The sequence below is a fragment of the Brachionichthys hirsutus genome, chromosome 4, assembly GCF_040956055.1.
Source record: "Brachionichthys hirsutus isolate HB-005 chromosome 4, CSIRO-AGI_Bhir_v1, whole genome shotgun sequence".
NCBI lineage: Eukaryota > Metazoa > Chordata > Actinopteri > Lophiiformes > Brachionichthyidae > Brachionichthys > Brachionichthys hirsutus.
Window position 1 is genome coordinate 14,043,228 of NC_090900.1, and position 144,179 is coordinate 14,187,406.

Sequence of the window (144,179 nt, forward strand, 5' to 3'; positions counted from 1 at the left end):
ATCTGAGAAGGTTAAATGTATCCGCTGCATTTTTTATCCCCTAGAATTCCATAAATCAGCCGCATTGTTGAATAAACTGCAGGACTCAAAGCTATTACTGTTTAAAGACATGTTGTTCTGATAAGAACACAACAGATAAGACGGCGGCGCTCATGAAGAGTGAAACGGGGCTCGCTTTAACCCACTTATTTCAGCTTTTAGTGAAAAAGAACATTATCATTTCCACCTTTCTTGGAAGGGGCGACCTTTATTATCAACTTTCCAAATAAAGCAAATTTAATTTCAAATACAATAATCCTGGACCTGTGTGCGTGTTTGTGTGTGCGTGTGTGTGTGTGGAGACAGTCAGGCCTTTGAACAGCAGGTCATGCCACATCTACCTCCAGCTCTCCTCCCCTGATAACACAGCAGTTATTTCCTCTCTTCAAAAATGTTCCCTCTTTTCAACCTCTTCTGTGCTTGCTTTTCTCTCTTGTCCATCGCTCTCTCTCTCTCTCTCTCCTTACCTCACTCATCCTTCCACCTATTCCCTGGTCTTTAATTAATCAAAAAGCGCTAGCCCCTGGGTGACCCCCAGAGAGTTGCTAGTTAATTTAGATTTACTGCCAGTGTCCAGCTCTGGGTAGATAACACTATAGTAGGAGTTCTTCCTCGTGGAGGGAGGAGGAGGATGCTCGGCCAGCCCTTCTGCTTCTTCTTCTTGCCGAAATATGAATAAAAACCTTTTTTTCTTCTCAGTAGTCATAATGACATAAAGCTGTGATCCGGCTTCAGCACGACTGCACACACTACAGGATGCAGCTTCGACGTACTGAACATGTTACTGGGTTTTTACCTGAGTAAGAGTATTTCCGAGTATTTCTCATAATCAAAGTTAAAATAAGTAAATAAATAGTTGTTCAAGAATTCCATTCTGCCGCAGCTTCGGTAGAGCAGAGTTTAAAACGTTGTTTTCTTATTGAGCGAGACTCCAGTCTTCATCGACAACCGCTCGACGTGAAACACAGGAAGTTAGCAGGGAGCTTTCACGATGAAAAAGTGACAACTCAGGAGGAGACACAGATTCATGCGTCCTTCAATAATAGAGCCCACATCTGACTGTGATTACACTTATTCTGATTAGAAGCATAGTTGTCTAAATGTAATCAGAACACAATGTCTTGATCAAATAGATGCACGTAAACATTGTGCTACAATGCAGCAGGAGCCCCAACGGGCGCCGGATTCCCGTGATCGCCGTCCTGCAGCTGCAGCTGCAGCAGCCAGTCGGCTTATCTCACGTTCTGCAAAGCCAGCAACTCTCTTCTTAGCTTATCATGGAGTCTCGCGTAGCCACAGGCATGGGAAGTAATGCTTTGTTGAAAGTATTTGGGTTAACGTAATCAGATTACAAAAAAAATACAAATAACTACAGTAACTTTAAAAATGTACGTTTTAAAAGATGTGGAATGGATGCAAGTTGTTTCTGAGACGAGCGCTCAATTTCACACGAGATAAATATCTCTTTCATTTCTAAAGGATGCTTCGTAAATAAAATACTAAATTCTCCCTTTGTTATTTTAATTCAATGTTGGAGATGAACATTTTGAATAAGATCTCTTGCCCAGTATCCTGTGTGCTGGATAACGCAACGTTAATCGCTGCCAGTAAAGAAACTCGTTTTGTAAGAACAATTTAATTTGAAGTACTGTAAATCTTGAGAAAAGTAAAACCCATTGCATTTGAAAAGTTGCTGCTGTTTTTTTTTTTTTATGATATATTTTGTCGAGGAGCAGAAGCCTCCTTCAGTGATGCGGCGGCGATGCCTTGACCTGCCCCACTCTGCCACTGATTGGCTGGGAATGGCGATGATGTTTCTCTCTGGTGGATCGGGACCATTTTTCCCCAAAAAAATATGTACTTGAAATCCATTCAAAGCATTTCACTTATTAACATATTCACAAACGATTTGGGGCTCAGGGTCTTGCCCAAGGTCACTTTGACATGCAAGCAGAGCCAGGAATCGAACCACTGATTAGCGGATGACCCACTCCACCTCCACCCCAATAGAAAATATTCTCTCTAAATTACATTTCTGCTGCAGAATTTCCTTGTAAAAAGTAAGACAAGAGAGATCCAATTTGGATTCAGTTCAGCCTTGCCCTGATGAATCCAACTAAAGCCCGTGCCAGAAGGGAGTAGAGAACCACACAGACTGAGAGCATGAAGAGGTATTTTGCAGTACACGGTTCTCTCTCTGCAGAGTTTAAGAGCGATGGTAGAAGTGCAGGAGTAAACGGACTTGATGAAGATATTTCATTAAACGCAGCATGAATGGAGTTTCTTTTTTTGCATGCGCTAATGCGTGTCTCCTCTCCACAGGGCCTGTATATCTTCTTTGTCTATGCTGTTTACAACAGTGAGGTAAGGAGGCATTCGGTTCATTGTCCGTGTATCTGACTGTGGCAGAATTTCAGAATGTGTCTTTGCGCAGTATGTGAGGCTGCCAGCCTTTCAGACAAAACAGTGGGTGTAAACACTGCCTTTCCTTTAGGTGAGGAATGCCATAAAGAGGATCAAAGAAAAGCGAAAGGCCTTATCTTTCACGGTTAGTGAGTAAAAGCACACGGCAACGATCAGATCCATCAGTGCAATGCAGAAATCATTTCAGCCTTTGCAAATGTTTTATAGAACGCTGACTCTGCTTTCATGTGGACAGCTTTATTTGTTTTCGCTTTTGATAAAATGAACAATTACTAGCATTATCTGATTGTGGTATATTATCAGAACTGTTCCCAGCCAAGTAGCTTCCTACCCTCCCAGAGGGCTCCAATTACCTCTTGGGGCCGCAGTCTACCTACCCCCTCCAGTCCCGAGACCAGTGAGACTTCTGGACCTCCCAGCTCCTCCTCCACATCACTGGTTATAAAAAATGGTAGGCAGCACAGCTTGAGGTGAAAAAGACTGTAAAGATATTTGTTTTAAGAATCTTAGGAAATTCAACAAATACGAAACAACATTGGTCCCAAGAGGCAAATTGTGATGACAACAGAGAGAGAAATACACGCATACATACATACATGCACATACACACATGCATACATACATACACACATGCATACGTACATACAAGCGTACATACATGCATACATACATACATACATGTTAAACGAAAACCCCGTTGACAAACAACTTGGCCAACAGTTTGTGTTGCCAATTTCTTTTAATATTTGCATACGTATGCAAATATTTTAAAATTACATATTTATAATATATCATATATTTGGGATGGGAATCTCTGGTCTTTGTCCGATTTGATTCGTCTCTCGATACACTTGTCACAATGTGATTCATTCAAGATCTGTTAAAGCCTCCGATGCACCTAAACGCGTGCTTGTATATTCCAGAAAGCACATCGTAATTCCGAGTCCATTAAACAAGTACTGCTCTTTGCAGATGACGTGTTTCGATTCATTTGTAAAGTGTAAAACTGATGGCAGGAGAGTCAGCATCCTAAAATTTGATTTGAAGATCCTCCGCTAGCAGACCATTGCTTGCTTGCTCAAAGCAATCAATCAAGCGAGTCTAAGTATCGCCTTGTTGAGGCAATGGGGGTAATTTCAGCATGAGATGGATAGACAGTTTGTGACAGCAATAAGGTCACAGTACCAGATCCATATTGGTGGCAGTGTAGCTGGAATTCAATCAAGGTGGCACAACTATGTACTGAACCAATGGAGAAAAAAACATTAACATGTCTCATGCCATTATTTTTAACTCTTCACTGTCATCTTGTGGATGTGTCAATACTCACATAAAATATGTATGGAACTGTTATATGTTCACTGACACACACATTTTGATGGATGGACAGACGGACGGTCAAACGGATGGATTGATGTATGGACATTTTGATTTGGAATACCTGAAAGAGAAACTCCGAAACAAATGGGTGTTTCTGTCTTCCAGAGAGCTTCAGGAAGGACAGTTTTGTGAGCTTCTCTTTAAAACCTGCTTCAGGAAACCAAGTAAGTCAAGTTTGTTGTCACTGCCCTGGAGTCATAAATATATGACTGTATATATAGTGATGAATGATGTTGTGTAGATGTGAGTCTGTAATGGCTGTGTCTTTTTCATTCAGGTGGTCCAGCTGACTGGATTCAAGCAATCAGGTACAACCCCACAACCCCTGTTCTTGAATTATTGGAGATAAGTTGGTCGAACATTATTAATATTGCACCGATAAACCAAATTGTGACAGTAGAAGAAACAAAGTAATGAAAAGGTACAGGAACAATGATAGCTAAGATATTTTGGTCTGGAGGACTGACACTGTAAATCAACGGACTGTCCGACACACGTCTGCTGGATTAGGGATGTTCTCTGTTTTCTCAAACTGCAAAGGCTCATGCTTTCATTCCAGGGGTCCCTTGACAAATGTGGCAACATGTGCTGCCCTTTCTTTAATATGAACTTTCCATTTGATCCTAGCTGTCAAATGAATGGTCAAAATGAAACACAGTCCAACCTCAGGTCTAGCTTTATTTAATAAATACAGGACAGTCCTAAAGCATCATCTGCAAACATCTTCAATCTAAACCACGCGGCCTTCCCCGGACCTTTGTGGACAGACGTGTGAGCAGTGCCATGGTCGGAACACAAAGGACTCACAAAGAAACAGCCCGAGGACAAAAAGCAACTGGGTTTTTTTTCCTGTGGTCTCTGTATACCTGCTGCATTGGGACTGTCAAATCTGGCCCGGCGTCCATTATCGTTTCGGAAATGCGGGGAGAAACAACAGATGGGCCCCCGTAAGTCCGGAGAGTTAAGTCTCTGTCAATGGCTCCAAATGTCCCGGCAGTTGGGGGGGGGGGGGGGGGGGGGGGGTTAATAGATGCATTGAATGTTTAGCTCTCTGGTGGAGGGCTGTTCGATATTCATTGGTGACCGAAGACACAAAAAAGTTCAATCCCTTCATCAGACAGGGAGCTTGCTGGCTATTCACGCAGGCAGCCATTAACCACTTGAACACCTGCTCACTCTCACTTTGCTTTCCAGTTCCCTCCTTTTCTTGGTTTCTGTTTCGCGCGCACACACACACACACACACACACGCTTGTATTTCCATTGCTGTCATGCAATAACATTAAAGTTTGGATGTGCGCTGTAGTGAATGCCTCTGGTTCTCTTGGCTGCAGGGTGCTGAGCTGAGGACTGAGTGGATGTTGATACTCAATAAGGACTGAGGGAACTGGACACACACACACACGCATGCAAATCCCACCCGAAGGATTGCTTCCATGCACTCTGCTGTGATGGAGGTTGAAGAGGAACAGAGGCATGATGGAGGGATGAAGACGTGAGCTCTCTTTCTCGCGCTGTGTTCTTGGATCAGTTCCCCTTGTAGCACGTGGATTTTGTTTAAGACTGTAACCTCAGATTAGTATCATACGTAGCAGTGAAGACATTTTTGGATCACTGGAGACACTGTTTAGTCTCACATCAGAACCGCTATAGGAAATGCTGTCCTTTCTATTTTCTGTTGCTGGCTAGCAATGTTGAGCATGTTTCTGCTGTGGAAACTAAATCTGGGTCATCTGGGTTTTTTTTACATATACTAGTGTCTCGCATTTATTTAAATCTATTTAAATAATTACATGAATCTAATTCTATACATTACAGTTAGTTAAAAGGTGCTGTGGTGCAAAGCGATCAGAAAAGACTCTGATGCTCTGCAGAATTAGCAGCATGCACTTCAGCAGCTGTGATTAATGCTTCATCTCTCTGCCATTGGCTCGGCTCTTCATGCGCCACTCAAAATCAGATGACGAGTAACGTCGTAGCAGTCTCCATATGATAAAGCTGATGGAAGACAAACAACAGCTTCTGAGAACACTGAAACTACAACCTGTCGAAAAACCTCGACAGAGATTCCGATCAAAGTATCAGACGGGCTTTTTTTTCTTATAAATATCACCAAATGTGAAGGCAAAATACACGTCAACCTCGTCAGATGCTGTCTCTTACAACGCGAAAGTCCGTAAAAACATTTTACTGCAAGAAGTAAATCAAGCAAAGAGAAAGATTTGATTAAACACTCAAAAGCTTACATTATTTCAGCCATTACCAAAATAAGGCTTTTCAATATTGACATCTTCGTGGCATCTGTAGTAAATCATTTTCACAGATAGGTGTGCTTCAGATTCAGAATATCCATCAGGCTGACATGCTTTCTGTAAGACATGACAAATCACGCATCAGCCATACTGCAGTATCATGTTCATATTAAAGGTCCCATATTCTACCCTTTTTCCACAAGTTAACGCAGTTCCCAAACACTTATATGAAATATCGGTGACAGTCTGCGGAACGTTCAATTAATATTAGACCTATTCAGCAGGTCTTCAGCGCATCGGGAAACATTCTGCATTTGAAGTCATTGATGGAACAGAGGATCCTCCGGCGACACGCCCGTCCCTCGGGCTGGTGAGTGTCCCTGTTTACTGGACGTAGGATGTGGACAGGTGGACGTGCACCTAGCATTTAAAGAAAACTGTCTAAGCCTAGTGTGCCCCCACACTGCCCACCACTTAATGCAGGAAGTGACTCATTTTAGAGAAACATAACCACGCGCTTTAGCCAAAATCCAGCCCAGTGGCATGTTTACTACACACACAGACATACACACACACACACACACAGTGAACAGCCTTTATTGAATGCATTTCTAATAGATGGATAATGACTTAATTATCTCTTACACTTATCTTCTTCACAACCTGCATTTACCCATTGCAGTTCCCCCCCCCCCCTCCCTCCCTCCCTAGTCCTTACCGGGAGGAGCGTGCTGATTGTCTTTGATTAAATGCCTTCTATGTCACTCTGCGAGGGCTTCTAGATATCCAGGCCCACCTGAGAACTGGACCATAATGGTGATTAGTCTAATCAGAGGTAACCTGAGTTGATCGTGAATAAGATTTCTAGCAATCAGTTGTTTTTATTTTTTTTAAAGAAATGCATGATGATAAATTCAAGATGCGAGTTGAAAGAAACTGTAAAATGCGACATCATTGTGACAAAAACCAGGGAGGCTCACTGGTTGCATTGCTTGTAGTGTTCATGGTTCAAAGTTCCACTCACAGGCTTTAGGAAATTAATTGTATTTGTCATAGTAGTCAGGTTTTCTGAACTTGTGCACACACACACACACGCACACACGCACACACGGTGTGAAATGACAGCGATGTCTCTGTATATGAAATTGAAATCTTTTCTAAACCTGAAGTGTAATGTTTTAGAATAAGTGTCAAGTCAGGCAGTTTGACTGCTCGTTTATAGCAACTCTATCATCTGTGCAAGGAAGTAACGCTGTGGAATAATAGCCAACACACAAGTGGAACTTTATGTCTCTTCATTTTATTGGTTTGATGCTATTACCGGTACAATAAAATATATTTCAAGAAAACAAAATATTTTGGTCGCTTCCTTTTTTTCTTTCTTTTTCACATTAATTTAAAGACTAAAATTAAAAGAGTGAACTAAGAGACAAAAAAGAAAAAAACAATACGTGTAGAATTTCAGTTTTACAACAGTAGCAATTTGACCTCCACATAAAGCGGAACACTTTGTCAGCGTTGAAACGTATCTTCATCTTGGAGTAGATATTTACTTCACAACATAAATATACTGTACAGAGCGGTGACACACAGCTTTCTCAGGAGGGGCATTAAAGTGCCCGTGATTTCAGGCGGGCAGAGGGACGCATCAACATGGTGATGCTGCCAGACCAACGGACGGACCAGGGATGACTTTACAAAGTACTTTAGAGCTCCTCTTTGACGCTACGCTGCGCAGACAGCGGTGCCCCAAAGTTGTGTGATGACAGATGTTCTTTCTGCCATAACATAGAAAGGTGTCAGGGTCTCTTGTCTAGTGGAGTCGAAGGGCAGAACTCGGGATTAAACGCAAATATTTATTACCTCCACAAAGGAAGTGGGATTACACACACACACACACACACACAAAAAAAACTCCTCCACTGAAAGGGTCAGACGTGGGCCAGGAAAGAACTGGAGTAAAGGCGGACCGAGGGCTCCCCCCCGCCCGTCTGCGAGAGACAAGCTCTGGTGTCTCGTCTCCTCAAACGGAACGCGTGAACAACTTCCCACGAGGCTCCACACATGCTTCGTGGAGGCCATGAAGGTGTGAATCTCCTCAGCGGTTTCTGCCATTTGCGCATTTCTACAGTTCTTTAGGCACATTTGAACTTGCTGGTGATGCCTGTGAGTTGGATTGTACATTGTGCAGTATTTCACCCCAGATGCAGAAAGCAGCAGCGTTTAGCTCGCAAAATGCTAACAGCAAAAAAAAAAAAAAAGAAGTCTGGCCAGCACTGGTGCTGCGTCACGTAGCAGGGCACAATTACAAATGCACATCGCAGACCATTTCAACATGCTGGAAATCAACACGAATTCAGTTTGATCTGGATTTAAGTCGTGATCTGTCCATGTCATATCTATTTATGTGTTGAAGTTGTGCAGGTTACGGGGTTTGTATCTCAATGACAGTTCCGTGCAGAACCAAACAAAAATAGAGATCCAGTGGATCTTGGCTTGGGGTTGCAAGCATCTATAGTAACAGATACCTGCAAGTACTACAAATACTACAGAGGTGTAGTGGTTACAGGAGGCATTCAGTGCGAATGCCTTCAACATACTGGATCTTGGAGTCGGATTTTGAATTTGGCTTGTGTAAAAAGGGCCCCGCAATGCGCCAGCTACACGTCAACGGCGTACCCTGCCTCTCGCCCATAGTCAGCTGGGATCGGCTCCAGCGCCACCCGCCACCTGTACTCCACTCAGTGCCAGTCTAGTTTGCTCGCTTCCAGAAGTCACTACTGCAGATGCACGGAGGCAGCCATGAAAAACAATGCGCCTCTGTTTCCCGGTCTTCTGGGATAGCAAAAGAAAAAAGAAATGATAGCTTAGAAAACTTAACACATCGTAGCTCGACGTTTTACAGCAAACCGGCTCTTGGAGACATTGTCCCATAAATAACCCAGATCCTTTCCCTCCCTGTGTCGCTGCTGACTCCCCTGCAGAAACGTAACAGATGCTTCCTTTAGCACGCATTTATCTAACACATACCGTCTTTGTCTTCCTCTCTCCCTTATCATTTGTACATTCTCCCTCCATTTTCTTTTCATCATTGCTCTGACCTCCTTTCTTTTGTTTCTGTCTTGGCACATCGGGCCAACGGTCAGCTTTTACCAAATGTTGTGACGCCTATGTGAGGTTTTTTTTTATGTATGTGTGTATGGGTCTATGTGTGTGTGTGTGTGTGTCCTGCACCAGTGACAGTGCTTGGACCTTGTTGGTGGCTTTTCAGCCAATCACGTATGAGGAATTGGTGGTTGGTCTTGCCAGAGAGAGAGACATCGCTCAGATTGGTTGGGAAAAGAAAATTAGTGCAGAAAAGATCAAGCAGGCCAGCGACTACACCAATCAGTTGATCAGTTTCATCAATTATATAAATACTTTCACGTGACCAATTGCAGTAAAGCCTTCAGGAATTGAAACCTTCCAAGGGATCACTGGGAGTGGCGCTGTTGGGAAAATACTGCTCTCTCATAATAACAGCTTGCTGGATGCAGTGTACCGCCCCTACTGGTATGGAGAGTTAATGCAGCCGTGTCTTTGTTGATGTTAGCTCTTTCATTTCGATTTACCATCTCCGACTTTTCTTAGTCTTTTATTTTATGCCTCGGCTGTCTCCATTTCATCTTCTTTTTTGTGGGGTTTGTTGAGTTATTGAATAAGTTTTACTTTCCACAGTTTTTGACATATCCATATATTAACATCCAAATAGATTAAATCAAAACTATTGAACAACATAGACTTTCATATTTGTATTTTGTAACGCGGACATGAAAATAATATATTCAGCGAATATATTCATCTGCCACCGTCTAAATACAATGTAATAAATAATCTGGGGTTGATGATGATGACCTTGAAACAATAAAGTTGTATCTCACATCTGGATATAAATAGCTAATTTTCATTTTCTGATCAAAATTTTTATTTCTGAAAAGGGGCTACAAAATCTGCCATTAAAGAGTCCAAATTAGCTCACCCAGCAAGCATTTATCAGACAAACAAATGTTCCATGCCCAGCACCAAAGGATCTTCAGGTGCGAATGTTTCAAAGCGGGACAGAAAGATGGAGAGATGCTCAAAATGTTCAAGTAAAAATTTTAATCTCTCATCTAATTTAATCCTCAAATCTGGGTCACTGAGCATCCTATGATCTGTCAACACATTTAGCAATCGCTAATCAAATCAAGTTTGTTAAAGAGCTGACAAAAACATGTGTTGCTGTCCATGGACTTTGACATGTGACTCAACCACCGGGGGGCATTTTCACGTTTCCTCTTTGTGGTGATGCGTTTGTCAAAAATGTCATTAAAGGCATTTAGCTTTCAGAAAAGCTTGTGTTACTGATGGGGTTAATGGTGGCGCTGCTGCACATGGGTGCAGTTAGCAGCTCTGTTGCTAAATCAACCAGAGGCACATTGTTATGCATGATAATAAGGGAGGGGGGGATTCAGCTATCAGGCATTTCCTGAATGTGTCAGAAAATCAAAGTCTCTAATATCAAATCGAGTCTCTTTTCATGATGAGTCTGAAATTATATCGCAAGTCACTCTTTTCTGTGGCTCAAGAGTCAAAGAACTCAAACTGCAGTCCGAGTTGGGAGGCAGCATCTATTTTCCCCATCTTCTGGACACCAGCTCGGTGTCATTGTTTAGCAATGGTGCAGGCTGCAGCCAATTTCTCTGGCTTTAGAATGTTTACTGGGTGGCTCCGTGGACTGTAGGACATTTTGAAGTGATGTTATTAAAGTAAGAATATGAGCAGAGCTAATGTAATATTTCACAATGCAGGGTAGAAAATACCATTTTTAAAGGTTGCAATGTCCAAAACTGTATTTTTGCCTGCAATACAGATGGAGCCCTCACAAAGATCTCAACATGAACCTCATTATCTGCATTAGATTGCCCCCCACCCCCACCCCCCCCTCACATTGCCCATGCACGCATCATCAGCCAGTCATCCAGTTAACACATGACATCCTGCGTGTCCCTCACATACATGCTTGCTTGGCATGCAGCATCTCAATGAGCAGGTAGTTGCAGGGCACCTCTCCACTCAGGTGCATGTAGCACAGGTAGTCCTCGGCCTGCGTGCTGAGGGAGCGCAGCTCCGGCAGCCGCACCACGAGCTGGCTGAACTTCTCCTGGAACTGAGGGTAGGTCGACAGGGTGTACTTCAGCAGGGCCCCGTTCACCTGCTCCTGGATGCCCTCCACGAAGGCCTGGTCCTCCAGCAGCTTCACATCTGCATGCACAAAGGACCGACGGGAAACATGACTCAGGGAATTATGATTCTGCAGACGTAACTCCTACCTTTAAATTCACTTCCTAACATTGTTCAGAGCACCCAGTGTTGATTTTATTATATATATAAAAAAAAATGAATATGCCAAATTGAATTCTTGGCCAATGAAAATAAAATTTGGTAAAATTATCAAATGCAGACTTCCAATTTGGGCGAAGTCAAAAGGCTAATCTGGATTGCTCTTACAAGTCCTGTATTTTAATATTTATTCTATTATGTAATTATCTTGTATGGCATGTCGTTCATGTCACGTAATGAAACCATCCAAACAATCAAACAGTGGTGGGCCGAGGCTTCGATGCAGCTACGCATGTTAGTTTTCCAATGTGTTGTGATGAACTATTTTAAAATGAAGTATTTCAAAATAAATTGTAATTCTTTGAAGTCATTGATGACATGTCTCTGCTGAACATTTATTTTAAACTGGTTTTGTCAGGGGATTGATTACAATGTTCTGATTTTAATTTCAGCCGGTCCAGATAAGTTTTAGGTTCTCTCCAAGGTTTCTGCCTGTTAAAGGGAAGCTTCTCATTGCCCCCGTTGGCAAAATTCTTGCTCTTGTGGGTCAAGTTGGGTTCTGTCTTTCCCTGCTAATCCTGTAAAGTGCCTTGAGATAACTTTCTGTTATAAAATAAAATTGAATTGAATTACGTGTTTTTGGAGCTTGGAGAAAAAAAGCAAAGTTCCGGTAGTTCCAATATGATGGAGAAAAGGCAGATATCTCTTCAGCAAATGTTTAAAACTCACACCAAAATGATCTAGATGGCATGACAAATAACATGTTTTATTTAATTATTATTATTATTATTCTAGGGCAAGCTTAACAATCAAACATGAATGAAAATAAAAGTTCTATTGCGAAATATCACGAAGAAGAAATACAGCAGCTGTGTGTGTGTGTGTGTGTGTGTGTGTGTGTGTGTGTGTGTGTGACAATAGCCAAGCACTCTGGAGGACTGGCATTCATCATCAGCTGAGCCCATCTTGCAGAATCCATTCACACAGTAATTAAATGCTTTGAATCAATGTTCTGAATCATCTTTTCAAGCTCCTTAAGGGCAATTAAATTACCCCCGACAAACCTGACTCTCAACATGAGGCACAGCAAAGAGCAAAGGAGTTGCAGCGAGCGACAGCAAATATTTCCTTGCCTAGGACAAGTGCTCTCACCATTCAAAAGCGCTTTGTTCCCCGCTTTGCCAGCACTAAACAGCAAACACTTCTGGCAATCGGCGCGAGCCGCGTCTCCGCTCCCTCCATCTGCACACGCCGGCGCATGAATGTCGGTTCTGCCACCGAACGGCAGACCCATCCATTTCGCTCCTTTTGAATGCCATTAGTGGACAATGGAAGATGACGTCTTTGTTAAGGCTGGCTTTTGTCAACCCGAGAAATTTAATTAAGTGAATGTATTGGAGGGAAAGAGGCCAGCTTTGAAAACACTTGCAACCTCACAGATAAAGAGGCGCCGTGGATAATTTGCAATGGGGTCTTGTTTTCATCAAAATGTCAGTGCTGCTATTCGAATAGTGGCAAAGGGGAGCATCAGTATGGCCCTGCAGCCACACAGATTTGATTAATTTTCACATCAAAGTGAGGATATTCTTCTACAGGCTTCTGGATAGAAACTCGGGCCTTTAAAAACACATGAATGTGAAAATCAAGGATGAGCCATTCTCATGTGAAACATCAGAAACGTTATACCCTGTAGGACCTCACGAAATCAGATTATTCTCTTTCTGTTTCTGTTTCTGTTTGAGCCATTTTTAGCTCAAATGCCAAATGAAGCTACAACGACTAGATGGTCATCAGTGAACACTTCATCTCTGGCTACATCATCTGCAAATATTTCAAAGTGATGAAGTATAAGTGTAAGGCCGACTCACTGGGGTTGAACAGCAAGAGGAATTTCAAACAGGCAATCTCCCTGCGGTCGACTTGCATCGCCCGGAGCCTCGCGACCAGCTCCTGCCCCCGCTGGACCAGGCTCGACAGGGTCACCTCAGCTTGGGAAAGGACGAATGAGAGTTCAACCTGAAAACACACAATTCTGGTCATTTTTTTGAAGTCTCAGTTCATGAAACTGTCACAGAAAGCGGATCAAAATGCACCCGGAATGTCAGATACTTGAGTTATTGGAGGCTTGGTAAGAAACGGTTAAGCTGTACATTTGCAAGTAATCATTTTAAAAGATCTCTCAGTCAAATAAAAAACACTCCTCATGAGAAGCCTGGAAGAATTTACCACATGCACTCTTTGATATTTTTGACTTACATACCTATTTAATTACGTACCTATTATATTCTAATTATGACAAAAGATCAAAATATCAAAATGATGTGGAAAAAACTCATAGTTGCAAAGTCTGAATCTTATAATTATGAGAAGATTTCTCATAATTATGCGATTGGGATGTTCTCATAATCAGAAAACATCTCTGAACAGATTTCAGGACTACAAGGTCAATTATCTCATATTTAGGAGTAAAGAGACTTTCATTCTACGCATGAAGCTTCCCAGAGCCCACGCCCAGAGCAAGAGGAACGTTCAGCAGCTCGGATCGAGGATCGCTGTCAGCTCAGTCCACATCCACATGTCAGTCCTTGGGCAAGACACTGAACCCCAAATTGCTCCCAGTGGGTCTGGCAGTACCAGTCGCCCACTGGTGTGTGAATGAGTGTGTGAGTGTGAGGCCTAGTTGTAAAACTCTTTGAGCAACGCAAAAGTGGAAAGGGCTTTATTAGTGCAGTCCATTTACCATTTACCCATGAAGACATTAATTAAGGGCAACAACCTGCCTTTCTTGGACTGCGCGGTACACCGTGGAATTGTTGGGAATCTCAACATGGAGGTGTACAGGAACCCCCCCCCCCCCCACACACACACACACACACATACACCAACCAGTATCTTCGGTTGATTCCCACCACCCAGTGCACCGCAAGATAGGGGTCATCAGAACCCTGAACCACCGGGCCCAAAACATCCCCTCCAGAACAGAAGGAAAGGCCAAAGAGCAGAAACGCACCCGGAACCCTCTGAAGACATGTGACTGTCAAAACTGGGCATTTGTCAAGACCAACAAATATATCAGCATAAACCACCAGGAAAAGGAGAGGAAGACAAACGGAAACCTGTTGTCATCCCCTACGTTGCTGGTGTTTCTGAAAAGTTCAAGAACATTTTCAGTAAACCCAAGATTCCCATACACTTCAAACCTGGTAACACCCTGAGACAGATGCTGGTCCACCCAAAAGACAAAACACTGAGACACAAACAGGGCAATGTAGTGTTGCTGTCCAGTGCAGTGAAGAATGCAGCAACTTGGACATTGGGGAGACCAAACAACTGCCCCACAAGAGTATGGCTCAACACAGGAGAGACAAGACTCAGAACAAGACTCGGCAGTCCACCTGCATCTGAAAGACACAGGACACTCCTTTGAGGACAGTAATGTCCAGGTGTCAGCCAGGGAAGACAGATGGTTTGAGGGAGGAAGGAGGAAGGAAGGAAGCCATTTTTGTCATACTGGAGAAACCATCCCTGAACAAAGGAGGAGGACAAAGACACCAAGCTGTGTCCCCACAACCCCCACCCAGACCTGGGTGCAACGCAACAATACAGCTCACCTGAGACTGTTCACCTTATGCACGCTAATGACTCCTGATGATTATTGCCTTGGTGGTTTCGGTCCTTTCTTTGTTTTCTGCTCCAACAGGAATATAAGTATCGGGACTCTCTACCAGTCATTTAGCCTCTTGAATGAGGTGAAACGTCTTCAACCAAACTTGAACAAGTCCAGGTGATTCTTCTTTTTTTGCTCTTCATAATCTATCAAGATCTGGATGACTGAAGTTTTACTGCTGCTAATATACATCTGTGTATCCACTCCTGATGCTGCTGTTTTGTGATGTGTCTGCACTTATATGCTTTTTGTATTTAGTCATTACTGTTACATGTAGCATGACTACTTCTGATTCTGAAAACATACACACGTTTTCAGACATTTCCGTGACTTGAATACATTTAGTGGGAATGAAATGAAAGCCGAGTCACAATTTGGTCCACTCAGACTTCTGTTTCTCACTGTGAAGAGTTTTCAGTTTGGACCAAAGCAGGTTAGTAATAAATAAATACAAATAATAATAAAATAAAACATGAATCAGAACCAGACAGTGTCCTGGGCTGCTGTCAAGTCGTGTGAGGGAGTTGTTACCTCCTGGCCAGTCACCAGCAGGATGCTGTCTTCCTGGCCATGTTGCACTTGTCTGAAAATGTGATCCAAGACCAGAAGTTCAGACCAGCAGTTATGGAGCAGCTTCATTTGATCCCCCACCTCCAGGAAACACACAGGCAGATAAAGACAGAGACAGAGAGGGAAAAAAATAGTTTAGCTTAGCGCCGTCTGAACTTTGCTCTGGAGAGTTTATTCCTTTTTGTCGTTCAGTAAAAATCCTGATCAATATCCTCTGAAACCAGAAAGTAGTCCTGATCATTTTTCACTTACAGTCTTCCTGCTCATATTGTCTGTCTTTTTGATCATGCTGTATTTATTGCTGTCTGTGGAAGCATTTCACACAAATGGATCAAAAGAAAAAACTTTGTCGGTCATCAAATACAATCCTGCTTTAAATTACTATCAAGATATGAATCCATATGTAAATAAAATACATGACAAAAAGTGATTCAATTAAAAACAGAAAAGAAGATAAAGGGAGCTGATGTTTGGTGTTGTGTGCGTGCGTGTGTGTGTGTGTGTCCGTGCTTATGTCCAAACAAACATTAATCTGACACAAAGCTGACAGAATTACAGTCCATTTAAACAGCAGAGGGTCCAGTATTGCTGGGTCAGTGGCGGGGGTCTTGCTGCACAGCGATGAAGGAGGGGTTAAGGAAGCAGGAGGTCTCAGCGACCTTCTGTGCTTCCTCTCTAAGAGGAGTTGGACACTGAGCGGGAGCCAAAAAAAAAATCACTTGGAAAAACCCCTTTAATGTGCTTTATGATCTATTTACGTGGCTCCTCAGCCTTTCTTTCGGCCCATGTCGGCGAGTGAGACTGATTTAGTAGGTATACGCCCGTCGAGTGTCATGCTTCACCTGAGACAAGTTTTATCTCAAACCCTTGAAGTAAAAGTCTCCAAGACAGTCAGAATAAGTGTTCATCATAATCACCTAGCACTCAGAGAGCGCAGACCTCTGCTAAGCAGCTCATTCCCATTCTAATTAGATATACAACATCAACATAGTGATCTTGATCATCACCAAAATGTTCTAGATTGTTCTTGGTATCTTCATACACCAACCATAAAAAGTAAAAGTTAATCTGAGTTGTGCTTTTAACAGATAGATTTTTTCATCCGTAAATATGTTTTACAATGTTAAATTGTAATGTTTGCCTAACGTCATTCTGGATACAATCCAGGTGAAATTCGGTGGTAAGATAGAGACCCCCCTGCCACACTGTCAAATTCCATGAACATTGGTCAATAATCAAACAAGATATTGAGCAACACATTTTGAAGCTCCATTGACTGCAAAGGTACCAAAACTTTCAAACTGATCCATAATCCAGGATCTCCTCTGGATCATCACCAAAGTGTCATAATCTGTTCCTGGTAACATTCCCAATATTTCCTGAAAATTTCACCAAGATCTGTCCATAACCCGATAGTCCATAACGATCAGGTGTGTGACCAGGTATGTGGTCAGGTATGTGGTCAGGTGTGTGATCAGGTGTATGAAAGGCCAGGGTTGACCTATAAACTAAAGAAGAATGTTTGCTGATTTTAAATATTGTATTTTTCCTTAACCTAAATATGTTTCCTGCCTCTGAGGTAATTTAATTATTGTGACAAGTCAGAATATCCTAGTTCAGCATTTCGCTCCTTTTCACATCTCTTCAAACACATATTTATACTTGTGTACTGTATATCCTTTGATACATACAGATATATAATAATAATATAGACAAGCTGCTTGTTGTTTATCCATCCATCCATTTTTAATTTTAGATCATTTACATCAGATTGATTAATCCGAGATTAATTTCTTTATATCAGCAAATGAACTTAATTTCTAGCTGTAGTACAAATACGGTGTTTGAAATTAGCACACTCAAATGCACTCTATTTCAAGATGGTAGCCGGAGCATTGGATGCTCGACCGCATTCGGCGTGGAGAATGTTAGTGCAGTGGTTAGCAATCTGGCTTCACAGCCAGACGGTGGGCTTCGAGCCCTCATGTGGTTTCAGCCTATGTTGGGTGCACCCTGCCTCTCTCCTATCACACTCCTCCAACTGGCTACTGGGGAGAGACAGGGTACACTCCGGATGAGACGCCAGCTCATCGCAAAGACAAACAACCATTCACGCTCACGCTCATTCCCACGGACAATTGGGTGTGATTAATTCACCTAAGGTTTTTTTGGGAGGTGGAAAGAAGCCAGAGAGAACCCATGCCACACACTCCCGCTTCAATTCTTTAATTCTAAATCTGTACTTGAGTTTGAGCTTCTACACCGAGCTACTGGCATTAAATCCGTAAACGATCAAAACCATTCCGATGGTTCTTAACACTTCCCTGACTCAATCACGGCTCAGTAACTATTCAAATTAATGCTTTTAATGTAATGTATACATTTAATATTTAACACGATTTACTTACACATTATAAATGTAGAGTTCATTTTATCCTGACTTCATTAAAATGGGCTGTTTTTCCAATTAACTGATGTATCCCCACGTTGTCATTCTTTTTCATCCAAATCTGCTTCAGATTCTTCCCGTCCATATTTCTTTGGAGCCGAGTCTCTCTGGCATATACTACGTCTTTTCAGCGCAAACATGTACGGCACTCATTGTGCACGCTTCCTCTGCAGAATTTTTCACGTTCCACAGGTGAATAAAAGGCCAAGCAAAAGATAGAACAGAGGCGATCTCTGGGGAACTGCAGAAATCAATAGCTTGTATTCTGCTCGCAATTGGACAAAAACCCACATTGTCGGTGCAGCAATGCAGCGAAGAGCTGACATCTCCCCATTCATCTGCCCGGAATGCAATTATCAAGCTCAGGTAAAAAGCTCTCCGCAGGCTTTCTTGGCAAAATCTGTACAGCTTTGTTCTCCAAGTTGATTCAGGCTATTTGCACATTAAAAAAAAATCACTTTCTATTTATCAGCGTCTGTTTACAAGACATCATCCTGAGTAGAGACAGAAAGAGCCGTTATAAAGGAGAACTGATGTGTACAGATGCCAAAGAATTGTGAAAATACAGCGATGACACAGCTTACGATGCAAGTCTATCAGGAATACATTTGACTAAATCATAAATGAAAAGAAGCATTTATTCAGTAAAACGGGAGGCCGTGTTGTTTTGCTCTTTCCCTAAAGGAATGAGCCGACATCCAGAACGTAGATGTTTATTGTCTGGCATTTCTTCAGAGCAGCGTGTTAATTATCAGTGAGCTCATGAGAACTGAGGAAACAATATGAAATGTTTACTTCACTAAAGCAACCGATAACTCGATGCCGCAGCTCAACCGTTAAATGGCTGATGAGAAACACTGCCGGCGTTTTTGTTTCCATCGGGTGCGTTTTGAATACTTCAGGTTCACTGAACTCATTTCGCTCATGACGGATTCACAGCATGGGTGAAACAGCCTCAAAAACATAGATGGATCATTCAAAAAGGTTCACAGTAGGATCTGTGTACATTTAAAACAGCACTCCAGTCTGTGACAGCATGGGCATCGTTTCTTTTTTAATACATCATTGATCCCTTTGAAGGAATTCTTCTCAGTATTTGACCCATCCCTGAGGAGCAGTGGGTGGCCCTTAAAGCACCCAGGGAGGGGTTAAGCATGTAGACTGGGGGGACTCGAACCACCGACCTTACAATGAGTGGGCAAAACTCTTATCAACTAAGTCTAGTTTGCAAATTGTTCCATCTGATTTGGGTGAGACACACACACATCTTAGAATCAATGTAGCATCCAGCACTCATTTAATTTTATTCAAGTGGGAGTTGGAAGAGCTCCAACTGAATTTCTCCTCCGACATTCCAAGAAACAGGATGAAGGTCATGGTGCTAAAAGGTGTGAGAAGACAGGACAGGGGGAGTGCACCTGAAAAGGCCTCTCCATTGGGAAACAACAACTGGAAGCAACAAAATATCCAAGACTCAATGATGAAATAGACCAGAGGTAGGCAACCTTTTTCATGAGGCGTGCCACTTTACAATACTGTATACTCAAACCCAAAGTGCCTTTGACGGTCCATTCTGGAACTCAAAAGGTGTGCACCCAAAAATGTAGCGATGGAGGCAAAATAATCAGTCTGCAGTTCATTTAATAAGGGAATAACAAAAAACACTCAACCAAAAAACTGAGGAGTGACGGGCTGGTCTTCAGTAATAAAAAAAAAATTCACAGCCACAAAAAAGGAACCAAGGTCGGCAGGCTGGAGTTAATGCAAAATCAAAATTATACAGCCATAACTGGAGAACCTGATAACGTTAAACTGGGCGGAGGACAGGCTGTTTTCGCACAGGTGCAACAAGATGGAACAGAGAAGCCTGTTGCTTTTGCCTCGCTCACACTTACCAGTAGAGAATGCAAATACTCCACAGATGAGAAAGAAACACTTGCGTGTGTGTGTGGGCATCAGAAAAATGGAGAACGTACTTATGGGAAAGATGCTTTACACTCCGCACAGCCCACCAAGCCTTGACAACTCTCCTCAGCGCCAAAGGTATAGGACGTGCTGGAATACGCATTGCTCGCTGGTCTGCGGGCTTGCACTGTTTTGACTATGACCTGGTGCACAAAACTACACTGCTGACTGTCTTTCACAGCTTCCTTTGCCACTGTCCGCAGACATTACAACTGATGCTGAACCTGAGCACACATATCTGCTGCACTGTCACCGCTATCAGTAACTGCGTTTGATTCTGCCTGTGCTACTTTCTCTGAACTTTCAGCCCTGCGTGTACAAATTGATAAAGGTTGGCCAGCTACAATTAAATCACTTGGTGAAATGCTTGCACCCTACTGACAGAATCAGAGATGAACTTTCAAGTAAAGTCTCCATGGCTGATTGCGCCACTGTTACTAACTGGCTTCAAATCTACCTTCCAACACCACGTTACTTTTCCTTGAACTTATACGGACGTAAAATGTGCACTAAGTTGGACATTCTACCCTTGCCAACAACCACATCTGCCGTGGATGATTTTGCTCGAGAGACTGTACGCCAGCGTCAACACAATATGCTATGCTACAAATCAGTGGATTTGCAATAGGCTTCTTTATTTACCTCCCTACACCACAGAAAGAACGGCTGGAACTTGGTTTACTCGCCATCCTAACACCGCTGCTAAGCTAGCCGACTGAACTCCCAAGAGCCTCGCAGTGATGCACTGAATAAAGGATGCGCATGATCACATCCGCGCACTCGCAATGGAATGATTTACAGCATGTATTAAACAGTTATTTGTTTAATTAGTATTTAAGAACATTTGTGCTCCATTTCTCCATTTCTTATGAGGTGTTAAATATAGTAAAATACAATATTATATTTTTCCTCTTAATATTCACTGCGTGCCAACATAAATGCGCTCGCGTGCCACGGCTGGCACACGTGGCTTAGGTTGCCGATCCCTGAAATAGACTTTCCTCCTTGCCTGTGATTACAAGCAGAGTTTTTTATGCATGTAAGTAATGCATGAAAGCGGTGCTGTTAGTTTGGTGCATCTCTAATTTGACATTTAATCATGTCTTCGTGTTTTCTTTTCTTATTTTCCTCAAACTAATTAATGGATGACTTCATCTTTCCACATCAGACACTGATAAAGACCTGTGTATGTCACTTTAACCATGGAAACTTCCCCAAGTCTGACAGATAGCCAAGAAGGACTCATGCAGTGAGTCCTTCACAAGAGTAATATGATTAATGTCTGGTCATTAAGTTTTACATTTATTGTTGTTTATTGTATTATTATAACTCCCAGTGGGGGTTGAGCACATCCGGTTATATTTATTATTTTTAGTGTGTGTGAGGCTGAAAGTACCCACTAAGGGTACACGAGTGAACTGCGTAATTATATGCTACACTTCATGTTGTGTTGTGACAACCTCAAAGCAGCATGAATCCATTTTTAAACTGGCTGTAATATGCATGTAATAACAGTTATTACTGATCGGTTCCCAGACGAATGAGGGGTCTTCCTCACACAGTTGGAAATTTATTTAGTCAGTACTGTAAATATAATTTAGTTTAAAAGTTGTGCATTTTTAAAAGTTGTATAATAGCGATGTTACAGGACTGTGCCTTCATCCTGCGTCAGTAATGAAGAGGTGACTACAGCCATGAAACAAAGGCCTTGTTATCGTTAGCTGGAGAAGAGGCAACTTTTATCAGCCCCACAATGTGGTCTTTGCTTTCGGAGACAAGGACGGAACAATAGTAACAATGAAATCAATTCATCCTTCAACATGTTATGAGAAACTAAAATTATGAAATCGTTCTTTTAGCAACTTTAATTATGCGGTTTTGGTTTTAAATACAACAGAGGATGAGGGAAGAACGAGGGTCAAGAAAGAACTGATTAGGGCTTCTTTTTAATGTAGGAATATTTTACCCTATTTGTTCCCATTTTTTGCCCAATTAAACAAAATTACTGAACGGATCCATGATATAATGTGAAGGGGTCTGATATGGGTCAGAGAAGCGAAACAGACATGTCCATTTTTTGTACTTGCTCCAGTCTGAGCCATTCAATAAACCAAGTCAAATTATCTCCATTGTACCCATATTCACGTTGTGGGTAAAAAAAGAAAAAATACCCAGGCACAGACACCTCGAATTCAGTCCGACAACTGGAATCACGATAAGGATCGGAGAGATTAAATATCTTTAAAGGGCCAATATGCATTTGCGAGAGGCAGAGGCACCACACTTTAATGACATAGAGCAGATTCAGAGATTCGTGAATTACTGCTGAACCACAAACAGGTTCTGAAAACATGTATGCCTATAAGACAAGGAACAAATCTGTTGCTTAGCGACAGACAGAGAGATTGAATCATGAACTAGAAAAGCACCCAAAGAGCGATCCGATCCAGGAGACATTGTGCTTCATATCGGACCCCTTTATAACTGGGGTTTTTGGTGAGTGAATTTAATGTATATTTTTCAAGATATGATTTTTTTTTTAAAGCCTCCATGATAAGTAAATAGGGAAATCCAGATTTGTTTTTGTTCTTGTATCCGGATCGCTCTCCAAATTGAATGGGATCTAAGTTAGACCAAGGCCAATACTTCACATTTGTTTTTCATTGAGATCCATCCTGCAGTTCTTCCTGCTAACAAACAAACAGCATCAAAAACATAACCTCCTTGGCGAAGGTAATGACAGGAGTAAAATGTTCCGAGTTGTCATGATCCTCATTTCTCATTCAGACCACACAACAACCGTTTTCATTTATCCAGCAGGCTGCAATGTGACTGAGCTACTAAGTTATCTGCTGTGTCCAGCCATGCAGTCTGTCGGTGCTGGAGTCCATGGAGTGTGTGTGTGTGTGTGTGTGTGTGCTACTATTCATCACAGAGAAGACATTAGGTATTCTCTGTATTCTCACACATATTCAGCCACACTGTCCAATCAGCTTTGACTGTCGTCACGCAGCATCTTTGTACCCTTACAAAGAAATACTCAGTTTAACATTACAGTTGAGGTAAACATGTCTGTCACACGAAGCCAGCAAACGTTGACACAACAAGGAAGGACCCCGTAACAGAAGCAAATCTTTGGACCCCTGCTGTGTGCCAAATCAATGAGCAGGAACTATATATATATAAAGTAGCGCACTGTAATACACACTTGCACCCCCCCCCCCCCCCCCCCCCATCCATCACACATCCCAAGACTGATCTGGTTGAGACTTATTGCACTTGCTATTGAGTTGACGGAGATAAATACTTATAACCAAAATAAATTTTATACATTTATCAAATTTATAAAATACATTTTATACATTTATTTTAAAAAAATGTATTACAATTATTACAATTTTGGTCTCATAATTGCAATTGTTGTTCATTGTTGTTGTTTATCTGAGAAAAGTATTAATTTAAAAATGTGGTGGAAGAAGAAGAAGAAGAAGAAAGCTATGTTTTTGGAATCTTCATGTGAGACAAATCCCGCTTACAAATGAACATAAATTCATCTCATCACCATGGAAATGAAAACAAGACCATAAAAGCTCCTAATTAGTAAAAGGCACAGATTCAGTTCTTTGTTCTTCCATGTTGAAATTTTATGAAAAATTAGTTTGTATTTGTTTTAATCTGCACTTGCGATGAGACCAAGTAACCAATGGACTTGTGTCTTTGAAAAGGCTGTTTTTATCATCAGCAAAAAGATTTATAAATATTATTGAACAATTTATTCAGTAAGTCACTAAAGTCACTTTTCTGCAGGACATACATAAAAATGTTCAAAAATATTACAAGCAGAAATAATGTTTTGTTATGTCTTCCAATAACACTCTAAGGTTACATTTTTTAATTTCAGTATCTCCATGAGGGTTAAGGGGCGGAGCAGCAGCTCATAGATATTTATAGTTTTTTTTGGGGGGGAAAGAAAAGAAAAGAGGAAGAAAGCACAGCTGTGGTTTGTGGTAAATGTCAGTCAGTCAACTTTACTTAAAATGGATCTGTGTTTTTTCTTCTTCGTCAAAGAAGACTTTTGAATGAACCCAGACCTACAACAAGATCCCTCATCAATAAATGAGCTTTCTTAAATAATTGCTTTTAGCAAAGCAGTTGTTATTTGGGAATGCTTTGTTTTTGCTGCTGTTAACTCAAGTTGTAGGAGAAAAGGTAACACAGAAAACATGATAATGGCTTGTCCCTCGGCCAAGGCTGGTATCAAAGATCACGATCAGTCCTACAACAATAATAAGAAAGAATAATTTCATGATCTCACTGCTAATGTCAATGTTTCAGAAAACAAGGCGGAAACCACCCTGTTGATGGAGGAAAAGAAGAAGAGCGCAACATGTCCTCACTAAAACTATTCAAGTGACTCCCCTTTGGACGTCCACAGAGACAACCAGAACATGAGCTACAGACACAAACAAAAAGGAGCAGCCAAGTGTTTTCTAATTCTAGTACAATAGTTAGGAATCCTTTGCTTGTAAAAAGAAAAAAAAAGAGTCTAAGAACAGAGCGTGTCACATACTGTATAGGAATAAATCTAATTTGATTTGGTTTGGTTTAAATTAGATTTTTTTTCCCATAAATTAGTGTGATTCATGTAAATGTACACACTTTGTTTGATTTTGTTGTTCAGTAAGACTAAGCTGATTTTTCTATTGGGAGGCGACACTCGGCCTGAAGGATCAGAGGGAGTAACTGTAAATAAAATGATCAAACCAATTTGAAATTGTTTTTCTTTGACACTACTGAAAGCAGATTTATTTACTTAAACATTTGCTTTTTTAATAACTCAAATCAGAACCGCTGATGATGCTAAATGAGCAGGAGAAGCAGCAAAAAGAGTCTGCAGAGTCTGGGTGCTTTTATTTTTTTACAACGCAGTATTTTATCCTCGAATCTTTTTTTTTCTCAGAATTTTGCAGGATAAATTAAATTAAATATCGATATATACGCCCGGATGCGTATTCAGATTCATGAATTCATTCTTAATTCTTTTTTTTTTTTATCAGTTTTGTTTTTTCTGCAAAAAATGCAACAGAATATAATTCGATGAAATTAGGGTGATTAAATCAGGGTTGGAGATTAAATCAGCATGTGCGCCCATGCCTGTGATGAGGACAGAATGAAAGTTGTGGGACTCACCCTGAGCTCCTTGAAGAAGATGCAGCTCCGGGCCCATTCCACAATGGAGTAAAGCGTATGGTTAGCCATGCGACACATTACGCTGAAGGTGCTGGACTTGTCCAGGCAGCCCCGCCCACTCTGCTCCTCCTGCAGATGAGCCACGATCTTGTTTTGCACCACGAGCTCATCTGGATCGCAGCGAAGCAGCTCCAGCACCAGCGGGGGCAGGCTGGGCGGCTGCGGGGAGGCTGAGGGGTACATGTCAGCATAGGGGTAGCCTGCCAGAGACTCCGGGGAGCTGGTATAGTCAGGACACTCGGCTTTGATTGCTCTGCCGGGAAAGGCTGTGTACTGGTACTGACTGCTGAGGGGCACATGGGACTGCATGGCCATGCCCAGGGCTAGGGGTCCATAGAGGTTGGCCTCGTAGTCTGTGGGGGTTAAGGAGCTTGGTGTGGAGGGGAGCAGGCCTTTGGAGATGGTCGGCAGGTTGTGCAGGGGGCCGGTGAAGCTGTAGTCGCTCTGCAGAGGAGAGGCTGGTGGAGGCACTGCGCTCTCAAGCTTGAAGCCACTGGATCGTATCAGAGCCTTCTTCTGCTGCTTCAAGGCCCGGTCTCTCTTGTACATGGGCCCAAATTTGTTCCTGCCCCCACGCATGCGGTCTGCCCGCACCGCTGTCACACAAGACACAAGGAGTGAGATACGAATTAGACACCGACTCCAGTGAATTATCCGCCACTGCATGCACCACCTCTGCAAGTCATTGATGAGCACTGAACCCATGACGGAAAGATCACATTCCAGATCAACAGTTTCTCCAGACTCCTACGGAGTAAATAAAAAGGCATGTTGCCGATTGTTGCTTCCCTTTTTAGGACTGAGAAGAATCCCCAGAGTCTGTGCAGCTCTCCTCCTCCTCGTAGGCTAAATAGAGCTTTGATTTAAAACAGGGGAGTCTCTGGGGTTTTATCAGTAAGTCAAGAATGTGTCCTTTTTTCTGCAATGGGAGCAGGTGCTTTCCTGCATTGCTGTCTGGGAATGAATCCCGTCCCATGTGAAGAGGAAACGGCATGAGAGCTCCAAGCCCACAAATCAATGCAGGACGAGTTGTTATTGTTACGCTCATGTGCACGACAACAGTTGTTGTTTTTTATGAATACGCTCATAAAACGTGGATGCATTTAGAGGGGATTAACCCTTGCGTGGTGTTTCGCAAAAGAAAATAATAATTTCTTTATACTGGCTGTAGAACAACAAGGACAGTGAGCGTGCACGTCAACCGCTAACGAGATTACAAGGTGTAATGTGTGTAAAGTGTGTAGTGTAGGCGCTGTAATGAAAGTGTGTGTGTGTGTGTGTGTGTGTGAGAGAAAGAGATAGCGGTTTTTATACATCAAAGTTTTCTCTTATTCTTTTCCAACTCTTGCTCAGTGGACCTCATTTCTCTGAATTAAAAAAATAAAATTGCTCATTTCAAACAGTTTTCCAGATAAAACAGGATTTGTTTCTTCATAAATAAATAAATAAAATATGTTTTTATTTATTTTTTGCACAAATCCCATTTTCTAACAATAAATCAGGCAGCATTTACCATTAAATCTACAAAGAACCGCCGTGAATGCTGCCTCTGCTTCTTGTCAGAGATCAAATCAACATCCTTGAAATAATTTCCAATGCTATAATAAACACATCTTGCATCCACCACATTTGTGAATGTTCACGTGAAACGTGATTAAATTCAATGATAGTAAATCTGTAATATTTGTCATTCGCGTGTCATCCAGTTCTGACTCCTACGGGCCCCCGTCGTACCTTCGAGCCGCATGCCGACGCTGAGGCACTTCTGGAAACGACAGAAAGGGCATCTCTTCCTCTGAGTTTTGTCTATTTTACACTCCTGGTTCTCCGCACACGTGTACCTCTTGTTGTTCTGCACCGTCCGCTTGAAGAAGCCCTGAAAGCAGAGACGCTTCATAAAGAACACGCAACACGACAGAGATTTCGCGTGCGTGGACGGCCGCGTCGTGGGGGTTAGTTTAAATATAATAGATTATAATAGATACATTTCACTCATTTATGTCACCTTAAGCAGCCAAATAGAATAAAATATATGAATGTAAAAATCCATTTTAGTCCCATGAATAAACGTTTGCAGATAAATCCTGAAACGGTTTTATTTATTCTGTGCGTGATTCCAACGCCCGCGCACTCAGCTCCTTCCTGCGGTGCGGCTGTTCTCACGCATTAGCAGTACAGTCTAATTCGATGCGTTCATTGGAAGCGTCCTTGCGTCTTTACGCACTTTCTCCGTTTCCGTCCGACCTTGTTCGGGGTGAAGGTCGCTCGTTACCTTGCAGCTCTCGCAGGTCAGTAGACCGTAGTGGTATCCGGACACTTTGTCTCCACACACAGGACATAGTTCTTCCAGGTCTTCATCATATGTGTACTCCATAACCTTCAATGGCACACCTAGAGCACGCACGCACGCACGCACGCAGCCCCGCACACAGACGCGCCCACCAAAGACAACGTGGAAACACAGAGTCGTGCAAAATGCAATTATATCATGCAAACATTCTGACACGTCATTTATGTAGAAAAAAATACGTCATAAATATTAGATTTAAATGGGATTATTTTATAAGAACGTTCTACTGTTGCCCGCACAAAAATGAGAATATACCGCAGCACGAGATTATTACGTTAGATTCTACTTTGCTTTTATTTTAGTGCAGTTTTATCAAGAGAGATATTTTCAGTAATGCCGACCAAATACAGGTCGGCATCACTTTAGTGTTAATTCCACTGACACAAAATAATAATACAAGCGACAAGATAACAAACATATATTGTTAAACATCTCCGTAGTTTTTAAATCTGTTTGTAATGATTTATTATTTTTTGAAGACATGATAAATTTGAATTTATGTTTGTAATGATTAGACCGAAATGATTACAATATTTTAATGAACTAAATATGTAGAATATTATATTATATAATGAATAAAGTATTTATATTACAGGCCTATAGTTTATTCCCTTTATAAATTAAAACATTAAATGTCAATAAACACAAGTCTGTATTTAATATCTCTCTCTCATAACCTTCACTCAGCAACAAGATACAGGCCTGTATTTTCTTGCTCTGAATACTCCGTTTGGCTGCGCACGCTTTTATTGTACGTTTAATTTCATTATGATGGTGGAACTGTTTTTCATGCGTTAATGTCAGTGTCGTCACTCTGCCGGCCTCCGTTCAGCCTCTGTTGTTAATATAGTGAAAGTGGTTCGGTGACGTTTTGACGGAGCGACCGAAAACCGACCGGATCCGGCCGGTGATCGCCCCGCGGATCGACCGGAGCGGCACGCTGCAAGGGTTGCGGGAAAAAGAGGGGCGCGCTATTTAGTGTTATTATTATTATTATTATTATTATTATTATTGTAGTTGTTATTTTGTGCTACAAACTTTAATTATTTTAATACTTAGCAGGGTTTTTTCTGCCTATAATCATTTTTGAAATGTACTGTATTTTTAGGATTCTTAATTCATAGAATTTATGCTCTAAATAGTAGTCTAATTTAAAAGTATATTTCTAAGTTATGTGTATTTTATATTTTTAGAAATAGGGCTCCTATAGTTTCATGCGGACATTGGAACAATTAAATAAAATGATGGGAAATGGGGCTTTAACTATATTTGGAGCTGAACCACAGGTTGGGGGGGTTTCTGCGCCTTCTCGGGGTTTTGCTGAAGCATATCTTAATTTATTGAGTGTGAAATGGCCTAAAATGCTCAAATCAATAACGGACATAAAAACGATCCGTGAGTGCAGAAGACCGGAATCTTTGCCTTACCGTGAGCCTTGTCTCCCAGCATCTGAACGACAGACCGCAGCCAGCCAGTGATAGTCTGATAATTAATATCTGGATTTAGGTGTTGCTGCAGCTTTTCATGGGCTGCAGAGGGAGACGAGAGAGAAGCGGACCAATGGAAATCCGACGGTCACTGTGGAACGGTGCCGGTGTCGGAACCAACGGGGCCGGTGACGTCTGCGACGGTAATCATTGGAGATCACAGAGTGAAACTCTGTCAGTCCGTCCGCTCTTTACTGTGATTCCCTCATCGCCAAAGTCACCGCACCGTGGCGCCATTGGTGGACGTGTGGTCACGTGACGGGTGATCGCTGCCTCCTCCGTGAAAAGGCCTGGACTGGAGCGCATAGCGCTGCCGATGGATCCAGTGCTGAACACGAGAAGAGTCAAAGTAACGCATCTTTAAATCAACCTCATTTTATGGTTGAGACTGAAACCGAGTTACAAAGTACAGTAGCAGCATAGAATACTGAAATGAAAGTATTTGTAATAAATACACAGATAGATAGATAGATAAATAGATGGATATTTAACTGTACTCATATTTACTCCGTTACATATAGATAGATAGATAGATGGATATTTAACTGTACTCATATTTACTCCGTTACATATAGATAGATAGATAGATAGATGGATATTTAACTGTACTCATATTTACTCCGTTACATATAGATAGATAAATAGATGGATATTTAACTGTACTCATATTTACTCCGTTACATATAGATAGATAAATAGATGGATATTTAACTACTCATATTTACTCCGTTACATATAGATAGATAAATAGATAGATGGATATTTAAAGCAGACCTTGATTGTGTTTTTCTAAATTTGTCTGATGAAACAAACACTCTTCCTCCTGAGTTCTATTTTTGGATGAAACATATTGGCATTAATATTATTATTAATGGAGCCCTTTTGCTTGGTCAGCACTGTGCAGACGGTAACGGGCTATTGTTAGCCGGGGCAGGAAGCAGTGGGCTGTGAGCGTCATTGTGTAGGAAGGCGCACAGAGTGGAGGGTCCCGAATTGGAAGGAAACACAGCGTTCACGTTCACGTCCATTCAACGCCTTTGATAACTTCAGTCTCTGCAGCAAGACGAAGGTTTCTCACTCTGTGTCTCCTCCATGATGTTGGAACAATCAGTCAGGGCGGTTATCAGTTATCGCCCTGACTGTTCTTGAAGGGGGAGTTCATCAAATGTTCATTCAGGCTTCCTGTGTTTCATTTTAACAGCACACGTGTACAATATACGTTAAATAATGAGTTCAAATAAAGAAAACCCCTCAGAAGTTTCACAAGATTAGAAACTCCGAATCACATCGTTTTCCAACCTGTGCCGTGTGTTCTGCAAACAGTGTTTTTTTTGTTTTTTTTTAATGAAACCACAGATTAAGGATAGAATCTTTTTTCTAGTGTAGACAACTAATAGTTATTGTTAGGGATACACTGCTCACAGGTAACAGTTGATCCGACCGCTATGCATGTTTCACTGAATGAATATAATGTTCTTTATTTTGCTAGAACTCAACCAGTTTGAGCTTTCATACATTCCATCTGCATTGGTGTCACAAAGAAGAGGAGGCTTGTTACAGGTTTTAGTTGTCTAATTTTCCTGCCACACACTTTTTGTTAAATGACTTGCATGAAGCGCCTTATAGCATAACAGAATAATCAGTTATACAACAAATTCTCCTTCACCGCATTGATAATGAATGGACCAATCAGAGATGGAGAAACACCTGCCTTGGACTAATAATTTAAACCAAATAAAGGAAATATAAAGCTGGGTGTCAAAGTCAAGAGTCAGTCCTACGAAGGTGGAGAATGCTTTAAGTACAGAGCTACATGAAATTCTAAAGTCATTGTGCGCAGATTGCAAGAGTTCTGAATATGGCACCTATGGAGATAAGGATGAAGAAGCCTAACTGATTGGACGCAAACAGGAATGGCTATAATATCAGAAAGAATGTAGATGGAAAGACATTCTGCAGATGCATCTTCCAAGATATTGTAAGTTCTCATAGCTCAGCAGAAGGGCAGTGGGAAAGCGCATACCTCCACCAAGGTTGCATTGCAGACGGCAAACACAATTGCTCAAATGTCAAGCTTTATTTTCTGTATGTGCATCCCTCAATCAATCTATTTCAGTGTAAATATCTAATCTGGATCTGAAACGAGACATTGGCATACGTGTCTCGTGTTCCGAGACACGAGCAAACCTTCGAGAAATATTTTTCTTTGAGACACAGCCAACTTCGAACTCCACCCCCTCCTCCTCCAGCCCACTGCTCACCACTATATATTGCAATTAAAAGTGTGTGTGTGGGGGGGGGGGTTCATTATTCGCGTTGATTTGAGAGTTTTTTTAACAGCCGGAACGGATTAAATTGTTTTCAGTTATTTTACATTAAATAATAAGATAGATAGATAGAATATCTATCTATCTATCTATCTATCTATCTATCTATCTATCACGTAGGCAACGCAGATGAGGCAGAGACACTGTTCAAGGGGGTTGCTGTATTTTGCTGTCAAAAATATCAGAAGATGGCTGAAAGAAAAAAAGACGAGGAGTATCATACTTTTCACTTTGTAGTCACAAAGACATCAGCAAAACCATGCAGCACCAGAAGTCACATTAATGGTAAGAAATATCCATCACTGGTTAGAAACAGCATAACAATGTTATAAAAAATAATTATCTTATTGGACTTTAAAAGTGTTATTACATAAAATGTACTTATGTACTTATATGTATTAGTTTTAAACATATTGGCTCTCACAGAATTACATTTAAAAATATGTGGTGTTTGTGGCTCTCTGTCGGTTCCCGACCCCTGGCCTAGACACACTAATTCATCAGCTGCTAAAGTCGGGAACACACCCAGAGTGGCTAACCCAAGGTTGGACAGTCCTCATCATGAAGGACCCCCAGAAGGGAATAATACCATCAAACTACTGGCCTGTAACCTGCCTCAGCACCACATGGAAGCTCCTATCAGGCATCATAGCAGCTTAAATGAGCAGGCACTTGGATCAATACATGAGCAGGGATTGGCAATAACACCAGTGGAGCTAAGCACCAGCTACAGGTTGACAGGATAGTCACCAGACACTGCAAGGCCCGGCGCAGCAACCTGTGCACTGCCTGGATTGACTACAAGAAATCCTATGACTCAATGCCACACACACGGATACTGGAATGCCTGAAACTGTATAATGTCAACAGGATGCTAAGAATTTTCCTCCAGAACTCAATGATGCTATCGAAGACGACCCTAGAAGCTAACTCAAAGCCAATTGCGGCATCTACCAAGGAGATGCTCTATCACCCCTGCTGTTCTGCATAGACCTAAACCCCCTCACTCAGATCCGGTTCCAAAGTGGAACGACCATCAGCCACCTCTTCACAAAAAGCTCAGGAAATACCGAGAACTGAAGGACGAGCTGGAGAAAATGTGGGGAGTGAAGGCAACGGTGGTGCCATTAGTGATCTGGGCACTAGGGGCAGTAGCCCCCAAGCTGGGCGCATGGCTCCAGCAGATACCAGGCACAATGTCCGCCGTCTCTGTCCAGAAGAGCACAGTCCCAGGGACAACTAAAACCCCAGGCCTCTGGTAGAGGACCCGATCCTGAAAGAGACATCATACCGCCCGGTTATTTTTAAATATACATTTCGGAAAAACGCTGGACATACTGGACCTGTGCTCACCTGGTGAATATTTAAATTGGTCAAACTTTGATCAGGTTTGGGGATGAGAACTAAAAAGATGGTCGAGCCTATATGTCACTGATAATGTGAATTTAATTGGAGCCAACATTGCTTTTAAAATAATACTCAACATTTTGAAGGTTCTGTTTTTGTATTTCCTCCTATTTTCTGCTAAATGGTCTGGACCACAGAAAATCCCACAAAAGTAAGTGATGTACAAAAAAGATGAAAAGAAAATCACTTCTCTGTATCTGTCAAAACGCTTTCTTCTGTCAAACAATGAAATCCCCACTTGTGTTTTTCTTCCCTTTCCCTAAGAGTGAAGGACAATAAGAGAAGCGATCTCCGACAGGCACATGATGATGATGATGATGATGATGATGATGAAGAACTGTCTCTGTCTTAAAGTCAGTACAGAGTACTAATCCCCACCAAAAATATGGATTTTATTTTGTGTCAGGATTACTCAAAACTTTATTCACCCAATCTGATCAGGCATTTCAATATTGTCACTTTATGCAACAAACAAAAAACTGTTTTCCATGCAACCTAATGCAAATAATACAGAATAGGATTGTTCAGCCCTGCAAGACTTATAGTCAGTTAAATACATTTGTATTTATATGCCAACAACATTCCCCATTATTCCAGGTTTAGGTAGAAAATGGTGGCAGAACAGCTGAATTCAAAGATTAGTAAACTGAGTGACCCCACGGCCTGTCCCCGACAAAATGAGGGGGGGGGGGGACATGCACAGCACATCTCTGCCATCAGACTGTTTGCTCAGCAGAAGATGTATGCAAGGAGATGGGTTCTATCTATCAATCTTCACCTCTGCCCTCCCAGTCCCAGCAAGGTCCTCCATTAACCTATAACCACTCATCCCACTACTGGAACTGGAGTGCATAGGGTGCAAGCATCCACGCCGGTTGGAGCAAGAGGCCCCCGCTGGGCTGCCCCTCTGTCATTGGGGCCAGAAAATATGGCCTATCTGCTGTTTGTCTCCGGCATGATTTTGTTTTGCAAGTGTGCTGTGGCTACAGGTCAGTGAAATCCCAGCATCAGACAAGCTCTGTCTCTGTCTCCCAGATATATTTGTACAATAAATAAAGAGGAAGGGCTGAGGCCTGGCTCGTGTTTTGACTTCATCATTTATATGTTGTTCATTTTGTGCCCCCGCACCGACACTCCTATTCTGCTGGGGTGGCAGGATCGCTGCGGATAAAGGAAGATAGCTTTGCTATCTCTCTGGGTGAAAGCTACAGTGGGACGAGATCCTGCGGGACGAGATCCTGCGTCAAAATTGAAGATAATTAGTGGGATTTCAGATTGTGAGCTTGTTGATCACGTGTTGATCAGATGCCTTCTCCTCCTGTGAGGAAGACGAAAGCAAGAAGTTGTTTTAATGCTAGAAATAATAAACTAAAACATAAGGTGCCGTGTCAGTATAACATCGTCTAGGAAGCTGGTATTACACACAAAAGGTTCAGAAAGCATATATCTGAGGGTAGAGCTCGAGTCAGCTTTGGTACAATTATGTGGCAACAGCTGATGTCACTGAAAGAAAAGATAAAGAATTTAAAGTCTCCTGTGGCCCTCAGTGTTGAGGGCCACAGGTCCAGGTTCTGCAGCACCACGGACAGAAGGACCTGCAGACAGAGACAGAAAGAGGGACAAACAGAGGGAGAGAGAGCACAAGACTACAGGGAGGAGAGAGAGATTACTGACATATATTTATAACATGAATAACCAGATAGAGAGGGAGGAGCTCAGCGTGTCATAGGAGGTTATGCCACCAGTGCTGGCCTATGAGAGAATATTGATTATTGTATTGATTAACTATAAGCTTTGTTAAAAAGGAAAGTCTTTAATCGACTCTTGAACATAGAGATGGTGTCTGTCTCATGAACCAAAACCGGGAGCTGATTCCACAATAAAGGAGCTAGATAACTGAAAGCTCCACCCCCCAGTCTGCTCATGGACATTTTTGGAACCAAGAGCAGGCCAGCATAATGTCATCATCAACATCACCCCTATATCCAATGTAACTAGGAATCACCTCTGGGTTGGATTTCTTCATTAAATTGGAGCACATCTAGCCACAGAATTATTAGTTTTGAACTGCCATATGTGGGTCATAATGACTGATGGTGCCGTGTTCTAAAAGCATTGAGGATGCATGCATGCATTCATTTCCAACCGCTTCGTCTATTATCGGGGCACGAGATGGAGCCTATCTCAGCAGAATATGGGGGAGAGGCAGGGGACACCCCGGACAAGCTGCCAGTTCATCGCAGGGCAACACAGAGACAGACAATCAGCCACACACACACTCTCACAGTCAGTGTCACCAAACTGCCTAAGCTGCATGTCTTTGGCGGTGGGAGGAAGCCGGAGAACCTGGAGAGAACCCACGCAGACACGGGGAGAACATACAAACTCCTCACAGAAAGGAAACATCTCGGATTTGAACCCGTGACCTCTGTGCTGTGAGGCAGGAGAAATGACCAAAGGTAGCCTAGAAAAAAATATTTTATTGTGTCATCTTTTTGTGAAAACAACTTGATTGACATCAATGTTGAGGCTCTAAACTACGCAGGCTCATTAATGCTCAATCTGCTGAACAGAACTGTGACTGTAAGAAGGCAGTGGCTCTCTCACATACCAGGACGGAACCGGGCGATGGATGAACCATCCAAGGATCTCAGAGCGCACGAGTCCACCGTTCAGGTTTTGACCTTTGAATTGTTTGAGCCGGCTGCTCTATACGCCGTCGGCGACTTCCCCAGTATGGACTTCTGGCCAAGTGTGGCTGCTAAATATACATCACATGACCTCCAAGGTGGATTCATGCTTCCGCAAAAGGATTGTGCTTTATTTTTTTGCTTGTTCTTGTTGAATCTGTCCTTGTGCGTTTTCACATTTGAACTGATGACTGCTCGATGCTTCACTGTGTGTGTGTGTGTGTGAGAGAGAGATCATTTCGACACTGATCATCCTCATGTTGAGGGTCGGGGCCCTGGACAAGTGATTTGACCGTCTTACCAATGAAAATATACGTGTCAGATCCGCCTGTGATGCACGCTGAACACCTTTGTGTTGAACTACTCGTCACACGGGAGCACTGTGTGCGAGCGCCAGGCCTTAAGGGCTCACATTAAGAGAGAAGATTTATACTTTGCTCTGCATTCACTGTCCCCAAGTCTGTCCTTGACCTAACCGGGGAGCAACCACAACAAGCCACTTACAAAAGGGAAATTAAACAGAATGCTTACAATAGTGTGGAAAAAAGCCGACATGGCAGGGGTTTTCCTCTGTGTCATCCGACAAGGACAAAACTGAAAAAGAAAAAAATCTCTCCGATCCCTAAAACGCACAGCAGGACAGCGTTCTGTTGATCAGCTTTACTGTTGCACTAACTGATTTATGGGGACAATAAATCGCATTGACTCACGCCCCCTGCTGGTATATTTGAACAACCATGTTAAGGTACAAGATGTAAGGAAATCTGGCAATGCACATGCTCAAACATCTACTGCCATTTAAAAGCACAATTCACTTATAGCTAGTACTGCTCATTCATAGCACACATCAAAAGCTTGTTTCATTTGCAGCCTCTGCCGGGGGGGGTTCATATGTGATGTCATATTTGATGACACTAGTGGAAAAGCTGGGCATGTAGTAAGGAAAGAAAGAAGTCTAAATCTAAGTCAATAATCAATGTGCCCTCAACCCAGCCAGCCAGTCAGACAGATGCCCGTCCACTATGAGCCTTAGGTTCTGTCCAAGGTTTCTGCCTGTTAAAGGGAAGTTTTCCTTGCCTCCTTTGCCAAAGTTCTTGCTCTTGTGGGTCAAGTTGGGTTCTATCTTTCCCTGCTAATCCTGTAAAGTGCCTTGAGATTACTTTCTGTTGTGATCTGGTGCTATAGAAATAAAATTGAATTGAATTGAATTGAATTTCAATTCAGCTGATTAAAGGGTCAAAATTGTTGTTTAAATCGATTCCAGTGAAAAATAAAAATGAACAACAAGTTTCACAATTAAATGAACAATTCAGATATATTTTTAAGTTGAAAACTCAACAAACGAATGATTACAAAATCATAATAAGTAAGTACATGAATAAGTGCAGTATTTGAAATTTGAGATTACCTCAAATATATTTGGAAATTTCAATGACAAATCTTTTTTTTTCCAAAACCATTTTTCCATCGTCAGAGATGTCTTTATAATTTTGAGGTTATAAATGCATCATGGTCTGACATAAAAAATCAATTTTGCAACATGGAGCGATGGGGATAGCTGTACACTTTTAAACACTTTGTGGATGACAACATATTTGTGTTGCAAAGGGAAGAGAGTTGTGTGCGTAATAAATAACCTCCTCTTCTTGCCCTTGACAAGGTTCCTGAATTTGAACAGCCGCTATTCTTGACAGCGCTCTACAAAATGGCTTTTGTGTACAGTTAACAATAGGAAAAAGCTTCTAGCTGAGGCCAAGCTCAACTGCAGCCTTGCTTGTTCTAAAGTCTATTTCCTGCGTTGTAATCCATCACCACGAGCAGCAGCTCCGGACTTCACCAAAATCACAAGATTGATTCGATTAGAACCCTCCTCTACGATGTGTGCATGGGATGGACGAGGAATGATTGTAGCGCTAGAAATCAGTTTAGAGTGGCTTTTCGAACTCTGAAATCGGCTATCTAATAGCACATCAGTAGCATTCAGAGGCAGACGCTTTCAGTGATTGGTTGAGCTCATGGATCACCAAACGGCATAAAAGAAACAGAGTAAGCTGAAAATGGCAAACCCCCAAAAAATATTTCAACAAATTCAGCAGTGAACATCTCCTGCTACTTTTGTGAGCTAAGAGGAGTGGATATTATTTTGCATATATATATAACCATGGAAACCACACAAAATATCATTTGATGAAAATTCAAAACATGAAAAAGTACAAATACTTAATATGGTTGAGATGTGTGTAAAATTGGGCGAAGCTAGAATAACCCATTTCAAAAAGTTACCATATTATATCACGTGTTGATCACGCTTTTTTATGTCCTGCGTTATTGTTTTGTCCCCACTCAACACTTTTTAATATATATTTAGCTCAAAGGCTGCTGTTTTCAGCCTAAAAAAAAAGAGTGCAAAAAATATTATTTTATTTCCGCTCTGGAAATTACTTTCCCCAACTTTTCAACACACAAGAGATGATAAGGATCCTTGACTGAAGCAGAGTGAAGCCGACTGAAGCCGAGTGAAGCCGACGCGAGTTGTTGTTTTTAACACGTCTTTCAGCACCTTTCTATATTCGTGTTCAAAGTCCAATTGAATTTGTACGTTTGCAGACATCCTGTAGTGCTAATACTGCCAACGACCATGCCAAAGAGACAATTCGAACCCCCTCCAAATAATCCTTGACCTATACTCCCCCCTTCCCCCCCACCGAGAGTTTGGAGCAAGATCTTAAAACGTTTTCAATGCATTTCACAACAAATGAAAATTAAATCCGGAAACCTTTTGGTGTCTTTAAAGCTCTTTTATTCGCCAGATAATTGCCACCCTTATCACTACTTATGTTGAACATGAATTTAGTGCATTATTTTTTATCATCTGGATGCCAGATGTTGAGGCGCAAGATTCAAGCCAGAATCACGTCCATGTTCAAGGCCGCAGGAGGCCTGTTGGTAATTAGCTGCCATAAAAGAGGCGAGTAAAATCAGGCGAAATATTCTATTCTCAATGGTTCTACTGACAGAAATGGTTTGCTCTGCCTTTGCGTATTCTGGCGGAGATTTATTCACCCGTCTGTGCTCTCTGTCAGGACGCTGCACCGTTTCCACCCATCTGTTTTCTGTGACCATGAATTTGTGTCAGTGTGCTGGAGAGGACGGGAACCCATCCCAGATGGCACTTGGCGTGAGGTGGCGCTCCCCTGAAGAGGTTGCGCCTTCGTTCATAGATGATGCTACAAACTTTCTTCTGATCGGCCTCAACATACTAATCGTGCTTGTCAGGAGGCGGGATGCATTACGCAGTGGATGAACATTTTGCCCTTAAAGTGGAGGGGAATAAAGGGTGGAGATCTACGCAGCTTTGTCGAGAGCCAACTCGCTTGGTCAGAGCTTCTCCAAATCTGTGCTTGTCTTCCTGGTCTGCAGCGGTTTGAACCAGCGAAAGGCCCATTGGTGCCTCGGGCTCCGTGCTGGGTGCAAAAAAAAAAAACAGAAACTGTTGAAAACGTCCACGTTAGATCTGATAGAGAGGCGGTAGGCTGTGTACAGAACAGTCAAACTGACCTTTGACCCCCTCCCATATGTCCCAAGAGCTCCAGAGCTCAGATCCGATCGAGCCTCTGTGGGATGCGCTGGACGAACACGTCACACGGAGACCCACCGTCCTCTGCAGATCCTGGCCTGTGGTTATCCTGCTCAACTTCGAAGTTGACAGAACTAATTGGTCAGTTGTTGGAGAGTTGCAATACCGTCTTATAAACATGACTCAGAAATAATACACAAAATATTGTGTTTATAAAGTACAACTGGTCCTCAATTAATGATTCAGAGTCACAACAGACTTTCCTAAATGTAAAAGTACGTGCATTATTCAATTCTCATTGAATTGTGTGAATGACGTGTTTCAGTTTAAAGAATCTCAGGATAAACCAATGTTCATAAATAACGATTTTGTCAGGTTTTCTCATGTGGACCATCGCAGCGCTCTTTGTGTCGTGCAAAAGAGCAATAGTGGCTGACAAATACGAATGATGACCCACAGGCTGTGGGGAAAACAAAAGTTGCAACAGTAGACTTTAGTCCGTTTTAAACAATATTGGAGAGGAGAAAAAGACAGACGATTCTCTCTCTGTCTCTCCGGAATTTTCACACTATTTCTTGAGAATATTGTGCCACAATATGTTTGTGTTTTTTGATTTGCTCTATTGCTAAGTCAGAAAAGTCCAACAGAGAGAGAGAGAGAGAGAGAGAGAGAGGAAATGGCAGCAGAGGCATCAGAGAAATGTGATGGAACAAGGTTATCCCCGTCTGGAAGTGTGTCAGTTGGCAAGTGTGAGGAATTGGGGGGCGATGTTCTCGCGTTCTCTGCGTCAAGGTCACAGTGGGTCAGGGTCAAGGCAAATGAGATGAGAAGGAGAGAGGAGGGAGGCGGGGCGGAGGAGGACCACACCTGGCGAAGACACGCTTCAGGAGAGTGGCGGGGCGCGCGCCCGGGAGGAGCGACGCGGCAGCGGCTGGAGGCGGAGCTGCACGGCGCGTTCCAGCCTTGACACGAGTCTTGGTTGACGTAAATACAGTAGACCCAAACCAAGCTGTGTTTGTGCTGGGGGGCCTGAGGGGGGGGGGGGGGGCTCATCTCATTCATCGTCAGGAACAACCGTGTTGTCGCTGATTTGGTTTCTCTCATGGTGTTTCTTTCACACTCAAATGTTCTGCGTTAGAATGATTGTGTTTGTCGTTTATTTCCACTGCTGGGGACACTTTCACCCCCCCCCCACTGTGGAACGAAATATGGCATATAAGTTGAAAATAGTAAACAAATGTGCTGCATCATTGGCCGAGCTGTAAAGTAGAATCTTTTCAGGACCTGGAGAAGCTGCCACTTTACTGCGTAACTGGAATTAAGTGAATAAAAATAAAAATCCATGGATGTGTCAAAAGGCTCGTGACCAATAACAAGTGGAAGGTAGCAACGTGGGATTGAAGAGTTTTTGTCAGATTAAACAGATCAGTGAGTGAAAACTATTATTACTACTAATATTATTATATTATAATTACATACAGGACATTTATTTTAATAAAATAAACGGGAAAGCATTTAAAAGGACGTTGTTCCTTCCCTCCGGCGCCAAATTGCTTGCTCTTGTGGCTCAAGTTGGGTTCTGTCTTTCCCTGCTGCACATGTAAAGTGCCTTGAGATGACTCCCTGTTATGATCTGACGCTATAGAAATACAATTATTTATTTCTAGATGCATGAATGAAACAACAACCCACTGAAGCATCAGTGCCGCTAAAGCTAACGGTTCCACACTTCATCAGTTGAGTTTGCAGGAGAAAATATTATTTAAACAACTCAGCTGGCTAAGTCAGCATTTTTCCTTTTCCTAAACAGGTTTGATGTCACACTGTTTCATTAATGAGAGACAAGACACATTTCCTCAACAGAAACAAGGTCATTCTTTAAAATAACAAGCAGCTGTTCTGACATTGCACAAAAAATAGTCGCAGAAACGTCATGAAAGGCGGCGGCACATGGCCATGGCTGAGCTTTTCAGATACAATGCAGTTATTCTTCAAATAAAAAAAGCCTTTCTGTTTGGATTGACAAATCTCGATCCGGTCTCGGCAGCTTGGAGGAGACTGACAGACAGGTAAAACAGTCAGACAGACAGGTGATGATGAGGACAGAAGACAGACAGCTCGGTTACACAGAACACAAAATATATGAACCAAAGCGAGAGAGAAAAAACACCCGTTTTGCGGGCAACACATTAAAGAAGTGACACATGCACACACACACTCACACACATGCGGCATCACAAGTTTCATTTATATTTTACCTATAAACACGTCACATCAAGCATCACTGCTTTCCATCTTAAGCAGTGTGAAAGTGCAAAATACTACCACTAAAGATATGTGGCAACTATAATGTTTGAAGTGTCGGCCAATCAAATTGCTCCCTTTTACATTGTGTTGTAGCGCTACAGGGTCAGGTCAGTCCAAAAATGTATATACATATATATATATATATAATCATTATGGCATGCCGTTCAGGAACTTATTATATATATATATATATAAAAAGTGAAGTTTGAGAATATGGACCGAACTCCAATATATATATACCCAACGCTGATATATATATATGAAACGCTGCGCCGATATATATATATATATATATATGAAACGCTGATATATATTTCAAAGACCAATATATATATATGAAAAGCTGATATATATATTCCAAACTCCAATATATATATATATACTTATTGAATGATCCCTGACATTATCACGGCGCTGCTGCAATCTTGTGTCATTAATAGACGAGGGTCACTCTGAGCGAGTCAGCTCGAAATCTAATGCCGGCAACCCTCAATAATGAGGAGATAATGAACGCCCTGGTGAATGTGTACTGGTAACTGGTGAATGTGTACTGGTAACCAGAGTGACCCTCGTCTATTAATGACACAAGATCGCACATCTTTCCCAGTGGCACAAAAGCCACTGAGACCAAACATCATCACTTCCGTTTTCATTTCACTGAAACTTAAGAAGTTTAGAGCCATCCAGCCTCTGATGTCGTCGAAACAGAGCAGAAGCTGTTTAATGGAAGAAGCATCAATTTTTATGGCACATAGATTTGAGTATCATCGGCGTAACAATGAAAGCAAATGCCATGTTTTCTTAAAATGGAACTAAGAGGCAGAAGATACAAAGTAAAGAGTAGAGTCCCTAAAATTACAGGACCCGCACCAGAAGGCAAGGACCGACTGCCCTATGCTAGGGAGAACCTCTTTAAAAAAGTGAGGCAGGACAACATCACGAGGTAAACCTGATGCCTGAATATGGCCAACCACATCCTCCGAAAGTGACAGAGTTACGGGCTCAAGCTTGTCAAACACAGCCCTACGAGGGACAGAGCAAGCGGGTCGGAGGCAGCAGGTGAAATCAGAGCCCAAGTGGCAACAACCTTGTCGATAAAAAAGCGCCGGAAATGAGTGCACAATTCTGAAGCGGCTTCCAGGCGGAAAGGTCGTGAGGCATTTGGGACAGAGTCAACAGGGGGGGTATTGACGATTTGTGACAATGATATTTGATCAATATTTCCTCTTGGCCTCTTTTTGAGTCTTCTGATAGGTATTTAATTTATTTGTCTCTCTATGAATGTGGACCACACATAATTCTATTGACTGATCCAAGCACTCCTACATGACGCCCCAATGCTACTAGCACTAGCGCCACATTCAATGGCACACACTAGGGCCTATGAACCTCACTTCAACTTCATTTCATGCTTACTACTGTCAACAGAGATTTTGGGATACGGAGCAAGTACCAGGGATACTCACATCATCGTATTTACATGCAGTGAAAACTCTTGAAGTACTACACTTTTCATGTCCAACCAAATCGAGAATTTCACTGTTTGATCCTGGCAACGATGGTACACGTGATTACCCGTGTTGTATTTATACGCGATTGCGGTGGTCCTGCGTGTTTGAATCGCTTCTTATCACTGTGTGTGAAACATTTACATGTTTGATCGGACAGAAAGCGGATGTTGCACTTAAGTTGCAGATAACGCCATCGCAGTGGTGGTCACTTGTGAAGGACAGTGTCTGACGCTCTGTGCCAAGGTGAGCCCAGAAACACCAACGTATCAGGCGAGTAAACACCCTCCACGCTAATAATGGAGTATCTGTCCCGATGGGAGATCTCCCTTCGGATAGCGAGGCTGAGGTCCTGCACTCTTATAAGTTCCATCCTCTGGCCCCCCTAACTCGTCAGCGATGTTGTTGTGCCCGGGGGGGTGGGGGGGATCCGTAGCCTTGACCAACTCTGATTTGATTAGAAGCTTGTTGGGGGGGTGGGAGGGTTAGGACAGCCTGTCAAAAGCCACTCTGTCAGCCTTGAAGAGATAAAGTGATGCCTCCTGGACCTCCAGCACGCCTAAGTCATGATGCAATCAGCAGCCCCGCTGGCAACAGGCATCGCTCAGTGACAAGATAACCTGTGTGTGTGTGTGTGTGTGTGTGCATACGGTTTCACTAACATGTCATTTATTTTATATTATATTAGAGAAATTAAAGATGATGCAGTGGATGATGGGGACATAACTTTCATGCAGGACGCATAAATCCAACAGAAAGAGAAAATAAATCACGTCTATTACATTTTTGTGTTCAAATATTTATTCTTTGTACAAAGGCACAATTGTCAGAAAGAAACAAAAACAGTAGAATTCGAAGATAATTTTTTTTTCTTTAGTTCTCCAGTATAATTCCATCTGCCGGGAAGGACCGGATTTTGCCATCATTTGTCGTTCTGTTCGTCAGATTATTTTAATTTTTTGACATCCATGCATGTCTCATTGAGAGGAAGTTACATTTCGTTTTGTATTGAGTACAATGAAGAGCACGGGAAACGTTTCAGCCGACAGCTGGTCACTTCGATGCTTTACACACAAAGGGGAGGAAATAGTATGTTGCGTATCAATACTCTGGCGTGTATGCAATGCATGTTTAAAGTCTATAAGACCAGTCCATAATGGCTTTGCTTTGGTACCAGAGTGGCCGGCTCTAGACCCGCATGGACCGGTGGTTGGAGAAGTGCAGGTTTGCCTCCTGAGTCCTGCTGAGGTGCCCTTGGGCGAGGCACAGAAACCCAGGAGTTGCTCCCTTGGGTGCTGCTATGTGGCCTGCCCTCTACTCAATCATCTCTCCATCAATCCCCACACGGGATTAATAAAGGAAGACTTTCTTTTCTTTCCTCTTTCCTGTTGAGCTCTAAAGAAACATGGCAAACTCCAACTAGAATTGATTTACGCTTTTCTTTTAATGTTATTTACAGACAGATGGCGGAGTTTAGTTTTTCTACAACATCTGAGGAAAAGTGCATTTTGCCTATTATGAGCCGGTTACCTGAAATAAAAGCTCGACTTTACCTTGAGCCGGACGAGGCCAGACTGTCATCAGCTTCATATATGTTAAACTAATATTGTAAGAATCCCGACACCCCATTTATCAACCCATGTACTAATAAACATACAAAGCAACATGAGAAAATACTAGGGCTGCAACAACACATGTATCTAACCATTCGATACAAGGGTCTCGGTTTGATGCGGCCTATGAATCGAACAATACGCAATTTTGTATTCATTTTATGAACTTCTGATGAGGCGCTCAACAAGCAGCACAGCTACAAACTGGACCCGGGTCGTTTAGACAGCCATCAGCACGTGATTGAAAGAGGGCAAAAGAAACCGACCGAGCGATGCTGCTTTTATTGCTGCCGACATGCAACCCTTTTCTGTTGTGGACAACGCAGGGTTTCGGGACACCTGAGCCCCATTACAAGCTCAGTGTCCTAGTAGCACTCCAGAAGATGGGTGAGGTACAGCTCCATCAGAGAGAGATTAATGATAGGAACCTGTTTAATATGCTGCTGAGAAGATACCCCAGAAGATGGGCATGGTAGAGCTTTTATTTTGTAAGGATCAATTTCTACTCTGCTGCAAAGAATGCCCCACAGAATATGAGAGATTCCTCCATCAGACACATTTATTTATTTTTTTATATGGTGCTAAGTACGCACAGCAGAACATGTCAGGTAGAGCTGCACCAGATACATTTAAATTAATTTAAAAACTGTACTTTTGAGTTGAAACAAATTTTCAATTTCCACAAACTAAAAGTTAAAAAAACGGAAATTTATCTTTTTTTTTGTTTCAAAAAAGTACCGAACCGAAGCGTGAATTGTGAATCGTTGCACCCCTACAAAATACATTGAGCAGATTCTATATTATCCTGTCTGTAGTCTATGGATGACGTTTACTCTGACCACTACATCACAGTCAGCTACAAGTGTTCTATTAACTGAAGCAGACGTAGCGTTGACTCAACGCCCCACAACGAGCTGGCGTCCTGTCCAGGGTGTACCAGACGACTGCCATCGACCCGTTTACAAGAAAATGGATGGCTGTTGACTCGACATTTAAGCCAATCACGTGTTTGATCAGACATTGCCTGAATATGTGATCTCCCTCAGCACCTTTCTATAAATTCACTCATTTCATTTTATTTATTGCACCAGTTATAATTAAACTTGCATAGATTCTTCACCGAAAATGAAACCTAGCATTCTGGGCAATCTGACATCACGTCACATCCACCTGCAGAACTGTGTCCCTTGGGGGGGGGGTAAAATTCCATGTCCAACCACAGCGGCTCAGCTGGACACCGTTCACCAGGTGGCAGAGGGGAGAGCAGCGTCCATCTCCCACCAGCACTGTTGGGCTAGTTATCGCACAGAGAGCTGAAGAGAACGGAGGAAAACCACGGAGACCGGATCTGCGTTCTTGCATAACGTTCACATTTATTTGGTTTCAAGTCCTAACACATTCTAAACATGCCTTTAACAAATAATGGATCACATTCTTCACAGGTAGTTAAAGTAACAAGAGCAGACGAGAGGAACATCAAGGTGTTTCAGCGGTCTGTTCACAGGCGATGATATTATGTAATGTATACCCTCCCTGAGCTATGCCATCTCTTTTTACCCCCCCCCCCCCCCCATCTCACTCTGTTTTTTTATTTATCTTGTGCTCCTATACATTAGGATTCTAATAGTGGCGAGGGAGACTCCACCCACCATGGAACGTGCGTCTCAGCTGGCAGGACCCCTGGACGTCAACTGAGCTGCAACTTATTGGAACACACTGTGGTCCAGATCGCCTCCTCCCAGGGTTACGGTTCTGAGGCTGGACACTGGTGCGAGGTCTCTGCACTGAAATGGGCATGAATGAATAGCTGCATAGGTTCCTGCAGAAATGACAGCATATCAATGCTCAAACCTGAGATATCCCAGCATGCTTAAAGTGAACATTTGGAGTAATACCCCAATGATACTTCTGGTTCCCATGGAAAAAAAACAGTCAGTTTGATTGTGGATCTCAATGGGAATGAAAGGCGTCCAAACTAGATGTCAAAGGCAGAGCTCCGACCTCAATGCCAATAAGGCTATTCACAGTTTCCTCATTGATCACTGCTTCATATCATAATCTGATTGTTCCCGCTCCGTCTTAACCCGAACCACCTTCCCAATCATGGAGCACAAAGAAGAAGAAAAAAGATATATCACACATACTGAAAACTGTACACAGCAAACAGCCATTCACAAGATAACAAGAAGTATTCTCAAAAGATCCAAGACGGGAAAATAAAGCACTGGACGTCCAGCCGTCACGTGAACGCGTAGTCGGCGTGCTGGCGTTGCCGCCGACATGCTTTCTTCTTTGGTATTGAATTCATGATAACAGGTCAGAAGCGAAATCAAAGATGATGCTAATACAAAGCAATAAAAAAAAAACACACACAGGAGGAAGATCCCTGAAAAAAAGAGATTAAGAGTGTGTTACAAAGTTTACAGTGGAAGGTCGGAGCTAAATCAAATCAAAGTGTGAGGTAGAGAAGATTAAAAAAGTCATAAGATGTCACCGCTGGTTCAAATCTGAGAGGTCACCGAGTGAAATAAGACACAAAATTACAGAACATCGGTGCAGTGAAACCAATAAATAAAGACAAAAATCACCCGTTTGTCATCAAGCAATGCGACGAGAAATAAAGAGGTAGTTTCAGCACAGAAGTCGCAAATGCCATATCCCTCGTCTACAAAACAAAAATAAAAATGCAGAAAATAAAATGGTACACTTTAGTCAAGCTTATGGAAATACGATGGCTGTGAAGTCAAAGCAGGGAGGTCGTCTGCGTTGATCTCGCTTGCCACCACTTTAAAAGGAAAAAAGAGAATCCCCTTTCAGATCGCGTTCCACTGTCAGATCTCTGCAGCCTGTGATGTTCAGTGCATTCCTGCATCTACTTTGAGATGGAGTTATTTTGTTGCAGGCCACCCTGAGCCGCTCTCTTCTACTTGTGCTAAAGCAGTGGTAAAGCATTGAGGAGGATTTTTCATTTGTAAATGCAGGCTTTTGTTGCATAAAAGAATATATCTGTGAGATGGTGGAGATTAAAGGGTAAAAAATAGATATATTCTATTTAGATGCCAAACTTCATTCCTCTCCCCTCTTTTGGGGGTGGCAGGCTACTAGTACTTGAATTATCAGCATTATAGATCATTACAATAAAACTATAAGACCGGATGATGAGATTCCACTGCAAGTCAGTGAGAAAATATCCCTCAGAAGCCTGAGGGCAGACAGATTTTACGTAGTCTCACAAACTCTTATTGGAATCTTATTGGTCGAAAATGTCATTTCACTCAAGGTCAGAAACACAGACGGCTCCAAAACATCACATTAACAAAACGAATTCAAAATGAACATAAAGGCTCCACAAAGTCACCGCTGTGCATAAAAACAACAACCAAAAAAAACAAAACATTTTGCTTTCTTTATTTGAGTAATACTTTTCTTGAAATGAATGCGTGTTAAAACAATTTCATATAATGACAGGGGTCGTCTTCACTCCAAAACAAAAAGGGACAATGAATATGTGAAAAATAATGATAATCCAAAAAAACATTCACCATAAAACTACAAAGGTACATGAAAATGTATAAAAGTCAAAAAAAGGAAAAGCGACTAACCGGAACATTTGAATGCGGAACAAGGGGCGGGGCTCTAGTGGTGGCATTAAGGCTGCAGAGAGGTGGATGGGAGCTGGAAACGTTCCCACTCTGTCCACCACCGATGCTGTAAACCTCCGCCCTGCACGCCTCGTCTTCAAATAACTCCACCTAACTCTGAGTGGAGTGGGGGGGGCGTCAAAGGAAAAAAATAACACTTTTCTACAGAGGACCTACAATGTCCTGGAACCTAACTCTACTAACACTACGAGTGCACCAGTGTGGGCACTGAGGAACTCCTGAATGCAATTCATAACACTCACTTTACCCTGTTTAGATCCAGGTCAGCAGGACCTGAGCGAGAGGAACACACCGGGTGGGCCGTGATCAGGGGGTCGCCCAGCCTCACCCATCGCGTGCAAAGAAGAGTCGTTGCGAGGACTGCATTCTGTCTGCACGTCGTGAAACGGCTAAAAACCCGACGATTCCGAGGAGACACGTCAAGCAGGTCGAAATGAGCATCTCGTACTTAAAAAATAGGCCATTCCCTATGGCTTCTTTAACAATGTGCATATCTGGCAAAGAGGCTAGGCAAGCTGGAGTGAAGTCGCCTGAATTCTCTAAACCTGGTCTGGATGATTTGACACATGCACACACACACACACACACACACACACACACACACACGGGCTGGATCAGTCACACTCATGCCAATGATCGCCAGGTTAAAATGATAATCTGCTAAATGTAGTTCCCTTTGGCCCAGCGATACCCAGAGGAGCACCCCTGAACCAACCCCCCGGATGTGGATCAGGTCCGACTACCGACTAGACCAGCTACCGTTCTTGGATTTGTGCAAAATTTGGTTGGTCAAGACCTGAAAACAGCATCTAAGACTGGCACGATCTGTTCAGTGGCGCTTTTGAATAGTTTGGCGCAGGGCAAACAGAGCCCAGAAAGAAACCAGCCATCTGACGAGAAGCGGAGGGCCGTGTGTGTGTGCAGCTTTAGCAGCGTTTAGAATGAAATTAGGCAACATCCTCCAGCTGAGGGTCCTCCCCTCTGACACAGATTGATTATTCTCATCCTTCATTGATAAGACATCTTTTTTTTGGTGGAGCTATCAGCTTCCTGCCCATCAATGGGCTTTGGAGAAAAGCATTGCATAACACTTCGGTCAAAAAGGAGGGGGAAAAAAAAAAAAAACAGAAGTAAAAACAGCAAAACTGAGCTGTGCTCCCCATCCCCAACAATAAAGCCTAACGCCCCCAGTCTATGATTGTAAAACATACCCGTATGCTCCTTTCCAATGAAAACCCAACCACAGATCGAACAACTGTCACCTTAACTCATGGAATGTTAAATCGACTAGACCGCCTACAATCTGCAGGACGTCTCATGCAGATCAAGCGGACTTATTTTGCATTTCAGGAGTGATAAAAACCCGCTTTGATTCACCCAGCTCCTTTGAACATTCAGTCTCTGATTGAGGCGCCAAAGTACCCGCAGGGATTTGGATTTAGACCGGGCATCTCTCCATGCAACAGCAGAAAAAGGTACCTGAAAATAGCAACAACATCTTCTTCCTGAGGTAGTCTTGAAACACTTTGCCGCGTGTCTCCCTGCCTCCGTCTGAATAAAATAAACTCTTTTAAAAGTCTAGCTCTAACAGTAGCAACACTGGCACATTGAGCAAACTGGATACACACTTGTAAACGCCAAAGACCAATGCATCTACGAGCATTTGTTTTGTACAGAAGCATGTGCACAGTGTAAATCAGCATACATTCAGCTCTGTCGTGTAATAAATATATAAAGAAAAACGTTACAAAAACAAACTAGCTGCTTGTCACATTCACAAGAGGGGAGACCAGTCCCTGGGGGGGGGGGGGGGGGTCTAATTCCCGGGGGAGGTGGTCACACAGGGTGACGGGCCGCTCCTGTAGCTGGTCAGGCTGGATTTGCAGGAGTGCAAGACTGCTTTGAACAAGAGGGGGAGATGCTCCAGAGGGACGTTCACCAACTTCCCTGCAAAGAAAACACAGCATGCAAGCTCAGCATTAGCTCAGCATTAGCTCAGCGCGGCCGCTCTGCAGCGTAAATGTTATTGCACCAATTAATTTAGACTCGGACGGCTCTTTCTTCACGCATTAGTTCATCCTTTAACTACAGTTTTTTTGCTCAGTGTTGAGATGCTGTCAGCGACATTCACCTCCCGACAGTGTTTCACGCTGAAAGCTAAGGGGGGGGGGGGGGGGGTAGGGCTGCAATGAGGGCCTTTCTCTTGTTTTCTTGACTTACAGCAAAGAAACCAATGGCAGCATGACGCCACCCTAATGTTTTAGGATGTCAGCATTCCCTTATCAAAAGTCATGTGTTGACTGAGGCAGCAGTACCTGCGTTTCATAGACCGGGGCGCCCAGCCACCGGTACGCGGCTCGGTACCGGTCCATGAGGCATTTGTTACCGCGCCACACAGTGCATCGATAATTAAAGTCTAAAAGGTGTTTTATTTTGAAAAACCAAACAGATTTTCTCCAAATTAACAATCGCCGGTGAATCTTCTTGGTCAGTTGAATAATAAAGCCGTAAACGTCTCGGACAAACGTCTTTGGAGAGCTTCTTTGCAAAGGGGAAACGGCCAACTGAGGAGGAAGAAGAGGAGCCGGCAACCTCCGAGAAAAGAACGACAAACCAGGAGTCAGATTTAAAACACGGGTTCATCAACAGGTGAGTCATGCATCAAGTGAGGCGCTCTGCATAACATGTGGAGACGAGCTAGAAAACGAGGCAACGAAACCTTCAAAACGTCTTCGGCACAGAGACCAGGAACCCTGGATTAAAGGAGAAGAACACGTGGACGGTGCCAATCTCATCTTCAGCCGCTCAAATACGGATCTCAGCTGACTAGTGTGCAACCTTCTTGCCGTGAGGCTACAGCGCTAACCACTGCGTCATCGTGCGGCCCTAAAAGGTCAAATGAGCAGCTGCTGCATTGAGGAGACGCAGCCGCCTTAACCAACGGATGAGAGGAACTTAGGAGATGAACCAGAGTAGTGTGCTGCATTAAAGGCTGCACCCCAACAGTTTCACGTGCCCCCCCCCCCCCCCCCATCTGGTCTGGGGAGATATTATCCCATAATGGAAAATAACTCACAGGAAGAAGTACCTGCGACCGTGGCACCAGTACACATTCCAGTACCAGTAGTAATGCGTCTTACTACAACCTCCGTATGGAAAGATGTGGCCATTGACGGGCTATGTGAAACAAACGGATTTATATTCATGCGTAAACGCGGTACGAAGGAACCTTTACGTCTCGGTCGGCCTCGTCTTCCACTCAGAAGATCGGGATCTCACCGTCTCCCAATATTTACCTCCGGTTACGTAATCGCCGGCGTTCGTTTGTCTGTCCGTTTGTTAGCAAGATAAATCAAAAGCTTCTGGAGGGATCTTGATGGAATTGTTACCAGGAACAGATTATTACATTTTGGTGGCGATCCAGAATAGATCCTGGATTATGGATCCGTTTGAAATTGTCTTTAACATTGGAGCTTCAGAATCTGTTCATCAATATTTCGGTTGATTATTGACCTTTGTTTATGAAATTTGACGCAGTCGTGTAGGGTGGGGGCCTCTATCTCTCCACCAAACCTCCTCCTCAAACACATCACCAAAATGTCCCAATTGTCCTGTCCTACTGTCTCACTGACTTATTCCTTTCTTTACAGACTTTCATTTGGTGCTGTTACAACCTCCACAGCCAGCTAGGATAAAAAAAAGAACTTTCCACTCTGCCCTTGCATATTTCCTACAAAATGTTGAATTGCAATAGAGGCACAGCAGCCCTGCCTCGAACGTAGGGCTGATGAGAAACACCGCTGCAGGAAGTATGAGAAGCCCTAGGATGTGTTCAGGGAGCATGCACCTCGGCCATCTAGGAATACGTGACAAAGTTATCACCTGATTAAGAGAGGACATATCAATTAACCCATTGAGTGCCAGCCATTTTCAGCTCAGCTATAGGCTGAGCGCCCCAGTTTTTGTGCATTTTTCCAGATTTTCCAAGACCCACAGAATATTCTTTATTGTGACTATGCACACTCCAAACCTACAACATGAAAGATTAAAGTCTCATCTTTCATCAGGAAAAAAGTGTGTTCCTACCATTTTTTGTTTCAGGAGTTATTGGCCATTGAAAAGAGGCAGATTTCAGTGTTGGCAGTGAATAAACATAGAAAAAACTTATTTAGACGTTAATGGCACTCAATGAGTTTTATGAAAATGTTTAAAAATGTGTTTTATTTAATTTAAATATTTTAGGACAATGACAGAACACTCTGCCATTGAGTGAAAGTTGTGAACATCATCAGGGAGCACAACACAAATCCATCCAGATGCACATTTCCGTGTGAAATGTGCATCTGGATGGATTCTACATAATAATAATAATAATAATAATAAAACAAAAAAATCTTTAAATTTGCTATGAATCTATTGCTGAACTGCAAAATAAAGTGATATAAATAAAAAAAAAATACTGGATATTGTGGTTTAAATAGGTAATTCATCATCAGTCTTTTACATTTCTTTACGACTACCAGGATTAAATCGCATCAGTGCTGATTACAACACATAACAGGATGTGCACGTTGTACTAACCTGCACTCAGAGGCCTTACCTGCAATGCAGCGGATCTCTGGGAGACACATCATGATCTCGGGGAAGCGTTTGGGCTGGTGCGGGTACTTGCATTCGCTGTAGTCCTGACATACATACCAGTAGCGCTTGTTCAGCTGCTCGAGCTGAGAGACGTTGGACAGTCCCCTGATATCTGCAAAGACACAGGAGGACAGACTCGTGTGGGGAAGACAGAAGGAGCCGAGACAATGCAGCAGAGAGCGCCTCGCTACCTTGGTTGAGGAAGTTGATGGCTTTCATGCAGGCGTACTCCTCGTTACTGATCTTCAACTGGTGGAACTTGCGAAACAGATATATCAGTCTCTCCATCACCTCCATGCCATCCTCGCTGAAGCTGCGGAATCAGAAACAGGCCGGTCAATTACACAGGAAAGATGAACATCTCTAGACACCGCAAAACAAAAGGCAGTTTTAGCGGGTTTGCTGTCCACACATTCCTATTAAATCCACACACAAAAAAAGCACTTCAAGAACCAGAAAACCCCTCATGCGCCTTTATCTTTAGGTTCTATGCTTCAGTACGCATGAAGAAATTAGGGAGGGAATCTGCCAGGTCTGCTGACACGGCTTCACATATGTCTGGCTGATCCTGCAGCTGTCAGAGAAAGATTCATCAAGTTCAATTCCCCCCGTCAGACCTTAATTCGCCGTCTCTCCAGCGCCGCTCAAGCTTCTATCTCTCTGACCCTTTCATTCCTGCCACTGTAAATCAGATATGGCGTCCTAACTGCAGGCAAATGGACCAAAACAACAGAACGGCGCTGTATATTAGGAGAATGTATGTCATGAGGTCAGATAATTCTGCCCTGATTTACACAGTGCCAAACGCCCACACGTCTTTTTCCCAGCTAGCACGGGACATGCGCGCATTTCACATGCCAGACGGTGCTAGCCACAGCTCCGTCCAGAGGAGTCCTCCCGTCCACGGTCCACTTCACTGGCCCTCACCCAACAACAGTATTCCCAAGTCTCTGGAGGTAAAAACCGTTTATGCTATATCGCTCTGATATCAACAGGAGAGAGCGGGGGCAGCATGACGGCAGAGTGGCTAACCGATTACACACATGAGTGAGGGTAACTATGTCAGTTATTAGGCTAATGTTTAAGTAGGTTCATATTTAAGTGCAGACGTCAAAGATTCCGATTCAGTTGAGGGCAATGTGGGCGGAGCTGCCTTCAACTGATCTGAATGCCACCCATTTGACCTCAGCCAAGGAGGGCGTGTCCGTCTGTTTATTAGCAGGATTACGGAAAAACGGCAATTTAGAGAGTGATCCTGATATCCGTATGGATCCCCCCCCCCCCCCCAGAAAGCAACAAATCCAGATCTTCCCATTGAGGCTTTTTCAAAAATCGTATCTTGTAAAATATGAATTAAATTCACTTACCAAAGATCATAAAGCGCTTCGATATGCAATATGATGCAAACTGTATGATCCAGAATGAGGTCAAGAAAGAAAACACAGTAATACCTTGACATTCGAGGAGAACTTGTTCCTGCACCAGGCTCATAATTCAAATACATTTTTCCATTATAAAATACGGTAACTGAAAACAATTTAATTCGTTCGGATTCAAAAATCTGTTAAAAATACATCAACTCTGATTCACTTTGACTTTTCATGGTTGGTGTATTAAAAATACCAAAAACAATCTAGAACCTTTTGGTGCTGATCCAGATCACCATGTGGACGGTGTAGATCCAGTTAGGAGGGGAACGAGCTGCTTGGAGGAGGTCTGCGCTCTCCGAGTGCTTTTCTTGTTGGAAAGTATAATTTGCCAATCATCAAGCCCGAGGTGGGATATAGTCGCAGCCGTTTCGGCTCACTTTGCCCCGTTTTTCAAGATCCACAGAATATTATGTATTCTGTATGTCTACGTAAACACCAAACCTGCCAAATGAAAGAGGAGAGTCTCTCCTTTCATCAGAAAGAAGAGTGAGTTCCTCGTGCTTTTCGTTCTAGAGCTACTGGCCGTTGAACAGAGGCAGAATTCACCATTACAGAGTAATAGACGGAGATCACCCACCCAAAAACAGCAACGCTGCCCTCAACAGGGGCGCTGGTCCTCATTAGAGTGTAGGAGAGGTCTGATATTCACTGAGGACCCCCCCCCCCCCCGCAAAAAATACATACTTTTAATTTGAATCATTATTAGGTGCCGACCTCCCACCTCATGCACGTTCAGCTCTGCCTCTTTTCTACTTGACTAAAGAAACTGGCCTCTTCATTCCATTCTCTAGACAGGGCTTAATTTATTCATCTGATGCTGGACCGGTAGTGAACATTTATTTATTAGCATCAAACCGTAACAGGAAGCAGGGCTCGCTCACCCCTGCAGCTCATCGTCCGATGGCGTGTACTTGGCGGTGACGTTGGCAAGGTCACCGAAGATCTGAGCGCTGTAGATGGTGAGGCAGGAGAGCAGAATGAGCTCCTGCCAGGTGGAGCTGAGCAGGCAGGTGTAGTCCTCGATGGACAGCTCGCAGAAGAAGGGCAGCTTCTTGATCCAGGATATCTGGCGAAAGAGAAGCTCGTCCGCCAGGCGACACAGCAAGGCAAACAGCTCCACCTGGGTCACTTTGTACCTGAGACGCAGTGAGGCAGCAATTTAGGGCGTGGGCGGCTGCGTGCTAAACAGTGTTAGCTTGTTGTGTGCATTTGGCTTCAGCAGGTTGAAGCCATGACATAAATAAAGCAATATTTATACAGCTGGTCGTCGCTAACGACGATTCGGACTTATGACGGGCTTCAGTAATTTTAAAAGTAAGTGTTTAGAGACAAGGGAGCGCTGTTACGGCGAGCGGAATGCACTGGCAGCGGCGATGTGAGTGCGTACGTACATATGTACAGCAGAAATGGCGTCGACATATGCAAATATTAACACTGTTCATGTCCGCTTCATCTGCCTTTTTGATTTAGAGGTTTTGCTGGAGCCGATCCCAGCGTTTCTATGGGCGGGAGCCGGGGTACACCCCAGAAGCGTCGCCAGCCCATCCAAAATAAATTGACCACACTAAATGTCTTCTCCATGTCAGACAACCTTTTCTCAACCTTCATTGCGGTTTGGGGTTTTGCAACCCGGCCCGACAGACCAAGTGAAGTGTTATCGTCACCGTACTCAACGATCATGAGTTCAGAGCCCCTCCCCCTGCATTAGATAATTAGGAGGGGCAGTGAGGCCAGTTTATCCAATTCCTGTGGAAAGGTTTTGTTGAACCTCAGCTGACTGTCCCAGCTCGGGTCAGCTTCAGATTTGGAAGCCATCATCACAGCCTTATCCATCAACTCCAGAGCTGGTTGCTATGGGCTGCTAAAGATAAGCTGGTATGGTTAGGAACCAACAGACACCGACTGGGAACATTGCCATTTCCAGGCGGGTTGTAAGGAGTGTTGCGTCTTTGTTGTGCGTTTGCCTGGTAAGACTAGCAGTAGCTTGGATGGGATTGCTATCATGAAGTTGAGTTTCTTTTGAGCTAGCCATCAAAGTATTGTTACTTCAAACAGATAGTGATAGCTCCCGGCTAACTACGACGCAAACAAAGTTCCCACTGACATAGCTTTCGCCTATGCCAGTGAACAGTTACGGTAGTTCACGAAGAAGCACTTAGCACAGGAGAGGGAACGTCTGCTCGTAGTGACAAAAGGTTTTTCCCTTATGGGCAGCACAGTGTCAGGTCCTCATATAGGGGGAGGGTCTCTTCCCCTGCTGACACTGAAGTACTGAGTTCCAGCCAATCCTGGCTGGCAGAATACATTAGAAGCGTCTGATGAGGTCACGCTGAGGACGTTCCCAATGTGACATGAAACAAATACCATGACAGTTAGCTAGGAAGAAGTGGGACATTGAGAGGACAGAAGAGAGTAGACAGGAGTACAGGGAGACGAGACGCAAGGCAAAGGTCAAACAGAGGTCATATGATGACCTGTATGCCAGGTTAGATAGTGAAGAGGGAGAGAAGGATCTGTACAGACAGAGAGACAGAGATGGGAAGGATGTTCGGCATGTTAGAGTGATGAAGGGTAGATGGAGGTGTTGACAGAGGTCAGTAGTGTGTAGGAAGATGGAAGAAGTATTTAGAGGAATTAATGAACGAAGAAAATGAGAGAGAACAAAGGGGAGTAGAGGAACCTGTTGTGGGCCAGGAAGTGACAAAGATCCGCCTCAGTGAAGCTAGAAAGGCGATGAAGAGGATGAATTTGGAATGGATGAGTGTATGTGGATCTCATATCTGGACTGCTCACCCATCTTCTATGAGCATAGGCGTGGTGAGGGGGGCCAGGTCCTCAGCAGCAACCAACTGCAGCACCAGCGGGTGGGACTGTGGGTAGAGGCTGCGAGGCTGCGGGGCCAGCAAGCCCGACTGGGCGGCGTAGCTGAACAGGTGAGGGAGGAGTTGGTAGTGTGTGGACATTGAGGTGTTGATGTACTGGTCCCTGAGGGCCGCCGTGTAGCCGTTCATTTCCACAGAGCGGCTGGAATGACACAAAGGTCAAGGGTCAATATCCTCCTCATTGGTTCACAGCTCCTAAATGTTGAATTACTGTAGAACTACGCTGAATATAGATCAATTCCCAAAGCCAAGAAGAAAGAACTCAAATTAAAACTGACTAATTTAAAATATATCAACCCTGCTGCATCTCTTCTGTGCCTTTTGCCACCTCCTCATCAGTTAACCAGGCTCGTAGCTACACTCAGCTCCATCCAGTCAGGATTTTTACTCTAAACTTCATGACCTTAACTTATAGTCGAGGGAAGTGGTGCAGAGCTAAAACCTCACATAACCTATGAAAGATCCGCCTTTCTTTGGAAACCTCTGCACAAAAGCCGACAACGTAATTTGCATCTGCAAGCCACAGCCTGCGCTGCAGAACTATTCTGTTATTGTTGTTCATTTCGCCTCAGATTTCCTTTGATAATATGCACATTGCTCTGAATAGCTCTGAAACTGTGCGGCTGCGGCGATAAACCAAACGTCTGCACAGAAGCAGACTCAAATAAATGTCATCGTGAGAGTCGCGAGACAATATTTGTCCTTGGTGAGCGTCGATAGACAATGCGGTGCTCTCCGCAGCAAGGACGCCAGATAGTGCAGCCCGTTCCTCTGTGCCTGCTATCATTGCTGAGCCTGAGGAGCTGCGCATTCAGGCATTCTCCGGCTGATGAATACCTTAACTCAAGTCTGGGCGAGATGGGAACAAGGTGAAGACCGTCAGGGTCAGCTCATTATCTCATGCGCCTCGCCGTGGCTCTGCACGACGGCGGCGATGAGACGAGCGACTTACTTCGATGACAGAGTGGAGGCGGGTGATGGCTGGTTGCCCTCGGAGGCGCCGTTGCTGGGAGAGCTGTGGTCACTGTCGCCGTTGTTGCCCCAAGTGTGCTCCGGGGCTTCCTCCTTGAACTCCTGCCCTGACATGATTCGCTCGATCTCCTCCTCCGTGATCTAGAACACATTTTGGGGGGGGGGGGGGGGTTGTTACAGCACAGCCACGTGACTAGAAGCACTTTGTTTACGTGATTAGCATTCACTAGCATCAGCAAGCTTTTCACTAAGAAGCTGAGGAGCAAGGACAAAATCATACAATGAGACAAAGATGGAGAGAAAGAAAGGAAGGAAGCAAACAAGTATGTGTGGATGTGTGTTTTGATTAGATCTCGCACTCTCTCACACACACACACACACACACAAAAATAGAATCCTTGTCGCTCCACACAGAGTTAATTTTTTAAAGGGATTAGCATACAGGGAAATGCGGCGTCTTGCATCTGTGCTGGGGTCAATTCATTTTCACTTCCATCAATTGAGCACATTGAGTGAAACAACTACTTAATGACATGTTAATGACAGAGAGGTCCTTCTTTTGGGCTCATAAATAAATGCACCTTTGAATGGAAGCAGGCGTTCTTGCTAATTGAGGTCCTATGAATGGACGCCAGTGTCCCCGGGAATGGTAGCTCGGAGGTACTTTGCCTAATGTCACACATTTTTCTGACCGTTTGTTCGTTCAGCAGAGTTAATAATGAAACCTGAGCTGAATAGGAAACGATCCTCACATACTGTACATGATTATGCTGACGGTGCAACAAGGTCAGGGCTCCTACACAAGTCCTCCCAAATACAAAACCATTCGCTCATGTGTCGGGGATCTGCACGGATCCACGGTGAGCAGGTCAATCTGGAAATGAGCCAGGGGCTCCTGGTATTAGCATTCATCCTGAGTGATCCCGTCACTAGTGGACAGTGGACGGAGATTCACCCAAGAGGACACATTTAATTTGGATCAATGCGTTCTGCATTCAGAGGTGGAGCATCCCTTTCAGCAGGCATGTGTTCGGGGGCCATAGTCACGACCAGCTGCTCAGCTCACATCTTTTTTGTATAAAGGTTCAAACAAATTCTGCTTTTAACTCTTTGAGTGCCAGTCACGTCTGAAGACGTTTTTTTTGAAACCCAAACATTCACTGCCAACCCTGACATTGAAATCTGCCTCTCTTCAACAGCCAATCGCTCCGGAATGAAAAATGGGAGGAACACGCTTCCTCTTTCTGATGAAAGAAGATACTTTACTCTTTCATTTGGTAGGTTCGGCGTGTGCATACTCACAGTAAAGAATATTATGTGGGGCTTGGAATATCGGGAAGAATGCGTGTAAACTGGGGCACTCAGCATATATCTGAGTTGAAAATAACTGGCACTCAATGAGTTAATAAGATGGTGGCCTGTTTTGAGAAAAAAAATTTTTTTATCAAGAACCATTTAGAAGTAGAATCGGAATCAGAATCCTAAACGATGCCCAATCCATTGTGGACACGCCAACAAGTCCCCAGACTGGTTGGAAAAACCATTTGGAGGCCCGGAGTCACGTCCCTCAGACTGAACAAGGAGCGGGGGGAGTGGGGGGAGTGGGGGGGATTTACCTGAACAGGGCCGATGCTTTTGTTCCTCCCTCCTGGCATGCCATCTTCCCTGATTGCTGTGCAGCAAGGAGAGAAAAAAATACATTTCAATGTGCATCCAGTCCGTCAACAGAACCTGACTGACGTCACGGTACGGCATCATAGCTCGACCCAGTGGACAAAACAATCCACGTCCCAGTTTGTTTCATTTTATGTGGATGGGAGGATTTTTCTCACGATTTCAAAGATCATATATCCCGACAGTCCAGCAGAAACAAACAGCATTTGGAAAATTAGGTGGCCCGGTGGCGCAGTGGTAAGCACTGTTGCCTCACAGCGAGATGGTCGCAGGTTCGTCTCCGACTTGCGGCCATTCTGTGAGGAGTTTGCATGTTCTCCCCGTGTCTGCGTGGGTTCTCTCCGGGTTCTCCGGCTTCCTCCCACCACCAGAGACATGCAGCCTAGGCTGATTGGTGACACTAAATTGCCCGTAGGTGTGAGTGTGTGTGTGTGTGGCTGGTTGTGTGTCTCTGTGTAGTCCCTGCGATGGACTGGCGGTTTGTCCAGGGTGTCCCCTGCCTCTCGCCCATTGACTGCTGAGATTGGCTCCAGCTCGGAGCCAACCCAATGACCGCGACCCGATGACGGTTGGAAAATGAATGAATGAATGAAAGGGAGCGGCTGCGGCTCAGTTGGTAGAGCAGGTCGTCCGGTGGGCCGACTGTCCTCGGGCAGGACGCTGAACCCTGCATGGCCGCCGTCGCCGACTGGCGTGCGGATGTGTGAGTGAATGGGTGAATGTGAGGCTTAATGTAAAGCGCTTTGGACCGTGAAGGTGTAGAAAGCGCTATAAAAGTGCAGTCCATTTAAATGAGGGGACTTTGTAACGTCAGTTACGGCTTTCCTCCGCTAGGGGGCATCATATGCTCACTGAAGAGAGACCTCCTATATGAAGACGTCTCAGGTCTGCTGAATGGAAACTGTCAGTCTGTCTAGGAGAGCCGAGGTTATTGGGGGGCTTTGATGCACGGCAGCCTCCGGCGTGACTTTAAGAACCGGCTGGACCATGAAACCTTAAAACTCAGATGATTCACATCAAAACAAATTAGAATATCAAGAAAAAACTCAATTTCAATTAAACAGTGACACTTTTACATATTTCTGATTGATGACACCTACATTGAAATATCTAAACATTTTTTGGTGGGGTTTATTTCCAGGATTATGGCTGACGGCTCATGAAAATCAAATCCCCGATTTCTCAAAATAAGATTTTTAAAAAAAAATAAGATCAGTCAAAAAAAGGATTGATGGTACGGTATAGTCCAACTTCTGAAAAGTATGTTCATTATAAATCGTGGATGATGTCTCATTAAGGCTATGAGGCAGAGACCGATCGGTCAACACACTCGTTCATCTGAATGGTTCATTGAAGGGTAGAATAAAAAACTAACACAATGCTGTACCTTTGCGGTTCATTCCCATCTGCAGACACTTGAGCAGGCGGCAGTACTGGCAGCGGTTGCGCTGCTTGCGTGACATCTCGCAGTTCTTGTCACGGCTGCAGCGGTAAATGCGCTTGTTGCAGATGCTGCGCTTGAAGAAGCCCTTGCAGCCCTCGCAGGAGATGATGCCATAGTGCAGGCCTGTGGCGCGATCGCCGCAGATAAGGCAAGTACGCTGGTCAGCCGGATCATCTGCAGAGAGACATTAAGAGGAGAAAAGGAAGACTTAAGAGCCATTTATGCACACGCTGGTTCATCCACAGGGGTTTTTAATTGAGGTCATTGGGGCAGTTGGGGCTGAAGCACAACTCAAGCATTGGCTAATCCAAAGGAGTTTTTTGCCCAAAGTTTTACTCTGGAAAAATGGAGGTGTAACAGGAATGAGGACAGGGAGCCGAGACGTCTGGTGTATATTTCTCTGACGGGAGGCAGCAACACAAAGACAACCATTTTTGGCGTCTCCTTTCTTTCCTCTTAGACAACAGAGGTATCATGTGAAGACGCCTCTGATTGTTAGGGCGTTGGCGGAGGTTTGCTCCGTCCAATGGTCAACTAAGTGTTGGTTGTTCTTTTAAAGGTCAAACACTGCAGAAGACAAACCAAGGCAACGACTGGACGACCAGAATCTGGAGGGAGCAAGTAGAAGACTGTCTCATCGTTCGTCCAACGACAAAGGAGTATATTTCACAAAGACCATTTTTGCCTGTACATATATTACGTACATCACTGCCAGCAGGTGGTGGAAATATGTGTACAAGCCATTTAAAACCGCTATGAACATGACATGAAAGGGGACGCGGCGCCATGCCGAGTGTTACGGCCATCAGCCAGTTGGTATGGGCTTCGTTTTAATGACACTTTGCTTGGTAAAACTATCTTAACGTAATTCTACCATGAGCAGAACAAGGTCCATCCGCGACACATCAACGGCTCCCTTTGTCAACATGACTGCAGAGGTAACGGAACAAACCACGGCCCTTAACGCAAAGCTCATAGCCAAAGGCGCGGTTCACATGAGCTTCGTAGAAGGTTTTAGAACACAGCTCATTACTACTGAATCAAATGGGACAGTCACCTGCCTTTACACACGCACACACACACACACACACACCTGGGAAAGGCTGAGCGCTGTTCCACAAATCAATGCCAGAGTAACGTACCAGTGAATTACAGAGGCGAGCTCAAATTGTTCCCTCTATTCATTGAATAATTGAATGTGGTACAGACTGAAACAATGCAATAATTTCCATATGAGATGTTCTCCGTCAGTCATCATTGGTTTTGCTAGTTTGGACTGGGTCTGGTGTCGGTGTCGGTGTCAGGGCCACGATGCCTCCACTGGAACAAGAAAATGAAAGAAATAAAAGGAGATCACTCTGGAAAGTGGCATCCCTTGTTTTAGCTTGGGGTTGAAGGTCAACCGTTATTCTAACAAAGTTATGCGATTTTTGAGTAGATTTTTTTGCTTGATAAGCCCCCCCCCCCCCCCCTCCTTTTCTTGCCGATCTTATTGGTTGCCTCTTTTTTGTACGTGTGTCGATACAGATTTTAAGCAACGGCTACGGTGTCAAAACTTCATCATATTACAGAAGAGGAGAGAACAGAGGTGCAACAAAAACACGACAGTCCGCCGTCAACATGCTGCGTAAAGGGATTTCTAGTTACCTCCAGTTCTTTCATGTTCAATTTTATTCAATTACATTTTATTTCTATGGCGCCAGATCATAAGAAAAAGTTATCTCAATGCACTTTACAGAAGTAGCAGAGAAGACCTGCAGGGAAGACAGAACCCAACTTGACCCGCCAGAGCAAGAACTTCGGCGACGGAGGCAAGGAAAAACTTCCATCCAGCACCTACAGCTTCTTTTAAAGTTTTGAATCGCTCTCTTCTAATTTGTGTACAAATTTCCACTGCTTTGAAATCAGAACCAGTTCAGACCAGGCAATCGTTGCTTGGATGCTCGTCTTTGATGCTCTCTTGATTATTAAACGCAATCGTTTTTACACAGGATGAAAATAAACAAGGGCCATAATTATTTTCATGATGTGAGGATATTTAGGGGCTGGAGGAGGGAGGAAGGGGGATGTGGTTCACAGCAAGTAAGTTGTGTAAAACAGGATGTCCTCAATGACAAATACTCTACTAAATGCTATTTATGATGGTAAATGGCATCAATCCAATCCCTCCGTCTAGCTCCAGGCGACATAAAGCACATCAGCAGCCTCACTGTTAGAAGCTGTCCACGCCATTAAGGTTAGAAAACACAGAGAAAGCTGCCCACCACCCCACTAACAGATGGGTTTGGATGCCATGGTTACAGAGAACAGCAGACTGGTTGCAACAGGTCTGGTCTGCCTCTGACCTGTTTGACACACCGAGGGCCACATCAGCATTATGGCTGCTCTCAAAGGGCCAGTTGTAACCGTAACACAGTATAAATGTAACTAAATGTAATGTAATATAAAACAAATGTAACTACTTCTTAACATGCTGTTAAATAACTATTATTTATTTAAGTTACAAACAATGTAAAAATATATGGATAAGCTTATTGCTGTTATTACTATCATCAGGTTATCAGGTTAAGAAAACCACACTACTCCATCGATCAACAATCAAACGTATTTAAGTAACTAATATTAAATAAAGAAAGAAAATTATCACCCAACAGAAGTTATAACATTAACTAAAGCCACTAATCTAAAACCCATCCAGGCCACCACCTGTCCCAGTTCACCGCGTCCAGACAGAAATATCGAGGTACCTGTCATTACTGAAGCATTCAGCTCGCAATACGAACATGACTGCATCAAATGTACAACCAAGCTTGTTACTACATGCGTATTATTTTTTAAGCGGGATTAGATTTATTCTCTTATTCTGGATCAGATAAATACAAGACAACAATTAAATCATTCATTGTGATTGTTTGTGTAACACGGCCCCACCCATCATGAATTAGAAGGCTCAACGTTATGACGAATGAGCTAACGTGATATCAACTTTATTATCTGAATAAAGGATTGGGCTTTATTGTGTGCATAATTTAAGGTCTAGTTCTTCAGAGGCATGCAACTGCGCTAAGAGCTAAGCCTCCCAAAGGGAGGGGGCTTTCAGAGCAGGCTACAGGGCTCGTGTTCTAAAGGTAATTAGAAGGAGGTAGGGGGCCCACATGGCATAAAGCCTCTTCAAGATTACCAATAGTGACTACAGTACTTCTAAAACCCAGACAGATTACCATTAAAATGGTGTGAGGTTTAACTTTGCTGCTTGCAGAAGACTTCAGGGGAAGCCGTCCTACACAGAGACAATGGACCATGACACGGTGAACCCACCCCGGGATTAAACTTTAACCATTCGGTGATTAACTCAATACGGCACAGAAGTTAAGACGACTTTGAGAGGAAGCGCTAACAGTAGCAGAAATGCCCTCTCTCCTATTCGCCAATCATCTTCGTTCCAGAGCGTCACACTAATGATTACCATTGTTCATTTTTTTCCATCTCCTGATTTTACTTTGATATCAATTCATCAATTGGGAAAAAAAACGAAAAGCACAAAATATATAAATGTCCTACAACAAGAGACGAAGAAAACCCAAGACAGATGGGTGAAAATCTGCTCAAACAGTTATCTGTAATCAGGGTGAATAATTAATCAATCAACTGCTGTTTGCGCACTGCAAATAATGCAGTAGCTAAAACAATAGCATGACAGGAATGCAGCAGCTTGATATGTGGAGTTACGTTCTGAAGACCCTGTCGCTGAATGATTTCGTCGTTAAGTGAGGACCAACTTTTTTTTATAAGGGATCATTTATACTAAACTATAGATCGAGCTCAACTCTCCTGAACGGTTTACTTTCTCCAGGACAGCGAACACAATATTTTACCGTCTGTTTTTTGACATTCTTCTCTATGATTACTGAGGTACACCTTCTTCAGGCTAAATATATTTATTTAAAAAAATAATTTGATTATTTGGAGCATCAATGAAAACCTTTGGAAATAATGAAGTGAATTGTCAGCTTTTTGTCATTGGACTAATGCAAACATCCATTTAGGAGATTGACTGCTCTCTTCAGCAGCCACGATGTTAAGAAAAGAAGCAATACTTTACTTTTTTTGGGGGGGGGGTTACCAGAAAGATGAGAGCCTTAACCTAGTAAAAGTACCATGGCACTTTGTATAAGCTACTTCCAGTCCGAAGGTTCTACAGAGCTCTCGGGTCCCGTGAGCAGAACTCTGTAGAATAAACAGAACCATCTGAATCCTCGGTGAAGCGCTTCGGGTGCTAGCTCTTACAGTGTAGCATGATGCTACTGTAAGTAGGCCTGAGCATTGATCATAAAAGGTGGAGGACAGTCCCCTCCTCGGGCAGCCATCTGTCTGGCCATGTGCTCATTCAGAGAAAACATCAATTCCATATATTCCTCTGGCCACCCCATGTGAAACGCTTGACTTCCTTCACACGCTGGCTGAAAACACAATGGCTATTGGTTGCCTTCACTTGGGCTTATTTGCCAAATCTATCACCCTGTCTTTCAAGTGCATGGCCACCCTAAACCCCGAGCGAGTCACACCTTCCCACACTTGATCCCAGATTGTTACATCCTATGTCTCCTCCCTCTCCTGTCTGCTGATGACACTTAAATATTCATGACATGAACTCGCTTTGCGGGAGCTTCGGTCTTCATCGTGTCTGCCTGCGACTACCTGAAGCCATTTCTAACATGGACTATTGTAAAAGGAAGTAGATGAGGTAGGATTCAGTGAGTCGACGTGCAACATGTCACAACTGGGATTCGAACAATGTATTTCTGTCAACAGAAAAGGAAACACTTTTGCATTTCTTGCTTCTCTTGGCTCTAACCAGCGAGCACAAATGATCATCACAGTGGAGACATGGATTTCATAGTAAAGTCCGTTTGGACAGCAGTGGAATTCCACGTCAGGAAGCGCGTTTGGACGTGCGTCACCTTCGGGGAGTCGTCCGTCTCCTGCGGGTAAATGACAGGGGCTGCTTTCACTTACAAAAACGCCTCGCGCTGCTTTTAGAGAATATTCTGGAATTTAAATTCACTACTTCAAAAAACTGCTGGACCTCCCGGGATAACATGCTGAAAGGGAGCCAGGAGACAATCCATCAAATGATGGAGTGGTAATGGCTAAAGGTTCAGAGCCAGGATCTTTGTTAAAATCTTTCCAAATTATGCAAAGAATTGGTGAGCGTAACAGAAGTGCGGCAAGTCGATACCATCGGTATAAAGACACTGGAATCACAGTGCAGGTGTTCGTAAAAAATAGTACCCAGTACTAGGTCGCTTTTTAAACCTTGGAGACCACAAACGTAACACCGCTTCAAAATGTCCCATTCCTGTCCCGTATATATGTCACTCTTTTTACATGGACGTCCAATTTGCCCTCGTTACCCTCCAATGTAATATCCAATGATAATAGTATTTATTGATACTTTTTTTATAAAATGCACTGTTCCAATGTGCAACAAGAGTTTCAAAAACATTTTATAGGTTGTGGAGAACATAAAATGGTCATTTGTGTAATTTGCAGCATTAGGAGGTGATTTCTTTATTACTGAAATCCAAAGCTCCTTCAGTCAGAAACATCGTAACAGGTCGTTTCACATTCCCACAGAGGAATCCTTATTTAATAGGAGCTGCACAATTCTTGCAACCACTGAAATTGCGAGTTTTAGGGGGAGTTTCTGCTTGAATCTCTTTGCAAGATGTCAGAATAGCTTCCCAGAGCTGCTGTTTGTGTGTGAACTGCCCCCCCCCCCCCCCCCCCCCTCATGGATCTATGTGCTTGAGGATGCTCCAAAGGTTCTCTTTGGGGTTGAGGTCAGGGGGGGATGGTGCCAATGACGCTGAGGTATTACTCGTCATGCATGAAGATGATTTTGTTACGGAAAGACACGGTCCTTCTTTTTTGTAGCGTGGAAGAAACGGCACATACTATTCAGGTCATTTTCACCCCTTCAGGGAAGCGAAAGGGTCCGAGCAGCCCATGATTCCGGGCCAAAGCATGACCCTATCCCTTGCTGACGTCACAGCCCTGCTGTGACACGTTGGAACATAAAAACGCATGATGGCGGTGAAGCATTAAATTATTGCTCATTATGACGGTGGTGTCCGTAAGTGATGGGACACGCCAGCGGAGTACATCGACGATACGTACAATCCTCAACCAGAAGGAAGCTATCAAGAACACAAAGTCATACAGAGGCAGAACTACTAGTTTATGTACGAGTACCTCTAATGGATTCAACTGTTTTCAGTTATTTTGTATGGGAAAAATTGATTTGACTTACGAGCTCGGTCCAGGAACGAGTTCTACTCGAAGGTCAGCGTTTGACTGTATTTGTCTGGCGGAAACCGTCTTTCTCAGCCTTTATCTGCTCGAACCACGTATCCCTTAACAGAACGATGATCACACTGAAAGAGGAGCTTTTCATACCTTCTTTAAGGCATTCAACTATTTCATGCTATTCAGCAGCAAAGAGATCCGTTGCTAAATAATGTGGAGCATCCTTCTTTAGAAGCGTCTCCTGACCTGGACAACTAATTATTGCTGGCTTCAGTCTGAGGCTGGTTTCAGGGTGCTTTCACACTGCAACAAGAGGACTCTGTTCCTTTGGGAGCAAACAGCGACAGTGTGAAAGCACCCTTAGAGATCCAAAGGGCCCTGAGACAATACAATCCATGAGTTTCATTGAAAAACCTAAATGTTTTATCTTTATGACGCTTAAATACAATTTGCATATTAATTTGGAATGTGGCGTAGTCGGGACAAAGTCAGAGTCTGAGCTTCTTTGTTCTTCTTTTTCTGTCTGTTATAATAATTTCAAAGAAATGTACAATTAACCTGAAGCATTTTGCTTCACTGTGTTAACATTGTTGCTCGGTACATTTTTATAGAATTTTAAAGATCTAAATGGTAAATGTTAACATTGCAAAGGGAAGAACGTCCCATCTGTTCGGCATGGTGGCGCAGTGGGTGGCGCTGTTGGCTCACAGCAAGAAGGTTCTGGGCTCGATTAGTTTCTGTGAGGAGTTTGCATGTTCTCCCCGTGACTGCGTGGGTTCTCTGCAGGTTCTCCAGCTTCCTCCCACCACCAAAAACATGTCATTTAGGTGAACTGGTGATGCTAAATTATCTGTCTGTGTGAGGGGCTGTCTGTCTGCGATGAACTGGCGGCTTGTCCAGGGTGTACCCCGCCTCTCACCCGTAGACTGCTGGGCTATGCTCCAGCACGACCCGCCACCCGATTACGGATAAAATGGTCAAGAAAATGGGTTGGACGGACGGACGGATGGAAGGACAGAGGGACGGATGGACTCAACCTTTGAAACAGATTGAAATATTCAACGTTTCTGTGCGACGCTTCTCACGCAGTGAAAGACCGGCATGACAATGATCAACGGCAGCTTAAAACCAGCGCTTCATCTTGAACTCCACCCTCTCTCGGGCTTATTTTCAAAACCCCCGATGGTATGTGCCACTCCTCCACACCCTCACTCACCCTGCTCACCCCCGCAAGGCCCATTAAAGGCTGCATTGTTTCCCAGGGGTCAGCCTAGGTTTCATTCCAAACTAACGCAAACCAGGAAATGCGAGTCGAGCCTTTTAAACCCCCGCCACCGGCAAAGATGAACGACGCTGCCGTTTCCCTCCAGCTGCCGACGCGTCCCGGCAGAGTCCCCGCTCACTAAGCTAGACGTGCATCCCTTTTGCAGGAGAAGATACGTTCATCTGACACTCGAATGCACAGAATCCACTGAGCTCTGAAGGGGAAATGACCCAGAAACCCCCGGCTGGGGATGCTTTTTTTTTGCTGCTTCCTGACATCATCATGCTGTCCTCTGGGAGGCTGCAGTTTAAACATCTGTGAGCCGCATGATGCTGAGAACAGAGATGCACCGAGGCCAAATCTCTTCATTGTGTGCATCCCACACACACACACACACACACACGCACACACACACAAAGGCACATGCATGGTGCAGAGCAGCAGGGCTGAGCTGCTGAAGGGGCTTTCCCTTCAGGTTTTGTTTTTGGGTTTTCCATCACAATCACGCCGGCAGCGGGGGCTGCAGGAATCTGCTGTACTTTTCCGCTCCCACCCACCCCCCGTGTCTCCTCCTCATATCTCTTCCTTTGCTCTCTTAAACTTATCTGTGCTACCCGAGGGTTCTAGCGGGGAGCCCGCCGCTGGCGTGCACGCAGACACACAACCTAACACGCTCAAAGAGGCTAAAGGCACATCGCGACCCTCTCAGACCCGGATCCAGCATTCCAGGCAGCCCACACTGTGATGCTAATCTTGAACATTAAAGTGCATGCAGTTGTAGATTGGGTTCATCCACGAGACAATGGGGACTTGTTGACATTGCTGTTTTCATAATATACACCCGGCCTTAAATCATTAGCATTGAGGAGTAGCACACCAAAGGCTACATATTAATGTTATGCTAATTCTAGCCACATGGAAGGCCATTTTGCTAATGAATGTGGGAAAGGCCTCAGCTGTAGGGTTCTGGCTCAGCCTTTGCCTCGTTTGCATCTTGGAAGATTTGGAAGAGAACTTTCGTGAACAGATTGGATGCTCCTGCGTAAGCGAGTTTCTCCTTTCAACAAAAAAAGAAGGTTTTATTGCTGGTAATCGTCTTTAATCGCACAGATCACAACTTATTATTGTGTAAGGAGAATGTATGATTCCAAAGGTACCGCAATACAATTGAGGTTTAATACCTTTTTGATGAGGAGAAATATTATATATATACACAGCGTATATCTTGCATGCACTGCACCACTTGCTTATTGTGCAGAACGAAATAAAGACGTAGATTAAATGTGTCCTTAATCCACATCCTTCTTTCCTTTGCTTTGAATGAATGAACTTTTTGGTTTTGGACAGCAGAAACTGTGTTTTGTCCTGGACTCCCGTTTAATGCCAGGTCAGCACAAGCGATATGAAGCATGCGATTGTGTGGTTTTTTTTGGCGGGGGGGGGGTGTTCTTAGGGAGCGCAACCCAAGCTGCACCCATCCCTTCTGATCCTGTGGGATGAATCCAAACACGCAGAAATGGCGAGCCGCCTGTTGTCTGATTCGGAGCAGCTAGTGGATGAGAACAACGGTGCCTACAGTGCATCCAGGAGTCCATCTTGTGTGGACGTGTGTTGAAATCGCACCCCGTCCAAAGACAAGAAGGTCTTCGTGATGGGCCTGATGTCTGGTTTGACGAGGCTGGGTCCAGTGAGACGGACACGTTTCAACGAAAGCAGGAAAAAGAAAGAAGCAAGCTGGCTCTTCCGCCTATTTATAGGAACGGAATTATAGATTCTCAAGAGTCCCCAACCCCCCCGGGGCTATTATTGATCTTTGTGTGGCTTCTGCCCCTGCATTTACGTCCACAAGACGTAGCACGCTCTCACTACGCCTTCCTCTCAGGCTTTGCCGCCGACGTCTGAAATAATGCTTTGCGTTTCCATCGTGAATCCAAGCCGAAAGAGAAGGGCTTCCAGCAGAGGGTGGGTGGTGCAGTGGCTTCAAGTAGGAGAAATGAGGAGTAACCCCCCCCAGCCAACATGGCTGCTGGCTAAAGGATTAACATGAGGGGGAGGGGATGAATACAGTAAAATGGTTCCTCCACATGCTACCCTGAAGACCCCACAGGAATATAGCCAATGAAGGACAAGATACTTGACACATTTTAGTAGTACACGAGGTCCTCGGGTACTTTGCTACTAAATATTTCAACACACTGTACAAGCAACAATTACACTGAGCTAAAGGCTTATTATGGGAGGCAGGTGTGGTTCGGCGAGTCACTTTGTTCCCACACAGAAAGGGACACAATTCTACCATACAGGTGAAGCGAAGGAGGGAGTGTGGGTGGGTGTGGGTGTGGGTGTGCGTGTGCGTGTGCGTGTGTGTGTGTGCGCGCACGCTCGCTCAAAGTGGGAAGGTTATTATAGTGCACCATTTAAAAGCATTCACAGGAACCAAGTCAATCAGAATCAGAGTACATTGATAATCCCAAAGGGACATTATATATAACTGAAGCATTGACACTTTGAGTGAAGCTGACATCTGGGGGGGGGGGGGGGTGCTGTTTACATGAAACAACTAACCCATAATATATATATATATAAACATGAATGTTACGTTTGTGGCTTGCGGTGACAATCCAATGCAGAACAAAGCTGCTGATGGTGATTGATCATACGGTGGCCACATAGCACAGATCAATAAAAAGGTGGCCCAAAGTGCAATTCACCGCCGCAGCGAAAGACGTCATAACGCACACAAACAAAACAGTTGGAGGCATCGCCCGTGGAGGACGCGTCTCCAACCAGCAGGTCCATGTGCACCAGAGCCGTGGACATTTAAAAACAGCAACGCTCTGGCTTCCTTGAACTGCACACAAACAGATTTTCATCTGTTCCAAATCCTCTTGTTTCATTTGCTAGAATCAAAATGACTAAAAATACATAAATGTCTCAAGTCACCAGAAAGCAGTTAAAATAAATGTAAATGTCATTCGGTTCCATAAGAGACAAGGCACACTTACCTTCCCATGCATCCATTTCATGCTTCTCCCAGTCTGCCTGGAGCCCATTAACGCCGGACTGGAATAAAGGAAAGTCACCAGGCCTGCTCCATGACACTTTTGTCTCTGTCCTCTCTGCCAGCAGGCAGCAACCTCCTTCCTCCACAGCCTCCCCTCTCTGGCGACAGCCAGAGCAGAGCAGAGCAGATCAGCCGCCACTGGTCACTTTACTGCCTGGTCACATGACCGCAGAGTTCAAGCCCTGAGGTCACGGCCTGCCTAGAGGTCCAATGACAGCCAGGGGTTATCTGAGTGGAACTGATAGGCCTGTTTTCGCCGCCGCTCAACAATGCTGCTCCCCATACCAGCCCTCCTCCGAATTAGCCTTCCATTCCCTCAGCCATGCCTCTGGCACTTCTGAGGCGGGCCGGGCTGCGTGTCCAAGCACAAACAGCTCCATGCTGACAAAACACTCAGATATGAACTAATTAAAGCACTTAGTGGACCCAAGGCAAGGCAGCGTGGGCTCAGGTTCCACGCCTTGCTTGGTTACTTACTCAGCACAATGGAAAGCTGCTGATCAATAAGAATTAATCTATAAATTGGAGGATGTTTGAGTTATTTTGTTGAAGTATGAATTCCTGCACCAAAAATTACAATAAAAATGCCAAAATGTGTCAAAAGACTTTCAGGCACTGAATTCTAATAATATAAGAAAGTATATATAAATTAACTTGATCAGGAAACTCCTGATTCGACACCATATTTCACTCAGTCTTTTGAAGTCAAGGCCGATTTAGGCCAATTTACTGACCCCAAAGCCAGTTCTGTGTCCACGCATCCCCATACAGGGGTTAGATTCTGGTCGGCAGGTCGGTGTGCTTTGTGTGTACAGTTTGTGTGTACAGTTTGTGTGTACTGCTTCCTGTTGTACTTGTTACTTTGACGTGGGAGATTAGAACCCAGTTAATCAGGGCTTAACGCAACACAAAATTAACCGGCCATTATTATTTGCATGTTAAGCATCCATTCAAGTAATACAGCAATACAATACATAAAGTTACCCCAGTGCATCAATATACTGTACCTCGAGACCAACGAAGTCAGCAGCACAATGAGAAAACCCAAAAGCAGAAATCCTTTACCTGCTTCCCCCCCCTTACACACACACACACACACACACAAAAAAAACCCATCCAATTGGAAAAGCTTAAACGTTCCGACCGGTTTCGTCCTGAAATCTCCCGATTTGCTCACCATCCAGTGAGCTCTCTTCCTTCATCCCCTCTGGCGGCCTGCTAAACTCTACAGGCGGGCCCGGTGCCGTGCACCCAGCAGCCGCTGCTCTTCCTCTTCCTCACAACAAACCTTGGTGGACAAGTTTGTCCTGATCACCGAGCCTGCTCCCCTGCACACCCTCTCTAAAGCTCCACCCAAAGCAGCAGCCCCCCCCCCCCCCCCCCCCCATGTGAATGTTAACCAGGCCAAACGCACATAGAATAAGCTTTTCACATTCAAATGCACAGAGCTGGCTCTTCCGTCACTTAATGCAGGGGTAAAAGGGCGTGTCGCCGTCCCCCAGTTTACTTTACACTAATACCTTAAGAGTCTGCTGCCATATGTCACTTTACCAATGGCAGGGCTTACAGGAGGGGTCTGGCCACGGTGCTACGATTCTAAATGATCACGTGAACATCAATCTGCACATTCCGAACATTTCAACATTCCGCACAGCAGCAGGTACAGAAGAACACGCTGCTGACACGGTTCCAGTGCGGCTGGATGAGCTCGTCTGTCAATGCTAATAGGAAAATCAAACCGCAGGACGAAGTCGCGGGTGCCACATGTCACCCTTGACCTCTGCACCTTCCCTCCCGAGCGGTGAAGATGAAGGACAGAATCAGCCGTGTTGCCTTTAACCTTGAAGTCAACTTGAGCCAGCGTGTGACAAGTGCTCCGCTGATCATCTGCTTTCATGCATTGGGGGGGCTGATGCCGGGGGGGGCCCACAACAGGGGATGGAGGATGTAATGCAGGTACACCCAGCAGACGCTGACAGTACTTATACTACTACATTTTGCATAGGCGCTCACATTTTACACTCACACAATTTTTTCCAATTGGATTCAGTAATTAGCAGTAATTATACATGAAAAACATAAAAAAAACACTGAACAATGCCATATTCTGGCATTTGTGGAAAGTATCAGAGCTGAAATGTCAATAGCATTTCCTAAATGTCTGTGTGGCTGCTGTGATTTCATCAGCTTGTATCTTATTCATGAATGAATGCATCAATCTTATTCGTTTGTCAGGCAGTTTAACCGTTATAAAACATTTCTAGTTCAAAGCCCATATTCAGTGGTGACAAATATTCCTAGTGTCAACTATAAAAAAAAAAACACACCATAAATGAGATCCCTTTCGTCATGAAGCACAGCCTGTTAGAGGTAATAACTCTCCACAACACCAGGTGGCGCTAGTCTGTAGTCAGCAACCAGAAGCAAAACCAGAAGAAAGCATTTTTATGCAAAAGAAGTGATTTCTAACCTTTTACACAGACGCACTCAACAAATTCACTTATTTTATTCGACATTGCTTTGTGTCCAAACTTCTGATTGATGCTGAATGTGCTCATTTTTTGGGGGTAAAAAAAAAAACAATTAAAAGAAAAAAAGATTTTTAAAGTCTTCAAACAGCTTAAAAAATAATCTAATACTACTTGCATTAAAATATTCATTGTGGCGGTTTAACGTTAATTATGGACAGCTTCTCAAAATACAAGTGACATTTATACAGGATGAAAATGTCTTAAACTGAGCCGTTGTCAAACTTCACAGAAGACTTTAAAAAAAAAGTAATAAACTCCAAACATATACTTTGATTCAGAAATGAAAACGGAACTCAAAGGGAAAACGCACCCTGAACTTATCCTGAGCGTTCCTGATCCGGTGCGTTTCTGTATTCCGATTTTTCCTGACAGGCATGCCGTGGGCAGCCCTTTTAAAGAAACCGCAGCTGTTATCTGAAATGTTTATTTGATTCATTGTCAGCTCAAACGAGCTGCTCACTGGTGTGTTCTTTGCAACAAAAGGCCATTTCTTTTGTTTAAGCCCCCCCATCCCCCTCTGCACACCATCACACGCTGGAGCTCTCCTCAGACAAAGAGCTGCAGGAAAACACATGGAATGAGCCACACGGTTCTTGTTCTCATTAAAATGTACAAAGATAACGAGCAAATCGCAAAACCAACCCGTTTCTAGAGTATGAAATTAGAGCAGGCGTTTCTCTTGAAAGAGCTTCACGATCTCTCCAGGTCTTCCTGCCTGCGCTGGAGTCAGGCAGATGCTCCAGATCCAGATTTTGCCTTATTTAACAGGTAGGTAGAGGCAGGAAGTTCTCTTTTCTCCCACTCAGCGACCTGAAGTCAGCTGACTCAAACTCAGCCTTCAAAAAGGGCCTGAATGAAGAGAGAGCCACAACTCACAGGAAACAGTGTTTCTGCTGCTGGTGACGGACACCCCCCCCCCACACACACACGGGGATGTTCCTTTTCTCTCCATGCCATTTCATTTTGCACTGATAATGCGTCGCCGTGCTCCTAGGGTGGAGTTGGGAAGCCCCGCCTCCTGCCGTTGGTGTGTTCATGCACTTTGATGTCGTAATGTGGAAACCGCATGGATGCTACAAAGACGATGTGTTGCATCTTTATTGCTCGGAGTGTTTGAACAACATGCCGACGGCTGTTTGAAGTTTCAAGTGTGAATTTTACCACTTGTCACATCTTTTAATGTATCGCAGCGCATGCATGCAATATAAATACTGCATTGAAAACTATATTTTTTAATTGTCAATTAGGCCAATTAGAATCATGTTTAAGAGGTGCACAACATGAAAGTGAAACAATGCCTTAATTTAAAAAAAGAAAAAGACGTTTTCTCTGAAATGTCCTAACATGTTTAGCTGCCTCGGTTCTCTGATGAGACGCCCCAGGCTGCTGCCGCTGGCGATCGTGGCTGGAAGGAGCCGACCTCGCCGGTTTAGGCCGGTTCACTGCTGCAGATTAGCTTTACAATGGTCCGCCTCACATCCCGGGATGCATCCGCATGAGAGCCCCGGCGAGCAGCCGGTCAATGCAGCCGTTCCAAAGGGCATATGAACCAGATGTGTCCCGGTCACCACGTTGGAATTAACGGCCACTAAAACCACAACTCACACGAGAGTTCCTCAAAAGCCATTTATCGTGTTTTTACTGGCTCTAGTGAAAGAACAGAAATCCCTACTCTTCTGTTACTGGTCATTTCAGCTTGAAAACCACAAGACTATTAGAATGAAGTTATTCAAGTTGGCCTGTCAGTCAAAGCACATAAGGCGGAGCCAGTTCAGTGATTGGCTGATCCTTTACAGTTTACACAGGCATGCGCAGCAGCACCTGCAGCTAGAATCAGCAGAGCTGCAGAAACACTGCTGAGAGAACGGCCATGACCGGCATGTAAGGAAACGAATTGCTCTTAAAGGATCAAGCTGAGGCCACACCCACTAGCTTTGATTGACAGACCAAGTAATTCTGCTGAAAAACAACATCATGAAAGCAAAAGGCCATCAGGAAATTAAAAAAATTACTTTATAAAAACGTTTTTTTTATGTTGTCTTGGAAAATAAATAAAAAGTCATTATTTTTTTTAAAAATGACTGTTAAAATAATCATTGTGAAATATTTAATTATAATAAATTAATAATTAGACATCAAAGAATAAAAATATTTTATATATTAATTTCAAAATGGTATTAATTTCAAAATGGTATTAATTTCAAAATGGTATTAATTTCAAAATGATGTTTTTATTTATTTAATTATGAATCTTTTGGGCTTCATGATAAGACCGTTCTCATGATCCAGTTTCCAAGTTCTTCTTTGCTCGTTGTTCATGCGCTGCACTGCCGAGTGGCGACTAACCGTAAGCAGTAGGCAAAATAGTAATAACTTGTTACACACTCGACGCACGACACAGCCACAAGTCAGGGTGCCAGTGCTGTAAAACCTCCAAATGTGAATGATGGTCTGTGTCTCTGTGCTTCTGCAATGCCAGACGTTCCCACCAGAGGCCAGTGCGAGACAAACATGGAGGCCCTATGAGCAGCCAAAGAGCCACATACGTCAGCAGCCTGAGCCAACTTGTTCGCTCATAAAAAGCAGGCTGATCAAAGCGGAGCGACGTGTGACCTGCGAGGCAGGCGAGCAGCCTTTCTAATCTACAGATGTGGGCCAGGAGCTTTCATGATGGAGTGAGCTGAGGGGGGGGGGGGCTGGGATGGCTCTGTCTCCTAATCGTCTTATGTGCTGCCAAACAACCATCCACCTTTGATGTTTGTCGAGTTTCTGTGAACAGAAGTGGTTTCTCTTGCGGTGCCTGTTCTGGATCAAACTACATGCACATTTTGATCCAGCTCTCAAAAGGCCAAACGCTGAGCATCGTTCTTCGCGGGCTACATTTCTGTAGATGAAGGCCAGCGCCGCACGAAAAGCATTTTTACCTACACGCTTGTGCGTGTAGGTAAAAATTCAAAAGGTTGAAACTCCTCACACAGACCCAACAAATGTAGGCAAGCCCAAACGAGGATCACTAAAATCACGTTGGAGATGAAACCTCACCGCAGAGACACCCCCAGACCGAACTGGAATAAAGACTCGGCAGAAGAGCTGATGGAGGAAATGGTCCACATCAGACCTGTTTTTAACACCGATCGGACTACAAGTACCAAACAGTCCAAAAAAAGTCAGCCCCAAAAACACGGAAGACACATTTGATCGATTGAACTGCAATCAAGAACACTCTGAAAATGTCTTCATTATTTGGGCCTTAATATAAATTCAGTAAATATATTCTCAATGAAGAACATTTTTTGAGAATCAAATGAGATCTGAACAAGGACCCATTTTAGAAGCATTCACACACAACTGTAAGCAAAATGTAGACCATGAAGGGCCATAAATATGCACCACATGAAAGCACGACATAGTATATGAAGCTATTTGGACATAAACACCAATGGGTTTTGTGCTTAGATTATCGATTCAATACTTTTAATGTCTCGCGAGTAATGAAGTCATCTTCATCTTGGATAGTTACAGCTATAATAAGACACAAAGCTGCCATTTCTAAGTGTGTTTAAAAGGACAATGAGACACCAAGACTTCGTCTGCGTCTTTCTGCCGAGTCGGTAATGACAGGTTCGGAGGGTAGCAGGGTGTCTGCGAAGCCCCCCTTCAAGAGAACGTCTGGAGAAGCCTATGAGACCGGAGCCTGTTGTATTACAGTGGAACCCCCCCTCTCTCATCCGACTCCCTCTTGCCTCCATCTTTACGGTGCCCATCTGACGCTGCTCTTTTCCCGTCTTTTGTCTGGCTGTCAGGGCTAAAACAGCTCAATGATGAAACGCAGAGCAGAATTTTCTCTTCAATCGACTTTTGCCGGCTGCGTCTGTGCGGCAACAAATTTGGGAGAGACGCTCGGCAGAATAGCGCGTGACGTTTTGAGTGTATTTCTGGAATAGCCTCAAAGGCAGATTTTCAAAATGGCAGCCACGAGCGATTGTCACCTCGCGTGAAAACGCACGGGAGTCTGAATGTGCCGATGTGTTTTCGATACCTGAGACTAGAAGATTGGCAACCTTCAAGTCCAGCTTTGATGTCCAGACTTCATCCGCAGGTTTGGAGGAAATGTCAGAATATTCGGACTTTTAATGTCACGTTGATAAAAAGCTCTAAGAGGCTGTTTTCTGCACGCGTCACAGTAGAGTCCCAACATTGTTGCCTCATTACACTTTCCCCTCCAATATTCCTCATCCCTGCTTTGTCCATATCTAGCTCATCCCCTACTTCTTTCATCCAACACCCCCCCCCATAAACACACACTCCCACCCCTCTACCTCTTAACACCCCTCCACTCCCGCTCACTCGCTCCTCCTTTTCTGTCCAACCCTCCTCTTCTTGCTCCAGAACTGTCAGATGGCATTAGATCCATTCACGCTCATGGCCGGTAGGAATAACAGCCGTGAACCTCGCCGATCAGCGCCATTCTCCTGCTCCAGTTAGCTCTCGACTCGGCACAGGCTGTTGCACAAATACCGATGTTATTCACGTTGTGCCCCATCACTTATGCAACATGCCCCACTAAAGGGCAAAGTTAGACAGATTCAAATCTCGGTGGAGAAGGTCAGAACACTGAGCAAAGAAAAACGCTTGTATTACATGGTAAGCTCACGCATTATCAGCTCGTCCCGCTGACTCAAGGAGCGACCCACACATTTGCTAAGATCTGGCTCACGTGGATCAAAAACTGATCCACTTCTTATCTGCTTGAGCCACAGGCCGAAAAAAAAAAATGGTTAAATATATCGTGCTCAGCTTATTTCCCATGAAGTTCCAGCCTGAGGCCAAGTTGTGGTTGGTATTAAAAGCCCACTGTGACCAATAAGCTGGAAAATGTGAAGAAGTTTTCATTGAGCAGAGAAACAGAGTAAAGTGATTTTGATACGGTACTCATGCAGATAATTGTTGCTGCTGTCCTGAAGGTACATTATTCCTCTCCACAAGATTTGTCTTTAAGACTTTTCATCATTGAAATAGACAAACAGATTGAATGCGGCTCATGATTGCTTTGGGTGGAACAAACCCGGCCAAGTCGGACTAGGCCAGCATCCCTCAGTGTGAGAAACACAACACAGAAAACCAGATGTGGTCAGTTTGAAGTAAATTTAATTTAAGTACTGTACTTAAGTAAGTTTTTTGATTTTTACTTTTACTCTACTACATTTGGCAAATAAATATAATATTTATTTAAAATGTAGTGGAAACATTTCAAAAAAGGCTCTCGTTACTTCTGCAAAGTGCCTATGATTGTGTTTCAGTAGGTGGCACCAGAACATGGATTGTCAACAGGAAGTGTTGCCGTCTGGCTCAGGCGTGCGATTTCAGGAACTCGCTGTACTGTACTGTACTTACTTTCCTGCCGTGCACTCAACGATGGCTACTGTCACCATCGGGGGTGAAGCGGACACTCCGCTAGAACACCCCCGGCCCGACCTAAAGTCTACTTCATTTAACAGCATCATTGAATTTGCTCAGGGTTCATGCAAACACAGAGCCTGTAGGGTCAGGATGTAGGAAGTAAACTTGAATTGAGATATGTTCAATGTTGGTGGTAAATAAAGCCTGTTTATTTACCGTATGTTTATTTATAGCTGAGCCACTATTGTTTTCTCATTCCGCTGCTATAAAGCGATGAATAATTGCCTTTGATTTCTCAATTATGTTACGCTGTTATGGTGGTGAATTGTTTTATTCACCATTGTTAAAGACCTTTCCCTGGTTTTACTGGTCTTTTAGCCATATTTAGCGTTTTGTTGAACGAGGTTAGCGTTGGGCCGAGTCTGATTGGGATTCACCTGTTGGTGACAAACATCGAAATAAATCTCCATTTTCAGTTTACTTGCATCTTCATTTATGTCTGGAATAGTTAAACCAAGGCGAACTGAACAGGAACAGTCTAATTTACCTGATACATCTTCAGAAGTATTGTTATTTTGTTTATTTATTTAAGATGCAAAATTATCATAATAGATTCACAGTACTTGAAACAATTTACTTTCAGTACTTAAGTACTGATTTGATTTGTCAACTTTCACTTTTATTGGAGTAGTATTTCACTAGTACCGTAGTATCTGTACTTTTACTCAAGTAATAAAGTAATGAGTTAGTATTTCGAGCACCACTGCCTAAAACTAATCGAACCCAGTCGGTGGAGAGATTTCTTGAGCCTGCACAATGTGCATCAACATGCTTCAAGAGAAGGCCTGTGATTGGCTCTCACTTCCCCGTCTTAGCATGTTGGGTGATTGTAGAACAAACTGTTTCATCTAAATTCATCAGAGTAGAAAGGCAAAGTCCTACCGATTGTGACTTTTTTTTTTTTGGTACAGCGGTGATGATGTACAATTTGTGTGATCCACAATAGCAAGATACAAAAAGTAGCTGGTAACATTTAACACCTACCACCAAGAAGAAGAAAATCAATTTAGAATATCTTAATGATGGAGAGATGGCTCGAGTCCATTGAAGTGAAGACATTAAAGCATAGAAGCCATTGCTGCTATGTCCCAATGTTGCTTCTTTAGCTTAAGATGACATGCTATTTCTACAACGCGTGACCTGAACCACCTCAGAATCTTCGATGCATCCTCGTATGCAGGTGTGTTTACAACCGAGAGTTGTCCAATCAGGACGGATTATGTCACTAGGTGTGATCAGCACGGATATCCGTCAACGGCGTTTTACCTTGAGGGTGTTAAAACATAGCAAAGAGGAAATAACCTCATTAAAACAGTCATAAATGTGAAGGGATGTTAATGCTGCACATTCAGTCTGAAGAGAGAACAAAAATATCACTTGGACAAGTAAGCACATAAAGATTAATACACCCATGAGCAAAGTGTAATTTCTCATCAGTCTGTGCTCGACAAGCCCAGCATGGAAGAAAGGCTTAGAGGCTAATGATCAAAGCAGATTAGCCCAAGCTGTGATAGATGCTACGCAAGCCTGCTAATCATCGGAGTGATAACCATGAGTCATCCAGTCGCAGTCAAAAATGTGTTTCAGTGTGTTTCAAATTAAGATTTTGATGGAATGATCTCTGTATCAGTCGCCAATCAAAGGGTCTCTCTTTGACTCCCATTCGCCGCCTCTCTGCACGTTGCAGTAATTCCTCTGTGCTAATGCGCTATGCGTAAGCCTGTGCATAATAAGTGCAGCGATGAAAGGTGGGTGGAGACACTGCGGCTTCAGAGCACCGCTGTAACTGATCTCCAGCTTTTCTGCCCTGTGATTTAGCCTTGAAATGACAGACTTGCTCCTCATTGGCTACGGGTGGAGAGCTAATGATATGCTGTGTGGGCTAACATGACTATTAGCCTGCTCTGAGCAGCAGGAACTGACAGGAAGACAATTCTGTCATTACGCCCTGAGGAGACCTCTAATCAAGGAGGCAGGGACGGCAGGCCAGTCGTACTGGTTTCGGTGAGGAGACAGCGGCAGCTGACTGGATCGGTCTCGCCTCAGCTTTTTGGAAACTCCTCCAGGTTTCAGGTAAAAGGAGTTCCCTTCAGTTTGCGATGACAGAAACCGTGGAGCAACTATTTTCAAAAGATTTGACTGTTTTGTCTTTTAGATGGAAAATAGCAATAAAAGGTTAAAGATTTGACAATTAGTTGCTGCTGCTTAAAAATTAAATGTAAAAGCCAAGGTGTTTTTTTTAAGCCACCCTTCTAAATTTTCTTTTTCTAAGGAAGGGCACAAGATTTAAAATTGTTATTTCACCTCGTTAATGTGAGGTTTGCGCCTGAACCTCAGTACTTAAGTAAGCCACAGGTTTCTGACCCCTGGCCTTAGACCCTCAAAACTCCATAAAACATAAATAAATAAAATGACTAAGTCAAAATGATCTACCACCCACTATAAAAATGCAAAGCATATGTTTATTTATAAATATATTGAGAATTCTCTACATGTACACTATATCTTGGTGTACGTTTCATTTCTGCATGAACCCGTACTGCACAATACCACTCCGTACAACATTTGTCATTCTCTTACTCTGATGACTTGCATTGAATGGAATTAGTCAGGGATACATATTCTGGACGGTAGCTGCTGATGGCAGACTTCCAAATGACCAACACTCATGGAGGAATGGTACTTGGACCAAATAATCCAGTCAAGGAGGTCGCACATTTTCTTGTGTCGGGGTACTTTTCCTCTGTGGTTAAGGCCATGTACACATGTAGCCGGGTATCTCAAAAAAACAAAGCTATTTTTCTACAATTTGGCCAAACATCCGCACAAAACCACAGATTTCTGTCATTAAATGCACAGCAGGCCGAAACACAAGTGTACCCCCACTTTTAATAAAACTTTGATAATATCTGCAATCTGGATGGATCATATCTGGATTAAATTCGGTGGTAAAATAGAGGTCCCCACCTTACATGACTGTGTCCATTTCAATAAACATCAGTCAATTATCAAATAAGACATTGAGTACCAAATTTTGAAGCTCGATTGACTGCAATGTTAATGGAATTTTCAAAGTGATCCCGAATCCAGGATTTCTTCTGGATCATCACCATTACATCACTATAATCTGTTCCTGTTAATATTCCCAACATTCCCAACGCGTTCCTTGTGCAGTAAACCACACTCATCCTAACGTTTAAAGAGATTCAAGCAAACAGTGAGAATTTCTCGGAAGCGCCGCTCAGACTGGTTTAGCAGGATAATTTTTCCTTACAGTGGGCGGAACACAGGAACGCGACAAACCTCCATGCTGTGGCCCAGAACCTGAATCAGTGTTAATCACACATTACGATCAGGCCAGGCACATACCTGCCGGTCTGGGTAGTGGATTGTTATGACATAGGACACTGACAAAAGGCCTGGACCTAACTCGGTGTTTTAAACCAGATCTGCAGACTGAAGTCAGAAAATGGCATCTCGACATTTCAGCAGATACAGGTATCTCAAGCTGCAAATAAATGACGTTTGACACTATAATGTCAAAAGACATTTGACATTTGAGCTTTATGCAGATGTCTTCCAACATCCGCATAGAGCTCCACAGAGTCGGTGCTCTGGGAGCCCAGTCTGGTTAAATGTGTCACTGTGATAATTATTGGACTCAGAGTACAGGTAGCTCCACTTGCTTTCATCATACATGTGATCAATAGAAATGGAATGTCAAGGCACATTTCAGCAGTGGGGGTCTGTCTGGCAGGTGATGTTATGTCTATGTGGCAAGGCATGTTCCCAAACATGCTGGGGCCTGTGCTGCAGGGAGGAACCGGAATGGGTACTGAACCCAAAGCAGTGTGGTGCAGGCAGACCGCTGCAGGTAGGTTCCAGAGCTCATTCACAACAATCTTTAACTTTTTATTTTACCAATATCTGATTGTTTGTCAAGTTAACTCTTGAGTTTATTTGTTGAATCACTTTAATATTCACTTATTAATTTGTGTTAAGTTATAGTTATTTTTTGCTTTGATTACGTTAAGTGCTAATTTCTCTAAGTTGGTTTATTTTGGCTTGATTGTGTCATGCCTCCCTCGTGTTAATTGAGTTACTCCATCCCTATTTAAGAAGCCTCTGTTCTGTGTCAGAGAGGCTTTTGTTGGGCCCAAATCTTTGTTATGTATTATTTGAATTCATTTTTGACTTGTTTGCTCATTTGATAATTATTCTTACAATTCATTAAATTAGAAAATTACTCACCTTTCCAAACACCTTTGTCCTTGCCTTTTTGAATGGTCCATGTTAACACTGTTATGTTCATTACTTTTTATCAGATTTGGAGTTATGCTGCGACGCAGAGTGACATGTCTCTACTACAACCAGAGATGGGAACGCGTGCGGCGTGATGTCACTTCCTGTGGTTGAATGCTGGCAAAACAGGGACTCGGACAGCAAAAAAAACCCTGCTCGGGACATCCCCACTTCTAACCAAGCATGAAATACATGGATCCCCATCCCCAGGTATTTTTTTTTTATTGAAAAAGAGACACAGCCAGGAAGAAGCGGTTTCACTCTACATCCACTCTTAACTGCAATTATTGTTAATTATGTATCTGAAAGCATAAAAAAATGGATCATACTCTGGAGGCTACAGTAGTCATAATTGTACTTATTGCTAAATAAATAAATGTGCAACATGTAAAACGCCACTTCAGACCTCCATGCGGCTAATCGTGAAATCACGATCTCACTTCACACGCAATCGTTTCTGAACATCGTCTGCGACTTCTGTCTGCAAAGGTTACTTCAACAAAGGTCTGATTACTTCTCCCTCCCATTTCCTGAAATGCTTCTAATGTTGTCAGGTGTAATTGGATTGCAATACGTATTTCTGGAATTTGGGCGGATTGTCCGTGTAAAATACCGACACCAGTGTTTTTACGTTCAACACAATGCTGCATGAACCCGACCCTCAGAACATTCTCATTATACACAGGCCATGTGTAAATATGTCACAGTAGAACATAGATGTGTTCTTGTACACAACGGTCAGATTGATCTAAAGACTACACAACCTTTGCTCTCTCATCAGCAGCTTTGTGAAATGCTCCTGACATCCTCACACCGAACGCCAAGAGCAAGGCGGCCTTACGAGGCAGAAACGGTGACATCACCCCAACAGCAACTAAACAAAATAGGCCACAGCTGTTGGCTTCTTTAGGCTACAAATTAGACTCAATATGTCGCTCAGCATCACATCACAAGGAGGTCCTGCAGAAATAAGCACCGAGCCATCATCTCTGTTGGCCTGGGCTGTCGCTACTTATCTCTGCTTGCTTATTCCCCCTGCTCCGTTTGCGGACTCAGATACAGAGCTCATGCTAATTTGCACTAGATGAGGACAACGATGGGTAGATGATGGTGACTTGATGAATTATGGAGGGATTTAAATAATAAATGGATGCTTTTTAACCAGGCACGTCTTGAAAGAAGGGAGCACTCGATGAAATGGGTGGGACACCGTGGACTTGCGACATGAATTCTACCTTACCGGCTCCATCATCACAGCATCAACTGAATTATTCTGAAGGATCAAACAGGCTTTGTACAAAATAGACAGACAAGACAATTTAAGGAGAACAGTGCAAGTGATGAGTCATATTATAACTGAACATATTAGTGCAATGTTGGTCAGCCTAGATGCCGAAAAGGCTTTCGACTCGGTGGGCTGGGAATAGCCACAGTCTGCCCCAGGGCAGCTGTGGATAGTAGCTTAACACCACCAAGTATGGTGTGAATGAATAATGCACAATGTGAAGCGTCTTTGGGTGCCTAGAAAAAGCGCGATATAAAATCAAGCATTATTATTATTATTATTATTATAACTAGCGCTATAGGGTGCCCGCAATATTTGGCTTTAAAGATTGTTTTATTGAATGCATTAAAGCTTTATATCTCTATCAGACAGCCAGAATCAGGGTCAATGGATACCAGGGTTGCCCCCCCTCCCCTTGCATTATTTATTGAACCTTTGGCTCAAGCAATTAGGGAAGAATTTGAGATAAAGGGGATTATGATCAGAGGAGGAGAACATAAGATGGGTATGTTTGCAGACGATGTCCTGCTTTTTACTCCAAACCCTGTCTCAAGCATCCCTAAATTGATCCAGCCATCCATTCATCCATCTATCTATCTTCCACCGCTTATCTGGGGCGCAGGCAACAATCTCAGCAGCGACTTCCAGACTTCCCTCTCCCCATCACCTCCTCCAGCTCTTCGAGGGGGATCCAGAGGCATTCCCAGGCCAGCCGAGAGACAGTCTATCAGTCTATCCAGCATGTCTTGGGTCTTCCCCGAGGCCTCGTCCTCGTCCTCGTCAATGTTGCTTCAGAGCAACATTGATGTCGTTGCTAAAACGTATTATTCATATTCTGGATATAACTTCAACATTCAAAATACTCAAGTCTGTGAATTTAATTTTATACCGCATCCAAGTATTAAAAGGAAATATAATTTTAATTGGGATTCTGCCGCAATTAAATATTTAGGAATAAAACTAACGGAAGACATGTCAAAACGTTTTGAAAGCAATTATGACCCTGTTAAAGAAATAAGATGCGACGTTGCTAGATGGCTTCCTATAGATAAGAGTAACATAATAGAAATAATTAAAAAGGAATGTACAGATTCTCCATCTCTTCCAGTCACTGCCTCTGGAAGTTCCTCCAAAGCAATTTGAGGAATGGAACAACAGCAGACCTCGGATACGATTCAGGACATTGTCCCCTGTTGGACAGATATTCTGAGATGTCCCGGTGTGCTGAGACAACCCCAGTAGCTTGCCTGCTGGAACCGAGACCCAGGTTCGAGATTTCACTCATCATCTGGGTCCCCAGGGGCATCTTCCCCGCCAACAGCTCCAGAGCCTCTGAAGAGCCCTGAGACGGGAACGTCGGAAGTGACGGGGTCACCCCGGTAACTTTGCCGCTCACCCACGCATTACCAATGCCGGCCCCGTCCGGACATGAAACTCTCGAGCTGCAGCTCTCAAAGTGAAGGGCAAAGAGCCGAGGAAGACAAACGGAGACAACGTCATGAAAGTACAGCGCCACCTCCATATCTGCTCAGGAAATGTGAGTCTCTTATGTCTTCAACTCCATCCTGCTGATTTAGCAACAAATAGAGCTTTTGTTGAATGCGTTTCGCCTCACCTGCAGAATAAAACTCATTTGAATTCATTTCCGCAAAGAGATTAAATAATTTAAAGCAACCTAATTTGAATCAGAGCTCGGCTGCAGCAAGACCCGCGACCCGGTAACGGACAAAGCGGTTCCGAAGATGAATGAAAAACACAAAAGCAAGTTCCCTACATACAGACCAATACATACATTTACATGAAGTACCATCCTGATTTTCTTCCATACATGTTAACATATTTATTTTCGCCCATGCGAGGGAAATCGTTATGAGGCTTTTCGGCGTTGCCAACATGAGGTGAAATAGCATTCGTTTAGCAGGAGTTTGTGCGCGTTTCATCGCACTGCTCAAATGATTGCTTTTAATGCCGCGGCACTCAGAACCCATCCCTCTTATCATGGCTCCCTCCATCACTTGATGAAATTTGCCGTCACACAATGGTTGGAAAATACACTTCAAAGGCAAGACGCATCTAATCTCCTCCACTCCGCACTCTGCAAATGCGCTGTGATAGTAAGATCTTGCCTTCCCAAGCATTCTTAGGGATCTTAGCCATGGATGAGAATTTCATCCGTGCCTTTCTGTTTATTTCTATCTCACTCTCTCCCGGTATGGCAACACATTAAGCGAGTGGGGGGGTGGGGGTTAGCGGTGCCGGCGGAGGGAGGGTTGCTGCAGTTTGAGAGAAACTCCGCAGCAGCAATACTGCATATCTGTGGAACCCATCCCATCCTTATGTAAAAGCCCTATTTTACAGATTTATTCCACACACAGACACACACACATGAGAGAGACGCAACTGACAGCACAGCACAGTGACCTAGTTTCCATGTGGCCCAGAAAGATCAAGCATGACTCTTGCAGAACTGCTCTGGGCATAGAGAGCTGGTGGTTCAGTGCATTCGGCGGGCCCAGCACAAATCGCTGTGCAGCCGAACCACCGATGTCCCTTTGGCAGAGAGACGTCTCCTGTGCTGCTGAAAGCCGTCGGTACAGACCGCCGCCATTCCGAAGCAGGGCCGCTTCCCCACCAAAGTCACAAAACAAGTGAAACTGCTGTTGGGAGAGGGAGACAGGAAGTCCTGCAGTTAAAGCTGTGTGTTGTGTTTAGTCTGACAGAGGGCAGGTTGAGGACAGGCTTGTCATCCAAGGCACAGCCGCAGGACATGCTGCAAAAAAAAAAAAAAACAACCTCTGACCCCCGCTGTACAGACTTCCAGCGCCCTACATTTACCACTCCAACCCCTCCAGGTTGTCTGCACACATGGAGAAGGTTACGGATGGAGATGCTATCACAGTGAGCACATTAGCACAACAAAGGGGTGTTTTAGAGAAAGGCCCGGCAGCATAATCGGCTGATCCCTCACCAAGATGCTGCCGTCGATAGAGAGCAACATGCAAATGTTCAGACATAGTGTGAAGTGTTCAGGGAGGAGATCCAATTTGAACCATGGCCATGCAAAAATAAATAAATGTGTAAACAATTTACAGAGAAATTGTGGCTCTGATCCTTCAAGGAACTTATGTCAAACAGAAAGTTTGTTCAATTAAAGGCACAGCTGTTCGAAAATCAATATGTAGTGGCATGAAAGCAATTCGTTTTAACACATTAGTATATTTACTTGTGAAGAGCAGTCCGAATTGTAAAGCTTTAGAAATAGCCAGAAAGCCCCTGTGTCCAGCTGTGGACATCACATTGACCTCCTCCAGCATCCTGTTTAAGATGGGACTCTCAAAGACCATGAGCTGGTCAAACTGCGAGATCTACAAGATCATGGGCGCATCCTCTATCCACGACCGTAGCACCAGGGCTATAGTTGTCTATGCCCGGTGTTACGGTAATAATGCACTACCGTTACCATGAGACGCCGCTCCGGTCATAGAGACTGACTTTGACCAGTAGGTGGTGCTGGTGCTCCGGTCGTAATGACGGCTGGGTGCGCCCTCACCATCCTTCGGTAAAGGGTTAATATATAAGAAACAAATGCTGCCTTTGCATCTACACTGAAATAGAATCCGTTGGCCGGGTGGGATCCAGCCTTGGTTGAGCACTCGCCTCTTCGAGCGCCCAGTCAGAATCTAAATCATGACTGGGTGGGAAGGGGCAGGACAGTCGTTCACAGACAAAGATGCCATGAGGCTCACGCCGTCAAATGCATCCCAACTCACTCCATCAGTGCTAATTGCTAACAGTAATTTAAAGGTCAGTGGCGTAGAGGTTAGCGCTCGCTGTCGCTGTGAAGAAGGAAATGGATGCAAATCCCATCTGTGCAGTTTGTATGTTCTCCCCCGTGTCGGCGTGCGTTTTCTTTGGGTTCTCCAGTTCCCTCCCATCTCAGGTGAAATGATTACTTCCAAATTGCCCATGTGCGTGAGTGGTTATCTGTCTCCGTCTGACCCCGCCTCTCGCCCATAGCCAGCTGGGATAGGCTCCAGCAACACCCGCGACGCGAATAAAGCACCTGTACAAGAAAATGGATGGATAATAAATCATGAAAAGACAAGGCACCAATTCACAGTTTTCAACTTTTCACACATAATTAGAATGGCATGCAGCACAGTGCAAATCCACGGCTCAAAAATCCTTCTGGACACAAATACACCAGATATCAACCTCATATCCTGCTCATCTGGTCGGAGACGAGTTTCTCCTTTATATATAGTCAATTAATATGTGTGACTTTACTTCTCATGTGACCCTGCTGGTGACAACAAGAAACAGCAGCACAGAAAAGCTCCCGGGCGGAAGCTAATGCGTGCACGTCCTCCATAACGTCCAACCGTGGCAGCAAATATTGGTAGAATGCTGGTTTTTCCCTGAGCGGCGTCATCCAAACTCCACCCAGAGCTTCAGCCATTCAAAAGAGAAGTCTTCCTCTTTCACTGATCTGAGACCCAGCCAATCACAGCGACCCCTGCCCCCATCCAGCCCGCAAACCGACAGCCAATCGCAGGAGCTCTCGCTCCACACATGACTGTGAGCAGCTGCCCATCAACTGGCTCATATATAGTGCATGCAAGAAAATGTGGAGCAGTTCAATAACTTGCATCGTAGCCAGGCTCTCGTTTGTCCGCGCGTGTGTGTGTGTGTGTGTAATTACAGAAGGAAGGAGAGAGAGAGAGAGGGACGAGAGAGGGAGTGAGCGAGAGAGAGAGCGAGCGAGGGCGGGTGAGATAGCCAGAGAAATTTGTCAGGCACTTGTATTTGCAAACTACTGGCTGAAGTCCCACTAGAGCCAGGAACAGCAGATGAAAGACGGCGTGTCAGGGGTGTGTATCGGCTAGTCTGTGTGTGTGTGTGTGTGTGTGTGTGTGCGCGCGTGCACATGCGCGTGTGAGCCAGGGCTTGACAGACAGACAGAAGTCCATTCAGTCTATTCCAGCAGCAACTTTTTCTACACGAGGTCTCTCATCGAACATGGAAGCTTCCGTCCTTTGTTTTTTTTTTTTTTTTTTCTTCCATCCATTCACCACCAAGTCACAACTTCAGGTGAGTATTGAAACTGTTCTCGTGCCATTTCCAACGCGATGACTGATTGTCCGGTTGTCCACCGATCCCGTTTTCCGTCGACGCACGATACCAACTCTTTCTGCCAACGCACATCCATCACAGGAAGTCTGCGTTGTCTCTCACAGCAGGCGCGAATGACGTTTGATTTGCTGGCGAGGAGAGCGTTTGCGCGTCGGACAGTGTGTCTGAGACTGTCAAACCAGACAGAGCCTCTGTGTGTGGGAAAGGATGTATGTGTGTACTGGACAAAGTGTGCCAAGTGTGAAAAGTGTGTGGGGGTTTTTTTTGGGTTTTTTATAAACCTCGCTCTGTGGGAATGCAGACTGTGGCAGCCAGTAGCGATGTTTGCCTGGGAGGAACTGAGCCAGACAGGAGACAAAAGGGAGAAGGGCCGTCCAGACGGGGCAGGTCAGCCATTAGAGCTGCAGCCGAGGGACGGGGCAGCCAGCTGCTGCTGCCCTCTGCCCGGGGAGCGGACACCCCCACCTTCAGGGCGAGGGTTAGAGTTGCTGCTGGGGGTTAAAGGTGATCATGCTTCACTTCACCACTGGCAAAGTGCTCACCTCGCACCTCTCCCACTCTGGGAAGGGGGGTGCTATGTGCAGGTCCAAAAATCAGGCTAGAAACCATTCCTGTTGCGTCGCCATGAAAATCCTCCAACACTGGTCCGTATGAAATGTGTCACGTGTTTGTCAAACTGCAACAAAAATAAGAACTTGCTAGAGATAACCAAAACTCGCTGAGTTAAGGAAAGAAGAAGCAACAGAGACACTCTGAATGCATCGGGATAGACAACAACAGAAGAGAAAGAAGCCGGGCGGATCTTTCCCGCCCCCCGGCGGTTTGCATGGAGGTCACCGGGTTTGGAAGGAATCTAGTGACAGGAAATACTGGCTGTCCCTTCGACTCTTTTTGTCCCGCCCTTTTTGTCCACAACTCTTAATCCACCGCATAAAGATGTGAGTAAACAACTGAGTAAAAAAAAAAAACTTCAAAGGACACCGCCGTTTCTGCAAAACAGAAAAATAAGAATTTTAGCCACGACAGAAATAACTCCTGACCGACCTGGTGAGGACCAGTAGACGCTCCAGCCACAACGGGAGCAGGAGAAGAGACCTCTGGTCGCCAACTCAAATGAAAAGCAAAGAAAACAGGAGCCGCCGACGTCTGGAAGCGCCAATTACAAAAATAACTCGGAGCGTGCTCGTGAAGAACATCTGAAGATCTCAGACGGAGAACAGGGTCTCGCTCTGAAATGCCTGAACGTGCAGAGTCTTGCCGCCCAGGCACACATCTCAGATTTCATCACCGGCTACGACTGGAACTGAACCCAAACACCCCAGAACTGCAAACAAAGGACGCACAAACTAAAGCACAAGCTACAAGACTGACGGAAATGTTAACACATTCGGAGGTCATTTTGTCGTCTGTCCATTCAGAGGTTGCGCTCAGAGGCCCGGCCTGGGTCCCGACTATGGCCCCTGGTGTCTCCTTGCTCCATCCCTGGCCTGTGTCTACCTGGATTTGAATAGAAACCAGACAGCAATGCCCCCCCCCCCCCCCCCCACGCCCCTCTGTCACCACTCCCGCACGGGACAATGAGGATTTGTTAGCGCTCACCCGCGAGCCTGCTGATACAAAGTGTTTAGCCTGGCAGTCCCCGGGCCCAGGGTGCAGCAAGCTGAAGCCCAGGCAGGCCGGGGCGGCGGGGGGGGTTATTTGGGGGCAGTTTGCAGGGGTGGGATTAGCAGACAACAGTTCTGGGTTGGGGGATGGGGACTTGAAATGAACAGGAAATTACTGCCTTTCATGAGGCAGAGGCGGATTCCCTCACGCTGAACTCGGGCCTCTTCCCGGCTGGAAAAAAAAAAAAAAACCTGTTTGAGTAGAAAATGTCAGAATACTTCAAGGCCTCCGTGCGTCACCCCCCCCTCTGGCAAAGATGAAGTTGTCTGTGCACAGGTGCTAAGCAAACACTCACAACAGTTTGCACTCCTTTCTTCTCCGCCACCACTGCTGCTCCTCGCCGCCTCCTCTCCAACTTTCCCATCCTCTTCCTCCCCTCAGAGACCAGCCCCCGACCATGTCATGGGAATCCTATTAAGTCTGATTCCATCTGACCCATTTTCACCCCGTGCAGAATCGCAGCTCAATCTTTATCCCAGACCGACCCCAGCATTTATATTTAGCAGTCTTCCGAAAAATTTCAACGCCAAGGCGAGGCAAGCGAAATGTGCGAACGCTGGTCGTGTTATCGGGCCGCTCGGACATTTCAAGGGACAAGGGGCATTTCAAATCTGCGTTTCCCGCGCCGTTAATGAAAGGTGCCATGTTTGCCTTCAGTTTGACTAGAAAGCAGGAAGAGAGGACGCCGCGGCGGCCTCCGCTCGTGCGCGCCGTTCTCTTTGTCCGCCACCTCATCAGCGGCGAGATCATTACTCAGCAAGAGGACTTGCACCGATGCCACAACATTTGCGTCTCCAAATAGACGCTGCCCTTCATGGCGTCTGTCCTGTTTGCACTGGCGAGTGTGAGAGGAGATGCTAATGTGTGTTCACTGAATATCAGGGTCGATTAGAGCGCCTCGTCTGGGCGGGCTGCAGCAGATTAGACAGGCGCAGCGGACACGAGCCCGGGGCTGCTCGTCTGGCGCTGTGACCCACATTGCTCTGATGTGCACGTCACTTCCCATTACACTGACAAGCGGACGCCACATCAGCTGAGCACGCCGTGATCTGCATAGCCCCCCCGGTAACCTCGTGCTGTCACACGCCACCTTCGGCCATGCTACCGCTCGGCTCCGGGAAGTGTCGGATGCGTCGTAGCATCTCCATCGTGGCCCTGGCTTTGTGGGTGGTAGATTAGGCACGCAAGCGGAGCGTCGACCTTAATACCAATATATCAACAACCAAGCTTTAGTACATCCTGCGGGCTTTAATTTCACTTAAATCAGCACGTATTAATTTAACATCAGCTCCGGAAGAGGAGCCAGAGGTTGGGATTTGTCACCGTCGTGAATCAGACGGGCTTTGTCACGTCAGACGGTCGATGTGAGGGAAGTATTTACGGTTTAAGACAGTCTAGTCTTCCCATCTGGGTCATCAAAACGTGATACGCACAGCAAGTATTCCACTAACATTTCTGTGAGTAAATATGGTTTCCGTAAAAAAGAAAAATCCAGAAATGCCATTGGACAAATCCAAGCAAATCAATCCTTCAAATGTTAACTGCTTTGAACTGAAGAAACCAGAGAGAAAACGAACCCACCAGGCTTTTGTGGGAATTGCAGGAACCGTGTGTGTCGTTTCCTGCGGCCAATCGGTATTACACTCGGGTCGGCCAAACCCGGATGCCACATGTGTACGTAATTCAAATGTGGCGGTGAGGGAACGGCGCCGAGAAATATTATCGACAGTCTCAGAAAATGAGCAGCAGTCAAAGAAAAGCAATCCTCCTCCAGGAAACACGGGAAACAGCCCCCGCAGGTCCGATCGGTCCCCGGGGGTTATCTCCGCGGGCTCGGCCAGAACCAATGCTGAACTTGATCCGGCATTTCAACAGGAACAGAACTGCATCTGTGCCTTCATATTGGGGTTCTGCAGCTGGCTAACAGAGACAGAGACCGGCCTGTCTGCAGGCTGCCGGAAACAGAAATGAAAAGTGGGCTCAGCAACAGATAAGGGCTGCGCAGAGAGCTCCATAATCATCGTGGATTAGCGAATGATAAATCGTCGGCTCACACAAGTGTGCTGTCGCAGCTGGAAGAGCCAGAGAGAGGTGGGAAAAGCGGATGAGGAGATGTGGGGGGGGAAAGAGTGGGATAGGAAGCGGATGAGTAGGGAGAGAAGAGCGTGAAAAGTGGGAGAAGATGCGGATGTTTTTTACTGGGATTGAAAAGGGAAACACAATAAAACCATCTAGCAGGTCAGCATGAAAGACAGGCTGGGGGGGGGGGGGGGGGGGAATTAAAAGCTCTGCCAACACTCCGGCTAATACAATCTTCTGCCTGTCAGATTACCTTCCTTAATCCAGAAAGGTTTAACGCCTCTTAGGAATCTGAAAGGAGACATGAATTCAGCAGAGATTTCTCGCCGCTCGAGACGAGGAAGGTGCCGAGGAGGAGCGTTAATCCAAAGCACTGGCGTCCACAACGCCGCCGAACCGCTACACAGAGGATCAGCCATTTTGCAGCGTCTGACGCAAACCTCTCGACTCGTAGCCCGCCGTTTCGCCCGCCGACTTTGTGCATCGATGCAAATGTGGCCCACGGTTCTGGCTTCAGCGACAGCGGCGCAAACAGTCGCTTGTCTTTAACAGGTACAAAGGAACAGGAGCTTGATTCTGGTTCCGTTCGGGTCGACGGCGTTGAGGACAAACGTGCGCCTGCTGGTGCAACGGAGCGACACGTCCTCCTACCGGGGCCGCGCACGGAGCTTTACACCGTTGGACATGGCGAGAAAACTAAAAGCAACCACGGCCAAACTCAGACAGCCTCATTGGATCCAGTCAAAGGGCAGCACCAACTGCAGCACGCCGGCGCCCTGGTTCACACCGGGGCCCTGGTTCACGCAGGCGCCCTGGTTCACACCGGGGCCCTGGTTCACGCAGGCGCCCTGGTTCACGCAGGCGCCCTGGTTCACGCAGGCGCCCTGGTTCACGCAGGCGCCCTGGTTCACGCAGGCGCCCTGGTTCACGCAGGCGCCCTGGTTCACGCCGGCACCCTGGTTCACGCCGGCGCCCTGGTTCACGCCGGCGCCCTGGTTCACGCCGGAGTCCCATCATCTGCTGGCAGATTCCACATTTTGAGAGTGTTTGTCGAGCATCTTATTGATTGGAGTGTAGAGTGTTGCGGTGTTCAAAGTGCACCTCCCGTACGCCTCGTCTTGTCCGTTAGTAGCCTGATCTGGCTCACTGTACGGCGGCAAAATAAACGGTATCCAGGTCTCTCCCGTCCCGGCCTACCCCCGATGACGGAAATGGGCCATCAGAACGGCTGCTCGTGATGGGGGGGCCCCGCGCCGTTTCTAAATCCCTCTGCGAGGGTATTTTAAGATGATGATGAGGAAGATGATGCAATGAAGGTGACGGCTTAGTTCCCTGCTTCCTCTTGCAGAAAGTCCATTTTGGCCAGTGAGCCCTGATCCCTGTGTCTGATGGCGTGCCCTCTGCAATGTACCGCAGATTAAAAACACAGATTACGTGCCATTATTTAACCTTTGATCGAAGTTTCCTTGAGTACAGACTTATTATACGTGTTTGACAAACTATTTCTGTTGTGCTCGAATGATTAAATTAAGGCTTGCGACTCAAACAAACTCAGTTCCCAAAGAATCAAACGTGATAGATGGAACAAGGGCTCTTGAGTATGAGGTTCGAAGATGGCGCAAATCTGACCTGAGGATAAAGTCTTCTGAAGATTACGAAAATACAAAATAAAAATGGCAGCAGGATGGCAAAAAATGCCACAGTTAAATCCAGAAGGCGGAAACAAGGAAACTGCTGGAAGACACAGACACCAGCCTCGCTCATCTGAGCTTTGGCACGAGACAAGAGTACGGGATGCAGAGCCGCTTCCTCCGCATGCTGCGGCATCGGATAAGAACATGACAGCCAGACTGACACAACATGACCAAGAGCGTCAATGCTGGGTTCAAAGGTGCGGCAGAGGAGGAACCCGGGCAGGGAGAAGAGTCAGCGGTGGAAGGGAGAACGAAGGCGAGGATGGGAGGAGTGGTAAACCATGAGCAGATCGGAGCTGCCGTACCGCAAACCCCGACAGCCTTGGCAGGAAGAGCTGCGGCACGTGGGACCGGGAGAAGGATTGGCGCTCTGCCTGAAGGAATCCCTTCTCTAGAGCTTGCCCCGCCCCGCATCAGCCAGTACGGCCTTGCAGCGGCAAGCCAGGGCCCAAGGAGGGCACCACAAATCAGTGTGAAACAGTCTCAATTTTCTGCTACATTCAGTCATTTGTATTTATTTTTTTTAGGTCTGTTGTGCAAAGTCTTCTTTGTTCATTCATTTATTATATCTTTAAAAAGAATGAAGGGATCCAGCTTTTTAGGAACCCTAAGGTAATTCCAATTCCCAGAACAGTCAGCCTCTCCCAGCTGGCTACGGGCAAGAGGTGGGGTCCCCGCCCCCCCCCCCCCCCCCAGATGAGTCGCCAGCTCATCGTCGAGCCACACGAGAGATAAACACACACACAGTTTGGGGGATCAATTCATCCAAGCTGCATCTTTTTGGAGGTGGAAGGAAGTCGGAGAACCCAGAAAAAAAAAAAAAAAACACGCAGACACGGGGAGAACAAACGCCACACAAAAAGCAATCGAGCACGGAACCTTCTTGCTGTGAGGCAACAGCGCTACCCACTGCACCACCCCCATGCATATATAAGGCATTGCATGTGGTCTTTGAATGTGATAAAATGTTGGAGCACTTTTTTCTTTCTTTAAACATAAAATGATATAGTAATTTGCATAATTCCCACTAAACGCATCTTAAATGTAACGGTGGTTGAAGGCAGAAGTGATTTATAGCGTGCCTAGTACACAATTACTCAATATATCGGTGTCCTACAAGTATCTGTACACGTCAGAGCTGTTATATTAAAGGCCATTCCACTTTGTGATGGCAAAGATGGCAACGTCGCGGGTAAAGGCGATGATGCGGATCCCGCCGCGCCACCAGATTCCACAAACTGTTTAAATCAAGCTGATATTTCAAAAAAAGTCCAATCTGACCAACATACTTTTGTGAGTGACACAGTAATTAAGGAATATTTGTCAAATTTGATTGCGCTTGCCCGTGAAGAGGATCCCAGGCAGAAGCAAGTGATCCCAGCAATTTAATCTCCACATGCTGTTCCGTGAGACGGCGGCGGATTGTATCATAATGATAACTGACAAGAGGGCGGCTGGATGGGAAGCGCGTTCAGAGCATGTGCTTGTAGCCTTCCAGCCCGAGCATCTCCGAACACTGTTACCGAAAAGAGACGACAGATTAGGGACGAGTCGATGGTCGAATAGCAGAAAGGGATGCAAAGGAAATAAATCTGTCCATGCAAATTGTCAAACTGGAAAAGCAGAAATTGGGATCCAACTCAGGTCGAGGGTCCAATCTCAGCTCTGGCTAAGGACATTTCAAGAGTTTAGCTAAAGCTAGCTGACCGAGCCCGACTGCAAACAGAGTGTTTTTGTTCATGATCCCTACATCTTCAGATATTTGTCTCTGCTTCCGTCCTTGACAATTTCAAAAGGCTGACGTCTATCCAAATAAAAGATTGCAGTGCCGTGGCTTGCTACAATCCCCGGATGTGGAAATCTACTCTCTATTCTTGCATAATCTTACCCACGACCTTAATTTCACCTTCTCACACAAGCCGTGTCTCCAATCAGACAAGGATGCACTTACGCTAAGAATCTGAGCTCATCCTGCTCTATTTTGTTGTCTCTGTGTTGCGCTGGCCTCGTTTCCGGCTTCAGACGAGCCAGCTATGCGGACACCGTGCGCCGCTCATTGTCCGACTCTCGGAATGTGCCGACGATGCAGGGGTCACGCTGGTTCAGTCTGCCTGTTACACTCTGGTCCCGTCAGGCGCTCAATGCTGGGCCAGCTATTTTTACACACGCTGTAGTTTTGCAAGTCTGTCGGTTATGCAAAGCGTCTGGGGATTGTGCCAGCGTTGGATCCATCAAGAGCCCTGATGAGGGAAATGCTGCCACGCCGCAGACCGATGAATAAGTCAGTGTGCGTGAAGTCGTTTAAGATAGGGGTACGGAAACTCCCCCAGCTTTTGGGAAAGCTTCCCAAGAGACCAGATGAAGAGGAATAAAATGTATTTTGGGAAAGAAGAAAGGCCGTCTCAGGCATGCCGACGATCAGCACGAGCGCCAAGAAGGGAAGCCATTGAAGCCCGAGCCAGAGGGATGGCAAAAATATTATTTCCCCAAATTGTCTGTGAATTGGTTTCTAGCTCATAATTATTATAGAAAAACACACGACAGCTACCTTTGGCTTGATTTTTTGTGTCCAAGAATAGTTCCTGCCAATTTAACCGTTAGTTTAACGGCGTTGGAGAAACGCTTGTTGGTTCCTTTGATTCAAAGAGGACGCATCTTTGCACATCTTTTGTGAAAGTCTAAGCATGAGACAGGTAAAACGAGGCGGTGGAAATATTCAGTGGGGTTTTGCTTAGAACTGCGTCCTCCCTGCTTTCCAATGCATAAAAGGAACCGGCTCTCGCCTCTCCTTTCCGAAAGTGCTTATTATGCAGAAAGCAAGTTACTTCATGAATACCTGCAGAGAATGCACTGAAGATCTGCTGATCCAGTTTGCCCATTTTCCATCTGACTGATGTAACGGGAGACACATCCTGCAGAACTGCAACAAATCTCTCCACATTGAGTTGCATCATGTATTCACTGCCTCCTGAACAGGCTTCAGTAACGGCGCAAATCAAAACCTGAACTTGTCCTAGCTGTCGGAATTCACCATGAGAGAAAGATGCGGGACAAACAAATGCGGTGTTCAAAATCTCTTCTTTTGTGCCGAGGGAAGCAGGCAAAGTCGAGGGGGGGGTGACAGACAGAGCGCATTAATAAAACATGACTGCATGATTTTCCAACCTCAAAGAGGCGAACACAGGAAGGCGAACTCCCAGAGCAGTGACGGCGGTTCAGAGTGGGGTGGAGGGAACAGTGATCTCTAACTAGCTCGGCACGGCAGAGCCCGGGTTTAAGCTGCGGGGCACCAGCAGCGCTCTCTGATCAGCCGCCACCAGCTTGCCCTTTCATTTCTGACATCTTCGAGTCTTCACCTTCTTTCTTCTCACTGCAGGCCGGCGGTAACAGAAGCCCACGCTCGATGGAGGCAGACGGCAGAGCCGGCAAACCGGTTTTGCAGGAGGTAACGATGATGACAACGCACCATCGGCTGCGGCGATTTTCAAAGAAGCGAGAACGCTTGGCGCCCATTCCGCCTTGCTTCTGTTCTAACCCCGACGTCAGCAGGGGTCACGTCACAACCCGACGTGCGCCACAACGTTAGCATCGTCCATTGGTTGAACGGAGGCTCCTTCCTGGTACCCACAGTGAACATTCAACGCTGTCGGTGAGTTTGAGCTCTGACCAAACCATCGACCGTTGACTGTACCCTGAGGGACACCACTTCGGCACACGATCTTCTGAAAGCAATGCATTGCGGCGAATTTCAGTTGAAAATAAAAGGGCCGCAGTCTGCAGGGCGGGTGACGGCGCCGACCTTGAGATGGCCGGAAAGGTTGAGCCCGATTTTGCCAGACACCGGATCAGCTGTGACGCTGGCAGCACTCTCTCTCCTCCTCGCTCTCTCTCTCTCTCTCTCAAGGCTGCAATAAACATTCATTGCTGTCGGTGGGTTTGCAAGAGAATAACTCACTGATCAATGAATGCAAACTGCGGTTCAGTCTCCTCAATAACCTACGAGCTGCCCAACGGGGCGAGAACCAAACATGATTCACGGAAATTCAACGTTTTTAAAACATTTGACACTTTTGCCTTGAACTTGGACCAAATGTAAAAATAAAAACACACTCATGTTATCTACACGCATAGCTGTGGTTTCTTTGCACATAATGGAAATGGAGATTTGAATTGGGTTGCCATGACTACTGTTACCTTTGAAAACTATTAATAGCTCGAGTTTAGCCCCCCCCCCCCCCCCCCCCAAGAAAGCTAAACAAGCACATGAGTGTTTTGTCCTCCATGACTTTGTCTTTTGAAATATGGACTTTTATCATTTCTTTGAAATATGAAAGTCTTTGTTTCGGTTTTTTTGCACCAACTCCGTTACAAATAAAAAATTCTCTGTACGTCTGCTGCTTTATGGTGAAGGCAGAAATGAGTCGAAGATAAACTAATCTGAATTCACAGATCACAAGCAGTGGTAAATGTTGAATAACTCAGAGCGCCAGCCATTTTCAGCTCAGCTTTATGCTGCACAATATGCTGTACTGACTATGCAAACGCTGAATGAAAGATTACATTCTCTTCTTTCATGAGAAAAAACAAGTGTGCTCCTACCATTTCTTGTCCCGGAGTTATTGGCCGTTGGAGAGAGGCAGATTTAGGTGTCAGCGTTGACAGTGAATGTTCGGGTTTCAAATAAACGTCTTTTGACGTGAATAGCACTCAAAGAGTTAAACGGACCATTTTCCAGCTGCATGAGGCTCAGATAGGATCTTCATCCTCTGGATGGACCGAGGCAGCTGTGGAGCATCACAAAGCCTGTCTCTTAGACTCAAGAGGCATCGCTTGGAATGGTTTTGATCGGCAGATTTTTGTTTTTGTTTTCTGATTAAATCAGTGCTGATACAACATTTTAGGGTTAGGGTGAAACTTGGCCAATGGCTGCACAGTATGCACGAGACAGCTTCTCAAGTGGAATGGATTCCCCATGTGTTTCGGAAGCATTAGTGAGGAGGTGGTTGAGTTCACCAGTGTCCCACTTTTTTAGTTGCTACGTCAGCGGGATTGGACAAAAACAATGAAACTGATTTCCACTAAAGAGGATCACGGGCCAGAAACGATTCTTGATGTAAAAGGTAAAACAATTGTTTTTATTTGTTTTCTAAAGGTGTTTCAGAAATAAAATTATTATGACCTACCAGTACGATTTTAATGATTATTTTCATTACTATGAACTCATTCAGTCCCGGCCGTTCTCGCTCATTTTGCGCTCCATTTCCACAGAATATTGTGTTCTGTGATGATGCAATCACCGAATGAACCAAATGAAAGCGTAGCGCCTCTTCTTTCATCAGGAGAACGTGTGGAGAGGCCGAATTCACCAATATCACCAGTTCTCAACAAAAACCGGAGAAAGCAAGCGTTTTGAGAGACACAGAGACACATTTCAAGCAGATCGCCAACTTTGACTCTAATATTTTTGTTTTAGTGGCACATCAAACATGTCAACAGTTGTTTACTTCTCGAAAACAATCACAACAACACTGAGAAGATTTTGATTTGATTTTCGGTAACAATACAGTCAATGGAGCTTCAAAATGTGTTCAACACAAAAACGATGGTTTGAAGACTTGGGGACATCGATACCCGGGTTTTAGCTTTCGAAGCGTCACTGCCTGCTACATAAACTGCTCTGACATCACGTGCGGCCTGCGTTTAGTTTACATTCATAAACAGCACGGATACCTTCAGAATTGTGTTTGCGTTAACGGTCAACCAGCTGATTCAGCAGCTGTGCCTCCTTGTCGGTCCACAGAACGAGCCTGGCGCCATGTTGCATGTTTTGCCAAAGTGACAACGAGAGACGGAGCGTTCTGATTGGATAAGGTTTGGGGAAGCATATTAGGTTTGACAAAAACCCGTCTACGTGTTTACTGTACATGGCCTCCGCGTGAAAACTTCATCCAGAGTTGGGTCTCATCATTTTGCCTGAAGCAGACGCTAGTAGTTTCATCCCATGACTTTTCATGTTTCCATGACGACAGATCTTAACGTTGACGCTCTTTTACATCACAACAGCTGAAGTTTTACCGCAATCAATTGGTGAAAGACGTTTTCTAATCCCGTCCCCCTCCCGTTCTTTGTGCATTCTGAGTTAAGATCAACACAAACATTACATGTCTACAGAATCTAAGGCCAGAGTCAAGGTTTCTCGGAGACGCAAACTATTTTCTGTGGGAGATGCACCTTGGAATTTTGTAACTACAAGATAGTCACCCAAATAGAGTGAAAGTAAAGTATAGCACAGGTGAAACAGAGAAACACATCAAAGCCCGCCTCCGTCCAGATCAACACGCCTTCCCGGGAAGTTCATCAGCCTCGTAATATAATTTAAACAAGGAATTGGAGAGGATTTAGACATATGGAAATAATCTTTCCGTAACAGCCTTATAAGGTTCTGGTAATATGCTGGGAAGTTTCAAACACATTATGTTCGTTGGATTTGTTCTCGCTGGAAAGTTCCAGTTTTTTTTCTTCCTGAAAGTGAGACAGCCCAAAGACTGTCTGCGTAAAGCGCAAACTGGCGGTCTACCTCCGGCGCTGATCCGAGTGACAAGGAATCTGCAGGCGTCGACATGGAAGCCGGCTTTTATAAAGCACACGGTTTTGCTTTCAAGTAAACTCTAAGCGGTTATCTCTTATTTAATGTGTTCTTATGAAACAACCAGAAATTCTCTCAAATTAAGCTCCTTAGGGCTGCAGCTTTTCTTTTTTTACAGCTTTGGGAAACATCGCTGACTTTAAAACGAAGGATTAATCTGCAAATAAGTAAATTACTTAATGAAGTGTCATCATAGGTTTGATGCGGCTTTAAACAGAGGAGCTCATCTGAGGCCTGCATGCCGTGGACGGATACTGCTCGCCACAGATATTAGGGCCACACTAAAGTGTGCCGATTTATCCCTGTGGAGCAGAGCTCCGTCTTCACACACTGAACTTACAGGCACCGACACTGGGAACACTGGGAAACCTCAGAGGAATGGAGAGCGGCCCGACATCGAGCGTCCGACTGCTCTGCTGCGCAGATGAATGAGTGACTCTTGGACACACACGTATGAAGATAGCCCACCTCTGTGAGGACAAAGGGAGGGTCTGTCCCGAGTTCCAGCCGAGCACAGAAATACCTCGACGTACGAGCGTTCCCGAGACGCGAGCATAGATTTGGGACGCGAGCAACTTCCAGATGCTGGAGCTAAATGTCCGAGCGCTGCGAGCGCGCTTGACTCGTTCAGCTCAGGTGTCCACCACCTTCCGTCCTCGTCTCCTGCGTCTCCCGTGCTGAGTTTCCATTATTGACGTGATTCTGGCTGGAGTAATTTAATATTACAGTAATACAGTATATCATTTATTATATAATGTGTGTATCTATATTGCAAATAAAATGAATTTGTTATACGAGTGATCCGAGTTACGAGCTTGGACCTGGAACGAATTCTCCTCGTATGTCCAGGTATTACTGCAGTAGTCCCAGCTGAGTGTTGTCATTGGGTCCAGGTGGCGTGAGCATGCGTCACATGGCGTTCCGGCATGGCTCTACTGCCCCCCGATGGCCCGGAATGTGCAGCGCTCCGTGACGCTCGGCTGCTCTGTTGATGTAGGAGCTCGAGTTTTCAGGACTGCAGAAGCAGACGCTCTTCTGCTTCTGGATTTTATTCAAAACCAAATCGGTTTCGTTTCACTTATTGGTATATCATGCAGAATGAATATCAATTTCTTCATGGACGATGAAATATATGTACATAAAATGTTTCGTTTTTTTACATTTCCCAAAAACTGATAGTTTACTGAAAAGACCTAAAATTGCATCCGGCCAGTGAATCTGCTGAGGGGCAAAGTTTAAGGGAGAAAGTCCCATCCTTGATGATAATGATTAACTATGGGATAGAAGCAGGCGCCAAAGAACACTGATAATGTGATGATGCAGGCGGCCGACTAAAGCGCTGACATTTTCCAACTGTGGGGAAACTGATTCAGAAGGAGGGCTGATTAAAAAAATATCATTCTGATACAAGATGGCAGAAACGCAACAAGAAGAATGGCGCTGAAAACAGCTGCTGCTAATGCAGCTATTTGGCCCTTGACCTGGCTTTTTTTGGTCACTGAATGAGGGTCTCTGAATTCCCACCCCTGTCAGAGCATTTACAAGCCTGGGGAGCCCTGCTGCAGCCTCCCTTGACCCCTGCATCACCCTTGCCCAGAGCATGCATGGAGGAATCCCGGGCGGCGAATAGTGCAAACAGAGCGAGAGTGGCCACAGCTACAAGCCCACCTCATCAAGTTTACAGCTCATTGGGACTCGGCCTCATAAATCGCTGCTTTTTCCCTGCAGCAGGCAACAATGCCAGCCATTCAGTGTGTGTGCAGGTTTAATGGTTCCTCTCCAGCTTCCTTCCAAGTCTCAGCAAACCCTCCTCTGGACTCTTTTCTCCTCTCACAGGTTTATAGAGGGGGCAATGAGAAAGCCTGCACCAAAGAAGAGCTGCACACAATCCGGTCAGAGCAGAGTCACGGCGAGGTCGAGCTTTCTGAACTGTGTCCGACCTCTGACCTGCACCCCCCCACTATGCCACCTGGCACTTCGATGGCAGCCAGGGGAATCCGGACTGAACTTCGCCTGAACCTGGACCTTAACATTGGACCATTGAGTCACCCGGGGACATTTGTTCCCAGCTTCCTCTGAGGCGCAGGTTTTACACGTCACATTATAGTTTGGGACAGACAGTCAAAGACCCACCAGTGATGGTGGGGTGAGGTTTTCATTTCGAACTTCTGAGGACTTCAGGTACCTCGGGTCAACAGAGCAGAGTGATGGAGAGAACGTGGAAAGGAGGTGAAGAATCGTGTGCAGGCAGGCTGGAACGAGGGGAGGAAAGTATCAGGTGTGCTCTGTGATAGGACGAAGGGACAGGTCTACAAGACAGTGAGGACAGCCATGATGGACGGCTTAGAGACAGTGTCTCTGAGGAGAAGACAGGAGGCGGAGCTAGAAGTGGAGGAGATGAAAATGCTGAGGTTCTCCTTGGGAGTGACCAGGTTGGATATGATTAGAAATGAGATGATAAGAGGGACAGTGAAGGTGAGACGTTTTGGAGACAAGGTCAGAGAGACCAGACTTTGATGGTTTGGACATGTCCAGAGGAGAGACGGGGACTATATCGGTAGAAGGATGCTGAGGATGGAGCTGCCAGGGAACAGGGCTAGAGGTCGACCCAGGAGAAGAAACATGGACGTAGTGAGGGAGGACATGAGAGTGGCTGGTGTTGGGAAGGACGATGCAAAGGACAGGGTGAAGTGGAGAAGGTTGGGTTGCTGTGGCGACCCCTCAGGGGACAAGCAGGAAGGACAGTAGAGCTCTCTAACACAGACAATGAGATGAGACACGACGGGAAAATGGGTTCCTCATTCCGACTCCAAACATATCGCTGCTTGTTCTGTTTGATGCACACGCTGCTCCCTCTCGATTGATATCATAAAGTTTATACTCCCCTCTGGTGGAATTAATGGGGACATTTTAAAAGCGTGAGGAAAACCTGCCAGCGTTCCATCTCTCTTTACCTCTAGATGGAGCTATTTTCTCATGAGTCGATTAAAATCATGTGGGCCTGCCAGAGTGAGCACGGAACATGCGAAGATGGCCAGAAGAGGGGGGAAGCCAGACCGAGACAGAATAAAGGAAACGGATGTGATAATAATAATAATGAATAATGCTGACAGACTCACCCATGCTGTCGTTTTGTTCAGACTCCAATGGATTGTCACTGTAAAAGCCTGGAAAAAGAGCAGAGAGGACAGTTGGAACACATCCAGAGTGGTATCAAAGGAAACGGCAGTGGATTTAAAGACTTTATAAGGAAAATGAAACTATTTCGGCAAAAAAGTGTGCAGAAATGCATATTTAGGTGACAGTTTTTGTTTGTCTTTTTGTTCGAGGCAACTACAGATACATCTCATATGGGCTGAGCATCTTATGCTCCAGGCCGCTTTTAATGCAGTGGATAAAAATGCAAGAGTCTCTCCGAGGTCTCCTCTGGTGAACGAGTCTGTTCAGAATACAGGTGGTCGTCACTTCACGATGCACGTGTTTAATGGAAATTCGGAGTTACGACGGACGGTGACGCTTCGCCTGTTCAGATGGGCTGTGTTCCACGATGGTACGGTGACACTTCGCCTGTTCAGATGGGCTGTGTTCCACGATGGTACGGTGACACTTCGCCTGATCAGATGGGCTGTGTTCCACGATGGTACGGTGGTCATGCAGCTTGCTCTTGTCTCGGAACCCTTTTATGTCAAAGCACTTGTACGGCGAGGTATTACTGTATATATATAATTACCTCTCTCAGAAACCAACAGGTATTACCATATTTTCCGGACTATATGTCGCACCTTTTTGATATCAAAGATTGATCTGGATCCTGACAATTCCGGATGTTATGTAAAAAAAATAAAGGATCTTTGGAATTGTCGTCACTGCAAGCTATCAAATTAAGGTATAAACATGCGAAAAGCACCAATATATAGCAAAGAAACAGAGGAATCAAAAAAGGAGAGTGCAAGTATCTTCAAAAGTGAGTCATAGACGGATGTAACCGAGAGAATTCTGTCATTTTTCAAAATAAAGCATTGTTCGGACTCGGATAATAAATGAAAAGGAAATAATGAAAGTTATTTATCCTTCCTGTGCGACCCGGCACCAAACGATCAACGGACCGGGGGCTGGGGACCGGCGTTGTCTCTGATTACAAACAGACCCTGGGAGGTTGTGCCGTTTACCGTTTAAACCAAATGCACTCGCCTTTCAAGAATACAAGACGGCGTAACTTCCGTCCCCCAGGGAGCCACCGACTGCTTTATTTTAGGTCAAATTTTTAAAAGCTTCACACAACAGAAAAGGGCCCCCCGAAATCATTTAGACGGATTGTCCTATTTACAATTTCCAAAAATATGCAAGAACTACGAATTACCAGGAAACTTTGGTTTGAGCTGGAGGGACAGGCCATGGGTCAGAAGGAGGTCTGGCAGCATATAATAAAGGACCTCGTCAACAAATTACATATCAGCCTTCAAGAAGACTCAAAATCATCAGCTGGAAGCAACATATAATAAAACGAGTTTTTTAGCATGCATTTCCTTCTTGCATTTTTATTTTGCTTTTTTAGTCTTCAATAAAGCAGGACGTTTATTGAATTTTTACAAGAGAGACAAACGTAAAAGTAACTCGGTGGCTTCTCAAGGAAAACATGCACACACCTTTAAACATAAATATATATGTCAAATAAAAGATCTACTAACAAAGGTAAAAATGGCAGCGGACTTTTTAGAACCACAAATCCTTATATAAAAAGTCACATATTTTATTTGAATGTATATTCATATTCAGACAAGTTGGCTGATTCATTGTATTAATAATTATTAATACTGATTAAGTTTTAAAAAAAAAAGAAAATTATTGAATTTTCTTTATTTCTAATCCATGCCGTTGGGATTTTTTTTCCACACTTGATTTCAAGTGTTACTCTAGTTGTTTAAATGCTTAGCTCAGAGACGACTTTCGGTTCAGCGCCTCTCAGTAAAGCTTTCACAGTACGATTATGACTAATCAGGAGCGGCGGTCCTCACCGACAGGACCAAATCTAATTTTTTATTTAAAGCCACCTATGTGGTCCGAGTATCATATGGGTCAGACTTTAACCCCCAGCTTCAAATTGGTTACCCTCCTCCTGTCTGAGATTTACTCTACGTCCAAAGTTCCCCATCTTTCCCTAACCAGCAGCCTGTCCATCTGTGTGGCTGGCATCTGGAGACTCGGAGTCCACTTCTCACTTACCAGGCAGGCAGCAGGCTCCGTCACCCCCGTCCAGACGGCTGGAGCGCGTCGGTGCCTCAGATCCCCTATCTATGTCAGGGTACCACCCTGCTATCAACAGCTGTAGACCCCTGACCTAACACATGCCAGCTGCCCTCTACCTCCACCCCTGCCCCACAGTCAACACCAGCATATGTTCTCCCTGGAGCATACACCAACACACACGCTGGCTCCGTTTCAGCACACACGTGCCTCGGTCCCCCTCCCCTGAACAGAAACACACTTCTATTGACGTATACCACACAAACACGCATGGATGAGAGAGAGAGAGTGCGTGTGTGTGTTTTAAGATCTGGCCAGATCTTGATGAAATCTTCAGGAAATGTTGGGAATGTTACCAGGACCAGTGATCGGCAGGCAGAAAGTGGTGCAGACAGAATGAAGGGAGCGTCAAGAGACTTGCAAAGCAAGCAAGAAATGTCTTTGTGCAACACCGGCATCAGTCCCAAGCGAGCGCGTCTTCAGTGAAGTCTCTCCAATTTATGAGAACAAGAGACGGTCTTCAGGATATTCTGGCAGATAACTGTCCAGAGAGTCGGGTCCAAAGAGGCACAATCAGGTGAGCTGTGTAGCAGGTGCAGAACTCAACCTGCAGCAAAAGCCACCATTGCAACCCCACATAGTGGGTTGGGCCTTGGGCTGGGAAGCGAAGAAGTCCACCGGTTCGAGTCCCAGCCCAGACTAAATGTGGAGTGTGGACTGGTGGCTGGAGAGGGGCCAGTCTACCTGCAGAGCACTGAGTTGAATGCAAGATGAAGATGAAAAAGCCTCCATAAATGGGAAAATCCGGACCGCGACAGTATCCGCAATCCGGATCCAAGCCGAATGAAATTCTGTGGTGAGATCGAGACCCCCACCCTACATGACTGTCAAATTCCATAAACATCGGTCAATAATCAACCGAGATATTGAGAAACACATTTTTAAGCTTCATTGAGTGCAATGTTAACAAAAAATTTGATCCGTAATTCAAGATCTCTCCTGGATCATTACCAAAGTTTAATCAACGGTTCCTGGTATGATTGCCAACATTTCCTGAAAATTCCATCACGATCCATCTAGAACCTTTTGAGTTATCTTGCTAAAAGTCAAACAGACAAACAAACCAACGCCGGCACAAAATAATACTCTTCATTCTTCAGCCTCCACCACTTTGTCCTCTGTGCTACCTTCGTCCTCTTCATCTTCTTCACCACTAGTCATCTTACACACCACCAGCCTATGTTGGCTGGCTACACTCTCTCCTACCACGACCTTACTGCGCTGCTCTTCCTGCTGCTTCTGAGATCAGGCTTAAGCCGAGGCTGCCGCGTTTACCCATAATACTCGCCAGTGTGCGATCTCTGTTGCTAATCCTCATGACAGTTTATTGACGATTATCGGCCAAGGCTGGGAAGGCCTCCAGCGGCAGCCAATACAGCCAGCGCCTGCTCCGCTGTGGCCCATTGTGTGTGGACAAAGAAAGGCTGCATCTTTAACCTTTCACCTCTGCAACCTCTGGCGCAATCCGCCGCCTAATCAAAATAACATGTCTCCTGCCATATGGAGACATGCTCAATGTAGTATTTAACACAAGTGGATGGGTACTAGATCAACCCCTTCAGCACAGGCAGCTGGGCCTAAAGGAAAGGCAATATTTGGACGCGTGCGCAAGAGAATGCATAGATTTCTTTATTACATGAGGTCACATGACGATTGATTGGGGAACATTCTGAGCCATGTGTGAACCTCACACTGGCTAGATAACTGCTGCACATAGAACCAAGCAGCAGCAGCCATGGCACAAAAGAAAGGGAAGCTACAAGGGCAGTATCATTCTGTAAGTCCTGTAACGGCCGGTGACAACAGCAGAGCGCTAAACACCGATGTTGTGCAGTGAAGCTTGGTTTAATCCATATATTTATGTACAGCGTACTACGGCTCACACAGATTGCCTATGCATGAAGGGCATACAGTGCTGGTGCTGATAAGAGGAAGGACACAACAAAGGTCAAAGGGGCAGCAGAGTGCACACCTCCCCAGGACTGAGAAATCCTGGCTGCGTGGGTTCGGGTCCCGCCGGTCCACGAAGCACTTGGGAGTAAACTCTGTAGTTTCTTAAAACGCAGAGCAGACTTCATCGTAACATCACATCCTTATCCTCTTAAAGCTGTTTTTAATACTAATAATAAAAAGAAGAACAACAAGAAAACACCCTCCACACTTAAATTCTGAAATTCTCCTCCATTTTTCCATTCCATGCCTGCTTGAATGTCTCATTCCTGGTTTTTTATCCCAGTGAGTCAAACCGTGAAGGTGCAGCAAAAGACGGTCGCTAAACGGAGCCCTTCCGCCGATGTCAACAGGAGATCAGCATTTCCAACCTGTTGTCTCTTATAGTTGGGGATAAACCCGGATCCAGGTTGAGTCTTAACACTGATGTGGTCAATGAACAGACACACCGGCTGTAATCTATACGACAATAGATCAGAACTCACATTCCTCACTAGGCGTGCCATCTGGCTGGCCCTACTGGTGCATGAGGCCGCATAGTTATCCACACTGGGACGATCTGGCCAGGAATCCCTCCCCACATCCACGAAGCCCTTCCATGAGTCCATCAGTGTCCCGGCGTCTCCGTCCCAGATGGCTGGGGGGTTCCGCATGGTCAGCGGAGGGCAACGGCAGCCTGTCATCCGAGTGGGTCGGCCTCTACCTGGCCACCCGACTCTCGGCTCTACGACAAACCAATCGTCAATTAATGCATCGATCACCCGCTCCAACTAAGATGAATGACAGGAAGCAGCCGCCACTGATAGATCAGCGCTTAGGGAGAGGCCAGAGCAGAGAGGGCTTCTGTACCCTCGGGCACCACCCGACATTTTTGGATATAGATATCCGGATTGAGAATCTTCATAAATATTTTTAACAGAAACATTCCAGTTGGAATTTAAAATTGTGAAACACAGCTCTGCTCTGGTCAGCCTTTCTTTCTTTAATTCTTCAAACATAAATATGTTTGGGGGAGTGGCTGGGGGGGGGGCATGCTCCGAGACACAGCAGATGATAGATTTGGCTGTTTCCCACTGAATCACTGTGATCTTAGACAGCAGCATCGTCATCTACGTCGCAAAACCTGATCAGCAATGCTCCCACGCACTCTGTGTTCAAGATTGAAACCAGAAAAGCACTCAGAAAGCACAGACCTCCGCCAAGCAGCTCATTCCCCTCCTAACTGGATCTACAGCGTCCACATGGTGATCTGGACCACCATCAAAAGGTTCTAGGTTGTTCTTGGTGTCTTTATACACCAACCATGAGAAGTCAAAGTGAATCAGAGTTGATGTGATTTTTGAACCGGTAAATGGGGCTTCACTGTAGAAATGTAATGTTATTTTCCTGACCTCATTCTGGATCAGATCCAGTGCTGAGATAGAGGCCCCCTTAAGTGTGGTTCACACACCAGGTTCCACAGGGAACCCTCTATAGAACATGTAAACCCAACTTCAGAACAGAAATCGCTGTGCACCCTGGTTAGAGAAGCACAAGCTGCATAGGAGAGCTTGTAGGAAGTCATGACAGGGTGATCCACAGCCCCCCCTTTGACCTCTACACCCAACCCTTAACCTCAGTGTGTAACACCACACAGCACACAATCCACTCCCCCCCCCCCCACTGTTCCAGGGTGACAAAGCACACTGCAACACTCAAGTTCTAGATCGCTCTCTGCGTCACGACGCTCATGCTGACCCGCAGAGGCCTGACAATGCCCCCGCGCGTGAGGTAGGAGGTCTTACCCTGGTTGAACACGAGATCATACTCGCAGCGCCGGAAGACAATAGACGCTGTCAACTATTATATTATCACACCTGAACCGGAGTCCAAGAGACAAAATATTTCAGACGCTTAGAAGTCACTGAAAGGGGCAGAAGGCCGGCTAATGTTTGCACGGTCGCTGCAGAAAGGAAACGTGGGAAGCCTTTCCTGTTCCGAAGGAAGCAATGGATTGTGTGTGAACAAATGTTGTAGTATTACGGACTCACACTCCGACGTGTCAAGCGGCGAATTGACTATGTTTAATGGCCATTTCATCTAAAAGTATGTTTTTGGTGTAAATCTAATTCTGAGGGGACCGAGCTGCTTGGTTTGCACTCGGGCTGCTTTTCTAATTTTTAATGCTCCCATCTCAGCCTCAACGCAGCCAGAAAGATCAAACGCCGCCATGAAGGTCACTTCTTCCAGCTGCTCCGAACCCACTTGGCCACAGCGCAGTCAGCAGTGTATATTATGTTAACCTAATGAATGTGTCTTTATTTGTGCTAATCCTAGCGGGCAGCCGGCCCGAGGGTCACGTTGTGGTCAGGGAGGGGGGGGGGCTTTGTCACCACGGCTTGACACACTCAAAGGAGCAGCTTCCCTTTCATCATACCAGGGGTCAGAGTTTTACTGCCTCGCAGAGTCGGATGGCATTGTGCAAACTCAGGCCCGCAGCAGCCATCTGATAATAATCATCCTGAAAGAGCGGCCGTCACATTCAGAGGAATCTTCTGTCAGCTCAGACTAGCAGGATCAGCGCTGAAAGCCGCTCACCAAAAGCTGCTCTTTATAAAGTTTTACAGTGTAAGTTTTTTTACATGAAGTTTAATTTGTTTTTTTCCATACTTAACAGCGGACGTCACTAGAAAGGCGCTAAACCTCCCCGCGCAAATTTACAAACCTCACTCTGGTGACGCCAAAATACACCTTTAACCTGCCTCTGATTGGCTTGTGACAATGACATATCTCACAACGGCTCCTCCCTGAAACACGTCCAGCATCAAGAGAAATATGAAATGAATGAAGAGAAACGAAAGGGAGCAATCGGGGATTGTTCGCTTTTCCTGCGTGTTCCTCAGCCAACATGCACACCGTGTGTCTTTCCTGTTGACTGTGAAATGACTCTGGAGCCAGACGATGGGCCACGTCTGCGAAGGACGATCAGGACCACCGTCTTCCATTCCGGGAGTCGGTGCCCGACACCGCACCGCTGCCCTCTGACATGGAAGCGGCGCTTGTGAACTCTTGCAACCTGGACAACCACTGCGTCCTCCAGCCCCGCGGTTCTCCTCTGCATACCAAGTTCAGTGCTTTACAGCTCCCGGTAAACTCATCCTCCCTCATTCAGACTCAAATTGGAGTCATTTATGGCCTCTGGCTATGCCACGTGTTGAATATCACAGAGGCTTGACAAAAGCATGGCCTGGCATCACTGTCCCCCATTACTGTAACACATTCCCCTGAATGAGGGACTCCTGGCAGACGCCCCTCTCCTCCCGCCGCCTCTCCGCCTCCCCAGGCTGTAGCTCATGGATCAAGTAGAGGTTGTAAATACTTTCCTGGGTTACATGGAGGTCAGCAGAGAGCAGGCCATTAATGCTTCAGCAGCAATCTCCCACTGACCCTGCTCACCGTTCCCATAGTACTCGCTGTGACCCCCCCCCCGCATGTCCATCGCGGTCCACACAACAGAACCACAAGCACAGCTTCCAGGAAGTGCTCCGAGCCAACAGGATGGAAGGTCGGGTTTCAAGGTACCGACGCGATGAAGAACAAAATACTGTATATTATTAACACTGAATATTGTTTTAGATACAGGATACATGAAGAGTCACCTTGAAAGATGCCGGGTCCTGGCTACTTTCTGGGGAAATAACCGGAAGCAAACACTTTTGGGAGCGAGGTGATAATGCACCCGCCAGGAGAAGGACAACCTCTCGTCTGAAGTGATCCCCGTTAAGGTTTGAAGCCATCACTGTTCAAATGACGGCCTTCTAGACTTGCTTCCCGTTTATTTATTTTTATTGACAGGCTTGTCTTTCTTTTTTTTTTGCAGCCTGCTGAAGTAGCTCTGAAGGTCCGTCGCTTATCGGTTTCTGCATTGAAGAAAATACGCCATTTAAAACCAAAGGTAAGTTTGCGATTAAATGCACGACACAAGTCGCTCATACAGGAAATGCACTTCCGTCGTTTTCAAAAGGGGAAGGGAATCTCCTGATCATCGAAGCGATCGGTACAGTTTCACACAATTTACCATGAGCTACCTGATTGATCATTATGGTAATCAATTCCTCATACAGTCATATGTAGCTACACAAAATACACAAACTCAAGTACTTTTCATGATTTAATTACGTGTATTTTCAAGGCCTTGATTTTGTCTTTTCTCTCCCTTTTGAACTCAAAATACACTAAAACAAGGATGGCCCATAGAAACCTGAAAGTGGCACCAGGTGGAGCAATGGATGAATTTGCATTTCCTGCAGCGTTAAGAAACAATAAATGTTCAAACATGTTATAAGAGCGGGCATTGATCTCAACCGAGTGTGTTGTGTTGTTGTGTTGCTGCGGTTGCGTCACCATCTGGCCCTCCCCATTCTGACCACACACTTGTAGGTTGCTTGGAAACAGCAGGATCAGGATGAAGGACACTCAGCCTCCAGACCTCTCTGACAGAAAGCCTTGGTCGGCACCACCGTCCTCAAACCTCACACACCGTTCGACGAGCGCTTATTTACACCGACTCTCCGCCTTTTGTTCCATCGAGAATCCAAACTTCTCTCCATCTCGGGAAAGGCTCAACAATAAGACGAAGCTTGCTGCGGAAACATTTACTCCTCTCGTCCGTCTGATTATTCTTAACCCTTATTCTATTTACTTAAAATCTTCAACAAACGGATTGTCCGACAACTTTGAACAACCGATAGCGTCTATCCAAATGTCCAACTGACCCAGTCAGCATTTTCAGTACAGAATATTGAAGTGGGCAAAACATTCATAGGAGTGATCCTAGATCAGAGGTGGGCAAACCTTTTGACTCGCGGGCCACAATGGGCTCTAAAATTAGCCAGAGGGGCGGGGCCAGGAACAGATGGACGGAGTGTTTGTGTGAACTAATATAAATTACATGTAAAAGTTATTACATGAAAGGATTTGGCCTTTTACAGGCAGCATTAAAGGGGGAAAGTAAAAGGAATTAGGTTTAATTATAACAACATTTAATTTAATGAAATAATTTGGACAAGTTCGGCGGGCCGGAACAAAAAGCCCAAAGGATCGTATATGGCCCCCAGGCCGTAGTTTGCCCAACCTGCTCTAGATTTTCTTCTGCTCTCTTCCTGCTGTGCACGCTGCACAATTCGCTTTGGTCATCAATATATCGCAGCATTGCATTTGTTATTTTAAATTCACGTTAAATTTACGTTAAGTAACCCGATCGAGTCAATCTTGCGTTCTCTTGAAAACAGATTTCTGTTTTTTTACATATCCAAGCATTTAAAAATAATTTGTTTAGCCTGTTTTTTTGTTATTTTTTGGTGACAAAACAAATAAACCAAGTCATTCGCTTATATGCCCCAATTACAGGGCCCACCGGGTCGGGCTCCGATAACACTCCAAGATCCCCTCATTCATCAGAGCGGGGGCTTCAAATGTTCCAACCATCTGCTGGGAAGCGTGCTGCAAGATCAATCACTCTGCTTGAAATGCTAATCAGGCCGGCCGCATAATGACAGCCATATAAAAAGGGGGAAAAAATAGAAAAAAAAAGGTAAACAAAGAATTAAAATTCAAATGAGAACATTGAAAGAGAAGAAGAAGCTTGAGCCTGCATTCAAAAGGAACGACCTGATTTCAGAGTCACAACAGTTGGTTGAAAACAGATCAATGGCTCTGCAACCGTTTGGAGAACCTTTTAAAGGCAGGACTGATTACAGAGTTGTGCTTCAGATAAGGATTTCTGCATGGTTTAGTTTTGTTATTCAGCAGGAACAAAAGAACCAAACCTAGTTTTACAGAATCCTTGTCATTGATCAACTGTTCAAAACAGTCGTCATTTTTCAGGCGCTTTCACATTTGCACATTATTCGCCACGCCTGTGACGTGTCGGGACGTGTGAGTGTTCATCCTCCACCCTCCCAGCGGTCATTGAAGGCACCACCCCCTGGGGGTGTGGATCCAGGAGGATGAATCATGGGACGGCGGTCCGAACAGTGAGCCGGCCGGGCTGCTTCTGACAGACGCCCCCGTGTTTCAATGTAGGTCCTGAAATTCAGAACAGACTGACGTCACAGACAGTCCAGGCCCATCAGTCGGGTGGTTCTGGGTTCTGCAGGCCCGGTGGAGGACTCACGGCCCGCCCAGCTCGCCACGTGACCATGGACCGCTCGGTTTGCCTGGGTCATCGTGAATGGATTGTTTTTACACTTTGAAATGTTGGTCACAGAAAAAAAGTGCTGGAAGTGTGTGTACACACACACACACACACACACACACACACACACACACACACACAAATAGCAGAGGGAGTCAAATGAAGATGAGCAAATGCAACAAGATGGATCACATCTGTCCCCACGGACCCCGCCCCCGAGCACCTCCACCAGCAGCTCCTCCCCCTCTACTGTACTCCTGCAGGCTAATCATTCAAGCATCACAGTGGGGGGTGGGGATTGTATTCTATCCTTGCCCCACCCACTGCCAGCTCTTCCCCTCACCCTGCCCCGAGGGGGGGGGGGGGGGACAACTCCCCCAGCCAGAGCAGGGCAGTTGCTGACAAAGCACTTTCTTCCAGCCCCCCCCCCCCACCCCTGTGCCATCTTGCAAACTCCCACGGGCCAAACAAGGATCCACAGAAGTACTTCACCTCCTCTCCCAACCCGTCTCCTGCTTCTCCAGTTCAATCACATTAAAGCAGGCATTCCTCACCGAGCAACGTGGGCGGGGCCAGGGCCCCGATTCCTGGTCAATCAGATCAATGAGAATTGAATTTGCTCTTCACATGCTGTCATGTGGAGGGGAAGGAGGCTGCTGGCGGCTTTGTTATCGCGTTGTGATTGAACCCGGGTCAGTGCAAAAACAAATGAATTGATTTTCACGGCATTTGGAGGAAGGGTCAAGAACTGGCCCGAAAACTGACCCAGAAACGGATCCAGGCGTTTGGAACCGGTTAAAGAGACGTTTTCTAGACTTTCTTTCTAGATGGGAAGAATCTTCTCAGGTATTTAACAAACGGAAATGTTTCTGATCAACGTGCAGATCCAGGGAATATCAGAATCAGAATCCTTTATTAATCCCAGAGGGAAATTCGATCAGCAGCATCGCTCCACCCGACAAAATCAGAAACACCAAACTGACAGTAAATAGAAACAGAAAACTATCATTTTAAGAAATATGTTTTAAAGCAATAGAAGGTTACACTGATGCATTTAAATTTCCCCAGGATGAAGACCTTCTAGTGTTAGTTACTGATGGGGATGGGGGGGGGGGGGTCTCATTGTCCGAGTGCTCTATGCTGTCCTCTCCATCACTGTCTCTGAGTCCAGTTTAACCCCCACAGCATCACCTGCCTTACACATGAGTCGTCCCCCCCCCCCCCCCCCCAGCACACTAGGATGGCACTAGAGACCACAGACTCGCTGAAATAAACAGACTGCGCGGTTGTGTTGTTGCAGAAATAAAGATTTGTCTTCATCTGCTTCAGTTTGTCTTTTTGTCAATGAGCCGGACAACTAATGAACACATTTCCTGGGAGTTTGGTGGCCAAGGAATAAATAATTCTATATTTAGAGAGGACTCTGGAGCAGATCCAGGATTTCTGATTACTTCCTTGAACAATCTGAGATGAGACATTCCCAAGAATCTGTAGAGTGTTCATCTTTCTGGATTTCCTTTTTAATCTTACACGCCGCTACGTTTAAATGTGAAACATTTCCTCGTACAATCAAAACCTGCAAACGAAGGTAATTCTGCCCGCACCGTTTCACCAGAACTCTTCTGGTGAGGAGGTTGAGCTTTTGACACTGGAAGCCGACGTTCAGCTGAAGCGTAGAGCTCATGGACAGTTCTAGAACTTAGTCACAGAGGAAAAGCGTGACCTCCTTCACCGCAGTATTCGGCGCTATGCGAGTCAGCCTTTTGCCATATGAAGATAATTTAGTCCAAGTACCGTTCCAACATGAGTGACGGCCATTTGGAGGTCTGCTATCAACGTCTACTGTCCATGCATCCCTGAGTAAATCCATTCAATGCAAGTCATGAGAGTAAGACAAAACCTGTCCAGAGTGATATTGTGCAGTACGGGTTCATGCAGTTATGCAACGTGCTCAATGTATTTATAAATAAATGTATGTTTTGCATTTTTATAGTGGGTAGTAGACCATTTTAACTCGGTCACTTTATAAGTAGCTCGCATACTGAAAACGTATGAGCACCCCTGCTCTAGAATGTGGGTGACAGGTCTTCTACACAGACTAGATCAGGACGTTTGGAAATGTGACTCCAAACAATCAGGTTCAGCTCTAATCTAATCATAATTATTTTTTATCTCACATTAGTTCATTTTCTAGAAATTAAAACATCCTGCATCGCCAGATCCCAAATATTAAGTGGATCCAGATCGGACTCTGATGTCATTAAGTCAGTTTTGTTCACTCTAGAACAGGCATGGGCAAACTACGGCCCGGGGGCCACATACGGCCCTGTGGGTTTTTAATCCGGCCCGCCGAATTTGTCCAAATTATATCATGTAATTACATTTTATGAGAATTAAACCTCATTCATTTGACCTTTTCCCTGTAATGCGACCCTCTAAAGTGAATTTATATTAGTCCGCACAAACACTCCATCCATTGCTCGTATTGTTATTTTAGTACCCTCTTCACACACTCATCAATGTGCTGCTGTAATAAGCAATCACGGACACGCATCACGCACGCCTGCGCGTCACCGTCCACTCACCAGAGCCCGAGTTAAAGGAATTTTAATCTTGGAAATGTCAATAAACCTTCAGTCCCCGGGGGAACGCCACCGGCCTGGCGCCTGCGTGGGGCGCAGTTTGGCCCACGCAGGCACTGGCCCAGCTGGGACCCCACGTCGCTCCCATTTACACGCACGTCGTTCATTCCCGGCTTCATTGCGCGCTCCAAGTTCAAAAGTTCACGTTTTACGATCTCCCACAGCCGGAGTGTCCACCTCCAAATAAAAACATTCCTGCCCTCTGTTCCCAGCGAGCCCGGCCGGAGCCAGCACGCAGACCAATCATCACGCAGCGCAGTTCACGCGCAAACAAACACTCACTGCCTAATTAGTCCATTTGGGAAGCAAACAGAATTCCCACGAACGCACTTCTGTGCCAACAGAGACAAGCATCAAGTGTCCGTGCGCCGCGCAGGAAACGCGTTTAAAGACGCGGCTGATGTTTGCAGACGGTGCGGGATCGTGCGTGACCACGCACAGGTTGCGTGCACCTACCATTCACGGACTTGGCGTTGCTTCTCTCCGGATAGTCGAACCCATTCGTCCTCTTCTCCACCTCCATCCTCCAGCATCGGATGATCCCGAGTCAGACGAGCCGCCGTGCGCTCTGCGTCCTGCGCTCTGCGTCCCGCTGATGGCGAGCTGGGCTCACTGTTCGGACCGCCGTCCCATGATTCAACCTCCTGCTCCAGTCAGTGGGGAATAAACTGGATCCACACCCCCAGGGGGTGGTGCGTTCAATGACCGCTGGGAGGGTGGAGGATGAACGCGTCAACGTCCCGACACGTCAGAGGCGTGGCTGATTAATGAGCAAATGTTAAAGCGCCTGAGCAGTTGATCAATAACAAGGATTCTGAATACATGTTTAGATTGGAGCAAATGTAAAACTAGGAAATCACTCAGAGAGCACAGACCTCCGCCAAGCAGCTCGTTCCCCTCCTAACTGGATCTACACCGTCCACATGGCGATCCGGATCCGCACCAAAAGGTTCTAGATTGTTCTTGGTATCTTTATACACAAACCATGAAAGGTCAAAGTGAATCAGAGTTGATGTGTTTTAACTGGTTTTTGAATCCATAAATGGGGTTTAATGTTAAATCTTTATTCCTGACTCCATTCTATATCCGATCCAGATGCAATTCTGTGGTGAGATAGAGACCCCCCCCCCCCCCCCAGCCCCCACATGACTGTCAAATTCCATAAACTTTGGTCAATAATCAACGGAGATATTGAGGAACAAATGTATAACCTCCGTTGACTGCAATTTTGCCGAAGTATTAAAAGTATTCCAGAATCCGGGATCTCTTCTGGATCATCATTAATGGCCTGTTCGTGGCAAAATTCCCAACATTTCCTGAAAATCTTATCACCATACGTCCAGAACATAAACCAACACAGGCGAAAGCATAGCCTCCTCGGCCCGAACCCCCCAATGCAGTATTCCAGAGCATCCCGTCTACAAGGAGCATCTCTACCTCACTCTACCTCACTCTACCTCTCTCTTCCTCACTCTTCCTCACTCTGCAACCTTTGCTTTCTTCTGCAATCAGCTTTATCGACCTCACTGATAGTCCAACAAAGGCCCGTTGACAACGTCAGCATATTCACAAGCTCGTTAGCATGGACCATCAGTGGAGGATTGTGGGTCCTTTTTCTCGAACAAGTCCACCAAGGTTTCTTGAATCGGGTCCACGCTCTTAAAACGGACTGAAGTAAAGACATTATTTCATAGATTCATTGGTGCATGTTTTCGCTTTGTCTGTCGGGCACATTTCTATCATTGAAGCTGTCTTTTAAAGGAGCGTGACTTTTTTACAGTCACTATACGACTGTACTTCCTGCTTGTCCCCTGAGGGGTCGCCACAGCAAATCAACCTTCTCCACTTCACCCTGTCCTTTGCATCGTCCTCCCCAACACCAGCCACTCTCCTGTCCTTCCTCACTACGTCCATGTATCTTCTCCTGGGTCGACCTCTAGCCCTGTTTATTGTGATGAGCACCTCAGTCTCCCTCTTGTGGAAGTTGAGAAAGGAGAAAAATAAAAACTTCATGGAAGGCTGCCAAGACAATTTTGACCTTCTTGTTGAAGAGATAAATTGTATTAAGTTTTTGTTTTTCAATAAAAACGATTATTTAATTTTTTTGGTATCAAACACACAACAAAAGAGCAAGATATTAACAATATGTCAAAAGTAACTGAGGAGGCCTGATGCCAAAATGTTATTGAGGTGTGTCGGGGGGAACGATACAGGCGTACAAACGGGAGGAATCACAGACTGGGAATCATGAGACACTCACACTGCAGGGAAAATCCAGAAGGAAAAGTACAAGAGGAGGAACCAAGAAGGAAACACAAATGACAGGAAAGCATGGAAATCGTTGCAGGTGTTTCAAGTTGCGTTCAATCAAACCGACGCGATAAAGGGCCTCCGCGCCTTCTGTTCACCCACAAGCCCTTTCTGGCTCAAGATGTTGCCGCGCAGGCGAAGAAGCAGTTCTACAGATGGAACTCATTTATCTGAACCAAATCTGACACCGAGAGAGCAGCGTGGAGTTTGTGAGTCTGCCTCCCTCTGGCTGCAGAATCGGTTTTCCCAAAGTGGCAGGAAACGCCTCGGGATCTGCTCCACACAGCTCCATCAGCTTCTTCTTCTTCTTCTTTTCTTTTTGGTCAGTATTTTCGATGATTAAAACTAAAAATCTAAAAGCAAAGAACATTTACGTGAAAGTGAAATTTGTCCCAAATGCAATGACACTGAGAGACAGTTAAGATGTTTGTCTTAGCGTTTTAAATGATTGTTAAACTTAGTTCAGCCTAAAATACTTTATTTCTCCTCTGAGGATGTTTTGTCTTCTAGGAATGGAAAAGAAAACTTTATTGCATGTTTTGTTGTTGTTGTTTATGGGGGGGGGGGTCTTTTTGCAAAATCAGAATGGAAGACAGAAAGTGTTTCGATACATTTTGTAAAGATGATGCTACCAAACTGTTTATTACAAACAGTAATAGTTCAGAAATTGATTAAAGGCTGGAGTGAAGACACGTTTTGTTGAGCTGGTTTCACTTCTGCTTCCTCCTCCTTCTTCTTTGGGCCGAACTGACCGGAATTCTACGCTGATATTATTTTGCCTGTTTGTGGGAATCGGTCATAAACAAGCAGCAGATGAACAAGAGAGTTAGAAATAAATGGTGACACGTCCAGGGTGTACCCCCCCCCCCCCTCTGGGATAGCCTCCCTCCAGCAACTCCAGTGACCTGCAAGGCGGAAAAGTGGCTGTAGGTGAGACAATTGTCTAACGTACAAAAAATGGATGGATGGATGGATGGACGGACGTTCCTTGCCTGTACTACATATATCTGCAGTGACTCAGAAATGTGACTGCGTTTAAAAGGTGACCAGCAGATGGTGCCAAAGGCCTTTCAAGAAGTTAACTTGTGAACTTCTCGAATAGTCAGGCGAGAATGAGGAACAGGTTATTCCTCACCTCACAGACAACACTCTTCATCCTCCACCACTTTATCATCTGTGCTACCTTCGTCCTCTTCATCTTCTTCACCACTAGAGTCATCTTCCTCACCACCAGCCCATGCTGGCTGGCTACACTCTCTCCTGAGGTTAAAACTACACACAATGTTGTCCTCCTGTGTGCTCCTCCCTCCACTCTTGTAGGTCACCCTAAGTTCTAGTCTCTTCTGGGAATAGCCCTACATTATTGGGTCAAATTCCATAAACATCGGTTCAATACTCAACCGGGAGCACGTTTTGAAGCTCCATTGGGTCCAATGTTACCGAACATTTCAAAGTGATCCAGAATCCAGAATCTTTCATCAAGTTGTTTTTGTTTTGTTTTTCAGATCAGGAAAGTGAGATAAAAGAATAATACAAATAAAATGTGTAAATGGACATATTACTAATCATCCATAGGCGGGTAATCCCGCCTGCTTGCTCCGCGGTCGAGCCCTCCCATAGTCGGAGGTCAGCAGATGAAAGATGATGCGCAGGCTGCGCGCTTGAGGACTGTGCGCGCCGCGCAAACAAGAGCGCACAATCCGGCGCACGCTCCCAGACACAGAGGCAAGGAGGAGACGGACTGCATGTTGGTGGGAAGGACATGGAACTGAAATAGGCGCCCGTCTCTTCCTCGTGGACTGAACGCAGTGCGCGTCGCTTCGGATTGTTGATTGTCCTGCAGAGACAATGTGGAGATACACGTGCGCGTTCGCGCTGCTGCTGCTTCTGTGTGAGGATGCATCCCCACTGAGCAAGGTAGGAGACGCGCAGCTAAACAGCACTGCTTTATTCTGCAGGACCCACGTCCGCTCAGAACCAGGAACAGGTTGTTCGAATCCCGGGCAGGTCCCGTTAGGACGGAACCCAAACCTCCACTTATTGTCTCCGCGTGTTTCCTCCAGTGGAGCCTCTGCTTCAGACAAATGAGGGACTTGACCCACACCTGACATTTCCCCGAAGCCTCTCTGTCTAAAACCGGCAGACGGTCGTGTGACTGTGTGTCTTTGATGTGAGGACATCGTCCAATGACTGTCTTTGATGTGAGGACATTGTCCTGTGACTGTTTTTGATGTGAGGACATCGTCCTGTGACTGTCTTTGCTGTGAGGACATCGTCCCATAACTGTTTTTGATGTGAGGACATTGTCACATGACTGTCTTTGATGTGAGGACATCATTCCATGACTGTCTTTGATGTGAGGACATCGTCCTGTGACTGTTTCTGCTGTGAGGACATCGTCCCATGACTGTCTTTGCTGTGAGGACATCGTCCCGTGACTGTTTTTGATGTGAGGACATCGTCCTGTGACTGTTTTTGATTTGAGGACATTGTCCTGTGACTGTTTTTGATGTGAGAACATCGTCCCATGACTGTCTTTGCTGTGAGGACATTGTCCCATGACTGTCTTTGATGTGAGGACATTGTCCCATGACTGTCTTTGATGTGAGGACATCGTCCCATGACTGTCTTTGATGTGAGGACATTGTCCCATGACTGTCTTTGATGTGAGGACATCGTCCCATGACTGTCTTCGCTGTGACAATAGGTTTAATGTAATGACAGCTTCAAGGACTCGGCCTGATGCCAGCAGAGTGTGGGAGAGATGGCACTCTGCGGGGTAACAGTAATATCTAGCTGCTCTTGTTTACACAGCTGCTGGACTCCAGTTACCCCTCACTCTCCCTCAGCCTCCTGCAGCCACACGCACACACACACGCACACACACACCCTAATTCAGGGATCTCAAACTCACGGCCCGGGGGCCATTTGCGGCTCGCAGCATAATAATTTGTGGCCCTCATGCAGGACAATATGAAAGTTTAAGGTTAATGCGGCCTGCAAGTTTTATATGATTTTTTTTTTTTTTTATTCAATGAATGAACATCTCAAGAATGTCTTGAGTTTTTGATTGTTAAAAATGCTGAAAAGAGGTTAATATTAAAAAAGTACCGTGTGTACATTTCTTTGCCTTAGCAAGAGGTTCTCAGGAATAGCGCGTTCGTTTATCATGGACTGAACGACTTTAAGCACAATATGAGTATTTAATGCCTTAAGTAGGCGCCCTCAGTGTATACGGCCTTATTGTTAAGACAGTAGCAGCAGCTTTGGGTGGAAGTTATCGGTGGTCAGTCCGATACCGTGCAGAAGATGTTTGCTGAGGAACCTTTTCACGTCGTGCTTCGGGGGGGCTGTGGCTTTGAACCCGTTTGTTCACTGCTGCTGTGTGTAGTCCAGGTTTGTCTGAATCCCCTCTGACGGCTTTCGGATGGGCTCATCCTTTTGTTTTCCGTATCTGTAATTCAAAATATTTTCACTCAAATGTTTTCAGTAACTGTTAAAAGAAAGAATTTCACTGTCCTGCGTGCCAGAACTGGCATCACGGGCAGCAAGTAAGTAGCCGGAGGAAGACTTAAGTGCACTTGATAGAGCACTTTATGTGCTCTATCACCATGGCAGCACTGTGGCAGGCAGACCTCTTCAGCATCGGACCTCTCGTAGTTGACTGGGAGTGACTCTGTGCAGTCAGCCCTCCGGTATCTGGTGGAGAGATGGGAACCATGAAGGCGCACGGCTTCATGCCCGTGGATGTTTGGTCATGCATTGTCCATTCACTTGTATTTATTTGGGCATCCTTTCAGCATCGCCAAAGCGCCAAACCCATTGTGCAGCGGTGCCATTGCAGGACGCAGAGCTCCACGGAAGGCAAATGAAACCAAACGCATCATGCTTGCGTGGCGGATGCACCTTTAACCCGTGTGTGTCTTCCACCACGTACATGTAGCAAACATTTGGACAATACAAAAATCTGAAGATGGGTCTCGGGTCTATCTTAGATTCCATTAGATTTTGAAAGCGATCCGGATACCTGTATGGATACAAAAAACTAATTCTGGATTTTCTCATTTACTTATTAAGACAATAGCAGCAGGCATATCTTGTAAAATATACATTCAATTCGCTCGGCAAAAATCACAGTGATAAAGGGGTCCGATATGGACTATCATGCGAAGTGTCTTCTGGATCTGATCCAGAATTACCTCAGGAAAAAATACTACATTTATGGATTCAAAAATCAGTTAAAACTACAAATCGACTCTGATTCACTTTGACTTTTCATGGTTGGTGTATAAAAAATAACAAGAACAATCTGTAGACTTTTGGTGATGATCCAGATCACCATGTGGACGGTGTCAAATCCAATTAGGAGGGGAACGAGCAGCTTGGCGGAGGTCTGCGCTCTCCAAGCGCTTTTCTAGTTAGTTTGAGTAGAAGGGTTGAACTACAGCTAAAATGTATTGAAAATGTACTAAAAGTCCTGACGATCTCTGCAATGTGTCGTCATGTTCAAATAGGGTGGTACAAAGTTCTCACACACCGTTTAATATTAATCCAGTAAATAAATGCCATTTTTGTCAGCATGTATCTAACGCTGGTGCAGATTAGGGGCGCACCGATCGATCGCTCCCATTTCCTTAATTTTGCGTGATTGGCCATTTTTTCCCTTTTTGCACTACAAGAAAGAAAAGCTAAAACTCCGGACACCTGATTGTTGGTTTAGCTTGTTTTGTTAGTTTGTCCTGTAGATTATTTCATTAACGACCTCGGTCTTTGTCATTTCCTTTTATTTTTAAAAGCAAAATACTGCTGTGCACTTTATTTTTGTTGAGAGACTCAAAACAGGTCTGCAGTGTAACCTGTTGCACAAATTTCGTTTGTGTTTATTAGAATACAATTGGAACATTGACGTTTTTGCTGTCAGTTAATAAAAAGAAATCTGTACCCAATGGTGGGCGGGGGGGGGGGGGGGGTGGACTCATGAATGCAGATGTGCTAACATTAGCTGCAGCTGCTGCCGGGGATTCAGTTTTTCAGGCTGTCAAACACACCCTTAAATATATTTAGTGTCTGACCAGATGCTTCCTCGGGTCTGACGGCTTGTCCTGGCCAACCTTGCATGGAAAAATCATTGCAGCTGTCTGGTAGGAGTTCTAAAGGCAAGATGCCATCCGTGTGACCAATCCCTACCCCGTAGCGCACAGATGTCATCATTGCTGCTGCTTGTAATAGATCATCAATAAGGAACATCAATGTGCTTGTATCATGACGTAGAACTTATAAACCTCATTATGTGGAGGCTCCTGCGGTCTGTGCTGTGGCTCAGATAAAAAAACATATTGATTTAGGGATGCTGCCACAAAACAGCTTTTCCATATTCTGATAGCATCTGCCGGACTATACAGTACCAATCAGCTGACCTCTGAGCTTTGTCTCTCGGGTGACCGTGCTAAAAATATTTTATTCCTCATTTGCTCAGGAAATCTGAGTCGAATGTCTTTCACTCGGCAGCGATTTATTCTGCAGCTTTTTGGCATTGTGCATAAACATATCCGTTACAAGTCATCTGGACAGAGGCCTTTGGCAGCATCTCCCCAGGCACAGGCTAATAATTAGCAGCCGCCCCTTTGCACTGTGGAATGAGTTATTGTCGTATGTGGATTTTATTAGGGAAACACTTTGTCAGCTGAATTTGTTTCGGTGTGCTTTAAAATCTTGTTTAAAGGTTTTCCAGACTTTGGCAGGAGAGGAAATGTCACATAAATTATGCACGTAGTCCTTCAGTGTATAACAATAATAATAAAAATAAATAAATAATAGGATTTTCCTAATGAAAGTACCGTATGTATTGGTCTTTGTATTGGCTATTATATTGTTAAAGGGAGTGTGTTGACAGATAAACAGCAGTAGGAATGTAGCTGTGTACCCTCAAAAGCAGGGAGTGCTTGATACACCTTGTGTTCAGATAATTAACATCCCTGTGCTAATTCCAGTCTTTCTGTGTATAGTCAGCCGCCCTCCTCTTGCATGTCCCGGCTGAATTCCCCCTTTGAACTGGGTTAACATTTACAGTGGCACAGTAAGACTGCTTATCACAAGCACCGCTAGTAATTAGATTAAAAATCCGGCAGACTCTTTGGGCTGGAATGTGGACCTGAGTTATGGTCCGAAGTATCCTTGATGGGACACAATGTGGAATGAGCCAGTGGAAACCATAGAAGGAAACACCAAGCAAAAACATATTTAATTTAAAAGCCTTTAAATTAAATATGTTATTCACACATTTTTCACATCAGGAACATTATATCAGTCGTTAAAAAACAACAATCTAAAATTGGTTTTATTTTGAAGTAGTAGACACATCTTAGAATTCGCTGTGGCTTCCATTTGGAGAGAGAGAGAGAGAGAGAGAGAGAGACGGCTGGTGCTACGACTGGACACTCCATTGTTCTTCTGTAGGATTTCAACATGGGCAGTGACAGCGAGACTTGGAGGAGGGTGATTGGGATGAACGGCCTCCCTGATATGAACATGAGTGGCGTTCTGTTGTTGGACTTCTGTGCTAGTCACAGTTTGTTCACAACAAACACCTTGTTGGAGCACGGGGATGTCCATTAGTGCACGTGGCACCAGGACACCCTCGGCTAGCGGTCGATGATCGACTTTATTGTGGTGTCATTGGACCTTTGGCCGCGTGTCTTGGTGGTGGTGAGGTAGGGGGGTGGACAGACTTGCCGTGTTTTGAGGGTCTGTTGGGAAAGTCTATCTGAGCCCTCCGTCAGTGCGGACTTCAACTCCCCACCCCCATGAGAACTTCTATCAGATCCCAGAGGAGGCTGGGGACATTGAGTCCAAATGGACCATGGCATGGATTGGCACAGGACTTCCAGAAATTTTACCAGAAAGGTAATGGCTCTTCTTTACTCGACAAAGGTAGAGTACCAAAGTAAATCTGGTTGGAATTTCTTTGACTTCTCTGTCGTTACCATGCAGGACTCAGTATTTGGCTGTGGTTGAACAATGCAGCTGGGCAGGCCTGCAGGCATAGCCTCTGTTTAAAACGTTTAATCTGCTAATCCTCTCTGTTTTCATGTGGCCCGAGGATTTGTCAACCTGCTGCTTTCTATCTAGACATGGGTCAGGATTGGCCTGGCTCAGCACAGAGGAGTCCTGCCCTTTACGAGACCCCCTCCCTGGAATAATGAAAAAACGTACAACCTCTCCCCATCTTTCCCCTTCAGGCATCCTGCATTCCTTCTCTAATGAGCCCCCACCTCCTCAACCTTTCCTCACCCTGCTGCTGCCAAGCTAAAAGACTTCTTAAAAATTAAACGATGGAAAGCCAACATCCATCCCTCCACCCATTTTCTTCCGCTTTGTAGGTCACAGAGTTGCTGGAGCCTTTCCAAGCTTGATATGGGTACACCCCGAATGCGTCGCCAGCGCACTGCAGGGCCATACTCTCCAGTGTCTCCGGTTTCCTACCACCACCAAAAATGTGCAACATAGATGAATTGGTGACACCAAATTATCCATAGGCGTGAGTGAATGATTTGTGGCCCTGCGACAAACTGGCGACTTGTCCAGGGTGTACTCCACCTCTTGCCCATAGACTGCTAGGATCGGCTCCAGTAGGTTCTGTGACCCTCTTTTATTTTTTATGAATGCATGCATTTAACATGGTTTTGTTTGACAGCATGGAATTTGTAATACAGTTCATTCATTCATTATCCAACCGCAGACACGGGGAGAACACGCAGACTCCTCACAGAATGGCCACAAGTCGGAGACGAACCTGCGACCATCTCGCTGTGAGGCAACAGTGCTTACCACTGCGCCACCGGGCCGCCTAATACATACTAATAAAAATTAGCTGCAGCAAATCAACCAATATTATTTAGAGCAGTTTCTTGGCTTCCTCACCTTCTCACTGTAGAAGCATATCTGTGTGACAAGGGACATTAATACGACACATCTTGCAAAGTAGTGAAGCCCTAAAGCATGGCATCAGATTAAAAACACATAGTTTTCATGGCTAAGCTTAACAAAACTGTTGTTTTCGTCTTTTGCTTGTTGGTGTTTAGAAAACACTAAATTCAAAAAGTTAGAACAATAAAACAGCTGCAGCAAAAGCAATTTGCAAATACAACCTGGCAGACCTCCGTCCAATAAAAGAACTCTCCCGTCACTCTGAAGTGAAAAATACTTTCACTGCGCCAACACAGAGACCACCTGGGCATTCCATGAACTGCCAAATCTGTACCATCACGCCTGGCAACCGGAGGACACGCCAAAGTCCTTTGCTGTGTTTACCGCTGAGTCCCACTGGCTCACATTCAACAGAGGAAGCATGCGATTATTTTTCTGGGCTGGTTTTCCTTCCTTCACTGGGTTATTTGTGGAAGACCAGCGGGGTTGAAATAATGGAATGCAAGGCTGGAAGAATTCAGGATTCACTGATGAAACATGTTCCTCAAAGAAACTGCCAGACTGAATGGGTCGGGGTGCGTATAGAGGAAATATCCTCTTCTGATCTGCAAAACTACTGCTGAGTTTTGCACGAATGCGTTTTTTTGTTGTTGTTGTCATTAGACTTCAATCCCACTTGATGTCTCCCAGGTTTTTGGAGAGACCGAGCCTGTTCGGATGACTTCAGAAGGTTCCGACTGCCGCTGTAAGTGCATCATGCGCCCCCTAAGCAAAGACGCCTGTGTGCGGCTGCGGAGCGGCAGCGTACGCGTGGAGGATTTCTACACAGTGGAGACGGTCAGCTCCGGATCTGACTGTAAGTGCTCTTGCACGGCACCACCGTCCTCCCTCAATCCCTGTGAGAATGAATGGAAGATGGAGAAGCTGAAGAAGCAGGCCCCCGAGTTGCTGAAGGTGAGGGAGTGCGTGCCGTTAAGACAACGGTGACAATATACATACATGCTTCATGCTGTACATCCCAAACTGGCCGATTCTCTTTTTTTCCATTTATATTTATTTTAAAATGTGGCAGCTTTTGTCCTCCATAGTTAGTCGCCTCCATGCCGAGTCTGGAATAAAAGGCTGACCATTGGAATAAATACTGTGGACATAAAATATTTAGTAAATTTGATCAAAACATTTAAAGTGACATTTTTAGGCATAATCAATAAAAAAAAAAACTCTTCACATTAAACCCTTCGCATCTTTTCTCCGGCTTACATGACATTAAAATAAAAACTGTGTGTTTAGGATTATTGGTATTGCAGTACAACTGCTTTTCACAAAAGGTCTTTCTTCAGCTCTCCACTCCATGATGGGTGGATTTTATGACATCATTGGTCCGTGACGACGTTAGCGTACGCCTGCACGCCATGTACCGGAAGAGACATCAGATCCAGATGCTTGATCAGACTCGGTCGGTCGATCTCCTCTCAGCTGGTGATACGGAATCCACCTGCAACCAAATGCTGCATCGGCAACATCTCTGCACAGCAAACGTGGTGATGATGTCATGACCGTCAAAAACAATCAAATCCCACAACCGCAAAAGCCCGGATGAACAAACCGCGACTGTCTTGGCTGTAAGGAGGCAAACGCCAGGGAGATCCTGACTCCTCGTATCATGGAGCGAGAGCGAGAGATCTCAGAGCCATAACAGCAAAGATATGTGGCAGGTGATCCAAAACAGCACAGCAGGACGGCCCTCATCATGAGTCGGACCACACTGCCAGATGAGCTTAGCACACCTGATGCTTGCTTTGTCCCCCCCCCCAACAAAGAGTCAGCAGTGAGGTCCACGCTGCCTCCCGAGGACCGGACGATGTCGGGGTCGACCTGTTGAATGTGTCGAGCAGCTGGAGCTGATAGCCTCCGAGGGCTAACAACATGAAGACGATCACCGTCTCGAAGCAGGCGACTCCACTCGACCTCCAGCAAACCAAAGCCGTGCCGGCCGCTCTGAGGCCTCGTCGGTTTGCTTTTCGGTTTGCTCCATCCGCACAGGAAGCCGTTTCCACGTTCCTTCATTCAAACAAGGCACAACAAATGTGTACTAAAACACGCTGTACATACTAGGCGCTTATCGCAACCTCCTCCGCATGCCATGTTTGTTGTTGTAAAAAAAAAAAATGTTGAATCTTCCCTGCATTGCTGCAGATGTATCGCTTCCAAATTGAAATTGTACTTGATGTTCATCACACAAAATAATGTTGAACGTTGTCCATAAAATTTAAATACCCGAAAGAAGAAAGTAGTTGTATTCTATGACCTCCCGCCTCTGCTAGTCGTTGACCCTGCCTGCACACAGCCGTCAGGAGCTGACGAGTAATGCTAGCTCTCCTCCTCCTGTGGCGCTGACCAGCTCCAGTCGATGGTGGACCTCCTGGAGGGAACGCTCTACAGCATGGATCTCATGAAAGTTCACTCCTACATCAACAAGGTGGTGTCTCAGATGAACACTCTGGAGGAGGTAGGCAACCAAGCGACTCACGCTCTTCCTTTTGGTGGTTTGTGCTCATTTTTGTGGACGCTGAAGGTTTTTATTTATCAGTGAGTAAGTTTGTAGATACGAGAAAGGCATCATCAAATAGTGAAAACACAAAAACGGTGTGCAAATATGTGAATAAGCGGAATGTTTAGACGTATTCACACTTATGAAGGGAACGTCATGAATGGGTGTCAGTAGAACTCATTTGTCAGTGCATTGATGATGAGGATGATGAGGATGGTATTATCTTACAGACAATCAAGTCAAACCTCACGCGTGAGAATGAATTTGTTCGGGACAGCATGACGAGCCTCACCAGCCAGTTCAAGAGATACGAGAATTACTCCAACATCATGATGAGCATCAAGAAGGAGATCTCCAGCCTCAGCCTGCAGCTGCTGCAGAAGGACTCCTCCGAGAGCAAAGCGCAGGCAAGAAAACACCGCTCGGCATTCAGGCACCACCGAACAAGTGGGATTGTGGTACGCTGAGACGTTGTGCTGGTGGCAGTAATCGCAGCGGTGATGTTACCAGCACATTGGAAGCAGCCGCTCCATCTATCCATCCATGATACTGACCAAAACAAGAACACGAGCGTCCTCCACTGAGGTAGGGCGAGGGACTTGAACTTTGATTAGAGCCGCTACATCATCATGGCTGAAGTTGTGCTGGCTGGGGTGCCTGTTGGAGGTTTTCTAGGCACCAGAATCAGACCCCAAGGTAGACCCTGAACGCAATAGAGGGATCTTCAGGGAGGAGCTGGAAAATGTGGCGGGATGGATGGATGGATGGACGGATGGACGCACGTTAAGTCAGACACGAGCTATTAATACACTGATGAACAGGAAGAGGTCTGTGATATTACATTTATTAAAGTGTCACCAGTAAATTCCGATTGTGTCCGTGTTCACAGGAGACGAATGAGAAAACAGAGGCTGTGAAAACGGCCAACAAGAAGGCCTCTGGAGACAAACCCCCACACAAGTCCCCCAAAGAAAAGCCCGCAAAGCCCAAAAAGGAGGCCGTTAAACCGGGCAAGCCAGTCAAGCCTGAGCCTACGGGCAAAGCCAGGGTGGCTGGCCACCAGCCCGGCGTGGTGAGGGGCATCACGTACTACAAGGCTGCCAAGAATGATGAAGAAGAGCAGAGAGAAGGTGAGGGCGAGCAGGGCGCCGGTGCTTTCACAGAAACACACACACTCAGCTAAAGCAAATTCAGCCGCACTCATCTGTGTGTACCCCCCCCCCCCCCCCCGGGGGGTGTGGAGAAAATGATCAGCTGAGTTTATCCAGTGATCTAATCATGGGGAGGTCACAGAACCAGAGACAGGATCGTTATCGGCTTGTTCATTTCCACGAGAGGTCATTATAACGTTTTAAGAAAGTGCTGCACAGGCTTGAGTTGTGCTGCAAACCTGACCGTTCAGGAAAAAGGCAAAAAGAAAGGGAGTCTGGCCTCGTGTGATGCACGAGGTGCAAGCGAGCCGAGTCAGCGGATTGGTGGCGCATCCCGCCCGCAGGAAATCCAAGCCTTCTATTGACACACGGCAGAGATGGGAATGCTTCAGCTTCACTTCTCACAACAACGAGCGGGGGGGGGGGGGGCTCCTTCCAATCCTCCTCACGTCTGGATGAGTGGATAGCTATGCTGCGTTTGAACAGGGCACACGCACATGATGCTGTCAGGCTCGGTGTCCCGCCGTGCACCCCGTCACATTCACCAAACCACTGAGCTGCACGTCCCGAATCGCTGACAGAGCGCTTCCTGCAGGAACCAGTTCGCCATTACGAGCAGGACGAAGCCCCTTCCTGCTGTTTCAGTGTTGCTCTTTGTGCAGCGACACACGCTTTCAGGACAGTCCATTATTTTGCCTTTCTTCTGCCGAAGAGACTGATCACAGTTCACGGACTCCAGCCGAGTGAAATAGATTTTTAATCAATTGGTTGCAAATATCAATCGATCAATCGCTTTGCAATCAGATTCTTTCACTTCTGCCTTACAAATCCTTTGGAGAGAAAATCAAATGCAAACATAAAGACATGATGCAAAATCCTTCCATTAATGAATGTATGAGGTATCATGTAACAAAAATAAAACCACATTCACTTGATATACAGATAGTATACTGGCCAGTATGTTTGAATATGCAACATATTTCTTTAAAAGGGCGGTGTTGATTACTGCTAGTGGAATCTGGGGGAAACTCCACCAGACCAGGTTCGGTGTGCAGCATCTGTTACCATGGCGATCTCACAGCGTGAAAGGATAAATGCCTTTGTGACGTTGTAAACTTTGGCTTGAGGCTCGGTTTTCTCACTTACCCAGTACTCCCACTTCCTCCCACCCCTCTCAGACCATTCTGCCAAAGTGTTCACGGTGCATCACGTCACAGAAAGCCAGTCAGAGGACGGGGGAGCTGAAATTCTTCTGGAAGCCATGGAGGCAACTGCTGTCCAACCCATCACCACCACTGCGGTTCCCACCTCCACAGCTACGACCACCACCACAACTCCGAGCACAACGACCGCCAGCACTGCTGCACCCACCACCGTCAGCACAGCAGCTTCTGAAAGACCGTCTCCCACCATCGTACTGGTGCTGGACAACTCCAACAACAACAGTCGGCCCCTTCTCCACAGAGCAGGTCCGGTACTGCATGCCCCTCGATGGGAAAGCTTAGATGGAGACACCCATAGAGAAGCGCAGGCGTGAAACTGAACCCTCGATAATGTCGGGCCGTCTCTGCCGGGCGTGGATGTTCTGAATATTCTGCTTGATTCTTCCAGGGAAGATCCTCAACTGTGAAGGGACGGTGGCATCTATTGAGCAGCCGGAGAAGCAGCACAGTTACGGGCGCAACGAAGGAGCCTGGATGAAGGATCCGCTGGCGAAAGACTCAAAGATCTATGTCACCAACTATTACTATGGCAACAACTTGGTGGAGTTCCGCAACCTGGATAACTTCAAGCAGGGTATGCTTCATTTGGGGTTGGGCTCTCTTTCCAGAACCTTAACTAAGGCTTAGTTCACGCTGCAGGCTGAAGCGAACCCAAATCTGTATCCGATCTTTCCATGCTAGTCTGAACGACCCAGGCCACATCGATGTGCGGTCCTAGATCCGATACGTGTCCGATCTTTTGCCGTGCGACTTCAGTCTGAACGGCCAGGTCGCGTCCATCCGACCTACGCGTCGCTGATACGCGACTCATACATATATACGTACGCCACTATTGTGCGACTCTCCACCCACGCGTTTCTTTGCAGAGACGTTGTTGCGACTGCCTGTCAGAGTATTTTCTCTAGACACCCTGTGTAAAAATAATTATACACACACAAAATGAATCAGGCAGACAAACTTCGACACTTTACCGATCGGGAGAGGAGCGTCCGTCCAGCAGCTACGTACGATGACCTCTGGCGATCCCGTCGCTCAGGACAATTTATTAGTACAGTAGAAGTAGGCGGTTCTTAGCTATTTGCATAGACCCCTACCCCCCACGATAATCCAGACCAAGGAAATTCCCCTGGAGAGACCCTCGTGGTTCCCTCATGGGTCCACCATTTTTAAAGACTCTACTATGTGACAATGAAAATGAAATAATTATCCTAACACTGCCCGACAAAACGGCATGGCTAAATAACTGGCTCTCTTCCTTGTTAATCATCTTCTTAAAAATATGAAGTGGTAAATCTGCTGCTCCGGTTGGACAACAGTTTTAAAATCGCCACATACGTGCCGCCGTTACGTTCAGATTTACAGGAGTTCGCATATGAGTCGCATTTAATTGGAAATGTGAACGAACTCATGTGAACGAAATTGCAAAAAGAAAAATCGGATTTCACACAGATTCAGCAGTGAGCCCTGCATTGTGAAGCTCGTGTGAGTTTCCACTCATCAGTCCCGTGTAGTTCCGTCAACTGCAGATGCATGTGTTGGCTTGTATCAATCGGCTTTTTCGGTAAAAAAAAAAAAAAGAACAATGTGTATGAAATATGATCCGTTTTTGCAATAAAGGGTTAAGGTAGGAGAAAATGCTGAATGCGTTGGTCATAAGCCAGTGATAGTAGGTGTGTGCAGTAGGTGTGAGTCTTACATTGATTTTAGGCTGCTACCTGGGCTTTGGAGCAAAGCTTCAACAACAGGGAGCTTTTATGGTGTTGAGAAGCTGCAGCGTTTATACTCTGACTCACTGCATCCTACATGATGCTGTACATTTACTGCCAAACATTACACACACACGCACACGATGAGGGAACACTGTGGTTCATGTTCTTTCTGTGTGTTTTCATTACAACATGGAGACGAGCTTTGTTTGAGAATGGCTGAGGCAATGAGGCGGTTCAACTAAAACAGCAGAGTTGGGAAATCCTTCCTGAGATCACTTCGAGCCTCCTCAGAGGGGCAACATAAATAGGAGGGTTTCTCCCTGGGGCAAACTGAACTGCTTGAAGGAAAGCAGTGTTGGGCAACATTTATCTTTCGTGGAATCCGCCACAGATAACCTTTTTGGGGATGTCATAATTTATATTAGCCCCCAAAAACCAAATATCTTTTTACTCTTCCAATGATACCTCTGTTGTGTTTTTTGCCTGCTCCTCATAGAAATATCTAACATGCCCAAATATAAGCAGCAATGGATAGATAGATAGAGAGGGAACTTTATTCATCTCTTGGGAAGAGTCCCTCAGTGAAATTAAGGTTGTGTTCTTATACATAATGGCTGCATTAAACTCACCCACACATCAGCCAATAGGAACATGAAACACCAACTATCTGTGTTGATTAAAGTCATAAAGTATAAAGTCAGGTCTGACCTCGGCCACGCCCACCAAGTCAACTAGAAAAGCACTCAGAGAGCGCAAACCTCCGCCAAGGCACAAAAAAATAATAACCCATTTAAAAATTCCTGGATCCACACGGTGATCTGGATCATCATCAAAAGGTTCTCGATTGTTCTTGGTGTCGTTATACACCAACCATGAAAAGTCAAAGTGTCTGAATCTGAACTTGGCCTTTATGAATTTCACACAAGCAAAGATTCACGCAGGTAACTCAATGGGGAAACACACGTATGTTGCACTGATTGAAGTGATGCAAGTTCAGTGAAAGGCCGATGCAACGATTTGCACAATGGTTCGAGTTGAACTCGAACATCTTTGCCCCAGGGCACTTCCCGGCGCTGCAGCTTGGATGAGAGCTTAAATAGTCGATTACTAAAAATAGGTACAAGTTCTCTTTTGTCCCACTCTGGTGACCCTGCCTGTGGTGACCCTGCCTGTGTTTATGTATGGATGTAACCTGTTTGCATGTTTGCACTGTTTTTATCATGTATACTATACACCTTTACAACGATGCTGCTCTTAACTCTTGTCTTACATGTCCCTTAAACGTAACTCTTGTCTTACATGTCCCTTAAACGTAACCTCTGTCTTACATGTCCCTTAAACGTAACTCTTGTCTTACATGTCCCTTAAACGTAACTCTTGTCTTACATGTCCCTTAAATGTTGTAGAAAGTGTGTGGAACTGCTGTAAACCAAATTGCCCTCCGAGGGACAAAACAATAAAAGTGAAGTGAAGTGAAGTGAAATATTGTTGTCAATTTTTCCTTGCAACTCTAACTTCATTTCTTTCAGCGTGCCAGTCAAGCCAGTGAGAAACAGCTTGAGCCGCTGCCCATCATGCAGCTGGGTGCACAGCTCATCTCTGGATGGGCCGTCTCACTTCAGTCTGGGGTTGAGCAGCCAACTAATCACTAGAGTTTGACCCCCACTAACCTGCTGACGTTGATTCATGCCGATTGTCCAATGAGAATGATGAGATCTGAGGAATGTCTTTGGGTTGTCTCATTGCTTCTGTGGATTGGAACGATCCCTCCTTCCATATCCAAATCACGTGAGGAATTGGATTACACTCTCCCAGAGATTTAAAATTATCTCCCCTCATATATCTTGGCGTGTCGATCAAAATGTGTTTGGACAATGGGCTTTCTAAATGTGCTTCCATGTGAGGCATCGACAGCGGCGTGAGATCGCAGCTGTGTGCAGATGACTGGGTATTTGGAGCGGTGCTAATGCCTGCTGTTCTCTGACATGCGCTCCGGCCTTCCCTTTGAACTGGGCACAGGGAAAGGGGATTAAGAGTGGCTCGGGCTCAGGGCTAGGGGCAGTGGGGGTGGTGATGGGGGGGGTCTACTGCATGTTGCTTTTGTCATTTACCAAGCTTTTATTATCTTTATCTGAATCGTACTTCCTGAGGTTTGAAGGTTATAACAGCAGATAGGAAGTGATTAGGAAACGACACCCACCGTGCACAACCCTGAACAAACTGTGTCGCTGTCACGTGAAGCCGGCGTGTGCACGGTCTGCTTTGGTGCAAACATTGCCTTTGGCATCGTATCAGCTGAGCACACATACTGCTGACTGTTTGCAGCTCGTAGTCAGTGAATGAGAACGCAGAAATCAGCACAACAAGCAAGCAGGCCTGCAGCATACGTCCGTAATGACGTTTGTTTGTTTGTTTGTTTGTCTTTTATCAGGATTATGGAAGAACCGCTGGACCGATCTTGATGAAAAAATATTTGAAGCTGGATTTTGGTCTAATTTAGATCCCATTAAATGTTGAGCGTGATCCGGATACCCATCTGCATACAAAAAAAAAATTAAAATTAAAATAAATTTGTAAATGGCGAAATCAATTTCCCAATTTACTTATAATTGCGATTTCTTTCAAAAATTCATATCTTGTAAAATATGCATTCAATTCAATCACCAAGAGTCATAAACGTGTCCGATACACACTATCGTGGAAAACTTTTACCTTTCATGGTTGGTCTATATAGATACCAAGATCAATTTATAACCTTTTGATGATGATCCTGATCTCAATGTGGATCCAGGAATTTTAAATCTTTTTCGGTGTAAATCCAATTATGAGGAATGAGCAGATTGGTGGAGGTTTTCGCTCTCCAAGTGCTTTTCTAGTTATTATTATCCTAATTATTGCTGACTGTCGATCAAACGTATTAATCTCTTTAATGATTTAATTACACGATGAAGCATCTTTTGATGCAACCGACTGCTTTATTATGGCTCGCCATTCATTCTGTTCAGGCAGAGTCCCACCGAGTTAAATGTCGGTTTCTCACTCCTATTCGCTGGCCTGCGACGTCCTGATAAGTTGCTGTTTGACGCCAACGTGTACCTGACATGCATTTTTTTCAAACGTCAAAGCTGTGTAGTTGAACAACAATAAAGCCTTTGTAACATTTGTACAGAATGGCAAGGCTCAGAGGTTCATTGTGCAACCGTCGTCCTCTAACCTCAACCCATGGCATCACTTCAGCACTCCGCTGCAACTGCCTATAAATGTGAATTATAATATGAGTATAATATGAGTATAATATGAGTATAATGCTCCTCGGCAGTCCTGAAACCTGACGAACAAATTTCCTATTAGCATCCAAAAGGTGATTGCCTTGTCCCTTCTTTGTTTTCTGCCCCACCAAGTGTAGAAGTATCTAAACTCTCTACCAGTCTCTCAGAACTGTCGAAGCCTCTTGGATGAGAGGTGACACGTCTTTGATCAAACTTGAACAAGTCCAGTTGATGCTTCTTTTTTGCTCATTGTAATCAAAATCAAATCAAGTGAGTGAAGGCTTCCCTCTTGCAGTCCGGAGAGCAAGATGTGCTGTCACTAGCACGTGGTGTGTAGAATGGAGCGATCTTAGTGTTAATTCAATACTCCAAGGGTGTGAGGATCCCTTATCGTCAGCATGCGTTTGGTTTTCACATGCGCAGATTTTTAGATCCACCGCTTTACAATAAGCAGGACTCCAATCCAATCACGAAGGGTAGAATAGCCGAGTCCTGTTTTGTTTTTCGGACTCAAAGTAGTCATAGCAGTGACTTGAAGCCAAAAATTCCTCATCTGAACTCTGAACTATCTTGCTGGAACCGAGGTGTGATAAGAATGGTCTGACTTTGTGCCACAGTGGGCTCTCTGTGGGAGCTTTCTTTAGGTCATGCAAATGAAAATGATTTTCACCCAAGATGTAAAATAATCCATTAAAGCTGGCTTAATATTCTTTTTCATTGTAGGCCGATGGAGCAACCTTTTCAAATTGCCTTACAACTGGATCGGGACAGGCCACGTGGTTTACAACGGAGCCTTCTACTACAACAGAGCCTTCACAAAGAACATCATTAAATATGACCTGAGGATGCGATACGTGGCAGCCTGGACGCTGCTGCATGACGTGGTTTATGAGGACACCACCCCATGGAAATGGAGAGGCCACTCTGACATCGACTTTGCAGTGGACGAGAGTGGCCTGTGGGTAATCTACCCTTCCATTGACTACGACTACAACCAGCAAGAGGTGATCATCATCAGTAAACTGGATCCAGGAGACCTGTCACTGAAAAAGGAGACAACCTGGAGGACAGGTCTCAAACGGAATTCCTACGGGAACTGCTTCATCATCTGCGGCGTCTTGTATGTTGTTGATGTGTACAACCAAAGGGAAGGTGAAGTGAACTACGCGTATGACACCCACACCAACACCGTAGCCATCCCACGGCTGCCCTTCACCAATGAGTACTCCTTCACCACTCAGATCGACTACAACCCGAAGGAGAAGGTTCTGTATGCCTGGGACAACGGCCATCAGCTGACATATCAGGTGCACTTTGTCGAACAGTGAGCGTGGCTCACAGGACGTCTGCCAGTGTAGCACAAGCCAAGAGAGAAGACAGTATTCAACAGCTAAGAAGCAGCCATACAGAAGAGAACCGGCCTTCCACTACCAACACATGCTATTCAAACAAACCTCACAGTGTACATGCCTCAAACGTGTTTTGGGATGTGACTACAATATAGCAATAGAGTCAATAGAAGAGTGGAAATAATCATAATCTCAAAGGTTGAGTTAAAGCTACACTAAAGCTTTGAGATGAAATTTTATTTTCAAATATCAAGTATCAGCAGGCCTGCTAGCAAACAGTCAGACACGTCACTTAAATGAGATTTTCTGTGGACACGCTCCTTGACTACTTCTACTACTGTACTTTCTGGTTGTCCTGTGAGGGGTCACCGCAGAAAATCAACGTTCTCCACTTCACCCTGTCCTTTGCATCGTCCTCCCCAACACCAGCCACTCTCATGTCCTCCCTCACTACGTCCATGTATCTTCTCCTGGGTCGTCCTCTAGTCCTGTTCCCTGGCAGCTCCATCCTCAGCGTCCTTCTACCGATATAGTCCCTGTCTCTCCTCTGGACATGTCCAAACCATCAAAGTCTGGTCTCTCTGACCTTGTCTCCAGAACGTCTAACCTTCACTGTCCCTCTTATTGTCTCATTTCTAATCCTGTCCAACCTGGTCACTCCCAAGGAGAACCTCAGCATCTTCATCTCCTCCACTTCTAGCTCCGCCTCCTGTCTTTTCCTCAGAGACACTGTCTCTAAGCCGTCCATCATGGCTGTCCTCACCACTGTCTTGTAGACCTGTCCCTTCGTCCTATCACAGAGCACACCTGATACTTTCCTCCACCTGTTTCAGCCTGCCTGCACACGATTCTTCACCTCCTTTCCACATTCTCTCCATCACTCTGCTCTGTTGACCCGAGGTACCTGAAGTCCTCTCCCTTCTTTACATCTATTCCTTGTAACTTCAATGTCCCCCCTGGGACCTTCTCATTTACACACATGTACTCTGTTTTACTCCTGCTCACCTTCATTCCTCTCTTTTCTAGAGCAGACCTCCACTTCTCTAGATTCTCCTCTACCTGCTCCCTGCTCTCACCGCAGATCACAATGTCATCTGCAAACATCATATCCCGAGGAGCTTCCTGTCTCACCTCATCTGTTAGTCTATCCATCACCATGGCAAACAAAAAGGGGCTCAGAGCTGATCCCTGGTGCATCCCACCTCTACACTAAACTCCCCTGTTACTCCTACTGCACACTTCACTGCTGTCGTACAACTGTCATACATGTCCTGAACTACTCTGACATACTTCTCTGCCACTCTAGACTTCCTCACGCAGTACCACAGTTCCTCTCTGGGAACCCTATCATAGACTTACTCTAGATTTACAAACACACAATGCACACTCCTTGACTCAATGTCATTTTGGTGCCCTGTCGGGACTTCATAACCTGTCTATGGTGCAGCTGACCTAAGTCTTTGCAAAGGATAAGTGGTCAAAGATAACGTAATAATAGATGTATTTTCGTAGTTTTTGAGGCATTAAACTGAAATGTGTGCCTAAATATGAACAGTGGCTGAGTGTGATGGGGCTCAGTAAATGGATTCGATGTAATAAAGAAACGGCATTAATTAAATTCAGTGTTCTGCTAAGATTGTTGTTGGCTTAAACTTTTAACTTAGCTTAGCCGGTCAAGCTAAGTTAAGTCTACCTTGTAGCATTGCCAATTTTAACAACTGTTAACAGGCTTTCTAATCTTGAATCATTGTATTGAATCATCTTTTGCAAGATATTAATTGTAACCAATTATTGTTCTTTTGCTCCACCCCCAACATTTAATTCAACCAATGAGAGTACTTCTGTCTCCAAAGTGGTACGAAATGTTGGTGAAACTAAACTAGCAGCTTTTATTGAACATCAACTCCATCCTACCACCAAGCACTTTGATCAATGCCTCCCCTTTCATTATTCCGGCCTCGTATTGCTTCCTGTCTCTTTCGTATTGGTGGTGCTATGAGGGATGTGTTGTGCAGAATACAACTCCAAAAAGGAAACATTTTACATGTGCTGTTTTCAGAACATATTTAACTAGAAACATACAACTTTTATTAATGTCCGAGCATCTTGTCTGTTGCATAAAAACATTTGGCTTTTGTATTGTATTTTTATTTGCATAACCACTACATTTGTCATTATTAGTGAGTATTCGAACAATTTCACCTCATTTGAAATTAACATCTATAATCAGCATCTTTTATCAGGCCGTAAACCATGAGCTCTTTTGTTTTTGGCCTTGACCGAGGGTACTGTGCATCATGGGAATGATAAACTCATAATTCACATTATTTGTAATTATCAGTGTATTAAATGTTTCCATAAAGGCAATGCTGATTGCAATGAAATAATGTGTTCACTTGCAAGGTATTTATAATATTGTCATGTTATTTAACACTTGAAACCAGCTGTGTGGGTCTGTACTAGAAAATAAATTTTTCCATAATAAGTGTCCGTTGTGAGTCAATCAGCAGTGACCCAGAAAATGCCAAGGGATAGCCAGACTTGTCTTACCCATCATGTTTTGAGGGGTTGATGAGCAGTGAGTCAGACCTTCTTATTTCTGGATAACTAAGTGCTCCTGGGTTGTGTTTTGCTCAAGGGCAAAGGTCACCATGCTCTGCTGGTCTCAGTCCCAAAATACACGAAAAGCACCGGGTCATGGAAATAAGGGCACGACGGCCTAATTTCTTGGCCAGTGAATTGCACTTTTGTTCCAAATCATGCAATTCCGGAGCGAGGGATTGAAATAGGACTATTAAACGCTGGGTGAGTCGGGTCCACACATGTGGTCCTCGTTTCAGAGAATCAGCTCCCCAGCTCTCGGTTCTCTATTCAGAGAGCATCCCAGTGCCCTGCGATGGTTTTCACACCCAGATAATCACGTTCGTTAGCGAGTGCAGGGCAAGGCTGGATGAAAGCTTGATGAGCACAGCACTAATGGTGTATCCGATCGTGAACTCTGCCACGAAATGTTGATATGTTGTAACGGAACAATGATGTCCATGCTAGTTGTGTTAATGAACACCGACACGTTCACATGACCCATGCTGCTTCATTTCCAGTGCCTCATGGCCAACACAAAGGCTCTCCTGTGGCTCAATCAGGGCAGGTTTGATCCTGTTCACATCAGCAGGTCCTCTCCGCCATCACGCAAGGTGCACGCCCCACCAGCGCCCGGCATGCAAAGCCTTTGTCTCCATGTTACATGCCACTGTGAAGTCACATCATTCATGTTCATGAAAGTCATTGGGTTAATGCAGGGGTCGGGAACCTTTTTGGCTGAGAGAGCCATGAACACCACATATTTTTAAATGTAATTCCGTGAGAGCCATAAAATATGTTTAAAACTAAATACAAGTACATGTGTGCAAATCTCTCTTTAAATTCTACCCTTTCTGTATTCCAGAGGTTTAATGATTTTGAAATGGCATTAAATGTGCCGGTGGTTGAATCCCTCTCTGGTCACCATGCCAACTGTACGCCAAACAACAGGATTTTGCAGATCAATTTCCAATGTTGAACTAGAACCAGAGTTGCCGTGCGCACACTCAATCTCATTCATTGGAAGTAAAGTGTCTGGGTCTGGGGGGGGGGGGTCTGTGGAATGATGGAGCAGAGCAGAAACTGGAGTCATGGAACGAACAGGAAGACTTGATGTGACCTCCATTAGATGCACCATGGAGTCCAGAAGGAACAGAAGTAGATCGATGTTGCTGTGTCCGTTCTCTCAGCCAAACGTCACAGTGATGCTGCCTGTCTGCTTCTTTTTGGCTGATTATTCACCACAGATCACACACACACACACACACACACACACGTACA

At 45.0% G+C, this 144,179-nt stretch overlaps 4 protein-coding genes across 4 annotated transcripts in view; 2 read left to right on the forward strand and 2 right to left on the reverse strand.

The window, feature by feature from the left end:
- adgrd2 (adhesion G protein-coupled receptor D2) overlaps window positions 1-4,192 on the forward strand; it is a 24,180-nt gene extending 19,988 nt beyond the window's left edge. The window contains exons 22-26 of the mRNA XM_068760918.1: window positions 2,362-2,403; window positions 2,534-2,587; window positions 2,767-2,914; window positions 3,949-4,007; window positions 4,121-4,192. Of these exons, the coding sequence (XP_068617019.1) occupies window positions 2,362-2,403; window positions 2,534-2,587; window positions 2,767-2,914; window positions 3,949-4,007; window positions 4,121-4,192 (375 nt within the window). The remainder of the gene's footprint in view (window positions 1-2,361; window positions 2,404-2,533; window positions 2,588-2,766; window positions 2,915-3,948; window positions 4,008-4,120) is intronic.
- Window positions 4,193-11,123: 6,931 nt separating this feature from the next.
- On the reverse strand, window positions 11,124-29,155 carry LOC137893395 (nuclear receptor subfamily 5 group A member 2-like). The gene is made up of 7 exons (XM_068738859.1): window positions 29,134-29,155; window positions 27,629-27,747; window positions 27,091-27,232; window positions 25,297-25,952; window positions 15,654-15,773; window positions 13,324-13,471; window positions 11,124-11,377 (listed from the first exon to the last, which is right to left on the reverse strand). The coding sequence occupies exons 1-7, from the start codon at window positions 29,153-29,155 to the stop codon at window positions 11,124-11,126; spliced, it is 1,461 nt and encodes a 486-aa protein (XP_068594960.1).
- Window positions 29,156-50,100: 20,945 nt separating this feature from the next.
- LOC137893175 (nuclear receptor subfamily 6 group A member 1-A-like) lies at window positions 50,101-119,353 on the reverse strand. The gene is made up of 11 exons (XM_068738621.1): window positions 119,287-119,353; window positions 105,879-105,926; window positions 73,280-73,303; window positions 61,271-61,501; window positions 59,826-59,881; window positions 58,190-58,350; window positions 57,149-57,379; window positions 55,237-55,491; window positions 53,117-53,238; window positions 52,885-53,037; window positions 50,101-50,231 (listed from the first exon to the last, which is right to left on the reverse strand). Exons 1-11 carry the CDS (start codon window positions 119,351-119,353, stop codon window positions 50,101-50,103), a joined length of 1,479 nt encoding a protein of 492 aa, XP_068594722.1.
- A 3,635-nt stretch (window positions 119,354-122,988) lies between these two features.
- On the forward strand, window positions 122,989-140,297 carry LOC137893134 (olfactomedin-like protein 2A). Its single transcript, XM_068738577.1, has 8 exons — window positions 122,989-123,057; window positions 129,757-130,020; window positions 131,468-131,575; window positions 131,848-132,024; window positions 132,507-132,747; window positions 133,947-134,237; window positions 134,380-134,565; window positions 139,693-140,297. Exons 1-8 carry the CDS (start codon window positions 122,989-122,991, stop codon window positions 140,295-140,297), a joined length of 1,941 nt encoding a protein of 646 aa, XP_068594678.1.
- The last annotated feature ends 3,882 nt before the right edge of the window (window positions 140,298-144,179 follow it).

Bases quoted from the DNA above. Each gene is read 5' to 3' on its own strand.
- LOC137893134 (XM_068738577.1), top strand. From the start codon at position 122,989: ATGTGGAGATACACGTGCGCGTTCGCGCTGCTGCTGCTTCTGTGTGAG. The intron at 123,058-129,756 runs GTAGGAGACGCG...GATGTCTCCCAG, and splicing joins ATGCATCCCCACTGAGCAAG to GTTTTTGGAGAGACCGAGCC. The intron at 132,025-132,506 runs GCAAGAAAACAC...CCGTGTTCACAG, and splicing joins CCTCCGAGAGCAAAGCGCAG to GAGACGAATGAGAAAACAGA.
- LOC137893175 (XM_068738621.1), bottom strand. From the start codon at position 119,353: ATGGAGGTGGAGAAGAGGACGAATGGGTTCGACTATCCGGAGAGAAGC. The intron at 73,304-105,878 runs GTGAGTCTGTCA...GGAGCTTTAGAG, and splicing joins TGAACAAAACGACAGCATGG to AGGGTGTGCAGGGGAGCAGG. The intron at 61,502-73,279 runs GTGATCAGGACA...GTCTCTCTGCAG, and splicing joins TGTGCAGGGGAGCAGGCTCG to ATGATCCGGCTGACCAGCGT.
- LOC137893395 (XM_068738859.1), bottom strand. From the start codon at position 29,155: ATGCTGGGAGACAAGGCTCACG. The intron at 25,953-27,090 runs GTACGACGGGGG...CTTGTGTGACAG, and splicing joins CGTCGGCATGCGGCTCGAAG to CGGTGCGGGCAGACCGCATG. The intron at 11,378-13,323 runs GTGAGTCGGCCT...TTGTGCATGCAG, and splicing joins CCTCTTGCTGTTCAACCCCA to ATGTGAAGCTGCTGGAGGAC.